The 144,179-nt window shown below is 42.5% G+C and overlaps 2 protein-coding genes across 4 annotated transcripts; one reads left to right on the top strand and one right to left on the bottom strand.

Annotated features, from left to right (window-relative positions):
- Nucleotides 1-51,559: 51,559 nt before the first annotated feature.
- Nucleotides 51,560-78,909, bottom strand: ptpn18 (protein tyrosine phosphatase non-receptor type 18). Its single transcript, XM_030733921.1, has 16 exons — nt 78,685-78,909; nt 72,210-72,318; nt 71,778-71,848; nt 71,178-71,273; nt 70,253-70,291; nt 69,815-69,883; nt 69,631-69,693; nt 67,289-67,431; nt 66,826-66,892; nt 66,360-66,437; nt 65,652-65,744; nt 64,518-64,567; nt 54,552-54,677; nt 53,782-53,966; nt 53,593-53,688; nt 51,560-52,013 (listed from the first exon to the last, which is right to left on the bottom strand). The coding sequence occupies exons 1-16, from the start codon at nt 78,754-78,756 to the stop codon at nt 51,940-51,942; spliced, it is 1,431 nt and encodes a 476-aa protein (XP_030589781.1). The 5' UTR covers nt 78,757-78,909; the 3' UTR covers nt 51,560-51,939.
- Nucleotides 78,910-81,090: 2,181 nt separating this feature from the next.
- gripap1 (GRIP1 associated protein 1) lies at nt 81,091-133,396 on the top strand. Of its 3 annotated transcripts, none has more exons than XM_030733589.1 (29): nt 81,091-81,225; nt 82,884-82,950; nt 84,032-84,093; nt 84,293-84,319; nt 85,941-86,048; nt 86,135-86,300; nt 87,893-88,059; nt 88,397-88,436; nt 90,365-90,435; nt 97,899-97,946; nt 98,062-98,093; nt 98,949-98,996; nt 99,131-99,230; nt 100,595-100,672; nt 101,621-101,713; nt 104,553-104,687; nt 104,832-104,927; nt 105,017-105,127; nt 106,353-106,454; nt 106,606-106,719; nt 107,074-107,151; nt 112,420-112,515; nt 113,893-113,949; nt 114,154-114,253; nt 117,633-117,763; nt 121,687-121,803; nt 122,206-122,299; nt 129,210-129,382; nt 130,577-133,396. In XM_030733589.1, the coding sequence occupies exons 1-29, from the start codon at nt 81,178-81,180 to the stop codon at nt 130,655-130,657; spliced, it is 2,640 nt and encodes an 879-aa protein (XP_030589449.1). In that variant the 5' UTR covers nt 81,091-81,177; the 3' UTR covers nt 130,658-133,396. The 3 variants fall into 3 exon arrangements, with proteins under 3 accessions (XP_030589449.1, XP_030589447.1, XP_030589448.1); XM_030733587.1 differs by having other exon boundaries at nt 90,269-90,435; XM_030733588.1 differs by lacking the exon at nt 101,621-101,713 and having other exon boundaries at nt 90,269-90,435.
- Nucleotides 133,397-144,179: the final 10,783 nt, after the last annotated feature.

The raw sequence follows: 144,179 nt of genomic DNA, 5'->3' as shown, positions 1-144,179 counted from the left end.
GAATACGAGACACTACGTGTGGAAACAAAGAGCCAGATTATTTTCTTTATCTGCTTTTCAGGAGTTTCTTGTTCTGGCTTTCTGGGTTACATTTGGATTTTATTTTTATTAATCTGAATAAAGTTTCATGGGGAAAAGCTCACTGCAGTCTCGCCAGGTCAGATTTGGTAATATCTCTTTTTGAAAAGTGACTTTTAACTCGGGTAAGGATTAGTGAGTGGGCCAACAGAGAACACATCTGTTCTGTTAAAAAATGTCTTTGAAGTGACTTAAATGGGACCTCTTCAGCTCATTTTCATCCCTGTATTTTCACTCAAACAGCTTTGCATGAGTCACGGTTAAAAGAAAACAATCCTTATTTATCTTATCCTGGGCATTTGTGCAGCACTCTTGCTCATCCTCTGTCTAAAAAAACAATTGTAACCATATATTCAAACATTGAACTATTGTGGAAGAGCTTTAAATTTGCATTCTTCCTAATAGCCAGCAGGGGGCGACTCCTCTGGCTGCAGAAAGCTTGTATAGAAGTCTATGAGAAAATAGACTCCCTCTCTCGTTCTGCAACATCAGTAAACACTTTCCCGATACTTCACGGACTTCTGCTTACTGAACAGAACATAAAGTTTTGGGGTTTTTTTTTTAGATTTTGGACATCATAGAGTCAGAAAGGATGATAAACCAGGATATGCTTATTGGTCAATAACCTGGCAATCACAAGTCATTAGCCAATTAACGCACAGAGCCAGATCAACCCGTCACTCATCAAATCCAGCTTCACAACATCACACCAGGCCTTCACGAACCCACGACTGTCGTCCCAGTGGTCTGTCCATCCTTTATATGCACTCTATGATTTAACTCGTGTCTCTTTTAAGCCCGCCTCCCTGAAAGCCCACTTTCTTCTGATTGGCCAAAGTGCAGAAGCCCACCAGGTGAGAAAACAGTCGAAATTGAGCAAAGTTTTAGAACATGGTTACAGATCATTTGTACACACACTGTGTGTATTTATATGTATTTAATGTATTTGACATATTAATCACCTTTTTCAGGATCTTCAGTTGCATTTTAAATTTTATAATATGTGTGGCACTTTGGCCCAGTGTAAATTTATAAAATCTGAAAAACTAGTTTCACCAACTAATATTTCTGGTGCTGACTAGTAGCTTTGTTTACTCATGTTAATCAAAAAGAACATTTAAATATAAATATATATATATAGAAAAGGTTGCTTATGAGACCAAAGGAGAGGAAAGTCCTTGTATGTATTCCAACCTTGCTGTTATTAACTATGTTATGAAATAATAAAGTCAGCTGTTTTCAGACAAAAATGGGGGGAAAATGTAGGTTTCAGCTTCTCAGGTGGGCTTTGCTGCTTTATTTTGTCTAATCTGCTAATAAAGTGAGTATTTGTGACTAATTGTTGATCACATTAAGCATTTGGGGCATTTACAAGGCTCCATTAACTACATAAGGGCTTAACGGTCAATTGAGAATGTAATCATCAGATTAACAGCAGGTGGTAAACATAGATTTTTGACATGCAGCGTGATGGTGGATCCATAGATGCTGAAACTGCAACAGTGCAAAATTTGGGATAAATGAAATAATGAACGCTGTGGAGTAAACCTGGGGCTCGCTGTGAGCAGCCACATCTTCTAACAAACAAATCACGAGCCGCCCTGTCCTGTTAATTATACTGTCAGCGTGTGAATTACTTTGAGCAAACAGGGGGAGACGTGTTGGAGTGAGGAGGTCCACACGTCTCTCTGCAGCTTCATTAACACATGAGAAGAAGAAAAAGTCTTTTTAGTGTCATTTAGGAGAAGTCGTCCTCGCGGTCTGACGGAGCTAAAATAGACCCTCCGCACACTCACATCACCGAGAACGACGGCGTCTAATGAGACAGAAACTGAATGGAGGGATAATAAAGTTTTCAGCTGGGCAGCAGAGACGTACAGGAAGCCGAGTCCAACAATTAACCCTGTGACACACACAAAGAAACACAAAGAGGCAGTGAAAGATCAGCACATTAGTTAATTAGCCTGCTGAGCTGAGGGGAGACCAGAGAGAGGAGAGGTCGACAGATGGACCAGTGTGTGTGTGTGTGTGTGTGTGTGTGTGTGTCTGAGCATGTGACAGACAGCTGGGCAGACAGAGGACACAGATAGAGTTTCTCTAAGCGGACTACGATTTCACTGGATCATCCATCACCCTGGAGAACCAGAGGCTGTGAGTGAGTGAGGATGAATGTTGGGGGCCGATTTCTGCACTTCGAGGGGCCGTATGAGGCCTCAGACTTGGTTTGGAATCAGGTTTAGCTTAGGACTGGCTGGTTCTCCTAAAAGCCTTCGGATGATCCAAAACACTACAGTGAAAGTACTCACACGAACTGGAAAGAGATCATATTTCTCTCTGTTAAATCCAGAATTTTTTCTCACATATAAAGTCCTACATAATCAGGGCTCATCATACGTTAAAGACTTCACAGTGCCATCCTGACAGAGCACGACGTCCTCAGACTGCAGGCTTGCTTGTGGTTCCTGGAGTCCTAAATGGGAGGCAGATCCTTCAGTTCCTGTGGAACCAGCTCCCAGTTTTGGGTTGGGAAACAGACGCTCGCTACTTTAAAAAATTAGGCTTAAAACTTTTATTTTTGATCACGCTTATAGTTAGGGCTGGAGCAGGTGACCCTCAACCATCCCTAGCTACGCTGCTATAGTGTCAGGCTGCTGAGGGGACCTCCCATGATGCACTGAGCATGCATTTACATGCCACTATGACTGCCAGTAAGTTTTGTCTACTCTCTCCCATAGTGTGCAGTCTCTCCCAGAAGGCTCTTCCTCTGCTAAAACGCAGCTCCTCCTCCTCCCTGTTGCAATGGGGAGCTCTGAGATGACCGTGCTATAAAAATAAAATGGAACTGAACGCGACTGAATACGTCACATTATTAGTCAAACTGACGATCCAGCTTCGTTCTTTTAATAAAAGAGAGAAGTGGTGTGAATGTTCCCTTTTGACTGTGGCTGCTCTGAAGAAAGAGACTGTACTCACTGCTTTGTGCTCTTTTCTTTAAGAAAGCCAAACAAATTTAAACTTTCTTTCACAACTAAAAAGCATTTTTGGGCGGCGTCCAACCTCAAACCAGAGAGGTGAACAAACCTTCGGAAGCAAACGCGGAGGCGGAGAGTCTGCAGAGGCCTTCGCCTGAACTGGCACAACATAAATAAAACTGAATAAAACTGAGTAAATCAATTCATTCCTTTTCCTTTACAGTGGTGCACTTTCACCCTCCCTAAAAGCACAAATACACTCACTGTTTGGCTCAGCCTGAGACAAGATCACAGAGGGAGAGCCTTAGGCCAACACGGCCTATCTAGAAGAAGTAAAAATGGCTTTTTGTGGCACACCGGGCTGTCGGTTGTGTGTCGGCTAAGGCCGTCCGTCGCCCTCCTGTGCAGGTCTCCCGAGATGCCTCTCAATCCAAGTTTAAAGAAATAGGTTTTCAAGTTCAATAACTGCATGTTTTAAGTCAATGATATTCATGTTAAAATATCGAGATTTTGAGATGAATCACGACTCCGGTTGTAATCGAGCAGCCCAGTTTAGGTTCGGTGCTTTGCCGGTGAAGCAGCAGCCGTGCAGTCGGTGCGTTTCATCAACAATCAAAATCAAGCATTTCAGATGTTCTGCTGCCGCTCGGCTCACTGTCAGGTTGGAGCTGCGGGTCGTCAGCATTCATTAGGCTTCATTATACGCTCTGTTGTCAGATCTGAACTGACTACGTGACCTTTGGTTACTCGCAAATTATGAAAGCTAAACTTAATTATCAAGGGGTGGGGGGCTTCAGAGGATTCATATTTGATAAGTGGATCTGATATTCAGAAGCAGCTCCATTAGGAAACATTTGTATGCAATTACCAACAAAAGGTTAGATTGCTGAGAGAGCAGGAAAGAGGCAGAAACCACGAGTTATTGATGATCAAATAAAGTAATCAATTCAAAGCACTGTGGTTCAGACACACGTGACAGTTTCCTCAAATTCCTTTTGTATATTTTTGGGACATTTTGCCCTACAGGAGTAAGAAACCCCCCCAAAAAACTGCCACACAAATCAAACCATAACAACTCTTTATTCTGGCACATTAATACTCTATCTTTGATTTTATGAGCTTTTCACATGCTTTATGAATGCATTTCAATACAGATCTGCTGCAGCTACTTTAATCTCCTCTCTCACCAGTTAATGACTTGAAATGGGCAATAAAAACAAATTTTAATAAGCTGAAAACAGGACTGTAAATCACCGGTTTAACTTCATCAAAGAGCAAAAGTCTTATTTGCTGAGTCGCTAGCAGACTGGTTAATGACATGTAGCCAGTGAGCGTGCAGCATCTCTCAGATCCAAACCGGTGACGTCCGGTTTTCAAAACGCTACGAATGGCAGAAAATCAGCTGGAGGATCATCATGCTGTGGCTGTGTCCATATTTTATGCACTCTGTGTTTGGTTAGCAGCAACCTAACCTTTCAAAATAAAAGCTGTCCAGTAGTAAACTCCTTGCAGAGGTGAGTCTCGCCACTTGGCAGACATCTTCAATGGATTACCAGAGACATTTTGCGAGGAGGAGATATATGTCACCCAAGAATTATTAATCTATAGCACAATTCTGAGAAGCTAAATATGGATAAAGATGCCAAAAAAGAGCCAATCAGCAGTTAGAAGGGGGGATATTTTAGCCGCACAGTGGAGGTTCACAACCTTCAGGCCCTCTATGGTTCCCTCCCAGCCTGAGAGTCCTGCTTCTTTAAGGTCTTTGTCATTTTCTGAACTCACTTTCATTTCTGTAATCATCAGGACACAAAAACTGTAAGTACATAATCCGTCCATCCATTTTCTTTCACTTGTCCAATTCATCAGGGTCAGGGAGGGGCTGGAGGCTATCCCAGCTGCCACAGGCCGAGAGGCGCTGGTACACAATCAGCAGTCAATAAAAAAAAAATCGGCTCAAATTGTTTACTGACTTTGCCTCAAAACAAGATTTAAAGAAGCTTTTATTCATTTTTTTTTCTTTGCAGTACCGGGTTCCTCGATCCCACGCATTGATCTCAGCCTTTCATGTTTCACATTATGAAATTATGTGACCATCCACAGCATCAAACCAGCGTGCTGGAGTGCTGAATTCAAACTGTAAACACCGCACTGAGCCCAGCCTTTACTGGATGTGGATAAAAAGCTACCGATGCCAGTGCCAGCTGTATCTGAGTGCGGTCGCTCTATCGGGCCTGAAAGTGTCTCATCTCCCATCTGTTGGCCCGAGTCGCCTCTAAACCGTCCAGCTCTGGGCTCTTATCTCTGACCATCTCTGACCGCCCTGCATCTCTCGCCACCCAAACGGCCCCTGCAGCCTTTCACACCAGGAAACCGCAGCACAATGCTGCTTTGTTGTGTGTTTATCGGCGCCCGAGATTCACACACAGAGCCTCAGTCACAGAGATGGAGGGGTCACAGAGGGGGGACGCAGATGGAGGTGATGGATGTGGGTGACGGAAGGGGCGTATTAGTTTTACAGCTTCAAACTGGGCGGTGATGAAGCAGCTGGGAGCAGTTTGCAACTGTATGTCATATAAACTATAATGATATATTTCAAAGCAGTGAATGTTGGAGCAGATAACGATCATCAGGCTGATTCTGACTGAACTTACAGACCCGGGTCGGTTTGCACTGCGAGATGTTTGAGGACCCGCGCTCTGCTGTCGGAGCAGTTTGTGTTCGTTAAGTCAGATTTAAATATGAATGAATGGAGCTAAAGTGAAAAAAACTAAATGACATGTTTGGAATAAAAAATTAAAGAGATTTTTAGTGATTTGATTTCTTCCATGACAAAAATAACAGAAGCTTTTGATGGATGGATTAAATCACTAACTAATGTCACCCTCGCATGGCCTGACTCTAATATCTTTTATGTCTCCTGTTAGTGTTACTCTTTTGATAACGTCTCCATTTAATCTTCTGTACTTTCCTTTTTGTCAGTTCATTTTTAATTGTGCTATTTAATTCTTTTAGACCTCCCATAACAACACTTTGCAACTTTCACTTCAAAGTATATCAGATCATTGGTTTTTGTTATTTAGTATTTCTATTTTTTTAGATTTCTTTGGTATCATATATTTTGTCACAAATAAAAAAAAAAACAATTATTTTTTATGTTATGCTTTCATGTTTTTACAGGTTATCAGTTTATTGATCACTTTTGATGCTTTCTTGTATTTTTATTTTTAAAAAGAAGCATCTGTGTCCTCTCGGGCAGGATTTCTGTTTCATAAAGAATTTACCGATTTATCCTGATATAATGAGAAAACTTATCATGCACCAGAATAAAGCCAAACTGAGGAGAGCGTATTTTTGTCTCGGTGGGACCGGCATGCTTCTTATTCCAGTTTTACATGGAGTCGCTGTCAGAAGATCACTGCATCCATTCTCTTTTTTTCACCCGTTATCCGATTAGGGTGGCCGGGGAGCTGGAGCCAGTCCTAGCTGACATTAGGCCAGAGTCAGTGAGCACCCTGGACTTGTCGCCAGTCTATCACAGAGTAACACAGCCATCCACACTTCCATCCACACCTCCCGCCAGTTTTACAGTAACTAATTAATCAAAACATTCACATGTCTGAGCTGTTGGAAACCCAACAAATGCAGACACACAGTAGTGGGTAAAAACCAGATATTAGGCTTGATGTCTTAATAGCTGTAACATAGAAACAAAGTGAGCTGGAATCTGTTGATAAGTGAGAGTTAAAATAAATCTAAAGCTGAACAGACAGGAAAGTGAGCGGGAGGTCATGTGAAAGTCTGTTGTGCTGATGGCTGCCTGTGTGAAGGTCACTAACAGAGCTGAATGTTTCTGAATCAGCAAATTCAGCAGCTGCTTTATTACACTGACTGAACAATTTCACCAAAGCTGTCACATACGGAGCCACTGTATTAATAACAAAAAGACAAAAACAGATTTGCGTCGCACAAATTATTCCGATTATGCTGAACATTAGTGCCTGCTGTCTAAATGATGACTAAAACTCTTTTTAATCATAAATATCACTAAACACAGGCTGCAGTTTTGAAAATCGCTGCACCTCGAGCGTTCTGGGTCTAAGTCCTGCTGTGAAGCCAAGCTTTTTTAGTGCCTATGACTTGTCAGTTACAGTGTGGAGCTACTTTATCGCCCTCCTGGATAACACTGGGAACCAAAATGTATTTAATATTGTATTAATTAAGAGTTGAAAACTAGAAATTCAGCCCATAAACACATCAGGAGAGTGTCTGCGGGGTCACAGATCAAGTGAAGAGCAGGGCTGTTTTCCAGTAGACATCTATACAAACTGACCCTCATTGCACCCAGAGGAATCACCCCCTGCTGGCCACCAGAAAGAATGCATGCTTAAGGCGCTTCTGCATCGGCTCCACCTTTCAGACCTGGAATCTTTTATATACGGTGTTTGGTTTAGAGGATGAACTGAAGGGCTGCAGAGAGGGCCACAATAAGAAAAACAAGGATTTTAAAAAAAAACATGACTCACACATAGATGATCCCCAGAGCAATAATATAGAGATGAAAATGAGCCCAAGAGGAACCATTTAAATAACTACAAAGAAATTTAAAGGGATTTAAAACCATGTCCATTTGTGGGTGGATCACGGCCTGAACATCACAGCGTGAAAACCAAATATCTTCCTGATAAATCTGCAGGAGATAAACAGAAAGCATGTCCTGTACAGTGCGGTTGATGTTTCAACAGTGACATCAAGGAGGATTTAAAATGCTGGCCAAAGAAATAAAAAAAAAAACATTTTTCCCCCAACGTTCAGCAGGAAGCTGTCATCACTCCAGAACCTGGTGACAGCTCTGTGACGACAAAACAGCAGCAAACACAGCGCCTGCTTTTCCCTTTGAGTCTGAATTACTCACATATGAAATGAGTGTTTTTATTGAAGTTGATTCAAATGTGTTTTACAGCCTATACGCTGCTGCTAAGTATGATTTTCCTTGTAAAGAGTCAGTAAATCTTTTATGTTGGTGTAACAACGGCTGATCCAATTAGTCTGATTGTTGTGTCACTTCCTGTAATTACATAAACACAGTGAGCCGTAAACCACCGAGTACGTTAATACGTCCGCTTTAATTTCACTGCATCTTCCTCTCAGCCGGCCCCTATAATTACAAACCACTGTAAACCGTCTGACTGTGCTAATAACAGCTAACACGCTAACAGGCTGTCCTGAGAGTCCCACGACGTGATCGCTTCACCGTCCGTCTGGAAATCGGAGCTTCTTCCTGCTGCTGCTGGCTGGAGGTAAATAAGAAAGAGCCTCTGTGGGGAGGGAGAGGAAGGATCTGCTTCACCAGACCGAGCTGCTAATTACACACTGCAGCTCCCGCCACAATAGACACTGTTCCTTAAACATACGAAAGTGGAGCGGGGGAATTTAACAGGAAAGAATAGACAGAAGCAAAGCCTTGTCCTGAATATGGTGGAAAGAATCTCTTTTATACGGTTAATTTTAACGTATTTCCATCTGATCTTATAAGAACTTCTCATGAAAACATTACACGTTCATGAATACCTGAAATTGTAATTTTGGAACGGATCTAATAAATAAATCCATGAATCTATTTGTTTTCTGAAGCCCATCCATCCATCCACCATCCGTCCGTCCATCCATCCACCCATCCTTCTATCCGTCCGTTCATCCATCCACCCATCCTTCTATCCGTCCGTTCATCCATCCACCCATCCTTCTATCCGTCCGTCCATCTATTCATCCATCCGGCCGTCTGTCTGTCCATCCATCCGTCCATCAGTCCATCCATCCATCCATCCACCATCCGTCCGTCCATCCATCCACCCATCCTTCTATCCGTCCGTCCATCCATCCATCTATCCACCATCCGTCCGTCTGTCCATCCATCGGTCCATCCACCATCCGTCCGTCCATCCATCCACCCATCCTTCTATCCGTCCGTCCATCCATCCATCTATCCACCATCCGTCCGTCTGTCCATCCATCGGTCCATCCACCATCCGTCCGTCCATCCATCCACCCATCCTTCTATCCGTCCGTCCGTCCATCCATCCATCTACCCACCATCCGTCCGTTCATCCATCCACCCATCCTTCTATCCGTCCGTCCATCCATCAGTCCGTCCATCTATTCATCCATCCATCCGTCCGTTCATCCATCCACCCATCCTTCTATCCGTCCGTCCATCCATCAGTCCGTCCATCTATTCATCCATCCGTCCATCTGTCCATCCATCGGTCCATCCACCATCTGTCCGTCCATCCACCATCCATCCATCCATCCATCCATCCATCCGGGGGTGACAAATACATTCCTAGGCCATTTGAGAGACCTGCTCTCACCAGCGTGTCCTAGGTTGGACATGCCTGAAACTCCTCACCTAGGAGGCTTATACAATGTATACAGAATACATTTTTGTTGAAAAGTTGGCAGCAGCAGAGATCACCATGGAAAGGGAAAAAACACACACAAAAAACTCAAAGCTAAAAAACACGCTGTCTACGACATGCAAAGCTGTGCAGCTACGGGCACTCAGCCTGACCCCCGACCTTTCAGAAGAAGCTCATTTCAGCAGCTTGTATCCCTGATCTTATTCTTTCAGCCACTGCCCTGTTGGAGGTCCCTGCCTGGTAAAGCCAGCGGGACACGTTTGGTCTTTGTGATTTAAAGCAGTTGCTTTTATTACCCATTTATTACCCGTGGCTGTGACTCAGCAGGTCAAGCAGGTCATTCACTAACCTGAATTTTGGTGGTTTGATCCCTACAGGTCAAAGTAGAATAGAACAGAATCGAATATAATGCATTTATTGTCATTATACAGGATGTACAATGAGATTGGAGTGTCCTTGGGAATGATACTGAATCTTAAAATGGGCCCGGGTGTATTATCAGTGTGAGAGTGATGAAAATTTTTAAACTGTGTAGATAATAATGGTGGATTATGTTGATTAATATAGTAATTGTTTGGCAGAAAATAAAGTCTTTATTCAGTCTACTGCTGCAATCACCTATGTGTGACAGTCAATCAACAGAAGACTAACTATCAGTATTTTCATGATAATTTTTTTAAAGCAGAAAATACCCAAAATTTGATGGATTCAAAGTTTGAAATCTGAAGATTTGCCGTCTTTGTCATAAAATGACAGCATAAGGAACATCTTAATCTCAAATCAAAATACAAACAGCACAAAATGACATCTTCAGATGTTTTGTTTTGTTCAATCAGGAGTCCAAGACCCCCCAAAAGACATCAGTTTTGTCACGTAGACAAATAAAAGCCCCAAATCCCGACTTTTAAAAGAAAGAAACAGAAATATTTCTGCACACAATTTCACCCAAAAAATACATTCTGGGAAACACTTGCTGCTCTCTTTTATGTAGATGTCCAGTTGATTTTTTAAATTAATTAATAGTTTTATCTATATAGATAAATAAAAAGTGTGGTGACTACTATGGGAGCCATTTTCACTTCTGAGGAGAAAAATCAAACTCAGAGAGAGGGCTGCATTATGTGTGGCAAAGATCAATAAAACAGGTTTATTAAATAACTGACCAACCATCTAAAAAACAAACAAACTAGGTACTGCCCCTCGACAGGCTGCTGCAAAACCAGCCAATCAGAAGAAAGAGTGCTTTTAGGGAGGGGGGGCCTTAAAGGGACAGGAGCTCGTCCTGTTTCAGACAGGACGAGCTCACAGCTGCACTGATAAAGAAGGATTATCTTAAACAGTGAATCATGTAATGCTGCTCTCTAATAAAAATATGGAGCTGGAAATGAGAGTAGATCCACTTTAAGTACTGGAAAAATACAAATCAACAAAAACCTCTTCGGCTGACATGCGGTTGCACTGCGGGACCGTTCATCGCTGTTTATCTCTGCAGATCAGATCCTTTCAGCCTCTCAGAGATGTTTGTTTAAGTTTGCTGTAACCACTCAAGGTCAGACGTGTTTAGATGTTCAGCCTCTCTGGTTTCCATCAGCTGATCCAATAAATAAATAAATAACATAAAGAAGAAATCGACTACCAACATCACACAACACATGAAACCGAGGAATAACAGTTAGAGACTGATTTGTGTGGCCTCAGACACACACACACACACACACACACACACACACACACACACACACACACACACACACACACACACACACACACACAGAGCTAATGGAGTTCAGAGCTACTCCTGATAATTACTCTTAAAAGACATCTCTGCAGCCTCACAGGCGCACACACAATATAATCATATACAAAGCTGCACACTGGAATATATTACATTTTTTGGAATAACATTAAGATATAACTCAATGTGAGCTGCAGAAAACATTCTGCCATTAAAATTAGCATGGGACGTTCAAGGGGACAAATTTAAATGTCAAATAAACAAGAAAAAATAGACTAATCATCTGATTTTAAACTAATAAATCATGGTCAAAGCTAAACACAAAATTTAATAGAAAAGGTTTAATTCTGTCCAGAAAAATAGTGGATGTATGGTCAAAAACACATTCCTCATCACCCAAAATGTGTTTTTCAAATGTCGTTAACATGTGCGCGTGCCCACACACACACACACACACACACACACACACACACACACACACACACACACACACACACACACACACACACACACACAACAAGAAGCACAAACCTCCACCAGGGCAGCTCACTCTCTGGGCAGTTCTGGGAATAGTCTGTATTTTCTATACATTCATTTTGTTTGCTTTGTTCTTTTTAAACATACTTTGGTCAACTTGAAAAAAAGGCAGATGTGAAATGTAAAAGTGAGGTCAGAGGTCAAGTGTGACCTGATATTTGGATGCAAACTATAATGTGATATTTAGAATTGCCATATACCAGTTATCAATGTTGCAAATACAAAGGCAGCAGAATTTTAAGCAGAGTTTTAAAGATAAAAAACATTTTATGAAAGTTTGACCTTACTTGACCTTGAAGGAGAGGTCAGAGGTCCAAAATAAAGCGATATTTAGGATTCCCATATATCATCTCCTATATACCTATATACTGTCAATACAAACAATGGCAGTAAGAAACAGTTTTAAGTAGCCCCATAGGGCATTATTATCACTTTGACCTTCAGATCAATCCATTGACCTTGAAGTAGAGGTCAAAGGTCAAATATGATATGATATTTTAAATGCTTCCCATATGTTGACAATACACACCACACACAGGGGTTATCAAGTGAAAGCTAGCTTCTGAGATACCCTTTTCCTAGTTATAGTCTTTAAATGATACATTTTGGCAATCTGGGATTCATTTTGGTCTTCACTTTGTGTTTGAAGTTCAGGGCAGTATGGAGATCAGTTTATGATCAGAAACAAACAAACAAACAAAAGAAGCTTAGGCCTCAGTCATGCAGGCTAGAGATCCCCTTGTACCACCGTTTGCAAGGGAAAAATGTGCATGTCCCCGGTTGGAGGACGCTGACTGGTTGGCAAGTGGTTGCTGGAGGTTGCTTGCTGCTAGGTGAAATTGTTGCAAACACAGTGCTGCACTAAAAATCTCCTTTCCAGTCCTTTGGTCCCCAGTCGACTGCCGCGGTCGCCTGTAGCTTGCTTGGAGGACGCTGACATGCCTGCAGGAGCGAGTAGAGAATCTGTGACGAGTGCGACACAATCCAGACAAGGAGACCGTTCGCCTTCAGAGTGAAAGTTGTGTCTTTTAAAATGTTAGTTTCAGTCGTAAGGCACAACTTTTACTTTGAAGGTGAACATTCCCAGTTTCCAGTTTGTGAAGTCCTTTTTTTTTTTTTTTTTTTTTTTTTTTACTCTACTGCTTGATTAGTAGTTAAAAAGTGTTTGCAGACAAGTTGGTGTCTTCCTTGCAAACAGGAGACCACGGCAACCACAACAAATTTTCTGGGGTAACACCCTCTCTGCAGTCGATTTCTGATAGTAACCTCCAGCAACCAGTCTCCAACCAGTTGGGGAATAGACATTTTTCCAAGCGACTGGTGGTTGCCCTTCAGTCTCCAGCCAGTTTCAATGCCTGTGTTACTGGGGCTCTAACATTTTTTACTTTTTCATGAGATTTGGTTGTTAAGCTGCCTAAAAAAATAACAAACAAAACATTTAATTATAAATTAGTGTGTCACTGATTTCAGTGTAATTATTGGGCCAGAAGCACTTCATTGCTCTAAGCTTTGACTTGCAAAGAACAAACAAACCAAAAATGACTTTTCTTAAGCAGCCTACTTAAATGGATCAGAAAACACTGACACTATTTGTTGATCATTTAGTAAATAATGATCCATTTAAAAAAATATATTTTACAGGTTTTTTTTTTTTCCAGCCTGAAAACATAAAAGGCTTATTAATTAAACATTAGGCGACTGTTTCTTCCTGTCCTCTGCCTTTCTCACCGTGTTGCCACCTTAACAAACTCATTCCTTTGTTTTATGGGTCTGGCGTGAAATCTGTTGTCTAAGCAGAAAAGAAGCATCCATTCTTATATAAAAGCCAGTATACACCATGAAATAACAGCCAGAGGGCAGCAAGCAAAGACTAGTCATCAATAAAGGACAGGTGGAAAAGAAATAGCTTTTTCTCACAGCACTAATCCCATCACAGCCGAGTCCTGAATAATGGGAATTTTTACGGATATCACCTTTAATTATGTTTCGGTGTTTATAACTTAGATTTCTTCTTAGAAATTATTGCATATTTTCATTATTAGCTGCAGCGTATCATTAATCTTCCACTGTAATGTATAGCTTATTCTACAGTGAAGTGCACTCAAACTAATATGTTAAATAATACAGTCATGATTAGGATAACTAGGCTTCCATGGCTTGCCATAAGGCTACAATTAGTTTTATAATTGATTAATTTGCAGTGACTGTGTTAACAGCTTCTACGTGTGAACAGCTAAAGAAAAAAAGTGGAAATACTATTTTTTTTTTTTAATCAGACTGAAGCAGAAAATCTCTCTTGACTTCTCGCTGCCATTTCAAATAAAACCAGGGCTGTAAATATAAACGGGCCAACAGGGACCTCATTCATTCATCAGAAAGTTCTGGTGACCTTTAACCTCTCTATATATTAAGGCTGCACTGACAGATATTCCAAACAAAGTTTACTCCCATGACTGACAGCCAAGTCACGCTGCATTTAACTGCACTGAAATCTATATTTATCCTCCACTAAGGTCATAAAGAGCTCACAAAGTAAACACTGATTGGAAACATTAAGTCAGACAGCGCTGGACTTCATCCATCAGAAATAAAGACGAGCAGAGGGAAACCGGAGGGGATGACAGCAACATGACGGATGGTAACCAGATTAATTCTGTGGTTTGAGACACAGACTTTAAAGCGGACCCATTACACTCATTTTAAAAGAGTAACACACGTAAGTCCTCTGTGATATTTAGGGATTATGTCAAACAGGAAAGGTAAAACCCTCACTCACTAGACAGCCAAATCCTGGAGATAAACGTGATGAGGAAGAGGCGGCTAACATTCACGGCTTCACTGAGTCAACATTAGCAAGTACTCAGTCCTCGAAAGTGCCGTTAGGAAAAGAACAGCTCAGTATCGATAATATTAAGGTCACTGCAAGCAGACCAAACCTGAGAGAGCCAGTGGATGGAATCCCCACTGACTCCTGATATAAAACACATGAAACAGAAAACAGTGTCAGAAAGATCAGAGGAGCGGACGCTGATGCCAGAATCTTCACAGGAGGAAGAAAAGTCTCCCCAAAGCCCGGCTACAACGGGAAAAAGCCAAAACTGAAGGCCGCTGCAGAGAACTCGCATCCTGCTCCAGAATCAAGCTTGTCAGCAGAGGATCATCACAGACGTGCTCCAGAAAGGGTGGAGGATGTTAGATCGAGTTACGCTGGAGAGCTAAACTCAGTAAATATATGTTAAATTCATAAATAATCAGTATGAAATGTGAGACTTGCTATTCAAGAGTAATAAAGTGGAAATATACAGTGAGTCACTTTAAAGCACCTCAACAGATAATGAATGCACACACCTGCAATTTCATATCATATACATTCTAATATGTCTTTCCTCAATATACTCCAATGGTGTTTAAAAAAATGCAAGCTCTTAACTTTTTGCCTACTTCAGTATATATTTACATTATTGTTGGGCGACAGGCCACTTCATTAGGCACACGTGTTCAACTGCTCGTTAACACAAACATCTAATCTGCCAATTACGTGGAAGCAACACAGATATAGTGAAGATGTGCTGCTGAAGTTCAGACTGAGCATCACAGTGAGGAAGAAACATGACAGAAGGAACTGATAGGCTGGTCTGAGTATCTCAAACTGCTGATCTCCTGGGATTTTCCCACACAACCATCTCTGGAGTTCACAGAGAACCCTCCGAAAAAGAGAAAAGATCCAGTGAGCAGCACTTCTCTGGGAGAAAATGCCAGACGTCAGTGGAGAATAGGCAGACTGCTTCAACCAGATAGGAAGGCAACGGTAACTCAAACAAACGGTGCCGGGCACGACAAGCCCCGCCCCCGGGAGACGTTTTAGGTGATTTGAACATTGCCCGTCTTACAAACATATCACTCTCCAAACACTGAATCACAGAGACAAAACATATCCTGTCATCTATACCTGTAATTTTTCAAAGTTTAAAAAGTTGAACTACAATAACTAATTTTATGAATTTAAATGGAGTTTCTCATGTTAAATTCAAGTAGCCTGCAAATCCAGAATCTGGATCGGATCAGTTTTACTTTTAAACCAAATTTAAGCATGAAAAGATGCTTTTAGTGACTGAACAAGAAAATACTGTTAGCCACCAGCGCTCCCCCTCAGCCTCCCAGCAGAAGCATCTTTAGGTGGCACAGATCCCCTGGAAACATCAGTTCTAGGACACATAATTACAGGTCTCAGTAGATCTTAATGGGGCGCAAATGAGCCTCAGTGACTTTATTCACCACATCAATTCAAAAGTAAATGGCTCAGTAAGAACCAGAAGTAAGAAATACTAAAATCATAATAAATATAAACCACTGAGAATACTGTCACTCTCTGTGATGGTAAGAACTAAGTCGTCCGAGATGTTTAGTAGTTGAATCTATGGTATGAATTTGAACATCCTAGGTCACATCGTTCTTGAGTTATCATGTTCACAAGATGTTCAGAAAACTTGACCTCTGACCTTGATGCAATTATGGCAGAAATTTAATCAGGTGATCTGGGGGGTCACTGGCCATCCTCCGTGCAGATTTGGTATGAATTGGACTGGAAGTTTCTTGAAGGGGGGGGGGGGGGGGTCCAACCTGGTACTAGCAAAGTGTAACTAGCAAAGTGGCTGCAACTGGCCAAGTTCGTCACCTGTTGTTTGCTGAGTGAATTTTTTAAAAATTATTTTAGTCTTTTTATTATTCATATTTACAGGTTTGCCTCCTTGAAAATTCAACTTTGTGCAGAATAACTTGTAAAGTAGGGATGTATAACAGCACCGCGAGGTCGCACCTCCTCCCTCTTTGCTGTGGTGAACACAGACACTGAGAGACTGGCGTCATGTATGATTTACAGATTATGCCATGAATCTCTGGCAGCGTATGGTCAATGCTTAATACTATAGGACAAAGAATCAGTGTGAAAGTCCAGCTAGCCGTTCTAATGTTGTGCACCCTGAATATTTAATAGCTTATATTATGCCCCACCTGGCGATTTTATGCAGGAAACCTTGTAATCTTCAGGACAACAGCATTTTTTTAAGGGTTTATTAGTAGTGTAGTGGTTTACACATCCACCCAACAAGCAGAAGGTCCCCGGGTCAGTCCAAGGTGGAGACACAACACCCATGGAGGTTACGACTTGAGTAAGAAATGGCAGAATTACTGACGGACTAACTTGAGTCCGTATTTCTGGACTGATAAAAACTAAATATCAGCCATACTTGAACACTGCAGTTGCACGCTAAAGTGAGCTTTTGAATTAAGAAAGTATTTTCCCTCATTAACAGCTGCGGTTTGTCACAGGCTCAAAACAACAACACGCCAGAAAGTTGTTAAAGCATAGCAGCGAGTGCAGCAATTTAAAAAAAAACAAAAAAACGCTGGTTGTCTTTGTGAAACAGTCTGAACCAATCGACAGTGTGAACACTGTGTCATTAATGAGCTGCAACATACACAAACAGCGGTACGGTCTTTCAAACTTCATGCATTACAGGATTTTTTCTCCCAGCTAACAACAAGGTGACTCAAACCTAAACTCCACAAAGCAGACGCTTTTACCACCGACATCATTAGCATCTGATGAAACCCATTTACCTGACTCCCTCAGCTGCAAACGCTAACAGTTCAAACCTGTGAAGTCCATCCAGAGCGGGCTGGGAAACACCGAACTCTGCTGCTGTTTCAGTCATTAACGGCCAATCTGAACAATAATGGTTGACTTGTATTCCAAGGTCAGAACGATGGAAAACAAGAAGAGCCAAGGATTTACCCAAAATGGCTACTCTGATGTTGGCTCATTAGAGCAAAAACAAGACTTTCTGCATTTAATATTCACAAAGACGCTGAGTGCTACGAGTTTATCACCAGAAACTATTTTGATTTTTTTTTTTCAGGACTTTCATCAAAAGTCTATGTTCCAAAAATAGAAAAAAAATGACTGCAGTTAATGGTTGTTTTCAATGTGGAGTCTATCATTTTAATTATGCTATGAACCGAAGTTTTCAGGTTTGAATAGCAGCAGGATAGTGGATATATTGGACTAAGATGCCGGCAGGAGGAAAAGAGGAAGACCACAGAGAAGACTGATGGACGTAGTGATGGAGGACATGCACAGGGTTGGTTTTACAGATGAGGATGGTAGGGGCAGGGTGTGGCGACCCCTAAAGAGAGCAGCTGAAAGGAAAATACAAAGAAGAGGAAGATATCTGGAAAAACAACAGTGACTAAGACAAATACCACAGCCAGATTCTTAAAATCATGTTATTTTTTTTTTCTGTCACAAAACAACTGAAATACAACAAAGAATGAACATGGAACGACTGTATCATGCTTTTCCTTATTTTCTCTCATTTATGTACTATTACGTTGGTGGATACTCATTTTAAAACAGTACTAAAGTATTAAATGAGGTCTTCGCATGTACAGGTAATCTCCGTGAGCCAAAGCTCATGCTTCGTACTGCTCTAAACCCTCAGTTTTCAGAGATTTTTTTCTGTCTGATGATCAGTTTGATGTCATAGGACTTTCAGGCAAGCCACGCCCACCTCCTCTGCCTGTATCATTTAAGTTCATTTCATATTTATACAGCACCGATTGACAGTGACAGTTATCTCGAGGTGTAAAGTTAAGACTACAACATTACAGAGAAAACCCCAACGATCGGACAATTCCCAAAAAGCTAAAATGTCCTGTCAAGAAAGAACTCCCTTTTAACAGGAAGTGTCTTTCAGCAGAACCCGGCTCTGGGATGGGCAGCCATCTGCTGACACTGGGAGGGGAGGGGGGTTAGAGGAAGGAAGAGGGGAAGAAAAAAAAAAAAAGGAGAGCATAGAGACACAAGGACAAAACACAAACTACAGACAAAAGCTCGTGACATGCAGTAGTGGTGTATAAATACATCAGGAGTGAAACGGTAAATGGACTAGTTCTTATATAGCGCTTTTCTACTCAGTCTGAGCACTCAAAGCGCTTACACAACATGTTTTACATTTACCCATACACACCCATTCATGCAAGCACTTCCATGATTAAGTAAGCTAAGTGCTTTAATTATCTAACATTCACACTCCGATGGTTGCGTCAGAGAGCAACTAAGTATCTTGCCCAAGGATACATTGGCATGTAGCCTGGAGTAGCCAGGAATCAAACCGCTGACCTTCCGATCAGTAGGTGACCTGCTCTACCTACTGAGCTACGGCCACCCCGTAGCTCAGTAGGTAGCAATTAATTATTAAAAAAGGAGCTGGGTGGAGGAGAAGTGCTCAGAGCATCATGGGAAATTCCCAGCAGCCTGAACCTACAGCAGCAATTAAAGGATGGCTCAGGGTCAGCTGATCCCGCCCGTTATACAGAACTCGTTTTACACGGCCTGTGATTAAAAAACAAAATCCACAGTTATGTCCCACAATAAGCAGCTAACGAGCGTAATAATTACAGAACAAAGACGTCCTGCTGAAATCTTTGTTGCTGCAAATGTTCCCGATCAGATACGAGCTCAAACATGCACGGATGGCTATGAGAGAAAGACTTTTTCAACCAAGGAGGAGGAATCGGGTTTTTTTAATTACAATTTTTTAATGTAATCGGGAAAATACATATCAACCTTGTCAGAATTATAGAATACATTGTAGGTCTTCTAGCTACAATTAATTATTAAAACTGCTTTTTTGTCTCTTTAAAAGCTTTAAAAGCACTTGGTTGTATTTACTGGGGCCAGGTGAAGGGCAGGTGCTCTGAAAAAAAAGTGCCTTCAAGGTAGGTCACCTTAAAGAGGAGCTAAAAGAAAAAAAAAGAGGTGAAAACAAAACTACATAAAGGCTCGTTTCAAAGGATGAACTGAAGGGCTGCATCAAGGCCGATGCTGAACTGTGGAACATGCAGATCTGCTCTAGAGGATTTAAAGAACACAGAGCTGGAAATGAGCAGAATCAATTCACTTTAAGTTCAGCATTAAAAAAAAACTAATGCAAGCACATAAAAATGAGCAATCTGAGGTTTGAGCTCACAGGCGCTACTTTAATACGCTCACCTCTCTATTTAAATCCTGCCTATGTTTATTCATTATTGTAACAGCATCTATTCAAACTAAAATGCACAAACACAACAAAAAGGAACAAAAGGAAAAAGAAAATGGAGACCGCGTCAGTGCTGGATCTGTTTCCCGGTGGTAGAAACCTGCAGCTTCTGGATGCTTCTCCCGTCCATTTTCTGATTTCAAAACGTCCTCGTTTAAAGGTGCTGTAACTTAGCAACTAATGCAGTTTCCAAAGTGAGCAGTTTATGCATTTAAGCATCTCCTTTTGCAGCACGAAGAAGAAGAAGAATGCTTTTACTTGCTCCAGTCCGTCTCTGCGAACCGCAGTGAGAGTCGAGGTTTAAAATAGGACCGCAACTGAAACCTGACTGTCAGCTGCTCCAATGGAGAGCTCAGTAACCAGGTGCAGATTGGAAAATCAGCCCAACAGATAAATATGAGTACAGTTGTGATGTTATCACAGCTTTCTTGCTGATAAAACCTGTTCTTCATGTCTCATATCCTCAGAATAATCCTTCACCCCCTGTACAGAGGAGCCATTGTGTCTGCAGGCTTCAAATATTAAACACCTCTAAAAACGAACCTTTATTCACATCTGTCTTTACAGGAATTAAAATTTGTCACAAGCAAATCTGTGTAACACAACATTACTGTGAATGTGAACATCAGAGGCTCATTCGGTCTTCTGCAGCTTATCTCGACGTGCTGTGAACATTGGAGCTAAATATTTGTCAGGATAACATCGGTGCTGGAGCTCAGAGACACTTCAGTTCACCTTTAATGGCTTAAAAGAAGCAAAACAGAGACGACAAGAGCAGAGGGGTCCATGTTCAAGTCCAAACAGAGGCTAAAAAAAGAAACAGATGAAATAAAAGCCTTTACTTTACATTCCTGTGAAGCATTTCTATCTGAGTTTATACGTTTCCGAGAAATCGATCTGAAAAGTCCTGGAAAAACATCACAGGAGTGGAAACTCTGATTTGTGCTCAGTAAGAAGACAAAAACAGTGTTCTGCTCCTTTAATGGCCTGAAAGAGCTGTAATGTTGAATGTTGGACACCACCCTGAATGCACGCGCACACACACACACACACACACACACACAAACAGTGTCCCCATTGGTTCATAAAATATTTCTGTGGCTCAGCAGCTGCAGAGATGCCCCCCCACCACCACACACGGGATGTGAAGTCACTTGTGCGCACACGCTTGTATTTAACCTTGGACTCCAAGGATTCAAACATTCACAGGAATGCACGGAAACATGCAGGATGTTGCAGCAGTTTGGTGGAAGTTCAAACATAATGCAGGAATTTTACTGTAATTCAAGTAACTTCTAGTTCACACTATCTGTTGCAGGTAGGTGTAGTGATGACAAACTGACAGGTAAAGAAAAAAAGAATTACACTACAGTGAGTTTGGTAAGTTTTCCTCCACCCGCACCATCACTAAAGTACTTCATGGTGGGTGCGGGTGGCTGTCAAACAGGGAGGAAAGCCTGAGGAATGCCAAATCAGACGAGAGCGGGACTGAAAATCTGTGCCGACAGGTCTTAGTGAGCGAGAGAGACCTGCCCAACATTACAGCAGGGAAAAATTTAAATCTTTGATTGATTTTGATCCACCATGCAGTCCCGCCCGGAAAGCATCTGATTGGCAGCAGCTTCATTGTTCAGCATGGCAACGATCCCAAACACACTTTCAGTGCAGTAAAAGCACACCTGGATACAAAAACGCACAGTGGAACACAGTCAGTCATGGATTGGCCTCCTCAGAGCCTGGACCTCAACATTACTGAAGCAGTGTGAGACCATCAGAGAACAGAAGAAAAGGCAGCAAAGATCCAAAGAAGAGCTCCGGATGTTGCTCAAGAAGCCGGGAGAAGTATTCCTGGGCACTCTGAAGCATCAGCGTCAGCTTTGTGGCCAGAATTTCACTTAACAAAACAAACTCTGTGGATGATCTGTACCCCACAAACTCATAAATGTTATTTGACAGATAATCCCACTAAAAATAGTCCAAAAGGCACCGACAGCACAAACACGGACCAGAGGTCGGGTCTCAAACGGCCACTAGAGGAACTGCAGCTGGCTTCATTTTCCCTGCTCTGGGTATTTTTTTTTTTATTTTTTTTTTATGAATGTTTGGGTTACCGAGAGTTCAAACAGGCACTTTCAAAACTGGATCAGCAGCAAACGAACACATCAGAGATGTTGAAATCATGCTGTGGAACATTTTTACACGAGAAGCGGTCAAAATGCATTATTTTCAGTTCTGCTTATTTTGACCACTTGGCAGTTTGATTCTGAGAAAAATCATCATTTCATCCACGCCGTGAATACAAAACTATGAGAATGTTTGGTGACTAGGAGCAGTCAGATAAATGTAGCTGAAACTAAACATGAAGTGGAAATGATGATGAGGAAATATACATACTGCTGGAAACACACACACACACACACACACACACACACACACACACACAGATACATGTATGTCTTTGACCCTGGAATCTCTAAGGACAAATCACACATGACCACACATGGCCAGCTGCTAGAGGTCAGACGGCATCGGGGGAGGAAGCGAATAGTGTCAGCTGATTGTTTCCTGCCTGTTCCTCAGCTCATCCTGAGAGTGTGTGCTTGTACTTGTGTGCCTATCTTTGTGAGGACCCTTGTCCATTTTGGTCCTTTTATCGGGACTTGTATGGAAAGCAGGCCGTAATCTTGGGACAAGAAGTTCAGGGTTCAGGTTTGGGCTTGATGTTGTGAGTCTGAGAACACAGGGTCTCAGCAAGGACAGAAGCACAAACACGAGTGTGTGTTTTATACCAGTGAAGCCATCACATCGGATAAGAGGCTGCCTATGAATCGTGCTTTGTTGTGTCAGATCTGATAGCAGTGACATGAAGTGAAGTGAAACCCTCCTGATTGTGAAAGACCAGATGTGACAAACACAAATACTCCAAATATTCCAACGTTTGACACTTTGATTTAGCCCAGTTTGGGCAATGGCTGCTTTATTTTAACACAGTTTAGATTTACGATAATTTTATTGATAAAAACAAAGAGGAATAGATTATAACAGAGTATATAATTCTTATTTAAAATAACTTCCTTTGGAGCAGATTAGAGAGTACTGACACCAAACATGGTGAAAGTTTCAGTTTACTTTCCTTTATCGAGCCAAATAAAAAGTTCCTGTTAACCTCATCTCCTCGAAGATCTCAGGGTTCTAGTCAGCGGTTCATTCCCTGGCGCAGCGCCGTGCTGAGGTCGTCTTGTGTCGGACTGAGTTCGCTATCGGACGCGCAGTCCGCCCAGTCGCCGATACCATATTCTGATTTTTTTTTTCCCCAATGCACTATAGTAATATCTCACCATAATGTGCACTCTACCACTGGGCGCGACTGGTTTTGTTCACAGTGTGCACGCACGAGCTCATGACGCTTGATTTAGCGGGGCTGCAGAAAGCGAAATGGTGACCAGCATGAAACTGAGGGGGAAGAAGAAAAAGGGAGCTCAAAGGGGCTTCCTATTAAACACAGAATCCCAGGAGCTGTGAGAGGCCTTGGAGAGGAAAAAAATGCAGTTCCTGTTGTTGTAGTTACTGCCTTGCATTAAAAAGTGACCGTTCATGCTGACAACGTGATGATGGATGTTCTAAGTGCTGTTAGCAGCTGATCGGGTCGCTAAAACCTGGATGTTTTTGTTGTGCACGCTTTTTACTGATTTCTGTAAACCTGTTAGTGGAAGGAGACGGCACTGTGGGACATGCTGGATGAGTGATAGGTAAGTGTAATTCTACTGGTTTGTATGCAAGAAGAATTATCGATGTAACTGCTCACCATCACTGCAATCAGCAAGCGTGCGTAGCATTTAGCATTTAGCATTACCAAGCTAATTAGCATTAGAAAGCTAATGCTAAAGTAATATTTCAAAACAATGACAGCAAACAAAAACTGAATGATAACGATAAAAAAGTACAAATGAACTAATTAGTGTTTTAGTGCATCTCCAACATTTGTGGGATCACAACCTGCAGCTTCTTCTTCGTGCTCAGCAGATTTGTCTGAGCCGCTGTAGAAAAAGAAGCTCCTTGCATTCAGTCTTTAATGAAGTTAGAGGTTCTTGGAGGAAACTGATTAATTACGCTCATCAACACATTACAACAAAAATTGGGTGAGAAGCAGCATTAAAAACAGGCGCATGCAGCAGTTGGAATTCATAAATAACGTGAGCTGGTGGCTCGTTATCAGGTCATATGGACGTGATGTTAATGTTTCTTTCTGCCATAAATCTTTCATGTTACCATCAGAAGGATTGAGTTAGAAGAAACATAACTGTATTCATGTTCTCCGTGTTCAAACAGTAAGGAAACAGCGAGCAGGCTGCTGCTCTTCAGTAAAAAGGTGCTAATGCTATGTGAAGAAACGTGAATCGACTTCAGGAGCCAAAATCAACATTGAGGCCGGCCCTGAGGTTGTAAAACCTTGGACTAAACTAACTAACTGTTTATAAAGCAGTTAAAACACCTGCTGCATGAAATTCTGCTGGTGTTTCCGTGCATCAGGATTAATAATCTGACTAATTCATAAATAATACATTAGTCACAGGAGACTTTTATGACTTCATGGATAGTTTTTATTTGATACTTAAAAAGAGAGACCTATTCTGCTCATTTCCAGCCCCATATTCTTTCTTCTTGGACTCCACTAGAGCAGCTTTGCATTATTCACAGTTCAGAACAGCCTTTCTTTGTTGTATACTGGGCCCTGTTGCTGCTCCTCAATCCATCCTCTGTGTGCAACGAGCAATTTTAGCTTCTCTACCTTTAAGGTCACCCTCCCCCAAAGAACAACGGTACTTCAAGAACTCCCATTCTGTGGACTTCCTGTTTCATTGGAGGCACTTGCAAAATACTCCAGAGTGAATGGGCCCTATACAGCATTCACCATTTTGATTTGAGGCATGAAGCAAGCCACAAAAAGCTTCTGTAAGCAGTCTCCTAAAGGCATCGCCTGCATGCACCACAACCAGCTGCGTCCAATCCTGTTGGGATTCAACTGTGCTTCTAATTTTTTGTTATGGTTTGTAAATGGGCGCCATCACAGGGAGTGTGTCCTGTTGAAACTCCATCCATCCATCCATCCATCCATCCATCCATCCATCCATCCTCCACTTATCCAGTTCAGGGCTGTGGTTGAGCGAGAGGTGGGGTACATACACCCTGGACTGGTCTCCAGTCTACCACAGAGGCTAAGAGAGTAAAAGGCAACAATTCACTCTCACATTCACACCTACAGCATATTTAGAATCACCAATTAATATATATATATATATATATATATATATATATATATATATATATATATATATATATATATATATATATATATATATATATATATATATATATATATATATATATATATATATATATTAGCTATTTAGCCCCATTCAGGCCTCTTCAGTAAGGGGACCATCTCTGCTGCCTCCACAGGCTGAGCTGCACTCAGTGTGATCAGCAGAGATGAGATCACCATACAGTGGAGCAACTCCCTCAGATCGGCTCTGCTGTCCCTTTAAGCCACCTTTCACCTAAACAGAAGGTCTGAACAGCAGGTGGATGGGGCTTCTGCACTGAGATGACCATAATGAGGATCCTATGACATCACACAGAGCCATGGGTAGAAAAAAGCTCTTGGAAACAGCATTAAGAGCAGCCTGAAGCCTGAGCTTTTGGCTCACCGTGATTACTGATACATAACTTTGGTCATGTTTAATATGAGCATCCACTGCTGGAACAGAAAATGCAGAAATAGAGAAAAACATAAGAGCATAACATAAGGTCCACTAACATTTTGCTTTTTATATTTTTACCTCATTAGGCTGGATACTTGTAAGTGTCTCAAAAATGCAGTATTAGTACTTTAATTTAAGTACATACTGGTGCACAGAAAGATGATGTCATCGCAGCAGCAGGACATCAGTTGTGGCTAACAGACGGGCGGCTGGTCTGACTGTAAAACGTCTTCACAGACAGAGTCAGAGGTGAAACGCTGCCGGCTGAAAATATCATATCAGGGTCTGTCTCCCGCTCTGCTGACTCAGCGCTCTCTCACCGCTGACTATGCCAATGACTCAAAGTAGCAGAGTGTGAGAGAGCGTGTGTGTGTTTTTACTTTAGAGTCTAATTGTGTATTAACAAACAATGGTGTGTGTTACAGAGAGAGACAAAGTGCTCCAGAATAAATTACAGACAGGCGCGACACACGTCTGCCTGCTCTCATGTCTAACACACAAAAACACGCCGCTGCAGGTGACACGTTGACCTGATTTCGACAGAAGGATAATTAAGAACACACACAAGGTCAAACACACACGCAGACACGCTCATATCAAATCAATGCTCCATAATAAGAAGCAGTGATGGATTTCCGATAGCAGGGTAACAGCAGCCCTTCACCTGAAGGACTGCGGCTGCACGTCAAGTGGGAGGGAAAGTAACGATCCAAATATTTACATTTTTAAATGAAGTGGTGACTCGGCGTCCGTGCTTATGGCAGCGCTCAAACACCGGACAACAAATTACTGCAGATTACAGCCAATAACTGCGAGCACAGCCAAACAGAAGCACACGGCTGGCTGTGAACACGTTTAAAAGCAGCCGTACGGGAGCACGTGACGGATGTTCACTCTGTGACGTTCCTTCAGACGTCGTTTTAATCAGGATTTGGTACTGTGCAGCGGCGGACAGCTGTGAACTTTGACCTCTTTATCTGAATAGTGATTTTGAGCCAGCAGCCAAAATCAACATCACTAAGTTAGCAAGTTATTGATTGTTGGAGTAGCAAAAATTATTTAGTTTATCAACCAAGTGTGTCAAACTGGCACCTTCAGATTGAGATTTTAACCAGTTTAGGTGACATTGACAGTCCTAAACTTTACACCATCTTCCACACGCAGGCGGGCAGCCTCACGACTTCAAACACTTTTTAATTGCCACCTCTGATTAATTTACCAGCGGACAACCACGTCACCGCTCCTCCAAAAGTTCAGTCGATGCTTACCAGCGAGCTCCAACCATTCCCATTCCATGCTCTCCCTCCTGACCGCTCAGCTCGCTGTTGTAGCAGTCCCCAATGACCTCCAACTCCACCCTTTTTTTTTACTGCAGCTGAAGAAAGCAGTCCTCCTTCCACTCTGAACTCTGAGCTGGAGGTTCTCTCCAAGCAGAACCCGCAGCAAGTGGAGAACTGGTTCATGTGTTGCTGCGCCAGCAGAACAAAGACCACCATCAATGGCTGCAGTCCAAACGGGTGGAGTTGGCGTCCATTCTCTCTGAAGAAGCAGCTGGTTATACTGTTGCATTATGTATCTCCAACAGAGGACATGGCAGATAAAATATTTGCAGTAGATAAACTTATGACTGGTATTAGTAAATAATTCATTTAAGAAAGTGTCTGCATCTCCTTTTTAGGAATGATTATTAAATATTTAAGTAGTCATTCAATTATAAATATTTATGCAACTATTTCTGCGTTTGAAGTGCAGATCTTTCCTGGTAGGATGCAAAACCATAATACTGCCAGAAGGTTTCAGTGACGCACCTGGAAGCTGTTTGCCTGCCATAAAACATCAAAACCTGAAGAAGAAGATACTAAATCACACCTCAGTCCGGTGAAGCATGTCTGGTACAACGAGATTAGATTCCAGTGTTCAAACAGGAAAATCAAGCAAAGCCAAAAGCATCTGTGTTTGGTGCTGACGAGCTATCAGTGGAAGTTTACCTCAGACCTGGCTGTACTTTTGTGTAATACCAGTTTCTACCACAAGATGTCACAGCGGGTCAACCAGGCAAGTCATTAAGAGTCTTTTCTTATTGATCACTGCAAAACACACAAAGCCTGTTGAGGAAATTAGAGTAGGGCTAAAAAAAAAAACCTAATATCACAAGATAAAAACAGCAGCACACGTCTGAAAACGCTGCCCCCTGGTGGTGAAAGTTTTGGTTAAACTTGAGCGTAATTACAAAAACAAACCTTTAAAAAAAGAAACTAAAATCATCTCCAGTGCAAACTACCCCAGGTAAACTCATTTTAGTAGAGCTGGGGTGGGAGGTAATCTCTGACGGCTAGGCGCTGACCTCCGAGTGAAAATCGAAACTATTTTACTTTGAAGTAGGAAACATGCACAAAACATCATCTCAGTGAGGGAAAAAAATGAAAATATTAACGAAACAGAGAAAAACTGCAGTAAATCCAACATAATAAACACATATTGCATTCCTGAGATACCAACCTGAAAACGAACCCTGCTATCACGTCTACTCACAAGCACGGACGCTCACGCGCACACACATTTGCTCTGTACTGTGTGTGTGTCTTATCAGCTCCAGGGTTGGAGGTTCAACTCCCTCTGGAGCTGAACTGTAGCCCAAACCGAAAGAAGTTCAGCTCCAGAGGCGACTGCAGACTGGACACACACAGACACACACTCATTCATCCTGTATGGAAAAAGTGCTGCTGGGATAAAACAGCAGGCAGGAAAGTGAAGCTCGGTCTGGAAACACGTTTCAGCTCCACAGCAGGAGCTGCAGCGCAAACCCTGCAACTTTATAAGATGCATTACAATCACAAAGACGACGTCAGAGGAACAAAGAGGCCGAGTGAATGAAATGATGTGAAAACCACACTTCCTCCTCCCGAGGATTTGGAGTAATTTGGCATTTACGCAGCTGCATCCAGCCGCGCTCAGGTTACACGCACCTGTAAGGGACATTAAAACGTGACTGAATGTTTCTGCGGCTGCATTTTATCTGAATGAGTCGGGAAAAACGAACCTGTGGTGCCTTTCAGACATTTTATATTGTCATCCTGAAACTATGACTCAGCTCTCAGACCTGAGCTGTGTGTTATTAAGAGCGTGGTGGCATTTAGAGCTGCACTGATTAGTTGATTTTTAATAAACGAATAAACAATTAAGTCCTTCTGCACAAAAGCATGTCACGCCAAATGCCAAAAAAACTTGACAATTATTTGCTTTTCTTGTTTTTTGTTCAGTTTAATAATATTTGGGGTTTTTAAGCTGCATATTGGACCAATCAGACATTAGAGTGCACCTCGTTGAACATCAGGATGTCGTCACTGTTTTCTAATTTCTTACTGAACAGATTTTATTTTTCTACACTCAATAACTCAAATGAACTCATCAAAAAAGATTTTTATTTGTTACTGAAAATGTAAACACTGCACAGAATCCTGCTCTGAACGCATTAAAATTTGCTTCGGGTGGTGATTTAAAGCATCTGCTTGCCGTGGAGCAGCTAATCAAATAATTCAGCTGTTCCAGCAGTGTTTATATTAAACAGCTTTTCAAGGCTTCATCTTCAAAAGGATGACAATACTACATAAGAAACTCAAAGATGCACAGCCGTAATGAGCAGCAATACAGCGTTAGGACACCCTGATACGTGTAGCACGCTTTGGTTTTACTCTGAAGTGTCTTTGCCTCATTTTAAAGTAATCTGTTTTGCTCCAAAGAGGCGTGTTTCCAGCCCTCTGCGAGTAAACGCAGCTGCAGAAATCATTAAAATCCCCACCTGCTTTGACAGAAATGTCTCTCACAAGTGGATGTACACTTTTGCCCAGCGCTGCAGTGAGTCACCATTTGACAGAGTGCAGCCATATCTGTGCTGCTAAAGCAAATCATGTGTATGAGTTTGTGGTCATTTCACTGGCTGAGGAGGGGGGGGGGCAATAAACCTACAGACTGCATACAGATAAAAATGGAGGTCATTTGTAAAATGGCGCTAAACATAAAGCGCAGCTGAGGCTGATGGGAACGTTATTGGTTCTGCTGCCATTTGGTCAGAAATGCGTCAGGCACATTAAAATGTATAACTGACGACTGGGCTGATGATGAGGGACGAGAACTCGCTGAGAACGCTCTTCAAAGATCTCAGCTCAGAGCAGCACGCTACCTTTACCTGTCGGAGTTTGTTTGTTCTGTTGTTCGATGCTGGCCGACAAACAGCTTATAGGTACGCTGCTGCACTTCTGCGCATACAGGCATGTTAACAGGTGATGTAAGCAGCAGCTGGAAACATCTGGTGAATGAAGCGTGATGTCGCGTCTCCTCAGCAGATTTTGAAGAAAATAAGTGAAAATATTTTCCAGAAATTAGTCAGGCAGTGAGCTCAGAACGGAGGCGAGATAACCAGCCAGTTTAGCTTCTGTCCCCGCCTTCCTAAACGCTGCTTTCTTCTGATTGGTCAACTTCCAAAAGCCTGCTGAGGGGCAGCACCCATGTATTTGTGAGCATGTAATGACAAGTCAGTGAAGACAATGGAAGCAGAGCATTCAGGTCAGAGTAGCGAACTGGGTTTGCTGCCACTGCTTGTCCCTTTTCCAGCAAAGCAGTAAACTATGATCCAAAAAAGCATTTCTTCACAGCCTTCTGCATTACTGCCACCTGCTGGACTGGAGGGGAGCAGTTTGCTGCATGCCACTGGCAACACTGGAAAGCCTCTGCTGCTTCACACAGTGTAGACAAACAACAGCGTGAAGGGAAAAAGTTTAGAGCCTTAAAATTTCTCAAAGTTCTCAGTATGGATGGAAATATGGAGAGCCTGCACCTCTGTGTTCATGTGTACACAATCAGCTGAAATATCAACTTCACAATTTGTTTTACTCCCTAAAAACGGTGCCAAAAATCCAGCATTGGTCAGATTCTCGACCTAAGTGCTAGATTCCAAGTCAAAAGTCGATGAAGATCTCCACTGGAAAACCTGTTTAGTCCAGAATAAGTCATAATCCATGTTGAGGAAAGGAAACATGAGTAATGCAAATGGAACTGTGAATTTGTTACTTAAAAATGCAAAAATGTTACCAAAAAAACAAACTGGTGGTCCATTTGCTTTCAATCACCTTAATAATTAACGGTCTGGTCGTTAAAACTCCAACCATATTTCTGGAAATGTTCCGACTTTGGGACAGACCGCGGTCATCAGCCCGTGTTAGCCTTTATCCATCCATTTGCACTCATTTTAAAACTGCACACAGCAGGGTTTCATTTTTAATCATCACTTTTTATATTTAATTCAAGCTCACCTTCATTTTCACTCCACCTGATGTGACTTTTGATTATCCTCTGCATGTTTTATCTGATTCGTTAGATATTTCCATTTGATTTTCTGCGTGCTGCTGTTATCTGATCCAGTCATTCTGAAGCTTTTTTACACAGAATCTGTTGATTTGGGATATTGATTAATCAGCTGGTTACTCTCCTGATTAGATGATGACACCTGAACAGCAGCTCAAACAGAAGCGTCAATTAAGAAAAACATTTTGTGTTATTTTGCTTAAAATAATCAATCGGTGTGATTAACTGATGATCAAAGTCATCTTGGTTTTATGATCTGCTTCAGTTTGTTTCTGTACTTTTCTCAGTGCCACCGGTTTAGAGTCGTTATTTAATCTCCATTTTGTCCCCTTTATTTATTGATGTGACCTGTGTGATCGATCAGATTTATTGATCACAGGATCAGTGTTTAGCTGAACATCTGTTTGGTAAGGACACAGGTAGGGGAGACTTGCTGCTACCGTTTACATTCAATCATTCATTATCATACAGCCCATCACATCACTTATTGATTGTGTGATTGATCGCCAGTGTTAGAAAACCTTCTTCTTCTGTAGCACATTTATGTTTTAATCTATTTCTAATAACCAATTCTTTTAATTATTGATTCTTTTTTGTTATTTGGGGGGTGTTTGATCATCAGAAGCTGATTTGGACTGTTTATTGTTAAACTGATCACATCACTGATTGACTTCTAAACATATCAGCAATCATTCGAAGGGACTATGATCCATTTTCTCTGATTTAAAGGTTACTTGAGGATCAGTTTGGTCTGTTTGCAGCTGACCACATCGTTTGGTTGGGAGTCTGATTGATAACCTTCAGCCTGGTGTGACTTAAGTGTGTCAGGAATAACATCGATCACAATGAGATCATCACGATCGAGGCTCTGAAATAAATCCTGGCCCTGAACTCGTCGAACCAGGACTCGGATCCGAAATGTGTCGGTCTCGGTTCCGTGAGCGGGGCCGGGGGGGGGGGCGGCGTTTCAGAGGATCGAGTCTCCTCTTCAGCACATGGACAGTCGGATGAAGGCGGATTCCGAAAAACACAAATCTGAATTTTGTGCGTGGATCGCGGGCAGCGGCGGGCGGTTCGTCTGCAGAGCTCGGAGCGACCATCGGACGCGTTTTCTGGGTTTCGGCTGCGGTTTTAAACGTTATTCCGCCGCCTCCCCCCCCTTTGTTCTTCCTTAATGGATCGGCGTCTGGAGCTGTGCTACCTCCCAGACCCCCTCCTCCCCTCCTCCTCCTCCTCCTTCTCAGCCTCCCCCACCACTCTCCCCTTCACCACACACAGAAAAACACACTTGCAGCCTGAAAACGCTTCTTTTACGCACCGAATTCATCACTTTAAAATGGAGGAAAAACGCAGAGCGAAGCGGTCCGCTTGGTGCTGGAGCAGAGGCCGAACCCTGCGGGTGAAAGCAGCCCCTACCTGTGGTATCAACCAACCCCCAAGTCCCACTCCTTCATCCCCACTCGCTGCATGGAAAAGGAGGAAATTTCCATGCGTAAAATAAATAAATAAAAAACATACACACAGCAGAAACAGCTGATGAGTGGTGCGGCGGAGGGGAAGGGAGGCGTTTTCACCCCCGAAACATCCACACACTCATACACCCCTCTTCACAACCACCTCCACCCCGATACCCCCACATCTGCCACACGGACCTGGAGACTATCACCAGCCTCTCCACCTCCAAACACCCCCCGAAAACAGACCTACCTGCAGGGAACGCGCAGAAAAGTCCGATCAGTTATTTAAATCCACACTATCCCACGCGCGGCTGCTGCCTGGCTTCTTCTTCTTCTTCTCTTCACATAAAACCTGAGTGAGCTGAGGTCAGGTGGTGGCAGCAAGAGGAGTCCGCACAGGTACAAAAATATCCTGCGTTTTTGTTTGTTTTTTTTAAGTGAAATAATAATCCAGAGAGCAGAGATCACAGAGCGGAGTAGCGCGGCGCAGACCTCCCATTCACACACAGCCTGCCTCGGCTTGGCTCGGCTCGGTCTGCCCCTACTCCGCCACAGACAGCCCCCCATCTGGAGCGTACCACTCTGCGCTGCGCTGGGAGGGGATAAGACCAATTAGAAGAGGTAACTTAAACCAATTATACATCCATTAATCGGCTTATCAAAGGCCCAGTGCGCCAGTGACGACGTCTGTATTAACGTGAAGAGGAAATAAGTGTTGTTTGTAGGGAGGGGATAGCGGACGCGCTGTGTTTTTAATGGAAGCCCAGCTGTTTGACCCCCTCCACAAAGCTTTGTTTGGTTCAGTCCAGCTCCTTAATCTGCTGTTTTTCTCCTCCCAAAGCCAGATGTGGAGAAACTGAGAGAGACATATAAGCGCAGTGTGTGAGAGAGAGAGCCCTATAGAGAGGTGCGGTGGAGATGTATAGCCTACAAATATATAAGAGTGAGAGAGGGGTGAGGAGATGCATATCAAAATAAAGGGGGATGGGGAAGTGAACAGAGATGGAGTAAAGACACATGGAAGGTGATACAGAATTGAGAAGTGTAAAGGCAAAAAGAGAGGGATGAAGCAGAGCGGGGAGAAGAAAAGAAAGCAGAAGGATCCAGTGGAGAGAAAAAGTGGACCGAAGCACAGAGAAATGCACAAACTGAGCAACACATTCAGGAGATTTCATTTTGTCTGATAATAAAATTGCTGCTGCGTGTCCCATCAGGTGTTGAGTCATCGAGAGATACTGAAAAATAACAATAAAAAAGTTTAACCCTGTAAAGCCCAGCAAATGAAATTTTCACATATGTGTTTTCTTTCTCTTTTGCTCCCTTTGGGGGCCTCCACAGCCAATCATCTGCCTCTATCACACCAACCCTCTCCATGCCCTCCTTCACTACATCCATGAATCTTCTGTGAGGGCTTCCTCTTTTCCTCCTGCCTGGCAGCTCCATCTTCAGCTTCCTTTGTCCCGTATATTTTTAAATAGAATAACATGCTTTTATTTGCTATTATACAGAATGTATAATGAGATTGGAAGGCCATTCCTGTTCAGTGCCATGTAGTATATTCACTCTCCCTCCTTTGCTCATGTCTAAACCACCTCCCAGGTATTTGAACTCATCTGCCTTCTCTCTCTCTTTGCTCCTTGCATCTTCACACCTGACTCTCATTCACACACATGTATTCTGTCTTGCATCTACTGACTTTCATTCCTCTTCTCCCGAGTGCCTACCTCCACCTCTTACCTGCTCCCTACTCTCACTACAGATCACAGTGCAAACATCACAGTCCACACAGACTCCTGTCTCATTCAGTACCTCACCTGTCAGCCTACTGCACACCTCACCACTATCTCGCTGTCCTCATCCATGTCCTGCACCACCCTCACATACTTCTTAGCCACTCCTGACTTCCTCATACAGTACCACAGTTCCTCTCTCAGCACCCAATCACCTGCTTTCTCTGGATCCACAAAGACAGTGAAGCTCCTTCTGACCTTCTCTATACTTCTCCATCAACACTCCCAAAGGAAACATCACACCTGCAGTGCTCTTTGTCAGCGTGAAGCCATCCTGCTGCTCACTGACAGTTGCCTACAGGTGTACTCCTAGAGCCAGTCCCAAGCCTGGATTATGAGACCTCTGAGCACAGGTGAGGAAAAAGCCCCCCCCCCCCCCCCCCCCCGACTCTTAAAGAGGAAACAGACGCTCAGACTGAAAGTAGCCATGTTAATTAAAGTCACTTAAGTTGTCACTTAAGTTGTTGTTGTGTCTTTTTACAGGTCTTAAAGACTTCCAAGTTAGCAGTTAGCTCCACATGTTTGATTTGGCAGAGTTTTGCACCTGATGCCCCAAAAGGGATTTTTGTCTCCAGCTGGAATCAAACCAGCAACCTTTAGTTTGTTAAATGAATATGTAAACCACTACGCTGCGGAGCCACCTTTTAAAGTGTTTTTTAATGTTATGTAATTATCTGTTTCATTAAGTCTGTAATCATTTTAAGAGTCAGTTTAAAGCTCTTCTTGAATCATTTAAGTTACTTTGTAGTTGTTTTATTTCTCTTTGTGTCAGACTCCTCTCTGTCTTCGAAAGCCTTTTTGTGCTGTTTTAATGACGTACAGATTTCTCTCTGAACTATACTGGAGTAAAAGTACAACTAAGAGAAAAATGGGTACATTTGTGTCCAAATGTAAGAGCGTTTCGTCACTGCCTGTTGAACTGCAGCAGGAGACTAAAAACAACAGTAAAACAGTAGGATCCATGCAATAAAACAGAAATGCGTGATTACAGATTAGTCACATAGTGACAGCCTGATGAGTCAGTCCACTTCAGTTCCTCTCAGACAATCAGACAATAGGTGTGTTTCCATAGCAGGACCTTTCCTCAAGGAACAGAAACCATTTAAGGAACTCAGTCTCACTATAAGAACAAGGAACCAAATGGAGAACATGCAGATCCATAATTTTTGAACACTGACACGTTTATTTTACTTTATAACTTTAGCAAAACATATTTAAGTTCAGTTATTTGTGTACACGTGCTCTGAGTGCAGCCTTACAGCTTTAAATTCAGGGGTTGAACAAAGTGATTGCATTAACATCGAGGAATTATAGACATTTATATACAGCCTGCCTTTTCCAGCAGCTCAGATGATATAAAATTCTTATTTTAAAGACTTTGTTGAAATTCCTTTGCACGCAGGAACCCATAGACATCACCAAAGGTGAAGCAAACCAAAGGTTTCCTCCTCTGTGAAGGTTTCATAGCAGCTGCTGTTTGACTGCCTTCTTTGGTTTTATCTTCACTGAGTGAAATGCAACTCGATCGGTTGGAGATCAGGTAAATGTGTCGTCATTGTAGAATATTTTCCTTCTTTACCTTTAAAAACTCAACAGCAGCTTTGGGGTCATTGTCCATCTGTATTTTGCTGCATTTGGTCCAGAGAAGCCAGAGCTGCAGAATTATTATTTATTTGTTTATTTAGTCACCTTTTGTTTTGTTTTGCACCTCTGTACTTCCTTTTGTGGAGTTTTTCCTTCACAGAAGAGTCAGAAAAAGATCTGTCAACATCCTAGCGAGGGTTCTCCACTTGCCTAGAAAGGATCCTCCTCCTGGTTTGTCTTTAGTAGACGTTCAGGACTCGTTATCTTACTGAGCTCTCTGATGGCTTCTTTTTATTTTGCAGCCTAAGGATGACCTGCACTGAGCCCTCCTTTGGATGGATGTTGTGAATTTGCCACTGGGAAACTTGGAGTTCTCCCTGGACACTTTACTGGCCTAAATTTATGAAGAAATAATGACCAAACAGCTCACAGCTGCCTATGAAAAAATGATAAATGGACTGGTACTTATACAGCAGCCTTCTACTCAATTGAGCACTCAAAGCACTTTGTACTATAAGACTCAAACAAACAATCACACACACACACACACACATCGGGGGAAACTCGTGATTCATTATGTTGACTTAGGGAGTCAGGGATCAACCCACTGACCTTCCAATTGAATGACCTGCTCTACCCCCTGAGCCACAGCCACCCTCTAAAAATCAGACACATCTTTAAACCCCTGAAAATATAAACTGAATGATTAATGGTTAATATAAGAGCCTAATTTTGTTCAACTCTCAAAAGTCAAGTTATTTTATTTTTTTATATATCAGGAGCCGCTGCTCTGCCTGTGCTTATTTACTGAAGCTAGATGATGCATGCCATTGCCAGAAGGTTTGCTGTGTCTCCCAGCACAGGCTCAGAGCATGGAGGAGATTTCAGTAGACAGGCAGTCTAGGAGAGCTGGACAGGGCCGTAGAAGGTCCTTAACCCATCAGCCGGACCGGGATCGGCTCCTTTGTGCAAGGAGGAACAGGATGAGCACTGCAGAGCTACAAAATGACCTCCAGGAGCCACTGGTGTGAACGTCTCTGACCAAACAATCAGAAACAATCAGGGCCCGATGTCCTCCAGTGGTTTCTGTACTCATTACCTGGCACCATGGAGCCGGCAGGTCAACCAGAGTCCTGTGCTTTTCACCCTGAGCACATGTGACAGACACAAAAGGGAGAAACCGTGGAGAACGTTATGCTGCCTGTAACGTCGTTTAGCATGACCGGTTCGGTGGGTCAGCGATGATCTGGGAGGCACATCCATGGAGGGACAGACAGACCTCTACAGGCTAGGCAACAACACCCTGATTCCCATCAGGTATCAGGATGAAACTATCCTGCTGCCTCATTTTTTTTACTCCCATCACTTCATTTCCATCAAACACTGTGGCTTCCTTTCATTCCCAACACATATGCAGTCCATATCAGGATAGCTCAACAGCATGATTTTTTTCCCACATTGAGATCTGATGTGTTTTCAAAGAGTTCCTTTATTTTTTTCAGCAATCGCTAATAGGAAACAGCTAACAAGAGCTGCTAGCTGGAGCTAATAGGCACAAATAGGCTTCTATTAGCAATAAATGCATGATTGTAGGGCCGGGATCCTCAAATCCAGGCCTCAAGGGCCGGTGTCCTGCAGGTTTTAGATGTGTCCCTGATCCAACACACCTGAATCAAATGGCTGAATTACCTCCTCTGTATGCAGTCAAGTTCTCCAGAGTCCTGCTAATGACTTCTATATTTGACTCAGGTGTGTTGCAGGACACCGGCCCTCGAGGCCTGGATTTCAGGATCCCTGTTGTAGGGTCTTTACCTTAAAATATAAAGAGCCTAAAGGCGACTCTTGTGGTGATTAATAAAACTGAATCAAACTAAGCTTGCTAGCTCAAAAAAAAAGGAAGGGGGGGCTGTGATTGGTTGAAAAGTGACTGGGCCCTGATGTCATGATAGGAAGAGTATGACTTTGGGTGAATTAAACTGAAATAAAAGCAGCTGAAACGAGTGAAGTCAACGAGAGTTTGATGTGGTCTGTTAGCAGCCGTGCAGCAGCAGACTCAGTGTTTCCACACCGAGCAGCCTGAGCCTAAAATAACGGGGGGAGACTCGGGCTGGTCCAGGTTCAGGTTTAGACTGGGGTTACTTCTGGGTCTGCAGCAGAGGGTTCGCCCTGTAATCAGCTGACAGCTCTGGTTTCGCCTTCGCTCTCTCTGTAATTTTCTTAATTGAAGCCACTTGAGGGGTCAAACACTCAGTTCATCCTCCTTTTCTTCTCTTTCTATTTTGCCTGCATCCTGCTTCCTCTGTCCTTTCCTTTATTTTGCTTTAGGATAATTTTGTTTAACTTTCCTTTCCAATGTTTCCTCCACTTTCTCCTTTCTGTTCTTCTTATTTTCTCTCACTAGGTTTCCTTTCCTTTCCTTTCATTTTCCATTCATTTCAACACGTTTCCTTTCTGTTGGACAGGAACTTGGGGAGAGAAAGAGGACGAGGCTCAAATGAAGTGATGATGAAGAAGTTTAAAGGAATTAAACGTTTTTCTGTGCTCAGTTCTTTTTTTAATGACCATTAAATCCAAACTTTGTGAGATTAAAACAAACGAACACTTTCTCTTTGCCTGTGTTTGTCTTTTTCCTTCTTCAGACTTGTTTTTATTCTCTCTATATCATTCTCTTCTCCCCCTCCCCCGTCCAACCCCCATCTCCCCCAAACCCCCATCTCCCCCAAACCCCCATTCTTCAGTGTAAATTGATGCTGATCATCCGTTAATCTTTTTAAGTTGCCGTGAAACAGCCAGCAGCATGCATGACAATGGTCCTCTCTGTGTGTCCCTGTGTAAATGACAATAGCTGTGTGTGTGTGTGTGTATTGTGGTTTCAGGGCCTACTGTATGCTTCCTTTTCTACATCCCTGCTACTATTACCGCACATCTGGAACCTGTGTGTGTGTGTGTGTGTATACTCAGATTACTCATGTTGTGGGAATCCACCTCCATTACAGGGACCCAGCTCCACTGTGTAAATTAAATTTATGCATGTAAACTCAGTTTATGGTTAGAATAAATCTCTAGAAAAAGAATCTAAGTTAATGTGATGTCCTCTCAGGTATATCACCATGTTGTGAGGGCAAAAACTGGATTATACATCACATCGCGGGGACTCGATTTCCTTTAAGAAAATAAACAAGGTCAATCCTTCATTTTTATTGTGTAGACCTAGAGTAAGTAGTCAGGAAATGAATGGAAAATGGTGTATAGTCCTCTGAAGTGATGAAAAACACCTGTGTGTGTGTGTGTGTGTAGCTGTTAGTTTAATCCTGAGTGGAGTTTACGAGGTTGAAGCCGCAGAGCAGAACAAATTCTCTGTGTCTCTGTCTTTATTTATTTTTACTTCTCTTGAGGTTTGCCTGATATCCAACACATCTGTTTATTTGTGTGTGTGTGTGTGTGTGTCATCCAGAACCCAAACACACTTAAAACAGGCAGCACAGATTTCAGCTTTACGCTTGAAGCGTGTCCTGTCCTCGTTGTTTCTGGTGGCGTCTGTTTTCAGTTTGGAAGCTGTAAAGGCCTCTGAACGCGACCTGCTCAGGAGCAAACACCAGAGCGACACAGAGACCAGCTGGTGGGCAGCGAATCGCTTAACAGGCACCGGTGGAGACCAAAAACTGAGCTAAAAAATAATCAGGACCATTGGACTAAGATTCATGAACCTAACCAGATTAGCAAAATCCAAAATGCAGGACTAGGAGACAGGATGGAACTAGACTTCAGCTTTATTCGCTGATCAGAACAGGTTTACAGAGCTGGACGGGGCCAGCAGCAAAAACTAGGACGCTAAAGTAAACAAGGATACAGTGAGACGGGTGAGTAAACAGCAGGCAGGGAGCCAAAGACAACAAAGCGACAAAGGAAAGTATATACACACACAAGGTGACAAGAGGAGAGTGGAAACACCTGGGGAGAACAGGTGAACAAAATTACAGGACTGGCAAAATAAAACAGGAAGTGATCTCATGTAACACACACACACACACACACACACACACACACACACACACACACACACACAAAAACAAACACAAACACAAACAAACACAAGACTTGACAAAAGAGGGTGGAATACTGAGGGAGACCAGACTGAAAACAAAATCCAGTTAACAAAACCCTTTTTTTCCTGATGCTGGAGGACAAACTTATTGACCCTGTTTCACTGCAGCTGGAGCCGAACGGTCCAACTTTGCTTTTACGCAGCAGCAGTGAAAGAAGGAGCTTAGAGAAAATCACGAAATCATAGGAGTCTGTGGAAAACAGGAAGTGATTCACAGCGATGAGTTAAACTCTCAACTTCATAGCAAGGAACTGAAGTGTCTACCAATGTGTGCCCAGGATACCTTTTATTGACATATGATGGGATGGTAAATACATTAGAGGGTTACCATGAGAACCAGAGCCTGGAATGCCTGTTAGCAGCCAACCATCAGCGACAAGCAATGGGCGACGAGTGAATCGCTTCCTGTGTGGACCCCCTTTAAGTTCTGACAATGTGTTACTGTAACTTGAGTCCATCGGTCTATCGGTTGTTACAAGTGAATATTTTTGGGTTCCAAAGCAACTGTAACAAGAGGCAAAACTTCACTTCATGTTTGGTGTGAATGCACCATGAGAGTAAGAAAACGGAATAAAAATAGTTCCCCACTCAAGGGAAGGAGCTAACCAAGAACTGACCCGTGCAAGATTGAAGGTTTTAGCTTCCTCATATGGCAGCTGCCAATAAAACCACCTTTGCATGACTCAGCTGCAGCAATTAGTGCTGAAACACTTGGTTCTGCAAATATTTAGCAGCAAACTATTCTTCTCTGTTTTGTGATGGTGATTTTTGACAAGATGAGCCGGGAAAAGGAAGAAACAACATGGCGAGATAAGGTAACTACAAACTTAGCTAAAGAAGCCAGTTGAGGCGGTTCGGGCATCTGACTAGGATGTTTCCTAGGTAGTCTGAACACGTCCTACCGGGGCTCTGGGGCAGACCCAGGACATGCTGGAGAGATTATGTCGCTCGGTTGGTCGGGAACGCCTCGGTGTCCCCCTGGATAAGCTGGAGGAGGTGGCTGAGGAGAGGGAGGTCTAGGTTTCTCTGCTTAGGCTGCTGCCCCCACGACCTGGCCCCAGATAAGGAGAAGAAAATAGATTGATGGACTAACTTAACTAGCAGTGTAGCTTGTAGATACGGCCCAGGTGTGGAAAAAGGTGAAGAAGTAGGTGGCAATGAATGCCATGTTTTTCATCAGACATGTGAGGAAAGAGATAAAAATACTACAGCGAACAGGTGTCACAGCTGAACTATGATTACCTACGACCTAGAGCAGGGATCCAGGCCTTGAGGTCCAGTGTCCTTTAGGTCTTAGATGTGTCTCTGCTTCAACACACCTGACTCAAATATAATGTGCCGTATTGTTTAATATGGGGTTGTTCCAGCTGTCGGCACTAACCTAGTGATAGTAACTATTCAGTTTGGAGTGGCACAGGAATGCGTTAAAAAAAAATTGAAAATTGAAAACTGAAAATACGGGAAACTAAAAATACGGGATGACGCCGGGACAGAGGGGTAAAATACGGGAATTTCCCGGCCAAAACGGGAGACTTGACGGGTATGTCTAAGAATCTACCCAGATCTGCCTTTGGAAATTTATGGCCATCATATTTTAATGGACAAACTGTTCTCTATTATGATGATGCCTTGAATGGAGAAATTGCAGATTATATTTGCAGCCTTAACATTTTGAGGCTAGCAGTTTGTTTCTGTCCATTTATAGAGGATCATTCAGAGAAAATCAGCAGTGAAAGAGTAACTTGTTTTACAGTCCCAGAGGAAATCATTTAACATTGATGATGGAGAAGAATAATGAGCTGTATCCTCAGTGTTGACAAAAAGCGACAGTCACTGTTACTTACAATACACAGCACTCATTGGATTGATCCAGACTGCGAACAAAGGGAAGGTCCAAGGAACTCAGTGAAGATCTAAGATGGAGGATTGTAGATTTGCTCACGCTGGGAAGGTCGCTTAGCGCCATTTCTAAACAACTGCAGACTCCAAGATCATCAGTCCAAACAACTGTACTTAAGTATAAGTCAGCTGGTTGTGAAGGTCTGGAAGAAAACCCAAACTGTCACCCCGAGATGAGAGAAAAGAGGTTAGGATGTTCACAGGAATCACGCAGGTTCAAGCCTGCCATGACAGTGAAGCAAGTTTTACATCATCATCATGGACTGGAAACAAGACATGGGCAGATGAGAACGAAATACTGAGCTACAATAGCAAGACGTATGTATGGAGGAGTAAAGGTGGGGCTTTCAAACCTAAGAATACTGTACCAACTGTCAAGCATGGTGGTGGGAGCATCATGCTCCGGGACGGTTTTGTTACTGGTACATTGCACAAAGTGGATGGAATAATGAATAAACATTAGGCTGCTGGAACGGCCTTCCCAAAACTCCAACCTCAACCCTACTGAAGATTTGTGCACAACGCTCAAAAGCATAGGCGTAGGAACCAGGGGGGGACAGGGGGACGTGTGTCCCCCCCCAATATTGGAGACAGGCGCATTTGTCCCACCCAAAAATTACACCATGGAGGAGAAAAAGCTTTAACTCACGTGCTTTTATTTTGAAGGCGCAACATAGCGTCGTGCCACCGCGCTCCCCCCGCCCCCCTCTGAATGGAGACGGCGGCAGGAGTCAGAAACTCTTTGAATGAGGTAAAACGGTCTGTCGGGGATGTTGCCGTGAATATGGCTTGTTTATAACGTCTTGTTGTCAGTTTACTTTCATATATAGGATAAACTTGACTTACTGGACAAGAAGTCAGTTTTCCAGCAATTTGTTGCTGCAAATGAGATGTGGAAAAAAACATTTTGGCTCTTTTGCCTAGGCCAATGTTTTTTAACCCTTTATGTGCTCCGGCACCTGTTTGGCTAAACGCAGGGCTGTAACGAGGCACACAAAATGAATGAATGAATGAGAGGTATCACTTTTATTTATTTCTGTTGGTTATTATTTTTTTATTGATATTTATTTTTATTCATTAGATTTTTTTTTTGTTGGCCAAACAGAGTTTCAAACTGAATACGCATATTTTAATAGCTGTTTTTTACTTAAAGTTGATATTAAAAAGTGAATAATTTGTTCATTACATTATCTGTGAGGGTTCTTTCATGTTGTTTACTTAAAGAACCACTTGTATTGCCAGTCAACCTACATAAATGCATTTTTGACCAATATTAAATGTTTTCGACCCATAAAACATCAAACTTTGCACTTGTGTGTGCTACTAAATTAATTTTGAGCTACTGAAATATTTAGCTTGCTAGTATGAAGGAGTGTTAGGGCCATATTGAGAAAAACATATATAAATCATTTTGAGCATTTTGTGCATTTTGAGAATAAAGTCAAAATTTCAAGAAAAAAGTCAAAGTCGTCATTTCAAGTCAAACAACGGCCACAGCAGCTATACAAAACAAAATGCCTTGGGTAGATGAAACGACTTGATCAGCTGTCTTGTGATTCTGCACGTCCCCTCTGTGCAACCATCGACATCCTTGCATCTGACCATTGCCAGTTTGTGTGGTTTTTCCTTCTGAGCAGATGCAGCTTTCTGCACTCTCACTTTAACGTCCTCATACTTACCACTACATTGTGTTTATGTACTAAAAGATAAATCATTCCCTTGTTACCCGATTCTAAAGTGTAGTTTCACTAACTCATAATACAAGACATTCTGGAGGGTGTAGCAGACGTGGCGTGGCAGTTGTTTGACTTGAAACGACTTTAATCTGCACATTTTGAATTTTTTCTCAAAATTTTGAATTTATTCTCAAAATGCACATTTTTCTTTTCTCAACGTGGCCCTAATACTCCTTTGTACTAGTACCTGATAAAGTAAGTGTACAGCCCTGGAATGACATGATCATTATGCTTCATAAAAGACTCAAGCCATTTTGTTTGGTGGTTTGCCCGCGTCTTACGATTATAAAACACATACATATGTAAATTATACATGCAATAATGTAGGTGTACAAGAAACATTTGCAAAAGAAGAAAGTAAAAGATCAAAACAACATTTTTTTATACTTTGCTCCGAGTATTTACGGATCTGTCGGGTTTCCGATATGTGTCCCCCCCCCAGTAGTAAACTCCTTCTTATGCACTTGCTTAAAAGTCAGGTTAAATCAACCGATTTAAATAAACTCCACCAATTCTGCCAAGAAGAGCTGTCAAATATCCGGCCAGAGTCTGGTCAAGGTGCAACTTACCCACATATTAATGTGTGTGTACATCTTTGAGCCTGAATTTGACCCTGCATGGATTAAAGAAAGTCTAAAATAAATTCAAACTTGTTTTATACTGTAGGGTCTTTACCTTACAATATAAAGCGTCCTGAGGGGACTCTTTGTTGTGATTTGATGCTATATAAATAAAATGGAATTTAATTTTAAAGTCATTAGAGATGTACCGTCATTCTGGCCTGGAAAAGGCCAGTTAAAAGAAATCAGTAGAAGACCAAAATAAGCACAGCATTCATGCCCACGATGAGTGGACAGAAACGTCTGACCACGACTGTAAGTGTTCTGAGGTTCTGATAACTTATAGATACGACACAGTTAAACCTGGTAAAACTCTGTTGTGTACATGCTGGTGCAGCAAAGTGTTTCCTGCTCGGCTGTGGATTAAACGGCAGGAACGGGTCAAATGCCACTTTTGTCTTTACAGAATTCTCCCACAGATTTATAATGAGGGTTCTCAGAGTACCCGATGTCGTTGGTACGTCACATCCATACGTATGTGTCCGGACTCTCCTAAAGTCTTTCCTGCGGATGCGGTTGCCGTCTGAATCTGACTTGAACCTCAGAGTTTGCCCGGCCCGGAGTTTCTCTCTCGTTTTCTTCGAGGTCGGGATGGCCACCAGGCGTGGTGCTGAGGTGGTTGCTATGGTTGCCACTAAGCCTCGCTCTGACCTGATTGTTCAAAAAAAAAAAAAAAAAAAAAACAATGAGGGAAAACTTCAAAGAGGAGCTGCTCAGTTGCCTAGCAACAAGGCTCAGTGGCAGGACTGCTCCCTCTCTCTCTCTCTATCCCTCTGTTTCATCACTCTCTCTTTCTGCTAAACCACTATCTGTCTTTTTCATCACTCTGTCGGTCGACTTTCCGTCTGTCTCTGTCTTTCTCTCTCTCCTTTAGCCCTCACAGGCTTTATCTATTCTCTCACTATTTTATCACTCCACTGACGTGCTTCTGTTTTTCTCCGTCTCTGTTTGAGTTTCAGCCCCTCACCTTCTCAGTCGTCTAAAGTTGATCTTTCTTTCGCTGTTTCATATAGACTCATATAATGGAAAATATGTGATGAAAATGTTAACTTTTTACATTTCAATCTGAAAAGAAGAGCATCAAACCTGCATGTCCAGCAGGGGGCGCCTCCTGTGGTTGCAGAAAGAAGTCTGATTGTATAGAAGTCTGTGGATAAACAGCCCTACTTTTCCCTTCACGTAAGAGCTCAGAGAGCACTTTCCTGATCAGTTTACGGTCTCGGCGTCTCAGAATCGTTTCAGTTCTTGTTGAATAAAACATGATGATTTTGTAAATTGCTACTTCCAGGTATGATAAAGCTGTCAAGTGATTGACAAGTCACTATCCTGTGAGCATGCGGCGTCCCTCAGCTTCAAAACCCTAACGTGGCCACGGCAAACGTGCTCAGAGACTTCGTTAACTGCAGCGTTTTTAAGATACAAAATGGCAAGAAGGAGATAAGTGGCTGTCCAGAACAGCATGCAGAGGAGGGGAAACATCAGTGACGTGTGTTTATTCAGTCTTTTGGTGCTGCTCATCTGAAAGCTGCAGTTTCTCTAAAGGCCAGTTGAGTCGGTCCACACTGACTCCCACATTAAAACGTCAACATTTACAGCAGGAAAAATATTGATTGCAGTCACAATATTGGTATCGTTATTTATAGCTGATTTAACCCTTCATAACAACTGTACAGCACATGATCAGGACTGTTAAACAAGTTAAACAATCAGAACGTAATTATTCAACAAAAGATTTTATTAAGATTAGAGTTACAGTAGTGAAAAAAAAGACACTGATAGAAAACACAAAAGATACATTTTGGTCTTTCCTCAAAATTAACATAGCTTTGAAAAGAGAAGTTTAACAACTTGTGTTAACTCAGGTAACAAAAACTCATTTAAGCTCCTCCCCCCCAGTCCACCAAAACCCCCTACGACCTAAATCATAAAGCAGAATTATCTCTTTCCTCAAACTATCAGCAAAAACTGGAGATGAACAAACCTCTGAGGAAGAGGAATTTATAGCAGCGCTGTTGGATTGAATTGCATTAGACTGCACAGGTGTTCCTAATAATGTGCTTAGGAAATGCAAGCACACACACACACACACACACACGTGTGCAGATATATGGACATGTGAGTGATATGTTAAAAAAATCAGACCCTCTCCTTTAACTTCCATTATCACAGTTTATCACTCGATTTCATCGCCCTCTCCAGTCTCTCGTTTCCCTCTCTCTCTCTCTCTCTGTGGATGCCTGTGGTCTCTCCACCATTCAAAGAGCCAACACCCATGACCTGTGTGCATGCATGTGTGTGTGTGCACGTGTGTGTGAGACTCCTGGTAATAAATGGAGTGTGCTTTGTGGCAAAGTGGCAGCGCACTCACACAGCTGGCAGCACGAGAGTTGCACTTAGTGGTTTTTGAGAATCAAAACGAGTGACGGACAAGTGTGCACGCAGGCATGCGTGTGTGTGCGTGTGCATGCATGTTTGTGCGTGTGCACGTGTGTGTGCGTTGGTAGACTTCTATGATTACAGCAAAGCATGATAGGAGAGCACAGCCCTGTGGTTGCAAAGGATTACACATAAAAGACACAAAAATGCACACTGACACACACTTTGTTGTGCAGTTTTGTGTGTTTGTGTGTGTGCGCGTGTGCTGAATCATCCCTGCTCTTTTTTCAGGCTGATTCAGATCTGATGATGTCAGTCTCTCTCTCGCTCTCTCTCTCTCTCTCTCTCACACACACACACACACACACACACACACACACACACACACACACACGTTTGTGTTTCCATCACTTCAGAGGACATCATGTTGACTCATTTCCAGCTTCACACTAAAATCTGATGATTTGCTTTATGGGGACTTCTTTTTATCCAATTAATTCTTACAATGTGGTTGCATGAACATGTTTATGTTCCCACAGCATGATTAATGCAAGCATGTCCACACATCTTTGTGATAAATAACCTAAACCCTAAAATCAGGTCTGAACCCTCTTAGCTCTTTGAAGATCTGTGCCAAAGTCAGCAAATGTCCTCACAAGGTCTTAAACTGACCATGGTCCTCACAAAGAGGGCCGTGCATGAGTCCACACACACACACACACACACACACACACACACACACACACACACACACACACACACACACTAACCACAGTCCAGAGAAGCCAAAAGTTTAATTGAAACCACCTTTTCTCCTCCCTCAGTGTGTTCTTTCTATTCGTTCACACTCCTTCTGGAGCCTCTGTTCTTCTTCTTTTTATTGTTTTTACACACTAACACGCTCGGGCCCATCCCGCTGCTGGTTGGTGTTGCTCTGCTGCCCCCTGGTGGTCATCTGGGACACTGTGTTACTCATCCTGCAGAAACCAGGTTCAACAAAATCAAAGTAACTTTACAATGATCATATGCAACAAGTGAGTTCAGTCTTCATCAGGGACACTGTGTAATGTCAGGTGATATCACAGTGATGTCAAGGTTGTTTTGGGATGGGTTAATTGAAAGTCTGAATTACAAACTGAAGATGCTTTTCTCTTTTACTCATTCATCTCCTGCTTCCCATGTGTGTTTTTTTACCCTCAAAGTATAAAGGAGGGGCAGTATAGCTCAGGAATATACAAACCATGGAGAGAGGACCGCTCTACAAACAGCTAGTCTTTTGTATGCAACAGCTGTTTCAGTTCCATGCTCAGACCCTCTGTGCTTCACCTTGTGTGTTACAAAAAAACATGTACATCTTGTTGTGCATATTTAATCCAAAGCAGCCTTAAATAAAAACACAAAAAGTAAGGAAATTTGTTTTTGGTCAGTCATTTGTTGTAAACTTGGTAAGAAATCTTATACCACTGGAAAGTCTGTTTATATCCCCTTAAGTGGCGCCACATTTGGAAGAAAAATGCATTTGTGGGTTGAGCAGCAGAGTTGAGTATGTTGGTTGCGCCCATGGAAAACTTGCCAGATCTTCTCTGCCAATGCCAAACAGCATATTCTGCTACTGGCTCTTGTTTTGAGCTTCTGGTATCCCAGATACTGACAGATTTACCATCACTGGCGGCAATATTGTGGGAGTGGCGCAGTGGGTAGGTTTGAGGTTCGAGCCCCTGTCCCTGCACTGTGTTGTGTCCTTGGGCAAGATACTTAAACCACATTGCCTAAAGGTAGCGCCAGTCTCTGGCTGCATGACCGCAGATGCTCGTCTCTGGATGAGTGATCTGGAACGATCATTTCATTGTGTGCCTTGTGCGCACAATGACAATGAGTTGAATCTAATATCCAATCTAATCTCAATGGAGAGAGATATCGAGATGAGATTCTGCAACCAGTGGCAATCCCACATCTCTGGGATTGAACTCTATCCTCCAAGATGACAACCCACATACTCAACTCTGCTGCTCAACCCACACATGCATTTTTCTTCCAAATGTGGCGCCATTTAAGGGGAAATAAACAGGCTTTCGACCGGTGTATGATTTATTACCATGAAGCATCGTTACAACAAAGCAATAATCGACCAAACGCAAATGTCCTTATTTTTTGTGCCAAGTTTATAAAACATCTCATGAGCACTGACATGAAATCATAAAATCCAGCTGTAGAAAAAAAAAAAAAAAGATGCAGTTGTGTCCAATGTTATATTTAATTAATTTAATTTAGTTGTTTTAAAATGAGGCTACAAGTTTAGGATGCTTTATTTTCTTAAATGCCTGTTGCCTCCACTCATCTCTCATTGGATGTCTGCTTCATCTCCTCCACTCTTGTCTCTGGTGGGAGGGACTAAGACGCAAGGAAAGGATTCAAGGATGTGCAACACGGGGCAGGAGAAAGGCCAACATTAGGTGTGACATTTAAAAACCAGGCTTCAGGCAGGAAAAGTCCTACTAACCACCTGCATGGTAGGAAATGTAGGCTTCAGATTTAGCCATATTGGGGACTAAAAGCTAAAGACATCACCCCGTTTAGCAACACCCTTGAGCCCAGTCACAGACAGTCAGTTGTTGCTGAAACCAACACATTTCAAAAGGTGCAACTTTTAGTTTGAAGACAAATGTTCTCCTCTTCTGGTTTGCGTTGCACTTTCTGCAGTTTCTTTACGAGCAGTTAACAAGTGTTTGCAGACAAGTCACAGTTTTTCATGCAATCTGTGGGTGACCACGGCAACTTGCTAGCAACCAAAATTTTGATGCAGAAGCCTCTTTGTGACAGATTACCCCGGTAACAGCCATCAAACTCCAGCAACCTGGGAATACACAATTTTCTTGAGTGACTGGAGGGGAGTCACCTACCGGTCTCTAGTGACTGTATGGAGATTCACTGTGGACAGTTCAAGGACTTTTGCTGTTCTCCCACCTTCCTGTCTGCTTAAAAATATAAATGTGGGGTGCCTGGGTGGCTTAGTGGCGAAGCCAGTGACCACATACATATGCCGTGTTGAGGTGCGGGCAACGCGGGTTCGAATCCCAGCCCGTCGTCAGCTTGCCTGCGTGTCTTCCCCTGTATCTCCCCCCCCCCATTTCCTGTCTCTCTCCACTGCCCATAAAAGCCGCTGTGGCCAAAAATGCAAAAATGCAAAAAAAAAAAAAAAAAAAGATAAATGTGTAATATAACAGGTATATTATATATACAGAGGTGGCAAAAGTACTGACATTCTGTACTTAAGTAGAAGTACAAGTACTTGTGTTAAAAAATACTTTAGTAAAAGTCGAAGTACTGGTTCAACTTCTTTACTTAAGTAAAAGTAAAAAAGTACAGGCTCTGAAATGTACTCAAAGTAAGAAAGTAAAAGTAGTTCTTTGGAGGACGTTTCTACCTGCTATTTTTGTGTAAAACTAACCGAACCTCATTATATATTATTGTAATAATATAAAATAATACATGAGAATACAAATGTTATTCCAATCTAAATTTTAATTCTAATGAATGCTCTCAGCTTGAATCTGTTATGTAGGACACAAACTGTGAAAGGGAATTTAAACAGCGCTGTTCTCTGTGTCCTCCATAGTAGAGGGTGACTGTGCCTCCACCTAAACACCAACATGAGGATACTCAGGGGTTACAGTGGGATTCAGAAGGTGGAGGAACCCTAAGATCAGCTGTAGTGACTCTGCATGGGGAGAAGAATCACAACTTTCTACTGTGAGCTGCAGTAAATGATGTTGGTGTGCAGGCTGTGATCAGCTGACCTGCTGCTGCTACTCTGAGGTTTACTGCTCTGTGTGGATGAAGTGAACTCACAAAGATGTAACCCAGTATTTCACAGCTATCTGAGCTGATCTCCATCCCCTACACTGACAGCATACAGGCTGCAGAAATGTTGGATTCAGTGAATGAATCTCAGCATCAGCAGCTTTGATTCAAACTCATCTCTGCTGCACTGATGTAACCTGTAACTCTGACCATGAACACAAACACTGTGCTCCAGTCCAACACAGAGCTTTACTGTAGTAAGTACAACAAGCTAACCTATTTATTAAACACTAAACTGCAGTATTTTCATAGAATCTCTGAATTACACAAAGTCAGCATACTTCAGTTTATTTTCCAGTCCTTACCTTTAATTCTAACCTCTCTTCTTCCTCTCCTGTCCTCTTTCTCCATCTCTGAGTGAACTTCTCTCTCTTTGCTCTCCCTGAAATACAGCAGCTCTTCTTTTAGCTAGCAGACACACTGTGTGACAAACTGCACACACTTTGTGTGTCTGCTGATATTTGTTGAGCATTTAGAAACGTTGCATTTACCTGCCACACGTTACTCCCTTCATGCTCGCTCCTCTTCAGTAGCGCTAGCTAAGCTGTTTATGTGCCGCAGCGCAACTTACGGACTCGGTCCGGCCCGATTATAGCGCTATAAATGATACATTAATTATATGGGTTTGCGTATTTAATCTCTTTGTACGAGATAAGCTCCGGTGATGGAGGATACGCAGTACGATTGTCTCTTATGTTATTATTCCTCCGTTTAGGCTCAGATCGTTTGATGTTTGAGGCGCACTGACCGGAAATGCAAATTTCTCTCTGACGTGTTAAAAAGTAACGAGTCTGTTTGAAAATGTAAGAAGTAGAAAGTACCGATACTTGTGTAAAAATGTAGGGAGTAAAGGTAAGAAGTACTCAGAAAAATAAATACTTAAGTAAAGTACAGATACCTGAAAAATCTACTTAAGTACAGTAACAAAGTATTTGTACTTCGTTACTTCCCACCTCTGTGTGTGTGTGTGTGTAATTATATATATATATATATATATATATATATATATATATATATATATATATATATATATATATATATATATATATATATATATATATATATATATATATATATACATACATACATACACACACACACACACACACACACACAATTACCATTTTACTAAAACTTAAACATTTAACAGAAAAGACGTTTTCACATGAGGTGGTGAATGTCATTTTTATTTTTATAATTCTTGTGTTATAAAATCAAACCATTGTGTTGGTGATATTGTGTTGCCTTCAAATGATACACAACATCTAAAATAAGATAAAACTCATGTCAGGAAGTTGTAAACAAGCACTGAAACCAGCATGAAATATTAACATGTAAAAGTATTCTCAGTATCAGGTAAGTTGAACCTTTAGAAACATAAAATCCAGACACATGTAGCATGATTTCCATAAATATTTACAGGCAGCTTTCTGAACACGGTCAGATGATCATAGTGACACCAGTGTAACAAATCACACAAACAGTCTCACAATTTCAAGTCTAATTTAGTCCAGTTCAACCTGACTGCTAACCCAGTAAAGTTTAACCAGTTCATCGCTCCAATCGACTCCACTCAACTGGAGGATCTCTGGGTCCTTTGGGCTTCTGAACCCGACAGTTAAACCCTGAAAAATAACACAAAATAAAAAGGTAATCAAAGATGATTTAACTTCACAATAAAGCAGACAAACACAGCGATAAAGGAGCAGTCCAACTTTTAGTAATCCGCCTTCTCTTCTGTCATCACAACAGCCAACTAGCACATTTTTTAACACCATCACCACCCCCATACCACCTACACCCTGTTCAGTATTCATAAGCAGAATTTAAAATAGTTAGTAGCACACCACAGTGTAGCTGTCAGAAGATAGTAATAAAGATAAAACAATCCGCATTTCTGAGCAGCTAGAATTTCTTCTTCTTCTTCTTCTATAGAGAATAAAAAAACTGAACTGATGAAGACAACTATTTATTTATTTTTAAGTTGACAAAAACTTATAAGGCTTTTTTTTTTTTTTTTTTTTTTTTTTTTTTATTAAAAAAGGGACCTATTTGACATCTTCAGCCATATATGGAGCAAAATGTTTCTTCAGTTCTTAAAAACCACACAGAGGCACCACTGAGACTTCAACAGTCCAAATCCTTTCTGGTCCAATAACGCCTCACAGCCACGCAGGCCTACAGACCAGTCCATGACCCCCCAGCAACCTCCACTCACTGTGGAAAATGTGTATTCCTCAACTGGTTCATGAGTGGTTTCCGGTCAGCAAATACACATTTTTCCCTAGCAACCGGTGGACGCCAGAAGGTTGGCGACACGTCTCTAGGTTTATGTGATTACGCCTTAAATGATCAGTGTAGTTGTTCCAGGCTTTATAATAAAGTTTAACATCCAGGCATCCATCACAGAGCCAACTTAGAAGTTAGCAGTAAGTTAGCTAGCCAGTTTATATCAAGAGATGATAACATGTTCTCACTGAAGTATAAAAAATTTAAATAAATATTCCAGCACTGTTATAACTTTGGACATAAACTAAGATGGAAAAGAAATAGTTTAAAAAAACAGGCTAGTTAACGTACACTGATGCACTGCCTGGTGGCTAGCTACAGAGCTATGGTTAGGCTAGCATCAACACATTAGCACAGAGAAGATGCAGAATAAAGGTTAAAAATGTTCTCAACAAACGTTCACCTCGAAGGTCCCTGATGGACAGATTGGCTGCCGGTCAAACAGAAAGTTCCATATTTTTATCCAGGGATAAAAATATGGAGCTGCAATGATCAGAATAGGTGCCCTTTAAACACTAGCATGCAATTAGCTCCAAAATGGCTAACTGCTATATTATTACATTCACATTAGGAAGCTGCTATTACCCACCCTATATTTACACACATGCTTTTTAGACATGCATCGACTAACCTGACATAGTGACCACTGTAACATAAATATTGTTTAGTGTTTTGCTGTTTAAGCTCGAGGAAAGCATTCTGGGCATTCTGCCTCTTCTCCATGCAGAAAAATCATTTTTACTGAGTGCATTCAAATATCAAGAAGGACTTTACAAATATCCATATGAGAGGAGCTGGGAGGGAAAGACCTGGAGGCTCTCAGTCTGGGAGAAGCAGCTGTGTACAACATAAACAACAAAATGCAGGACTGTTACTTTAAATGTGAGGACAGGTGTACTGTGCAGGTGTACTGACCGATGCCGCCAGGTGCACAGAAGCTGGTCACATTTGAGACTGAAGAGGAAAAATCTTCATAATCATCATCATCGTTGTCCAATGAATGTGGCTGAACTGGAGGAGAATAGAGCCAGTTTACATTTTGAACCTTCATTTTCCCTACATCCCCCACACTCACCTGTCCCTCCTTCACCATCCTCTCCTTACCTTCAACCAGCTGATAGTCTGACTCCTCCTTGGGCCTTTGACCTGTCGGTGATGCCACGTCATAGAGTGATGTCTGTGAGTGTGGCAGGCTCGACTGTTTAGCTCGGGGTTTGACGGTGCTGTAGATGGGAGCAGTCGCCACTCCTTTGAGGTCGTTGTCATAATGATGGGAGTTGGGGAGCGTCCTGTTAACAGAACAGGGTCATTATCAGTACAGCTGGGTCAATCACGCAGTGACTCGTCTCAATGTGAGTCACCACACAGTTTTCAGGACTCGTGGCTCAGTTACCTGGGGTCAACCATAGAAAGCAACGGACATGCACAAGAGAGGTGAAGAAGTCAGACAGGGTGGAGGGGTGGAGACAAGTGTCGGGGTGATGTGTGACAGAAAGAGCAGCAAGAGTGAAAGGGAAGGTTTACAAGATGGTGGTGAGACCTGCTATGATGTAAGGTTTGGAGATGTTGGCACTGAAAAAAAGGACAGGACTTGGCAGACTTAGAAATGAATATATCAGAGAGCGACAGCTCAGGTTGAGTGGTTTGGAGATAAAGAGGCAAGGCTGAGAGGGTCTGGACATCTGCGGAGGAGGGATAGTGGATATACTGGACACAGGAAACTGCAGGAGGAAATGAGGAAGACCACAGAGAAGATCCATGGATTTAGTGAAGGAGGACATGCACACTGAGGAGGATACAAGCGATATGGTGCGCTGGAAGCAGACGACCTGCTGTGGTTCCCTGTGTAATTTCAGTATTAAGTGTTTCTTTACCTTCTTCCACTATTAGATCTGGGCGTGGGTACAGGTGAGCAGGTGGAACCCGATGAGGGTGGCTGGGTGTGTTTGGGCTTGTTGACCACAGCGTACGTATCGTTCATGACAACCTGCTGTGATAATCTGCATGAAGACAGCGAGAGAAGGACGAGCACATTTTAGCTGCTTGCTGAGGGTCAAATATTCATGGATGTTCAGCTGAGTGATAAAAAAAAAAAGCACAGAGCTGCATGAAGGCTGAAGCAGAGGTGATAAAAGCTGAATCCATCCCCACAGACTCCCATGTTAAAATGCTGCTTTTAGGGGAATGACACTTTAACTGATGGATGACACAGCGCTGTAGCTGCTCGCTGTCTGCTGGGCTTCACCTCAGCTAACTGGAGTCCCTGAACTGGACCATGGTTGTGCTGTTGGTGCCTTTTGCAGTTCTTTTAATGGAATTACTGTTTGTTCACAAAGAGCGCTCCATCTTCTCATCAAATGTGGTCCCCACTGGGCTCCAAATACTAAATGTGGAGTCCACAAAACGTCTTTGTGGTGTCATCGCCCCCACATCATGTCTACCTACTTATGTCAGCTTGTTTCCAGAGTCTGGATACTTTGTACCCAGTTTGTATTTCATGTTTGGGACTTCTATCATTTTACAGCACCTTATGTTACCTGTAAATAAAATTAATTTGTATTTGTGCATTGCACAGGTAAAAAGTCTATGTACATGCAAGTCTATGCAAGTGGATAAGTTAGCACTACCTGCTCTTGTGCAAATATGAGTGTATCAGCTCCCTAAAAACCAACATGGTAGAGTCCAAAATGTAGTGCTAATAAAGCATGTTGCAGGGCAACGCTACAGAGGCTAAGACATGGAAACTGTGTCCATCAGTTATTTAAAAATCACACAGAGGCACCACTGAGACTTCAGACTGTGGCATAAAACTGGCAGGTGTACATACACAGAAATGACATCATTTTCCCATAATGACAGTTACTGTGTAAAGGCATGCAGTGGAAGAGATAAGAACACAGAAAACCTTGAGGTGGACTGTAATGTGAAATGTGGCGGCGTGTGAAGCAGCAGTTAGACTGGTGTGATCTGAGGAGAGGAAGTTTGATTTTCACAGTTCTCCCCCCCCCCCAAAAAAACCCCCCGCACAATTAAAACTGAGAACAAAACAGCATCAGTGCGGTTTCATGTGATGAGCTGCAGAATCAAACAGATGGAGCAAAGCTATTCAGCACACATGCAACAATGCAGCTGTATATTATTTATACTGAAATATAAATAATATACAGTACTGTGCAAACATCTTGAGCTACCCCTCGTTTCTTTATGATGAGTAAAATATACATTTTTAGAGGGTTCCTGAATATTTTTCTTGGGACATTGGCTGCTCTTTCACTCGTTTTCAGTGCAGCTCTTGAACCTGAAGATTTTCAAAGGAATACATTTTTGTTTGTTGTACCACTTTAACACTGACCCAAGAATCATCCAAGCCTAAGAAAGAAATCAAAAGAGTGTCGCCACATTTTGCCCCACCATGCACCGCCACCTGGAAAACATCTGACTGGCAACGGCTTCATTTTTCATGACAATAATCCCAAACACTCTGCCAAACGCAGGAAAAGCACGCCTGGATTTAAAAACACTATGAGCCATGGAGCAGCCTCCCCAGAGCCCAGACAGCAGCATCATTAAAGCAGTGTGGGATCATCTTGACAAACAAAAGCAGGAACATCCACAGAAGAGCTTTGAATGTCCTTAAAGAAGCCTGAAGTCCTGAAGACTCTTAAAGAAGTTACAATAAAGCTTGTGAGAGTTCAGACTGTGCAGAAGACCAAAGGTGGTCACACCAAATATTGTGACCATCATAGGGGATCATCTGTATGTATGTTTGTTTGCATTTATGAAGGCTCAATACGTGCATCTGGATAAAAACACTGGTTGGTCTGCAGTTTCTTACAGAGGTCACAGTGTTTGATCCTCTGATTAACTGAGGGTTTGAAGGACAGTCTGGACTCCAAGTCTTTTATTACAACGCAGGTTAAAATTTTGGAGATAATCTTTGACACAAATTTGGCAAAATGCTGCGTTCAAGAGCAGTTTCTCCCAGCTCTGAACGATCTACAGGCTAAAATCTTTATTAAAACCATCAGATCTGGAAAGGGTCATGGATCTTTTTCTTGCTACTGTAATGCACTGCATACTCAAGTTAGTCAATCATCACTTGGTCATTTGCATTTAGCCCAAAAAGCAGCCAGATTACTCCAGTGTTAGCACCTTTGAATCCAGCGGCACTGTTTTTAGACCTTCATAGGTGGTAGATATGCTGCAACCATACAATCCCTCAAGATCCTCCATGCGCTCATATTCACTGATTCACTCACAAATATGAGGAGATTATTAAGGAGCAGAACGTAGCTCCTGGGTCTGTTTCAACTTTAGAAATTTGGATGTTTGTTTCTTAATGGAGTGAGAAGTCACCATATTTGGATGAAAGGTTGAACTGCTAAGCTATCAGCTAATAGTAATGAATAAAAATAAGAGCTGGAAAAAATAGAGGTGGATGTAGTAGGAGTCTGTTGCTTCCACTGTGGGCGGTCCTGCTACAGGACTTTTAAAGAATCCTCATTACAGCTCGCAGCAAACGGCCTGAAAGACCACAGGTGACAGCTGAAGTCAACGATGACAGAATCTTTTCCTTTGTTAAAAATAAACAGTTTCAATAACAGAGTTAAGAACGCTCTGGGTGAGGTGGGCGTATCAGTGTGTGAATGTAAAAATGAAAACACAAAGGCCAGAGTAGGCCACATAAAAGTACAACGTGCTCTCTTCTATAATTTTACATATCAGGACAAAATCATCTGATCATTAGCTGAAAATTAGTTTGAGAAGAACAAAAACAGATCTCATAATCACACCATATTATATATTTAAGAAGCAGTGGGAGAAAAGCTAAAAACAGCCAGGATTCAGTAACCTATAGAAGCATATTTACCAACAACTAACAACAACTAACAACAATAATAAAAACAATAAAAATAATAACTTGAAGTAATTGTTTTCTGTATGACTCTCTCACATCGTTGTGGAGGAGTTTCGGCCTTCTCTTCTTTACAGCGTTGCTTCAGTTCATTGAGGTTTGTAGGCATTTATTTTTGCACAGCTCTCCCATCGTCCCGCTGCAGCTTTTATTCAGGTTGAACTCTGAACTTTGCAGCAACTAGATTCTTTTCTTTTTTGGCCGTTCTGTTGGAGATTTGCTGCTGTGGTCATTGTCCTGTTGCACAGATGGCCTCACCTTAGGCTGTAGCATAATTTAAAAACTAGAACTAAATGAGGGTGTGCTTTTGTTTACACGTTACATGACTGTAAAGGAGCCGGCACAGTTCAGAGAAAATAAAAATTCAGGCAGATAAAACCGAGATCAACTTGTACCAGAATGATGGGAAGAGAAAAGGATAGAGAAGTCCCGTCTCCCTCCCCTCCCAACCAGGCTCAGGGTCCCCTCCCCAAGCCTGGTTCTGTTAAAGGGGAGGTTCTCCTTCCCACTGTCACCAAGCACTTGCTCACAGGGGGTTGTCTGATTGTTGGGTCTAACGCTCCTTGAGGCGACTGTTGTGATTCGGTGCTCTGCAGATAAAACTGAATCGAAACAGCTCATAATCCAAAGCGTAGCACATCATCTGCCAAACACGGTGTGGGCATTACTCTGGCATGGACATGTACGGCTGCCACTGGATGGTGTGACGGCTGATGGAAGCAGCAGGATGAACTCTGCAGGGCTACACTCGCTGCTCAGATTCAGCCAAATGCTGCAAAAGCAACCAAAGTCATCGGTGACTTTGCTGACTTGCTGATGGGTCTCATACTAAAATATGACCGTATTTTAATTGTTGGCGACTTTAATATTCATGTGTGTTGTGAGAGTGGTCCACTGGTTAAAGAATTTGCCTCGCTTATTGACTCTTTTAACTTAACACAACTCGTGTGTGGTCCCACTCATGAAAAAGGTCACACACTGGATCTGGTGTTGTCTTATGGACTTAGAGTCTGCATCACAGGGATACGTGACTGTGGTATATCGGACCATTTTCCTGTTTTATTTACAGCAGCGCTCCCCAGCTCTGGGATAAATAGAGTATCCTCTACACGTCGTGTGCGCTTGGTTAACTCTTCATGCGCTGCTGATTTTGCAGCTGCTTTTAAAAACTCTGACTTAAGCAATTTGGATTTTTGCTTGAGCCTGAATACCGAGGACTTCACTAACTCTTTTATATCTGCTTGCACTGCTGTACTGGACTGTATTGCCCCTTTTACAACCAAACGCACCAAACCTTCCTCCCAGCCCTGGCTGGATGAGACAACCCGCGCTCTCAGACGCGAGTGCAGACGCGCTGAGAGAAGGTGGAAAAAGGATAAGCTCCATGTCTCCTTAGAGATCCTGCGTAACTGTTTATTGAAATACCAGAAAGCAGTAAAATATGCAAAGTCTGCTTATTTCTCTAACATTGTTTCAAGTAACAGTCACAGGCCTCATTTTCTTTTTAGTGTTTTTAATTCACTCGCTGATCCTCGCTGTAATGTGAACCAAGCGAAGGTCTGTCCTGCACTGTGCGAAAACTTTAAGAAATTTTTTGTGGAAAAAATTTCTGCCCTCAGGCCTTCATCACCTCAGGCTGAAACTGACTCATCTGCACCTCCTCCCAGCAGAGCTGTCTTTGAGCAGTTTGAGCCTGTCACACTCTCCACACTAAAGGAGGTGATTCAAAATATGAGACCTGTAAACTCTCCCACAGACTGTGTTCCGTCTCGCCTTTTTAAAGAGGCTTTTGATTCAGTGGGACCAACTATCCTCGCTCTGATTAACAGTGCGCTTGCATCTGGTTGTGTTCCAGCTGCCTTTAAACATGCAGTTGTACAGCCTCTAATCAAGAAGAAGAACCTTGACCCTGATGTTCTTTCAAATTACAGACCAATTTCTAAATTACCATTTTTATCCAAGGTTCTTGAAAAAGTTGTTTTTAAGCAACTTCAAGCATTTTTAAGTGAACATGGAATGTGGGAAGAGTTTCAGTCAGGTTTTAGAATGCGTCACAGCACAGAGATGGCTCTTTTAAGAGTTTTTAACGATCTGCTTTTAACTGTGGACTCTGGTAGTCCTGCAGTTTTAGTACTTCTAGATCTGTCAGCTGCCTTTGACACTGTGGACCACGAGATCCTTCTATCCCGCCTAGAACATGAAATTGGCATTAAAGGCACGGTTCTGACTTGGTTCAGATCTTATCTTACTGATAGAAGTTTCTCTGTCCATCTAGGAAACTGTTTTTCTACCACAGCAAAGCTTTCTTGTGGAGTGCCTCAGGGGTCCATTCTGGGCCCAATTCTTTTCTCATTGTATATGTTGCCTCTAGGGTCGATTTTAGGAAACATAATATTTGTTTCCACTGTTTTGCTGACGACATCCAGGTATATATGCCCATCAAACTGAACAGCAGAGATCCATGGGAACCCCTGCTGAACTGTCTAAGTGACATCAAGTCCTGGATGAGAAACAATTTCCTAAATCTTAATGAAAGCAAAACCGAGGTCATATGCTTTGGTAAATTTGACCCCTCAAGCTACTCCTCTGGCACTCCGAGTCATTTGGCTCCTCACTGTCGTGATGCTGTGAAAAATCTGGGTGTCATTTTAGATAGTAGTTTTAAAATGGAGAAGCAAGTAAGTGCTGTTACCAAAATCAGTTTTTACCAACTCAGAGTCATTGCCAAGGTAAAACCTTATCTCCCACAGCAGGACCTGGAAAAAGTTATTCATGCTTTTATTACTTCCCGCCTGGACTACTGTAATTCTCTGTACTTTGGCATAGATCAATCATCTGTGCGCCGCCTGCAGGTAGTCCAGAATGCGGCAGCTCGTCTTTTAACCGGTTTAAAAAAGCATGAACACATTACCCCAGTCCTGTCATCCCTTCACTGGCTCCCTGTCCGTTTTAGAATCGATTTTAAGATTTTATTGCTTACTTTTAAAGCCTTAAACGGACTGGCACCTTTGTATCTGTCTGAGCTGCTTCACTGTCACACCCCTGTAAGAGCTCTGAGGTCATCGAACCAGCTGCTCTTACAGAGGCCTAAAACTAGACTAAAACAGAGAGGTGATCGAGCTTTTGCAGCAGCAGCACCAAAGCTATGGAACGATCTACCTCTCCATATCCGCACAGCTCAGACGATACACACATTTAAATCTCTATTAAAAACACATTTCTTTTCCTTGGCATTTGGCTGCAGTGCTACCTCCTTTTAGATGATTGTTTTATGGTATTTTATGGTACTTGTTTTAAACGTTTTAATTTTTAATTTTCTTATGTTATTTATTGTTCTTAATGTTTTTATTTATTTATTTTTATTTTATTATTTTATTTATTTATTTATATATTTTTATTTTTATTTAGTATAGTCCTTGGGGTTACAGATCTTGTACAGCACTTTGGTCAACGTCGTTGTTTTAAATGTGCTTTATAAATAAACTTGACTTGACTTGACAGCGCTTCACAGTGCAGACGGATAATGACTCAAAGCAAACTGCAAAAAGGAACCCAAGAGTTTCTCAAGGCAGCTTTTCAATGACTAAATACAAAACTGAATGAAGACACCAACCAACAAGCAGCAGTGGCTGCAGTGAAGGCCTCGCAGAACATCTCAGGGGAGGAAGCACAGCACTTGGTGATGCCTGCAGGTTCTAGACTTCAGCCGCTCACTGAACAGGTTGAGCCAAACATTGAGTGAAGTTCGACAGCACAGCAACAAGGAATTTGAAAACTGCCTTATACTGTTGTAGACCACACATCCCATGATGCACTGCAGAACTGAGCGTTCCTATTAAGACGTTCGATCTGATATCTGTTTAGTGTGACTCCTGCTGTTATTTTAACACGGCTGCCGTTGCTTCAAATTTGCATCTCTGCAGGAAATCACAACTCAACTTCCTGCTGCAGCCTCGTGATCACAGTCGTCATGGTTACAGTGATTGCAAACGCTGCACACCAACTGCGGTCCCAGTAGGGCAACACAGGAAGTAAAGACTGAGCTTTGATCTGTGTATCATCATCATCATCATCTCCTGTCCTCACCTCATGTTCTTCCTCACCTGCTTCCTTACCTCCACCTGTTTCCTCCCCTCTCTCACCTTTCCCTTTACACAAGCTCTCTTTTCTTCCCTTCTTCTTATATTTTTATATTTCTTCACCATCCCTGTCCTCCTCCTCTCACCTCCTACGTCTCCCTCCTCACCCCGTTTCCTCCCCTACTTTACCCACTCGGCTCCGTCTCCACGGAAACATGCTAGCATATGGGAATGGAGGGTGGGAAAGTGCTAATTTAACACCTCGGGGTGAAGCATCCTGTCTATATCTGTGCCTCTGCCTACACAGGCAGATACAGACGGGTGGCGAATTAAAGGAAAAGCCTGAACCCTCGACCCCTAAAGTGAGGACACCGGGGGGGGGGGGGGGGGGGGGGGGGGGGGGGGGGGGGGGGGGGGGGGGGGGGGGGGGGGGGGGGGGGGGGGGGGGGGGGGGGTCTGGGGAAATTTTCAGTTTTAGATGCATCATTTCCTGCATGGTGCAACATCCCGCACGAATTTATGGTGGAAATGTCTTCATGAAGAGGAACACACCAAAAAAATAAATAAAATCATCTATGCATCCATGAAATCAGACTCGGATGAAATCTAATCCTCTCTCATTTGGTTTGGTCTCATGTGAGGCTGTTTTTGTGCCTCTCGTTGGGGAGAGAAGCTGGTTTTAATGTGCATGCGGCTCCTGTCCCCCTCTGTGATATCTTAAATCTGTGTAATTGATTTTTTTAAACCCTGGATTTTAATACCTCGGCTAAGTTTTAATTAAAACTTATTGCACAGATCTGTTTTTTCATTGATCTTTACATCTCAGCTCCGTCATTGGAGCTGACTGAAAACAAAGCAGCCAGTCAGCATTATCTTCAGATTAGCTGAAAAAGCTTACGTGGTTTGAAGCCCGACTGATATCAGACCTCCCGATTTTCCTTCTGGCTCATCTGTGTTTATGATCCCAGCTCTGGATGCGTTTGAGTGCAGCGGGGGTAATTATTATTTTTTACCACAAATTAATTGAGCAGCTTCATATTTTGGAAGTCTAAAAATACCCACTGCTACAGACAGAAAGAAAGAGACAGACAGACAGACAGACAGACAGACAGACAGACAGCAAGACAGAAAGACAGCAAGACAGAAAGAGGAAAAGAAAGACAGAAAGAAAGAAAGAAAGAAAGAAAGACAGAAAAGAAAGAAGAAAGAAAGACAGAAGAAAGAAAGAAAGACAGAAAGAAAGAAAGACAGAAAGAAAGAAAGACAGAAAGAAAGAAAGAAAGACAGAAAGAAAGAAAGGACAGAAGAAAGAAAGACAGAAAGAAAGAAAGACAGACAGAAAGACAGACAGACAGAAGACAGACAGACAGAAAGAAAGACAGAAAGAAAGACAGAAAGAAAGAAAGACAGAAAGAAAGACAGAAAGAAAGAAAGACAGAAAGACAGAAAGAAAGAAAGACAGAAAGAAAGAAAAAGAAAGAATTTGACTTTGCTGGATACATTTTCTCCTTGAGAACTAATCTGCCTCTTATATTTTTATTGCAGGACAAATGTGTGTGTCAGAAACATTTGTGGGGTTAAAATATACACCCCTGAGTGAGGGGATCAGGTGGCTCAGTTGCTATGGGGTCATTTTGCTGACATGCTTTGGGTGCACTCGTCTCCTTAGAGAAAAGGGTCGCTGCAAATCAATGAAAAGCTGCTCTGACTGATCACCTTCCTGATGGCAGTGCTCTTCTCCCACAGTGACAAAGCCTCCATCCGCAGGACGTGGGCTCCTCTGAGAGACGTGGGGTGAAACCATCGGGGCCAGTCGTGCAATTTATCGACAGTCTATCATTTACTCAATAATGTCTGCCCCATAAATAATTTTAATGTACGATTTGGTCCACATGAAACCCCTCAAACAGGGATTTCTGCAAGAATGCTACTCACTAATACAGGAAACTTACAATAACCTGTTTTGTGGGCCTGAATGTGCAGCTGCTGGTTCTTTGGGGCGTTCAGGAAAACCAGAGACACCCTGATGTTAAATCAAAATAATGGATTTGATTTGTTCTTGCAAATATGTCCACAAGTCTCACCTGGTGGGTTTCACAGGGCTGACTATGAAAATGAAAGCTCTATGATGTCATAGTTCAAAGGTAACAGACAGTCTAGCATTAGGCCACGAAATGCTGCACTTAGATATGAAACCAGGCTTCAGAGCTCCATCACTCATCCTGCTGCAGCTGCATGCTTCTCATCACCTCACTGACCTTCTGAAGCCTCTGTTCTCTGTCTGTGACTCCAGATGATGAACTAAAAATGTGCTCTAAAAAAACAAACTATTTCGGTCGCGGTCTTTGAGCTTGGCACACGTCTAAGACTGCACACCTAACCACCATCATCAAAACACCAACCTGTTCCTCCCACACGTTCCATCCAAGCAGCACCCTCACTAAACCAAACAGAGCATTTCCTAAACATTATAGAGAGCTGCGAAGGCCACACGAGGAGGCTGAATAGTTGTCAGTGGCAGATTCAGGAAGTATTTCTGCTCTGGCACATTTCCAGGTTTTAGTTTCACTCACTGGTCAGATTTTGGTACCGTAGACTGCTCGGTCAGATTTAAGTGTTTTGGATCATAAAATAGGCCCTTCACATCAGTAGCCTGAATCCGGTGTGTCAGGCACAGGCAACACACTCAAGACACCGTTTGTATAAATTAGCCACACCTGTGGTTTTGGCAGAACAGCATTAACCCACTTCAACATTCCAGCCGGACTCTCCTGACATTTTCCAGACTTTATGTGTGAAAGCAGTTTACCTGAACACGGCCCTCTCTGTAGGTAAGAGACACGCACCTGTTGCTGGAGGAAGCAGCTGCTGTGGTTTTCTTCTCTAGTTTCTTTCTCTGCAAACAGAACAAAAAGCAGTTCAGTTCATCTTCACGGCATTAAAAAAAGAAAACTTTACGGAAGTTTAAAAACACTTAAGAGGGAACCTGGTTAAGTTATGTGTTAACTGCAGAGAAAGGATCTGGGCTGAGCTGACAATGAAACTGTAATGTCATGAAGTGGCACACATGGGCAGCTGAAGTTGAACTTGTTGGGGAGAGAAATAAAGATTGCACAAGTTTGTTTGGGGCAAAGTGACCAAACATCTGCTGCTGGTGATTCTTCAGTTTTTAGTTCCTGCTGGAGACCAAAATTAAAGCGGAGAACCTCCATCCTGTTCTAGGAGAGCTTTGAGATTAAAGATCCACAGTGAGATAAATGAAGATCTTTAAGTGAACAATGCAAAGTCGCTCCAGTAGAAGTGAGCCAAACAGGTAAATAAGGCATTTGAAACCATTTGGAAATGCAGTTACATTTAATTTAATGCCACTATAATCGGATTCATGGGTGTTACCTCAAATCAGTTCTATACTGTTCAATACACCCTGAATTTGATTCATTTCTTCATTTTTAGCCTCTGAACACAAACAAACAGGAATGAAGTCAAACTTTTGTTTCACATATGAAGAATAATTCTAACAGCTTTCATTTTGAAATTAAGTCCAGAACTCGAACGGAGGAAACCAAAATGTTTCTTAATGTCAGCAATTCTCTCTTTGTTGGGCAACAGGAGCGAGTGACCGCTCGGCTCACGAGACTGCCGCAGCCCCGTTTCAGAGTCCGCAATAAAAAATAGCACTGAAGCAGTGACAAACACACAATCAAACCACACAAATCACAGCACGCTCTATAAGACTGACACACTACAGAAGAAAAACAGGATATATTCTTATGTTTTTAGGCTAATAATGTACGCTGGAGTGGACCTACCTTCTGCTTCAGCGGGCTTTGAGCACTCTGCTGTCAAACTGTACAGCAGAGGATTTACATACAGGAACTCAGAGCTACACAACACTTCCTCTTTCTGCAGCTGCTACTTCCTCTGACTTAAACATGTTCATTTTGTTGTTACCCTAATGTGAGCGCACATGCGGGTCTTACCTGGGACAGGTTGCTGTAGAGCTGCTGATCAGGTGCCTGCAGGAAGCGCTCAATCATAGCGATGGTAGCTGTGTAGACGAACTGAAACTGATCCTGGAGCAGAGGACAAACAAAGTGGAAGAAGGATGGAAGCCGACCGTGCAGGGCGAGGAAAGTCAGATCAGCCATAAATACAGGAATAAACCCACTGTGATGCTCATGCAGCATCAATAAAAATACAAATACATAAATCTGAGCTGAAAGTTACAGTAAATTATGGAAGAAAGCCCCAACATTAGAAAAAGTTATTACAATAAAAAATATGGGCTACAACTCAGTGTCAGTCTAAAGGATGACCAAAAGAGAAACTTTCTCCATAAATGTGGTTATTAATAAAATATATAAATACTTAATGAAAAAAAATCCAGTTCATGAGCTAAAAGTCACAATTCTAGATAAAAAGTTGCAGCTGTAAGTTAAAAAGTCAGAACTATTGAAACAGAAGTCACAATTTAAGAGTTAAAGCGATAAAGAGGACGTGTCGCGGCTGCAGTTCAGACGCGGAGAAAAGTGACCTCAGAGGGTTTTAACTGAACAACATTCAAATGTGGATTCAAGTCTAAAACAACACTGATTAAAAGCACCGGATGTTCTTTAAGGTCCCGTTTCTGGGCCTTAAATAAGAACTCCTAAACTCTCACACAGCTCCTCGGGCTGTGAAACACCCACTTTAGTTTGCACCGCTGAGGGTCTCTGCCTCCTGAGCTCCAGGACGATGTTCAGGATGCTGAAGTCCGACATGATCTGCTGCAGAGTGAACACAAACACAGAGTCCGGATCACGCGGACAAACTGAGGCGAGAGCTGGATGTTATGAAAACCCGTGCTGCATCATCTGCTTTCATTTGGCCTCATATTCTGGTTTTAGCTGCTTTGAAATCATAAAAGCTTTTAATCATTATGAGATGAACTCAGCTCAGGCTGCACAATCTGAGGAGTTGGTTTTGTATGTTTGCATCTTGTGATACAAACCAGCACAAAAAACTTTTTAATTCTCTTTATTATTTTTAACAGAGGAATATATTTTTAAAAAGTGTGAAAACATGAGAGAAAAATACAAAGAGGAACGAGTCGGACGAGCAGCAGCCACACGCTGGACGAGCACCGAGGCCATGTGATGTGTTATCATGTGTTACCTTGGTAACCAGCAGGTCACGGATGTAGTCGAGAGCACAGATGACTCCTGTCCTCCCACAACCTGCGCTGTAACACGCGCACACACACACACACACACACACACACACACACACACACACACACACACACACACACACACACACGGAGCAACAGATGCAGCATGCATGTTAACTTGCCATCGTTAGCAGGTGTTACCTGCTACATATTCACAGCCTCCTGCTTTCTGTGTGTGGGCATGTGTTTGGGTGTGTGTGTGTGTGTGTGTGCGTGTCAGTGCGTGCGTGTGTGAGATAAGCTGCCATATGTGTGATCTATCCTGTTGAATGTTAATGACCATCTGACCTGCGATCTGCACCGCTTTCACAAACAAGCTGCAGTAATGATGAGGCATTAACAGCCATTTAGGGGTGGATGGAGTGTGTGTGTGTGTGTGTGTGTGTGTGTGTGTGTGTGTGTGTGTACCTGCAATGTATCAGCAAAGGTGAGATGCTGGCTCCACGGCTGCTCCTGGCTCTCTCCAGCAGGTCCAGGACTCCAGCAGTCTCGTAAGGAACGTCGTGATCCGGCCAGGAAAGGAACTGATACTGAATCACTGACCGGCTGGCCTGGAGGAGGAGGAGGAGGAGGAGGGAGGAGGGAGGGGGATAAAATAAATCATTTTTAAATACTGGATAAAAACTATAAGTCACATCATAAATTCAGGAGCGGCCTTCAGAATGTTTGAAACGATCTACAACCAAAAAACATTTGAGGTATGAAACAAAAAGCAATGATATGAAACGTGCTATTAAAATGAAAAAAAGGCACAAAGACAAAACATCAAATGGTGAAATTTGATGTCAGTAATGTTTTCAAACAGAAAAGTTTAGATGGGGCAGAAAAACCTGGAAACACAAACTGTTTAACAAAAGGAAAACAGCTGGTGGATCATCTCACAGCTCCAAAATGTAACATTGAAGAGCATCTTTGGAGGGCTTTGAGAGGTAATGATGGCGAATGGGTCACTCCTCTGTGGAAGACTGTGTGGGCAAATATTACAGCCGTTTTAGAATGAAGAGTTTTGGGATTTCTACAGTACATAATATCATTAAATGATTCAGAACTTGTGGAGGAACCTCCATATGTGACCAGGCTGCAAACCACAACTGAACAGCTGTGATCTTCAATCAGCTCTGCACTAAAAACATACCTGATTCTGTAATGGAGGAAAAAATACTGCAGGGAATCAGGAGACTTATGAAAACCATCTTCACTGTAAGTATTACATTACTGCATCCATAAATACAGCTTAAAACTGTATCAATCAAACACCAGAGCCTGGCAGCATCGGACGGACCGAAACATCATGTCCCAGAGGCGTTCTCTTGGATTTAGGTCAGTGTGGGGGCCAGTCAGTGGTATCAATCCCTTCATCCTTCCGGAACTGCACCAGGAGCAGTGGCGCAGTGGGTAGGCGCTCGCCTTGCAGCCAGAGGGTTGCCGGTTCGACCCCCTGTCCCTGCGCTGCGCTGTGTCCTTGGGCAAGACACTTAAACCACACTGCCTAACGGTAGCACCGGTCTCTGGCTGCATGACTGCAGATGCTCGTCTCTGGATGAGTGATCTGGAACGATCATTTTGTTGTGTGCCTTGTGTGCACAATGACAGTGAGTTGAATCTAACTGCCTGCATCCTCTTGCTACCTGAGGCCGGGCATTTTCGTACACCAGGAGGAACCCAGGACCCACTGCACCAGTATAGGGTCCGTCAGTGGGTGCAAGGATTTCATCGCGATACCTGATGGCAGTCAGGGTGTTGTCGCCTGGCCTGCAGAGGTCTGTGTGTCCCCCCATGGATGTGCCTCCCAGACCATCACTGACCCACCACCAAACCAGCAGCGTAACGTTCTCCACAGCGTCTCCAGACCCTTTCAGGTCTGTCACATGTCTCATCTGTGAAAAGCACAGGGTGCCAGTGGTCGACTTGCCAATCCTGGTATTCTATGGTAAATGCCATTCAGGCTCCACGGTACCGGGCAGTGAGCACAAGGCCCACTAGAGGACGTCGGGTCCTCAGGCCACCTTATGAAGTCTGTTTCTGATTGTTTGGTCAGAGACATTCCCGCCAGTGGCTGCTGGAGGCCGTTTTGTAGCTCTGCAGTGCTCATCCTGTTCCTCCTTGCACAAAGGAGCAGATCCCGGTCCTGCTGATGGGTTAAGGACCTCCTACGGCCCTGTCCAGCTCCCCTAGACTGACTGCCTGTCTCCTGGAATCTCCTCCATGCGCTGAGACTGTGCTGGGAGACACAGCAAACCTGCTGGCAATGGCACGCATTGATGTGCCATCCTGGAGAAGTTAGACTACCAGTGCAGCCTCTGTAGGGTCCAGAATCAGAAATACTTGATTGATCCCAGAGGGAAATTTCAGTTGTTACAGCTGCAACCGTTTATCATATAGAAAGAATCAATACTAATAATTTAAAACCAAAAAGACAAATTTGAAGTAGGAGCAGCTGTGGAGCCAACATCTCACCTCATGCTGCCAGCAGTGACCCTAGCCAAATGCAAAACTAGTGAAAAACAGCCAGAAAAGATGAGGAGGACACTCATTATGAAACAAAAAGGACTCAGAAAGAACCCGCAAACTGTGGAGAAGCTGAAAGATTAGGAAATCAGCCTGCAAAGACTGTGGTTAAAAGACGGTGATGAAATGTTGTCTTTGCATTCTGCTTTTATTCTCATTATAAAGTCCAAACATTTTGCATTAACCCCTCTGAGCATAATTTTAAGCTTTTTACCCACAGACTGCGTGGAAAAACCTCCTACCTGCTGGAACGTGACGGTCAGAGTTCTCACCACCATGTCTTCATTGGGATGTGTCTCCCCCTGCTGGAGACACGCAGGAGTGCATACGTTGAAGTTAAATAACAGACTTTCCACAGGAGATAAAAGTACGGTGTTGTTCAGGTTTATTAGCAGACAAATGTACTTTAAATCTTTTTGTTCTTACACTGCTGACAGTAAAGGGTCCAAATGAGACAGACTGATGAGCTGCAGCCCAGTAACACTCACACTTTTTCTGCAGAGGAAATTCAGACCAGTTAGTCAAGAGAATACAAACTACAAAACTGCAAATACACTGAGTCTGTTATTTCTGAGCATGAGCAGAACAACTGGATGTACAAAACAGTCATGAAATTAATGAAAAATACCAAAGAAACAGTACAAGATTCCTTATCAGTACTTGTCATACTTCAATCAGTAATGCAACCATATTCAGGTAGTTTAAGTAAATATATATATTTAAAACATACTGTGTGTGTGCAGCACACTTTAAAAAGCTTTGTGAGAGGATGAGACAGAAGGCACGAAAAATAAAAATCAATAAATAATATGAGAAGAGTTTTTAAAACCTGAGCCAACAAAGAGACCAAAAATGTAATTTTACCTTTCCCATCTCTATCTCTCTTGAGGCCATGACTATCACCTGAAACAGAGTCAGACGTTAGAGTCTACTGAGGAGAAGATGCTCAGCTTTTCCTGGCGTTCCCCACTTCAGAAGTGGAAAACTTTCACTTCTTTAATTGCTCCGCTTTTTTGATGCCTGGTGTTCCACTGTCTTACATTCCCTTTTTGGATCAGTCCTCCATCTACGGGCTGAAATGGGAGTACATGTGAGATAAGGCAGGTGATGCTCCCTGCAAGGTGTGGCTGGAGCAGGACAATCCTTAGTTTCAGTTTAGTTTGAACTTCTTATCATCGCTTATCACTCGAAATAAAGCGTTTTTTATTTTGGGCCTTGGATTATTTTAGATGTGAAGAGTCCAATATTTACTCAGCCACCATCAGTGGGAATCAGAGGAACATTAGATAATCATTACAGGAAGTTGGAGAGAGTTTAACTGGAAAAATGGTTCCCCTGACTGATTTCTTTAGATGGTTACTACACCTGCAGTCAGGTGTAAGCAGCATTATACTGCAGTGAAAACAGCCAATCACGTTGCTCCATGACACATTTGTGATGCTGGATCTAAAATAACTGACAGACCGTTTCAACACTGCTCACTAATGTGGAGTTTAGTGCGAGCCTCCGATGCTTCATCCGTTTGAAATCCAAAGGTTTTCACAAGAGTACATTAAAACAAGGATGGAATAATCCATAAATGTATATTATTATTTCCATAGCAATATATATATTATTATATAAGCAGAGTGGAAGTCTAGAAGAAATAAGATTGAGTTATTGAGTTGAGCTGTTATGCTCACTTCCAGCTTCATATTTTTATGGACTCCACCACAGTAGCTTTCCTTGATTTATAGTTCAACATAAGCCTTTGTTTATCTTATAATGAGCTTTGGAGCTTGTGTTTGACCTTGACGTCGTACTGCCAGATCATCCTCCAGAAATCAGTCACAGTGGAGCTGAGGGGCCCCTGAGAGGCGATGTACTTGCAGTCTCCTGCCGCCCCCTGCAAGGCAGACCTCAGCATTACAACCCCAGCAGCAGCAGCAGCCATGCACTCATCATAAAACACAACTGAGTGACAGTAACACAAAGTAAACATCCATATACATTGTACATACACTATATACACCATATACATTGTACATACACTATATACATTGTACATTGTACATACACTTATACATTGTACAAAAAAGGACTGTGCATATATATATAATGACACCTATTTAAAAATTTTTGCACTCACAATTCTCATATGTGTATAGATTTAGATGTGTATATAGTCAAAATATCTCTTTAGTCTTTATACTTTTATGCCTTTAGTGTATGTTATTGTGTTTTAGGGTTACTCGTTTAAATGAAACGGTTGCAGCTGTAACAGTAGTAATTTCCCTTTGGGATCAATAAAGTATTCTGACTGACTGACTGACTGACTGACTGAAATGTTTGTACTGCATAAGGATGATGATGCTAATGTGTGTTTTGTGTGAAGACTGATGGTGTTTACCCTGATGAAGCTGGCATTGATGTAATCAGAGTCTGTGGCCAGCAGAGAGAGCTCCACCCGAGACTGGTCATCTACACACACACACACACACACACACACACACACACACACACACACACACACACACACACACACACACACACACACACACACACACACACACACAGAGAAAGAGCAGGTATTTATGAACATTAAAGCAGGTTTCACCCATTATTACCAACCCTGTCAGGAAAACCTGTGCACTTGCATATCCACACGTGCTGCAGGAGAAAAGCCACAGAGACCCACAACAAGCCCAGAAAGACGTCAAAAACAAAGCTTTGTGTCTCTTTTATTCAGGTGTTTTTCCTCCTTTGCTGTTCAGCTTGTTTGCAACATAAAAATGTGAATGAACTCATCCTTATGCACAGGGGTGGGGGGGGGTGGACATACAGGGCAGGATGTCTTTGTATCTGTTCTTCTTGATGTTTTCCTTCAGCGCGCCAGCCTCAGTGGTCAATCCCAGTTCTTTCTTAAACCCCAAAGACCGTGAACGCACCACCTGTCACAACACACACACACACACACACACACACACACACACACACACACACACACACACACACACACACACACACACACACACGTTAGTTTACAGCACGTCACATGCACAAACACAGTGGTGAAATGTAGAGTTGCATTTCTGTTTATGCATCTTTTTTAGTTTTTTCCACTACATGCATTTAAAAACTTTAGTTTGAGGTCAGATTTTTCATATTACTGCAGTTTTTTGTAACAAAGTTGCCAGAATTTGCTGCTGTATTGTAAACACAGTGCAGCACATTCATGCATGGGAGACAGGTGTCAGCAGTGAGTCAGGATCCGGAGCTTACATGATAAACTGATCGATCGAGTTATTGCACAGTACTGTAAACAAAAGAAGAAGAAAGGTAAAAAAATAACTGAGCAGGTTTTTGGACCTGCAGATCAGTTTCACACTCTGTCCTCAGACTGAACTGGAAACACGTTTTAATTAGCGCGCTCCTCACATGTGGAACAGGCACATCTTCTCCAGTGAGTTTAAATTCAGTGCAGCAAACACCGAACAGGTGTTTGTAACTAAAGAGACATCTTTCACAGCGAAGAGGAAAAGACTTCCCACAGGACGGTGAAAAGTTAAACACACCTTTATTGATTTGATGGCAGATAAGAGGCCAAGTAGCAGCCAGGAGCTGCTGATCTGATGCAGCTGATTAAATGATCTTCAGCATTTGGCAGTTTGCTGGTCTGGAGCTTTCAGGTGTGTGCTAATAAAATAATGATCGTACAACTGGAACAAGACTGAGCAAGTACGGGCTGCTCTCTCTAAACGATGATGTCAGCACAGCTCAGGGTTGCAAAGCTGCATCTAAACAAATCACAGGACCTCTGGAACGAGGTCTTCTGGACCAAAGTGCTCAGAGCCATGTTTGCAGAAAACCACAAACAGAGCATCAGCACAATCATTCCAGCCACAGTGGTGGAAGGGTGAGAATCTGGGCACCTTGCAGTTATTGGGTCGACCACTCTGGATACCAAAGAACTGTAGAGCTCTGGTTCATGTGGCTGTGCTCGGGACAATGATCCAAGCACAGCAGCCAGTCTCCAGGAGAGTACCACATCTTATTAGCTTATTAAACCTTGCACTGGCACATCCTGTGCTAGTAAACATACACACACTGTGCTGCGTTTCCTTTTCTTTAAAGCTGAACCTGAGATCAGTGTGAGGAAGAGTGGACTCTCAGGCCTGACCCTCAGGTCTCAGCACTTTGACTGCATGAGTCATTTCAGGAACAACAAGAAGGAAGCTGCTGAGGTGGGTTAATCATGAACCGACCTGAGCGGCAGAATGAGGAAGCAGTAACCTGGCAACTCACCTTAAAACAAACAGCCAGTAAAAACCACAAGAAATGTGAACCAGCTTCTGTGTGCACGACTGTCTCTATTAAAACAAGGGTGTGTCGCTTTCAGATTAAAAACTCCCTCAGCCTTTTAGGTGTTCGGACAATTTGCAGAGCAGGAAATTAAAATCTTGTAATGTGTGACAAGCTGTAGCTGCTCAGAGAAGCTGGTCTTTGTCAGCTGAAAGAGGTTTTATTTTAGAAGCAGCTCACTTTCAGTTTGATGCTGAAACTAAAAAAAAGGCTGCTGTGGTGGCTAAACCGAGCCTGAGGACATTTTAATCTCCGTTCTGACCCGATTACCTCACTTCAAGCAAACAAAAAATGTTTCCTCACTCACAGATTTGATTGTTTTTGATTTTCTTTGTTCAGAGGAGTCGCCTCAAAGTTCCCGCTGCTCTGTAAAAGTCACCGACACACTTTACAGGAAACTGGGAAAACCAGGTGTCACGAATACGATCTCTGCTCAACACCTCGAGGACATTTACTTACAAATGATACTGATTTAAAGAGGAACTGATTAGCATTTCATTAAAGGTCAAAGGTCAGTGTGAGGGTCAGAGACTTAGACTGCACATTAGACGCACATAGACTGTATACGAAAGATGGGCACCATGATGCCGGTCACCATGGTGAGCCTGTTGTTGCTCCCCTCCACACAGAGGGAAGAGCAGAAAAACTGAAACCCGAGCTTTGGGCTCAGACTGATTACTGTATTAAACACCGGTCACAGTACTTGAAACTTTAGCCATCTTTAATTTGAGCATCCACCATTACAACAGAACATATGACCAACGAGCATAATTTGTTAGTAATTAGTTTAAATCATCTTAAATAATTATGATTTTTAATAGAATATCTGGGCACCATCCAGTGGCATTTCACGTGGTGCAGGTTTATCCTAAGTTAGAAGTCTGATAATTATTAATCTGATTAAAGCAGCAACAGTCCTCGTTTCCTCATGTCCTGGTTTGTGTACTCAGTGGCTTCCACTTCTCTTTCTGTTCTGGGTAAACAGTTTCTGGTGTTATGTGGGCGAGTATTACACTGTTCTATAAAAAACTTTAAGGGTTTTTTTTGGAAAAAAACAAAAGTATAAACAGGATGAACGAGCCTCCGTTACTTAGAGAAATGACGTTTTTTTTGTTTTGTTTTGGATTTTAAGACTGTAAGCAGGAACAGAAGAGGATGCTTCAGAGACTCTTTTTACTGCTCTGTTAATCCCCCTTTCAGCTGTGCTCACATCCATGGAAAATGGTTTTCTAATGATCACTCAGGCTTTAACACGATAACTGAAAGTGCCTCTCGAACAGAGGAACCACGGTTCTTTGCAGACAAGTAGACGTTCTATTAAAAGTCCCAAATGTGTCACTGAAAACATTTTCACTTCATTGAATGTTGTATTAGATGACAGGAAATGTGCTTTTCTTCATAAAAAACAGATGGTAGTGGTCCAGAGAGCCATATTAATATTAATTTAAGATTTAATGAGCCTGCAAATAACTCCACACATAAAACCAGTGTTGAAAAACAAAGTTCTAAACTAGCACGGCAGAAAACACACACATCTGAAGCATCTCCAGGCTGGATTACTGATACATAATTGCTTATATGAAGGCAGAAACAAACAGACTTAGTGTTCAGTTTGAATTTTCACATCATGTTTGAAGAAGTTTCTACAGTGTGTGGATTTTTTTAGGTGTGCAGGAAATGAATGTAAGTCAGTTTGATGTCCAAAGAAGTCATGAAACCTTCACACATATTTGGTGGTGAATAGTTTCAGCGTAATGTGACAGAAAAACATCGACTCTAAACTCTGCTCGGAGCACCTCTGCAGGTTATTTCTGCCTGCTGCTAACCTCACTTTGGACACGAGTTTCAACTGTTAGATAAATATGAACAGAGACCAAAACAGACGAAAGTGTCTCGCAGTTTCACATCAACGCAAATACACGCAACACTCCAAAATGTGCATTTACCGCCACAGAGCATCGTAAGTAATTCGGCCTCATTTGATCTGCTCTCATCCAGTCAAATTACAGCGTTGAGTTTCTTTATAAAATATAGTCTGAGACGTTTAAAAAAAAAAAAAAAAAAAGAAGATATTTTCAGATTTACATGCTTCAGTGCAGAGAGTTCAACAACCAATCAGAATCCAGCTTACATCCACGTCTGTCCAGACTAATTTCACAAAGGTCATTAAGACTCCAGAGGGAACAAATCACAAATATAAAGCAGTATTTTTTTTAATGTCTCAGTGAAGGTGTCATTCAGTCTTTTGTATGTCATCACTTTCCTTTCCTCTCATTAGACATTTGTGTAAAATGTAGCTGTGATTAGTCTTTGAATAATTGATTTAGGGACAAAGGAGTGAGGTCACAGTGACCTTTGACCACAGAAATGTAATCAGTTCGTTCCTGAGTCCAAGCTGAAGGGTAAATTTGAAGAAATAACCTCTAATTGTTCAAAAGTTAAATTAATTTGTGGCAGAAATATGAAATATCATCAGTGTCCTTTGTGACAGGGACAGATATCAAACACAGTTAGCAGGAAAAAAGGATCTAAAACATGTGCAGTAGTCCATGATGTAAAGAAACAGCTGGAGGAAAACAACAAAAAGCAGCAGGGCAGCGACTTTAAATCTAGGACTATGAAACACGCCTCGTAATGATCAACCTCGCATTAAATAAAAAAATAATAAATTAATGTTCAATAAACTGGCAAAATTGGAGCCCTGCTGTTTGTAAGCTGTTGATTTTACATTTATCGTGGATAGCAGCATAATATCTCTGGCTGTGACTGACAGCAGGTTGTTCTTGTCTGGATGAGCCTTTAAATAATTGCAGTTTCCTTGCAGTTCAGCAGAAAATGATGCAAAGCTGCATGCTGTTGCCATGCTGCACTGTTTAGAATGAGAGCTGTAATTTGGACAAAAGGACGTGGAGATATCAACCACAATAAGAGGACAGCACTGTCCTGAATGAGGCTCCCATCAGCCAGAAACAGAGGACTGGGCCTCAGAGCAGAGGACAGTACCAGTCTAAAAATCTTGCTTAGTAAATAATGAACATGAATTCCTTTTTTTGCTGCCCGCTGATCAGAGTGAAAGTCTCTCAGCATCAATATTTCAGACACTCGTCTGCAGTTCAGCCGCAGCAGGCTGGCTGGTTTTAATCTCACTTGACTTACACGACGTTCAGACTACCGGTCACAGCAGTGAAGCCTTTATACGCCGAGTTATTATTTGTCCTGCTGGTGTAAAATAAATTAGCCTCTTACCTCAAGTAAAATGCTATTTTTTTTTCTTATTTTATATGATAAAATAAGGAGAGAATGTTAGTTTCCCAGTGAAATTTGGTGATGGCTTGTTGGATAATGTTTTAAGCTGTTTGTCAGTAAATCAACAGTAAAATGGAAAATCACCAGCTAACTGATCTCTGAAATTATAATGGAGAAGTTAAATTTGTTTCTGTTTTGTTATGTGACTTTCAAGCTGGTATTTGACAAAGTTTTTTTTAAAGAGTCTGTCATCCAGACAGTCACTTTTTAAAGCTTGCAGGACCATGCAGTGGGTTTCATTACATTATTAAATCGTGTGCTTAACAGAGAAACACCGAAAAATGTCTAAAGCAGACTGCACATCTGTCAGATCTAGATTAAAATGAGCCTGTGGTGTAAAAAAGCCACATCATCTGCATATGGATCTAGTTCACACTGGGGCGATACCTGAACAGTGCAGCTTTTTCAGTAACATGAGTGGATTTTCTGTCAGTGTCCATTTGCCAAATTAAATGAGGTGGGGGTGAGGCTGCACACACACACACACACACACACTAAATAAAACACAAAGATTTGCTGCAGAAAATTCATTTTTGTTTCCACTCACTCTTCACTTAGGCTAAGGCAACAATCTAATGCAGTCCAGATTACAAAAAGGTCTTATTTTGAGTTCAGATATGGATGTTCAACATTAACCCTTTGTGTTTAAAAATGACGTGCTGAAAGTTACACTGTACATTAAAATATGACACCAAGTTTGAGTTGAGGTAAGACAGCCTGAGTCATCCCTGGAGCTGCACGAACTTTGCAAAAGCGAAAATGATTGCAGAGCTGATTTCTGTCTGGTCTAGATTGCAGGCATTCATACTAAATATAAAGCATGAAGAGAAATGGACCCAGATTAGAGCCTTGGGGGACACCCATATAACCTGAATGCATCAAAACCTGTTTGAGGTTTTTCAGCCTGAATTATGAACCCTACCAATGGTCTGGATCTTAGTTACTGTTTTAAACCTTTGTTCAGCCGGGGAAGTGAAACTTCAGCGATCAGGAATTTTCGTGTTGAGCAAAGACAGGTAGCATCAACAAAGTAGGTTTTTCAGTTAGGGAGGAAAAGCTGAAGCACCCAGAGAAGCAGCAAACTCAAATCCAGGACCCACTGCCATGGTTTAAAAATGTTTAACAATACAAGTAAGGCACAATACTGGTGACAATCAAAAAAAAAAAAGTATCACCACCCTGATAAAAAGAGCATAACCTGGTGTCTATTTCAGACTCTCCCTGTGTAGCTTTGCATGTTTTACACAAAGCAGCCTGACGTCACTGAGTTTATCTGATTATTGGCTGCAGCTCATTTGATTAGACAGGTCAAGGCTGAAGCCAGAGACAGTTTTTCCAGGAAAGTACAGGACTTATACAAGCCAGTTGCAAAGATGAAGAGCGCTGAAATAAAAGCGCCTACAACATACAGAAGTTAACACGTTGCGTAAAAGTGTGGAAAAAAAAAAAGTGACCTCAAGCTCAACCTCAGAGTTACTCAAGCTGCTCTCAATTCTTATGTGAAGCTCACAGGGCATTTTTTAATTGCACTTTTATTTCTATGAATACTTTTCAGATGTTGGGCCAGATTCCTGAGGATGTGAAAATGAACCGTCCTCATGATGCTGCACAGCTCTCACACAAACCGAGGAATGAAAACAGACACTCACGCTGTACTCCTGATCCACAGTCCTGGAATCGACTGCCTTCAGGCTGGACAGCAGAGAGGGCAGCAGCTCCATGTCGAGTCAAGTAACATCCACCAGCTGAGCCAAGCTCGAACGCCTCACTGACTCTTCTCTCTGGCTGCAGGCTGACCAGCCAAAACTGAAATTGAAATAAGCCTCTCTCTCACTACCTCTACCTCTTAGTTCTCTCTTTCCCTGTCTGTATCTCAGTTCTGCCTCGGTCTGTCAGTTAATAATTTAACACCAGATAATTGAGCCCCTCTCTCTCTCTCTCTCTCTCTCTCTCTGACTTGGAGAACAAGGAAGTGTGTAGACATTTGAATGAAATCACAAAAAAAACTTTATGACTGATTACTTCACTGAACTGTAATGCGTCAGTGTGTTACAGAAATATATTTCCTTCCTGAAGCGTGAGTGACCCGTCTTCACAGCCCGTATAGCCTGTGTGCAATCAGACAACCTGTTTCACCTGTGTGCTCACCAGGCAGCGTACAGAGATAGATGTTCTAGATAGACAAGTGCCAATAGATGCAGCTGAAGCAGGAAATAAGAACTGCTGCTACGTTTTCAGCCTCCTTTGAAGCTAAAAATGTAAGCACATGTTTAAAAACACTTAATTGGGACATAAATACAGTATATACATAAATCTGCCTCTTGTCTAGCTGAATAACCACAAATACGCTCAAACCAGCTGCTTAGAGACAAAATACACTCTGACACCATTAAGGTAAAATTATTCAAGTACTGGGTCGGTCTCAATTTGACCTTCAGAGCAGACGTAACTCTTCATGGCACAGATTAAACAAGTTGCTGGGAACATTCCTCAGAGATTTTGGTCCATATTAATGTGATAGTGTCACATTTCCTGCAGATTTGTTGGCACAGCTGTGGTGTGAGTCTCCCATTTCACCAAATCCCAACGGTGCTCTACTGGATTGAGATCTGGTGACTGTGGAGGCGGTTTGAGTACAGTGAGCTCACCGTCATGCTCAAGAAACCAGTTTGAGATGATTTCAGCTTTGTGACATGGCACGTTATCGTGTTGGGAGCAGGATAATGTGCCATGTTGGGTCATGTTGGGTCATACATCGTAAGCAGCAATACTCAGGTAGGCTGTGGTGTTTAAACAATGCTCAGATGGTCCTAATAGGTTCAAAGAGTGCCAAGAAAATGTCCCCACACCAGCAGCAGCACTGCCATATCCCATTGAATCGAGGCAGGATGGATCCATGTTTTCATGTTGTTCATGCCAAATTCTGACCCTGCCGTCTGAATATCACAGAAAAATTTGAGACTTATCAGACCAGGCAACATTTTTCCAACCTTCTACTGTCCAGTTTTAGTGAGCCTGTGTGATCTGCGCCCTCACTTTCTTTTTCAAACAATTCTCTGTAAACTCAGACCAACCCATCTGGCACCAACAATCGGGCCACATTCAAAGCCACTTAAATCCCTTTTCTTCCTCAGGCTGATGCTCAGTTTGAACTTCTGCAGTTTTTGCAGTCGCTGCCATATGATCAGCTGATTAGGTATTTGAGTTAACTGAACAGGTGTACCTAATAAAGTGGCTGCTGGTGTGTGTGTATTAGTGTAATATATTAAACTTTTCTACAAAGGGACAAATAGTTAATATTAGTAAATGTGAAATAGCCACAAAATCAAACTCAGAGGAAAATGAGTACAATGAAACAAAACAACCAGAAAAAAGAGGCAAAAATGACTCCAGAGACCAGAAGGAATTTAAAAAGATGCCAAAGAACTAAAAAGTGATGGAAATTCACTACCAAGAAACAGAAATCAACTACACTTAAACGACCAAAAACAACTTCACATGAATAAATTAAGAGACACATCGCAAATAAATCCCACTACTCTGGATCGGATATTTTCTTAATTAATGAAAATGGCCCTGACACCATTGTAGATCTGTTACATCTTTCAGAAACTAAAGTGACACCTTAACAATGTTTGTCTGCATAACACTCCAAACCGCAGCCTTACCGTATAATTAATAACGTAATTTAAAGAAAAAGCTCTCACATCTGAGAAGCTGGGAGTGAAATGATTGGAGTTTTTAAACAGATTTACTGGAATTATTTCACTAAGGGACAACTCACTTTAACTTTAAGTGTTGAACAGCAGTAAATAATCTATAATAACGTATTGTATTTCATTAGCTATTAGGACATTTGTATTGAACGGTCTGTACATATTTAAATCCCACCGCGCAGTATTTGCCGTTCTTGAGTAAAAAGGTAGTTTGGCTCAGGAATTGTGGTTGTTGTTGTTTTCAGTTCTCGGAAACAGCGTCAGAGTGAGCACTCTGTCTTATTGGGCCCCTCTCTGTCGACTGCGCGGTTCTCGGAAACAGCGTCAGAGTGAGAGCTCCTTCCTGTCTTCTCCTCCGTCAGCTGCTGCGTCTCCTCCTCCGCTAGCTTAGCCTGCTAGCTCGCAGCAGCTGCAGTGCAGGTAAACATGGCCATGTCGCAGGCTCTCTCCGAGGAGGAGTTCCACCGGATGCAGGTGAGAAAAAAACACGGCGGCTGTTCTTTCAGATCGCTGGGCTCACACATGGGTAGCTGTCAGTGGGGTGAAGAACACCTGCGCGGTACGGCAGCCAGGTGCAGCATCACTGTCAGAGGCGTTAGCTTACCCTGCTAATCGTGAGCCGCTACTGGGTGGGAGCGGTAAGAAGGGCTAGCTCGGCTGACGTTATTAATTTAACGTTGTCAGGGAGGTAACGGGCAGTCCGAGCCCTGACATGCCTCAGGGTGATGTACCTGACAAGGAGAAGAAGCAGCCACAGTGGGAGAGCTCGGTTCCACAGCTAGCCTTGCTTAGCCTCCTCCAATTAAAAGGAAAGCCCAGCTTAGCATTTTGGGTGCTAACCGTTATTTCTATCTGACAGCCGGCTAACATGTTAGCATTCACGGGACCGTCGCCCTGCTGAGAGTCACGGGGTCCGAGGCAATCTGCGGCTGGCTTCTCTGCACCGGAGACAGGGCCGGGAGGCACAAACACCTGTTAACGCGCTAACCACAGACCTCACTTACCACTTTATTAGCTCTACATATTTATAACTATAGATTTGTTCACTGTTATTACCCAAAGTATAACTAAACAGGAATGCCGACTCTATTTTCACGCACAGTAAACAGCAAAACAGAAGAATTTCAAAGATATAAACTACCAACCACCGTCAAAAAAAAGATGATGGGCTGCTTTTGTTACCGTTAGGAATACAAAGGTGTAGTTAAAATGCAAACATGTGCGCAGTGCTCTCTAAATGCAACTGCAAGGCCCCCCAGGGGAAGTGAGGTGTTGCCTAAAAGGGTGGTATGTGGTTATTTATTGCTGCTTATGTTAATGTTTATGAGCAGGAAGGGATATCTGAATGTGAAGTTCAACAAATGACGAAGACGCATAGACACAGAAGCGGCCATCCTGGTGTCACACACTCCTACGTTAACTGATGATTTGTTTTCTTAGTTTTCTCGTGTTTTGTCGCATTGTATTAAAGACTTCTTTAACGCTGTGGTCTGTGAGAGACTGTTAGTGGACAGCCGGAGCTCATCCTCAGTATGTGCGCTCTTTTTTTAAGTCAATGTACATTGACTTAAAAAAAGAGCGCACACACTGAGGATATAAGATTATGTTTGGGAGTCTCTGCTATAGACTGTATACTGTTCTCTGTTATGAACATGGACAGTATTTGAGGTGCATGTAGCTACAATGATGTCACCCATTGGTCTGAGATGTCCTGCTGGGAAGCGTCAGGTTGCCATCTTGGCCTTTTGAAACCGGATATGACATTCCTGGGATGGATCCAACAATGAAACCGGCCGTCTTAGTGCTTCAGTTGAAGGCAGCTGGACTTCTTTTTGGTTTCCCATTGGAGGTGGTCCTGAGAGGTGCTGACCACCTTTGTACCGCCAGCGGTTATTTGGCCTGTTGCTGATATTCTGTGATCTTTGGTCACCACGCCGCTGCTAGTTGTATGGAGTACAGCAATTAATTTGCATGTTAAAACAACCCAGTTGACCTTTTATAACGGGATGTAAATGCAGTGTCTATCAGCTGATGATTCATCTAGTTTCTTAGTGACACTAGCTATGAAAGCTGGTCATAAATTAATATGTGTGTCTGTGTGTGTGTGTGTGTGTGTTCGTGCGTGTGCGCAGGCCCAGCTGTTGGAGCTGCGGACTCAGAACTACCAGCTGTCTGACGATCTCAGGAAGAACTCGGCAGGTAAAACCTGTTGCTCTTTGTCCTTGTTGTTGCTGTTGCTGCTGCTCATTTCGCCATCAGAGGAAATTACCACAAACACTCGAGCTGCTCTACAAAGCAACAGATTCTTTTGGACTACAGAAGAAGAAGGAAATCATGTTTGTCACAGCTCCATAGACCCTCAGTATAAAACCAGTTTACCTGCTCCTGGGCTGTTTTTCTTTCTCAGTGTTTATCCAGGTGAAAGTCTTACTCAGATTAAAATTCTTTTTCAGGGTTGACCTTGCCAAGGGGGCAGCAGTCATTATAATAGACAAACACACAAATGCAAATCTCATACAGAGAGAGAGAGAGCGAGCACAACATCCAGATTATATAAAATTAAAGGTCAAGACCAAAACAGCTTTAAGAGCAACCACATTGTCCAAGAGGCCTTTTTTTTAAATCCATTCTTTACAAGCGACTGATATAAACTGTTTACTGTGGGAGAGTTTCTGTTTCAGGTCTGTCTGTAGATTATTCCAAAAAAGGATTTTTAGGGTTTTTTTGTTTTGGAAAGGGTTGAGGTTAGTTGGGTTAAAAATATCACAAAATATACGAGTGTAACTGTTAATATACCTGAACTGTGTGGGAAACACTGTAAGCCTTGAATGTATTGAAGGATTAATCAATGAAAAATCATTGCCTCCCTCCTGACCCCTCAGCATCAGCAATTTTTTTGTATAACGGCTTTAATATGTTTAATGAAGCACATTTTTGCTTTCATAATATGAACATTTTCAGAGTAACAGGCCCTCAGAATACAGAAATGTGGGTCCAAGAAGTTTAGCCTTATTTTGGCAGCATTTTTGACCCTTCACAGCTTCATAAGTACAGGGATATCCACATGAAAAAATTCAGGGCTCAAAAAACATTTAAGCAAATAAAAATAAATCGTGACAAGTCTTATTTTTGTTCTGCACAGTTTTTTCTGTAACTGAGTAACAATATCATGGGATATTTTGTAATTGCAGTAAAACTGTAGCAGTCGGATGTAGATGAACAGAAACGATCGCGGATGCTTGACCAGTAAAACTTTAATTCTCGTCTTTGTGCGTTTCAGAACTGAACGCCGTCCGTCAGAAGAATGTGGTTTTGGAAAGAGATTTTACCAAAGCACAGAAGGTAAAAATCACTTTATTACTGTGTTATTGTTTTTTGTACATGTGACTGAGGAGAAACTGAACCTGCTCACCTGAATTTGGAGTTTTTTTTCTTATAAAGCTGAGTGAAGAGTTTTTTTATTTCCTCAGTTATTTCAAACCATCTCTTTTTGTTCATGTTTGTTTATATTAATAATTTTTTATGCTTTTCTTCTTTTCAGGCTGTGAATAAGAGCAAGAAAGCTCAGGTAAGCTATTGTTTGGTGACTGTTGTTACCTCTCTCAGTTTAATGTTTTATTACACTCATTTTGTTAATTCAAGTGTAAACATATGATTTCACCTTATTTTGCCATAATTGTTGTAAAACAGTTTTCATATTTTTATGTTTACGTTGTATCCTGAGAAGGAAGAAAGACGATGAGACCTCCTGTCATCTTTGTCCAGCATTTATATTTTTAGTCTGTTAAACCTTCAGAGACTTTATTCTTGTTCATATGTGCTCACCTTTTGTTACAGCTGTTGTAACTGTGCAACGTTACTAACCTGAGTCACACCGCACAGGTGAACCAGAACGTGGTCTGTAAAGAGCTGCAATTATAAATGGCTTCCTCATAATGCTAACTCAATAACCAGTAATCTGCTAATTGGAGGTTTAACAACCCGCAGTGCAAACATCAACAATAACGTATAATCCCATCTTCCAGCCACAGGGAGCTGTTGAGGTCAAAGTGTAATACTCAGGTGAAAGCTGTGATGCTTAAACCTGTTCAGGGGACAGGTGAACGTCAGAATAACTTTTTTCCCCCTGTTTTGTGTTGCTCATCTGCTCTAAAGAACAACTAAAGTATGACTGACTGCAACATATTCCACTTAGTTTCTGTCTGCATCCTTTGAAATATACAAGCTCCACACAGCAGCCCTGCGAGTGACTTCAAAAGACTCAACTGCTGTGCTGATAGACCTACGCCAGCTGTTCCTGTTGGAGGCCGGGGCCGTCCAGTGGGAGGGGCTGATGCTACAGGCGTTTAAGGAGGACTTTAGTAGGTCCTTGTACCGCTTTTTAGGGGCCCCTCTGCTGCATTTTCCAGAGGTCAGCTCACTGTACAGCACTATGTAGACAGTAGTCTTCCATGCTAGAGATGTGTCCAGCCCAGCAAAGTCATGATTTGAGCAGCGTGGCTTCGATGCTGGGAGCTCCGCGTGTTGGAGGACCTCAGTGTTGGTCACGAAGTCACTCCAGTAGATCTTGAGGATGGAACGGAGGCAGTGGAAATGCTGTGGAAAGATTTCCTTCATGCTGTGTGCAAAGAGGCTTTATGGTGGAGTGGAGTGTGCGCAGAACTGGCCCCACCCTTTAAACCTGAGGCTCATCCACCATGGCCTGGCAAGCTAGGACGATGGCAGTGAATACCCAGGTCGTAGGGAGTTGCTGGTGAGTGCTGAAGTACAACATTAGACCACCTGCGGTACCCCCAACTCCGCATTTATCTTCAGGGTTTACTCCCAAAGCCTTTCCCATGAGTGGGTATAGCCGCAAGGCAGCGGGGGTTTGAAATCAGAGTTTCCCTTCTCCTAGATGAGCGGCCGTCCACGGCTAACGAGCGCCATCTGCCCGAAGAAACGTGAAAATACAGCACTTTATTCTCACTTGGATTTTGTCAGTCTGTCTGTCTTCAGTAGGAGGTCCTGTAACCAACAGTCTGTTTTCTTTCTTTTTTTTTAATAAAGAATTTTCCATTTAAAGACGAGTTGCAACCTTGAGACGGTGTTTTGTGAAACTAAACATCTAAAGTGTCTAAAACTTCTGCAGAACATGTGACCTGAAAAGTTTCTTATGTTATGATCGTGTCTGTTTTTCTTTACTGTAGGAGGTGGACGCCTTGCTGAGTGAGAATGAGATGCTTCAGGGGAAACTCCACAGTCAGGAGGAAGATTTCAGACTACAGAACAGCACTCTGATGACCGAACTCTCCAAGGTGAGTCTGAGTGTTTGTGCGTCGTTCAGACACTTTAGAGGCATCTAATAATTGTTGTAATGTTCGTGCTATCCTCCTTTTTCTAGTTGTGTACTCAGATCGAGCAGCTGGAGCAGGAGAACCAGCGCCTGAAGAAGGAAGGAGGAGCAGCATCTGCATCCACCCCCCCACCTAACCCTGTTTCTAGCCCCATGGATGGAGAGCTGCTCCGCCTCCAAGCAGAAAACTCCACCCTCCAGAAGAAAATGAAGGGTGAGGTTACATTCAACATCCGTCTTCTCCACAGTTTTGTTTTAGAGACTCAGATTTTAAGATTTTTTTACATGTATAAAACAGCCCGAAAGAGTTTATAGAATTAAAGGAGAGTGAAAGAAAAAGAAGAACCAGGTAAATATGACTCAGCCTTTACTTTCAGTTGTTGATTGGATATTTGCCCATCTGTGTTCCCTAATACAGGAGGTTGAGTCACAGCTCTCTCTCTCTTCCTGCATCAGCAGCAGTGTATTAACCCTATAACAGCTATTAACCCGCTGAAGCAGCCGTTAACTGCCTTTACTTGCCGTGAACAGCTGGTCACGGAACTTTGAATTACTGTAATTACGCGAACGTTTGTCCTATCTGAAAAATTCAGATGGTTTCAGAAAGCTTAGAAATTGGGCTTCACAGCCAATATAGGGTTATTACGGTAATTGTTGCCAGAAGTCGGTGAAAGGCGGCACTTTTGAAGTACATTCTGTCGCTGGCGACCTGTTCAGTGTTACAGGGTTAAAGCCTGAAGCAGCCTGAGCGGCACAGTTGATCTGAATTTGATACACAGTCAGCGGTATCCTGTGCTGGTTGTTCTGCTGCAGTTTTTCTACAACCGAATATTAATTTTCACAGTTGTGTGTCTGAATATTTAAAAACGTAAAATTCCCCAAAAACATTACAATAGAAGCTCAGCTTCTAAAGGGCTTTTATTGTAAACATTTCCTGATGTAACTTTAGTCATTTCTCTGTTGACTTTGGTTTTACTGACTACTGGAGATTTTAGAGGAAATGAGGTCATTTTGAAAGGAGAAGCATGTATGAAACGAACCTAAAAGGACTTGGAAGAACACCAGAAACCAGAACTGCTGAGAAGTGTAAATGTGTGCACATGGAAAAATACCACGTTATACATGTGGGCATTTAGCTGCCTGTGTTTTATCCTGCTGCCTTTTTTTTTTAGGATACTTAGAAAAACATTTTCATCACACATGTGAATTCTTAGACGTTCACACTGTTGATTGAATTATTTGCGTAGGGGAACCTCTTTGTTGGTGTGTGGGGTTGAAGCTCCTGCAGGGCAGAGACACATTCAGGGTCGTCTTCTCAGACATGTAAACATGAGAGTGAAATCAGTTTCATCTAAGTCAGGCGAGGCGTTTGAGTTTTAGGGACCTGTTCTGAGATCTTGTTGATCATCCCTCGTGTACACCGTCAGGGTCGTTCACACACAGCCACAAATGATTTAGCCTGCGTTAACTAGAGGACGTAAGTGGACAGATGTCAGCTGAACAGTTTTAAGTTATAACTTTTGTCTGGTTATTTATTTCACTTTTTTAAAAAAAAATGTTTTTATTGTGGGAGAGCTGTTTACAAATCTTTATTCTCCCCTACGGACAATTTGTTCCACAGCAGTGGTAAAAAAAAAAAGCATAAAACAAACAAGTGTAACACGACAACACACATAAAATCACAACAAATCATAACACACACAGAGCGCACACACATCTACCTGCCTGTCGCCGTCACCAGCGCCCACACGAGTCCTTCATGAAATGAATGAACATCGTGTGATGTGAGGTGTGATTCTCCTGCAGCCCTCCAGGAGCGCTTCGACAAGGAGCTGCAGAGGCAGGCAAATGTTCACGGCAGCCAGGGCGCTGCCACGGAGACTGACGGGTCAGCTGGCACCAACGGAGTCTCTGATGTCACAGGGATGGGGGAGGAGTCATTGCCAGGGGGAACCAATGAGAGACTGGAGCAGGTGATTTGAATTCAAAGAGACATTTGATGTTTTCAGTTGTTTAATGGAGCCACTGAGGATGACGTGTTCACATTAAATTTTTTATTTGACAGTCCAAAAGCCCCAGATATTCAGTTTACAGTTTAGATATGATAAAGAAGTTCTTTAATTTTTTTACCTCCAAATTACCTCCAGAATTTCTTCTCTTAATTTAATGCCAGTCAGCTGAGGTAGTGGTGATGTAGAAGGCTTTATTCATTTAAAAAAATATATTTTGCCCCCTCATGTATGTTAAAATGCACCTGTAGTAATATACTATATTGATATAAATGTTTTTTTTCCTCTTGTCTGTTTTCAGACGGAGGCTGAGCTGCAGCAGACGGAGAAACAGCTACACGGTCAGTTTATAGTTTGTTGTTTGTATCACAGCATTTCCCTTCAAAAGAATAACTCCTGTTCCTTCATGTGATATTTAGCAATCCCCCCTAAAATATTTGCTGTTGTTATAAAACAAAAGTGTAAAGATGAAAAAATTGCATTGAAATAGTGTCTGTCCCACTGTAAGTAGTTTCATTGCCCTGAAGCAGCGATGAACCATGTGAGTTTCACATGCAGGGAAACAGGATTTATCCTCCACAGTGGGTTACTCTGAGCTGTGCTTTCTGCTCTCTGCCTTCACTCAACATGAACTTTGAAGGGTGCACACGCTGGATTCTGTCACATTACCTTCAGCATCATAGAAGTTAAATGGAGTTTAGAGTCAGAGCTAATTTTCTGAAGCCTTCAGTCTGATGTTGTTATTCAAGCTATTTCTTACAGTTGGCAGCCCCCCCCCCCCCCCCCCCCCCCCCCCCCCACGTGCAACAGTGCGTTAATCCGACTGTTTGAGGTGCTCGGCTCTGAGCGCACCGATCTCAAAAACACTTGATTTTTTTTCTGTGTTCGTAGTAATGAATGAACCTGTACAGCAGTGCGATTCACTGATGCGTCTTTGGAGCAGCAGTGGAGCTGTTTTATATCTGCACGGGGGATTTGTTGACAAGAAAAATGCTGAATATCACACGATTTCAGCTTCAGCGTGTACCTCAGTGAAGTGAAATGATGGCCGAGCTGTTTTTATTTATCCGATCCTTTAAGGACCGAACTGGCTGGTCTGAAGATCGACTTGCTGCACAAAGATGATCAAAATGGGACGTTTTTGTTGTGTGAATGCATCCGACAGCTGAGACTTTTTATAAGGTCATCTTCCTGCAGCAAGCTTTATGAACCGATTTTCATAGAAAACCAGTGTTTCCTTTACCATAAACGCTCAAAAGATCTGCAGAAACGCTTTAATCTGTCGAGCTTGCAAAGCTTTTAGCCTTTTAGTCTGAATTTTGGGCTTCTTACGGTGAACCCACAGCCTATAGGTGCAGAGCAGCTAGCTGGCTCAGGGCAGACACACACTACAAGCTGACACAGGGAAGAACGATTAAATCTCATAGGAAGCTGAAGCTCACCAAGGCTTTAAAGAAATCCCAGGATTTTAATGTGGATATAAAAGCTGAAGCTTCTTGAGTATTCTCTGGTAGAGCTGCAAAGCCAAAACCGGTGGTAATAGCTTTGTTTCTTACTCCAATTTTAGACTTTTTTTTATGGTGGCATTCACAGATTATCAGTGTCATTAATGAATTATTGCAGCAGGTATTTGAAGTGTTGATCCCAAAATTTAAAGTGTCTGCAGATTATATCTAAACTAACCATAACTATCTAAACTAGCTGCCTTTGGCTGCTGGTAGCTCCACATGTTTGATTTGGAGTTTTACCCCAGATGCCCTTCCTGATGCAACTCCTGTCAAAGTTACCGCGTGTTATTTATCTGTTCATTGTGGTGACTTATAAATGAAGTGAAGCCTTTCAGGTGTGCTGCTGTTCTCTGCTCTGATAAATGTTGGATGACACGTCATCCAACATACGAACAAAGTGACTTGAATGTGAAAAGCTGCAGAGTTCAAATTGACAGGGTGTCAGTGAACACACCTCAACAAACCCACAAGATGCAGCAGGTGATGTTTGACTTTGCAGCTCAGCCGGAAAATCCTGGACTCAGACCCAGACTGACTCCTCCAGAGATTAAAAACAAATATTAAAAAAAACAAACAAACTCTCAGATGGCGTGTAAAGTGAGGAGCTGGTGTAGTGTGTGTCTGGCCTAACGGACTGCCCCTGCTGTGTGCGGCGCCCCCTTTAGGCCTGTCAGAGAAGAGCGTAGAGAAGATTGTAGCTAAGCAGGCAGCGCTAGGCTGGTCGGCTGCTCTCTGTCCAATAACTCACTGCTTTGGACCAGAGCTGGAGATGGCCCTGAACACCGAGCAGGAGGAGAAGAGGCTGCTGAAGGAGCAGATCCACACCCTGGAGGTACAAATGCACACAAAAAGCACAAAACACACCTGCACCCACACAAATCTGAGCAACCTCCACTCGAGTGCTTCCTTCATGCATTAGCTTCACTACAGTTCAGATTTAAATGAATGAATTTGTGCATGTGAAACTTTAAAAGAGCATATAACTTATGATGCATTTTGCAGACTACAGTCATAAACAGTTGAGTTATCGAAGTCTATTCAAAGAAAATGTTTTATCTAAGTCTTTGAGTCATATTTCAATCGTTAAGTCCCAACCGTCTTGGTTACTGTTTGCACTTCTTTCAAACCTGGTAAGTTATAGACTTACAAAATTGATTGAAATTATACAGGAAATGTTTTTTTCATGTTTTTCTTCAGTTTGGTCACAACATGAGAGCCTTTCATGTGTGTCGTTGTTGAGACTCGGATATCTGTGCTGTGCCTGTTATTAAAACTCTCTCCAGAGGAATGCTTCCTAATGCCTCATAAATCTAATAAAGCAAACCCACTCCGGAAGCAAAGTCAGGTCACGATGTCCTGTTGCTTTCATCGTCATCGTGTTTTCGGCCAAATCATGGACGTTTCTTTACATTCTGTCGATTGTTTAAAATGTTCCCAAATTAACGTTACACCACGTTAAACACAGGAATTACCTGTAAGGTACTTGCACATTGTGGGTGTGATTAACACATTGGATCATGTTAAACAGAAATAAATTTTAGTTAGCAAGCTAATTTTAGGCAGCACCTTACACTAGCCCTCTCTCAAATTTGTGGATGGGTGCTGTCCCGCTCCGTGGGCTCCACATACAGACCGGCTCAATATTTTCTTTGGCTCTGAAAGCTCAGCGGGTCTCCTGCAGTCAGTTTTAGTTGCGACTGCAGCGAATGCAGCGTTGGACACCGAGGAGCTCAGCAAAGAGTCCGTTCATGTTTCCATTTTTTAAAATTTTTTTTATTTGCTTCTCAAACAAACCCAAATTTTTTTTTTTTTTTTTTGCGTTTTTTTTTGGCCACAGCGACTTTTGTTGTCAGTGGAGAGAGAGACAGGAAATGGGGGGAAGATACAGGGGAAGACACGCGGGCAAATTGGCGACAGGCCGATACTCGAACCCGCGCCACCCGCACCGCAACGCACGGCATACGTATGTGGTTGCCGGCTTCATCACTAAGCCACCCGGGCGAAATTGCTCATCAGAGAATTCACCGATGAGCTTATTGATCTGGTGTGGCCCCCGGGCCGATGCAGAGAAGCTTATTGGAACAGATTTTAAAATTATTATTTCATTATTATTGGAAAAGATTTTTTAATTCCATGTGAACAGCGATAAAGTTTAAATTGGTGATAAACTGCTGTTAACATTTAACTTTATTAACTGCTTAACATCATAAGAGTCAAAAGGAATTCAGTCCCATGTTTGCCCTTGTGATCAATATTAGATAACACTGTAGGATGTTAGTGTCTGACGGACTTCCGCTTCATACTTTTCCTGCTACTTCTTCTGTGGTGTAATGATGTCTGTTCTGTCATGTAATTAACTTCCACTTATCTAGAAAGGCGACAGAATGAAAACGTCTAAATGGCGGCAGATGAAATGGCTGCATGTTGTGTGGGAGAGAGGAAACTAATTAATTCATGACGGGAACATAAACGCCAGCTGGGGAGCAGCGGTGAAATGTCAGCACGACTAACGGACGACTCTGTCCTCTCCTCGGTGCTCGCTCAGCGCCAGCTGATGGAAACAGAGGCTTTTATGGGAAACGTGCCTGAAGATAATTGCGGTTTCTTGGCCTGTAAATTGCTTGAACATTACAGGTTTGACAAATGACTGCAAATATGAGGAGTGTTTCTCCTGTAAACAAAAACAGCTAAAACGCTGTGTGCCGACCCTGCTTGAGTCCAGCCGTTCACCCCGGATGCTTGTGAGAATTTAGACATAAGTGTCACAGTGTGCATTTTAAATCAGCCAGCAGGGACAGCTGGGAATTTGAGCCAAAGTCACAACTCAGCTCTTAATGTGTTGCCAAATGACTCTGTCAAAGTCATCCACAGTAAAAAAAAAAAAAGCCTCTAAAGGAGCCTGCATACTTTCTGCAGTCTTGGCGTGTCCTTGCAGCCGCTGTCACTTGGTGTTGGCTCTCACTGCGGTATTGTATCACTTCCTGTTCCTGTTTCGGAGCACAGTGTTTTGCTGTCTGTTAGCTGTTATATCTGTATAACTCGATTTATCTGAATAATAACATATTTTAGTGTAATCTTCACCTACTTTAAATAGCATACTCTTTGCTGAATCACCTGTATTCACATTACTCACTTTATTTGTTTTTAGAAATTCGCTAGCTTAGCTCAGCTAGTAGCTTAGCCCTTAGCCGACTCACTACCAGCATGGCTTCTTCTCCTGTCTCTCCTGCACTTTCCTGCTCTGGGTGTCACATGTTTAGTTACTCCTCGGCCTCCTTTAGCAGTAACGGTACTTGTAATAAATGTAGTCTGTTTGTAGCTCTGGAGGCCAGGCTTTCTGAACTGGAGACTCGGCTCCGCACCCTGGAAAAACCTACATCTAGCCAGGCCCCTGTAGCGGGTGCGGACCATGGTAGCTTAGCCGCCGTTAGCTCCCCCCCAGCAGATCCCGAGCAGCAGGGAAAACAGGCCAGCTGGGTGACGGTGAGGAGGAAGCGTAGTCCTAAGCAGAAGCCCCGGGTACACCACCAACCTGTTCACGTCTCTAACCGTTTTTCTCCACTCGGCGACACACCCGCCGAGGAACAAACTCTGGTTATTGGTGACTCTGTTTTGAGAAACGTGAAGCTAGAGACACCGGCGACCATAGTCAAATGTCTTCCAGGGGCCAGAGCAGGCGACATTCATGGAAATTTGAAACTGCTGGCTAAGGCTAATCGTAGATTTGGTAAGATCATTATTCACGTCGGCAGTAATGACACCCGGTTACGCCAATCGGAGGTCACTAAAATTAATATTGACTCGGTGTGTAACTTTGCTAAAACGATGTCGGACTCTGTAGTTTTCTCTGGGCCCCTCCCCAATCAGACCAGGAGCGACATGTTTAGCCGCATGTTCTCCTTGAATCGCTGGCTGTCTGAGTGGTGTCCAAAAAATGACGTGGGCTTCATAGATAATTGGCAAAGTTTCTGGGGAAAACCTGGTCTTGTTAGGAGAGACGGCATCCATCCCACTTTGGATGGAGCAGCTCTCATTTCTAGAAATCTGGCCAAATTTATTAACCCTCCTAAAAACTGACTACCCAGGGTTGAGACCAGGAAGCAGAGTTGCAGTCTTACACGCCTCTCTGCAGCTTCTCTCCTCCTGCCATCCCCCCAAAACCCCATCCCCATAGAGTCGGTGCCTGCTCCCAGACCACCAAAAACCAAAGCTAAAATCAGCAAAAAGCTATTTAAGCATAAAAATTCAAAAACAATAAATAATACAGCTTCATCAACTGCACCAAAAAATAAAACAATTAAATGTGGATTATTAAACATTAGGTCTCTCTCTTCCAAGTCCCTATTAGTAAATGATTTAATAATTGATCAACGTATTGATTTATTCTGCCTTACAGAAACCTGGTTACAGCAGGATGAATATGTTAGTTTAAATGAATCAACACCCCTGAGTCACAGTAACTGTCAGAATGCTCGAAGCACAGGTCGAGGAGGAGGATTAGCTGCAATCTTCAATTCCAGTTTATTAATTAATCAAAGACCCAGACAAAGTTTTCATTCTTTTGAAAGCCTGACTCTTAGTCTTGTCCATCCTAATTGGGAAAATCAAAAACCTGTTTTATTTGTTATTATCTATCGCCCACCTGGTCCCTACTCAGAGTTTCTGTCTGATTTCTCAGACTTTTTATCTGATTTAGTGCTCAGTTCAGATAAAATAATTATAGTGGGTGATTTTAACATCCATGTAGATGCTGAGAATGACAGCCTCAACACTGCATTTAATCTATTGTTAGATTCAATTGGCTTCTCTCAAAATGTAAAGGAGCCCACCCACCACTTTAATCATACTCTGGATCTTGTCCTGACATATGGCATAGAAACTGAAGACTTAACAGTATTCCCTGAAAGCCCCCTCCTGTCTGATCATTTCTTAGTAACATTTACATTTACTTTAATGGATTACACAGCAGCGGGGAATAAGTTTTATTACAGTAGAAGTCTTTCTGAAAGTGCTGTAACTAAGTTTAAGGATCTAATTCCTTCATTGTTATGCTCTTCAGTGCCATGTGCCAACACAGTGCAGAGCAGCTACCTAAACTCTGCTCCCAGTGAGGTCGATTATCTCGTCAATAATTTTACATCCTCACTGCGTATAACTTTGGATACTGTGGCTCCTCTGAAAAGGAAAGCTTCAAATCAGAAGTGCCTGACTCCGTGGTATAATTCACAAACGCACAGCTTAAAGCAGATAACCCGAAAGCTGGAGAGGGAATGGCGTCTCACTAAATTAGAAGATGCTCATTTAGCCTGGAAAAAAAGTTTGTTGCTCTATAAAAAAGCCCTCCGTAAAGCTAGGACATCTTACTATTCATCATTAATTGAAGAAAATAAGAACAACCCCAGGTTTCTTTTCAGCACTGTAGCCAGGCTGACAAAGAGTCAGAGCTCTGTAGAGCCGAGTATTCCTTTCACGTTAACTAGTAGTGACTTCATGGATTTCTTTACAAATAAAATTTTAGACATTAGAGAAAAAATTATTCATAACCATCTCAAAGATTATTCTTCATGTTCGGCTGCTTTCAGCACTGCTGGTATTTGTTTAGACTCTTTTGCTCCAGTTGATCTTTCAGAGTTAACTTCAATAGTTACTTCCTCCAAACCAGCAACATGTTTGTTAGATCCCATTCCTACTAGACTGTTCAAAGAAGTCTTTCCAATTATTGATGCTTCAATCTTAAAAATGATCAATCAGTCTTTATTAGTTGGCTATGTACCACAGACCTTCAAGGTGGCTGTAATTAAACCTCTGCTTAAAAAGCCATCACTTGACCCAGTTGTCTTAGCTAATTATAGGCCAATCTCCAACCTTCCTTTTCTCTCAAAGATTCTTGAAAGAGTAGTTGTAAAACAGCTAACTGATCATCTGCAGAGGAACGGTTTATTTGAAGAGTTTCAGTCAGGTTTCAGAATTCATCACAGTACAGAAACAGCATTAGTGAAGGTTACAAATGATCTTCTTAGAGCCTCTGACAGTGGACTCATCTCTGTTCTTGTCCTGTTGGACCTCAGTGCAGCTTTTGATACTGTTGACCATAACATTCTATTACAGAGATTAGAGCATACTATAGGTATTAAAGGTACTGCACTGCAGTGGTTTGAATCATATTTATCTCATAGACTCCAATTTGTTCATGTAAATGGGGAGTCTTCTTCACACACTAAGGTTAATTATGGAGTTCCACAGGGTTCTGTGCTAGGACCAATTTTATTTACATTATACATGCTTCCCTTAGGCAGTATTATTAGAAAGCACTGCATCAATTTTCATTGTTATGCAGATGATACTCAGCTTTACCTATCAATGAAGCCAGATGACACACATCAATTAGTTAAACTGCAGGAATGTCTTAAAGACATTAAGGCCTGGATGACCTCTAATTTCCTGCTTCTAAATTCAGATAAAACTGAAATTCTTGTTCTCGGCCCCACAAATCTTAGAAACATGGTGTCTAACCAGATACTTACTATGGATGGCATTACTTTGGCCTCCAGTAACACTGTGAGAAATCTTGGAGTCATTTTTGACCAGGATATGTCCTTCAATGCACATATTAAACAAATATGTAGGACCGCTTTTTTGCATTTGCGCAATATTTCTAAAATTAGAAACATCCTTTCTCAGAGTGATGCTGAAAAGCTCATTCATGCATTTATTACTTCTAGGCTGGATTATTGTAATTCATTATTATCAGGCTGTCCTAAAAGCTTCCTGAAAAGCCTTCAGCTGATCCAAAATGCTGCAGCTAGAGTCCTGACAGGGACTAGAAAGAGAGAGCATATTTCTCCCATATTGGCTTCTCTTCATTGGCTCCCTGTTAAATCTAGAATAGAATTTAAAATTCTTCTCCTCACATACAAGGTCTTGAATAATCAGGCACCATCTTATCTCAAAGACCTCATAGTACCATATCACCCCAACAGAGCACTTCGCTCTCAGACTGCTGGCTTACTTGTGGTTCCTCGGATACTTAAGAGTAGAATGGGAGGCAGAGCCTTCAGCTTTCAGGCGCCTCTTCTGTGGAACCAGCTTCCAGCTTGGATTCGGGAGACAGACACCCTCTCTATTTTTAAGATTAGGCTTAAAACTTTCCTTTATGATAAAGCTTATAGTTAGGGCTGGATCAGGTGACCCTGAACCATCCCTTAGTTATGCTGCTATAGGCCTAGTCTGCTGGGGGGTTCACATAATGCACTGTTTCTCATTCACCTTATTTACGTTGTTTATACTCCACTCTGCATTTAATCATTAATTGATATTAATCTCTGGCTCTCTTCCACAGCATGTCTTTCTCTCCCCTCAGCCCAACCGGTCGCGGCAGATGACTGCCCCTCCCTGAGCCTGGTTCTGCTGGAGGTTTCTTCCTGTTAAAAGGGAGTTTTTCCTTTCCACTGTCGCCAAGTGCTTGCTCATAGGGGGTCGTTTTGACTGTTGGGTTTTTTCTGTATTATTGTAGGGTCTTTACCCACAATACAAAGCGCCTTGAGGCGACAGTTTGTTGTGATTTGGCGCTATATAAATAAAATTGAATTGAATTGAATTGAATTGAATTGAATTGAATTGAATTGAATTGAATTGAATTCCCAAACATTTAGCTTTGTCATTTGTCATTTTGAATCTGTGACACACTCATGACTTATTTTCACACATTATTTTGGAGCCATGATTAAAGATGTGACCACATGCTGTTCATGCTTTACTCAGTTTACACCCAGCTTAACGTTGTGGATGACAGAAGGATCTTCAGGCTCATCCGTTTGTCCAGAGTTATTAAAGTTAAAGTAAATTCTCATAGCTTTTAAACCTGCACCCTATATTATACCTTCTTGGGGGTAAAGTTTTTAATGGGAGCAAATGACTCTGAGACAGCTGCAGTGTTTTTGTCCATGTTGAAGTATATGTATGTGTTTGTTTTTTGGAAAGACGGATCACGAGGGGGCAAAACTGAGTTTCTCTGGCAAGCTGTCGGAGTCGAGACTTTCAAGAGCCAAAACTCTGCCTCTAATTACCGGCCTCGATCAGAGGAGCCCAGACTTCACTTTGACTCATACCAGTTTTAGGAAATGTAATTCAAAGCGATACTTTTTCAGCAGTTGAGTAGAAATGCATTAGACTGCACAGGTGTACCTAATAAAGTGAGGAGGCTCTGTGCAGTAAGCACCGAGCGTGCTGTATGTGTAGGAAGATTCAGCTGACTCTGAATCTGCACTGAACGTGTGCTTTTCTGTCTGCCTCCAGGCGTCCAAACAGGCCGAAATCACCAAACTGCAGGAAGAAATAACAAAGGTAAATCTGACAGCTGTGGAATAGAGATTTATTTCGCCCTGAACAGCCCAGTGAGCTGATGCTGTCTATTAAAGGTGTAGCTTTTTAACACTGTTCCTGTGTGTTTGTCCCGCAGCTGTCCGACAAACTAAAGAAGAAGCAGGAGAGGTGAGACGCTCTCATCACAGTCACAGCTGCTCCTGTTAAGAATTAAAGTCATATTACAAACGCTCGCTAAACTGATTATTCACACGGTTATCAGCCAATAATTTAGCACCAGTGCTGCACACATTGCTTCAGGTGTGGGTCAGAAGCTTCACGTAGCCCTTTAACACCGTGCGATCGCAGCTGAAGCGCCTGTTACTTGCCCTCAATAGCGGTGAACAGCTGATTGAGACGTGGCGTATCAGCGTGGAGTCGGCTGATCAAAGGAACGTTGATCAGCTGGCTTTTTACCGTAACTCCGCGACCGTTCATCCTATCGAAAAAATGCAAATGGTTCCCGAAAGCCCAGAAATTGCACGTCACAGGCATATAGGGGTATTACGGTATTTGTAGCGAACAGCGGCACTTTTGAAGTATGTTGTGCCACGGCCGATGCATTCAGAGTAAAAGGGTTCACATCACAGTGAAGAAGAAGGTGATCTCAGTGACTCGTTAATATCCATTAAAGCTGCTGATTTTCAGAACTTCATGTCCAGTTTTTTGGGGGGGTTTTAAGAATGATGCAGAAATCTAAAACCATAAACCTCAATGATTTTTACACCTTCAGTTCATAACCACCATCATCAGCTTCTGGTGCTTTAGATTGTAAGGAAAATACCCCACAGTACTGAGAGAGAACCCCAACCATCAGATGAGTAGGCAATAAATAAGGATCGTCTTAAGCTGGGAATCATAGAAAGCTCCCTGATTAGAGGTCAAGAATAAAAAGATGGAGCTGGAAATGAATAATAATGATGTCGATCTGTTCTGGTCAGCTGAGAAACTCAAACTAAAGCTTGTGTTTGTGTCGTCCTGCAGTTTCCAGCATCTGCAGACAGAAAAGGAGGCTCTGTACAACGACAGCAGGTCAGGACTGCGGTAACCCCGCTGCTGTGACACGTGATGCCCACGGTTCAGGCTGTGCGCTGTTTCTTCTGTTTGTTTGTTTGCCGTTGCTTGTTGTGCGACTGTTGGCCTTTTGTGGTTTTGGTTCTCTGCAGGACAAAGATCGATGAGATCAACCAAAGGAAAGAAGAAGAGCTGAAGGCCATGAACATCCGTATCCAGAAGCTGCAGACAGACCTCATGGCAGCCAATCAGGTTAGACCTCACTTAGAAATAACTCCAGTCCATTACTGTGTACATTTTCTTGGCTCTTCTGCAATGTTTTTGCCCCAGTAATGATAATTTTCTACAGAGGCAGCAAAAGTGACCATGTTCGAATGATTTATGTACACAGGTAGAAGTGGAACCACTGAAAACAACCAAAGCACTTTATCTCAAAGTAAAACGACCTTTTTTGAGCAGACTAGTGAAAAAACGGATTGTTTATCAACTCATCATCGGGTTGTGATAAACATAATCGGTTAAATATCAGCTCTGGATGGTAATCCAACTCATGTGGTGAACTTTATAACCCACAGAGGGCGCTAAAGCACACAGTATACATGTCAAGAGTGCATGTTCACATCCACTCGAGCTGTAACTCAGAAGTTTTTTCTACTCTGAGTTCATTGTTTTGTCTGTAAAATGATTTTAAATAGTGAAAAATAGAATTCTTAGTTTTGTTTGTTTGGAGTCCAGAATCCAAAAGGCTTCATTTCATTTACACGCCTGAAAAGCATCGAACACTGAGATAATTCCACAGAGAGGAGAGTTTTGACTTGTTCATAAATGCCTGTGTGGAATACATAACTTCAACATTTGTTCAGACTTGATATTTTTTAATTAACGGCTCAGAAGCTCTTTAAAAATTATAAACTTGAAGAAGGAACCACCAGTAGCCTTTAATTTGTCATACAAAATTTTGAATTTGTAAATCAAATATTCACATGACTGAATTGTGAAGTCAAGAATACAAAAAGCTTTATTTAAACACGTATTTCCTGTCTGTCGCTGACGTCTGAGGTGTTATCGGAGAATCTGAATCCGACTGAATGTGTTGGAGATGCTGAATAATTTAAACGCAGCCTGAGCTGTTTCTCATTTAGCAGTGACATCACATTTTATGTATATCCATCCATCCATCCATCCATCCATCCTCTAACATCCTGTTCAGGGTCACGGGGGGGGGGCTGGAGCCTATTACAGCTAACACAGGGCAGGAGGCAGGGTACACCTGTACAGGTCACCCGGGCTAACACAGAGACAGACAACCATTCACACTCACATTCACACCTATGGGCAGTTTAGAATCACCAGTTAACCTAACCCCACTAACTAGTCTTTGGACTGTGGGAGGAAACCGGAGCACCCGGAGAAAACCCACGCAGACACGGGGAGAACATGCAGACTCCACACAGAAAGGCCAGGCCAAGGTGGAATCGAACCCAGACCTTCTAGCTGTGAGGCAACAGCTAACCACCATGCCACCGTGTACAATGAGTCAAAAAAGATCATTTCTGCCTCACTTAGGAAATTTACATTTTGCTAAAAATCCAAATCTTTTTTTTTTTTTTGTTCAGACGGCAGCAGAGCTGAGAGAGCAGCTGCAGAGCAGAGAGCGAGAACACGAGGTGGCTCTGCACACGCTGAAAGACGAGGTAACACACACACACACACACACACACACACACACACACACACACACACACACACACACACTCTCTCTCTCTCTCTTTGAGCGTTCCCAGCCTGTCAGCGCTCCCGGCCTGTGAGTCCTGCCACAAACAGGCAGACTTCTGAACATATTTCTGTGTCTCGGGCGCAGCAGGAGTGCAGGAAAATTCACACATGAGGACACTTTTATTTAGATTTTTATCCACATGCTACCAAATTAGAGCGCGCACACACATATGAAGATATAGGTTCACAACTCTTCTCTCACACGTGCAGAATACAAACCCAACGAGTGTGGGGAAAACGAGTGTGACGAAAGCCTTTGGAGGTGCTTTTTCTTTTTTGTTTTTTCTTTTAATTGAAGAGGGCAAGGATGAGGGGGGAAAGGGGACGAGGGAAGAAACTGTGTAAATGGGGGGGGGGGGGGGGGGGTGACTAAAGCTGACTGTGTTTGGTTCTTTTCTGTGAGGCTGTTTTCCTGCCAAAGTGATATAAATGTTTAAAAAGGATCCATTTTCACCAAGAACACGTTTCTAAAACAAAGCAAATGAAATAAGAGCTGGTGGAGTGGAGAAAGGGAGGCAGCTCAATAATAGGAATGGATTTTTTTTTTCTTACATTCATATAACTGAAAAAAATCCAAATATGTTTTCTGATATTACTCTGGCAGTGGAACATGCTGGGATTTCTCTTCCTGTGTGTTTCTGACCTGCTTTTTCCTTCTCTAATCCTCCTCTCTGCTCTTTCTGTCATCCTTGTCATTTAAATTTTCTTTACCTTTACACTTTGTCCTGTTCTTTTTGTTTTCCTCCTTTAATGCCTTCATCATTGTTTTTCTTGCTTCCTTTTTTTACTTCACTCTCTTCTGGTTTCTTTCCTTCTGTATCTTTTCCCCTTCTACACCCCCTGCTGGTGGTGTGGTGCCACTGCAGGTAGCCAGTCAGAGTGCAGTCAGTCAGGAACAGGTGGACAGCATCCTGCAGGAGAATGATGCTCTGAGGACAAACCTAGCTGCTCTAGAACAGGTAATAAACCTTACACATTATCGAGAGCGTTAACCCCAAAAATGTGCACTAACTTAGTGGCCATTAAACCTAGAGAATACCACAAAAACATCACATCATCTCTGAGGACTAACCTAGCTGCTTTTAACATCGATGCACATCACCGTAACCCTATCATTACATCATCTCTGTGGGCTGACGAGAACATTACACTGACCCATGAGGAAAAAGTACCACATTAATACCTCAAAGACCGTCACAGTTACACTAGAGTTGTTAGAGTATACTAGCATGGCTAATAATCGAATTAACTTCTTGTGCTTCTCGTTCATCCTGCAGTTCCCAATCAAACAACAGTTACCTGACCTCAGTCTTTGCTTTAGATAAAATATAAATAAAATGTGTGGAAAGGAAAAGTAAAATCACATCCCTGAGTTCATTGTGCAAAAAAGATGAAAATGTGATGATAAAATGGAAACTGTATCCTGGTCTGAAACAAATTTACATTGCAGTGAACACAAATTAATTCTCTGCAAGTACCTGGACTTGGAACGTGCTAATATCAAGCCAGTATTGAAAGACTACTAGTGTATGCCAGTGCCTCTGAGTCGGAGGTACTGGTATACACTAAGCTAAGATATTAGCATCTCAGCTTAAACTGAGTATATGCCAGAGTTGCCAAAGCTTTTTCAGAGATTAAGAAAAGTAGACCAAAAAGATATTAGCATCTTACAGAATAGAGGAAACTTTGCTCACTTCCAGAGCAGAACTGCTGTAACAATTCCCTCCAAACATCTGGTTATCAGCAGCTGTGCGGTTGACTTTGTGGACATATTTAGATACTAAAAGACTGTGTGCATGTCCTCCTTATCAGGGCAGGATTGTTTTCCCAACAGTAGATCAGACAGTGTTAATGCAAACAAAGCAGCGCGGCTCAGTGGATGGCACTGTTGCCTCACAGCAAGAACTGTAAGTTTCAACCTCAGTTGTAAGAGTTTCACTTACAGGTTAAAATAAGAGTTGTTAAGAGTTCTGTTTTAATGTTGAAATTAATGTCATGTTGACCTCAGAACACTATTTTCAACCAATTTTTCTGTTATTGTAATCGATGCTATCTCAGAGACCATGAGTAAATTTATCCAGAACACCTGACTCACTGTGAAACTGTAACCTATCTTATAGGAGAACAGTGCTCTGAGGACTGAGCTGTGTGCTCTTGACCAGGTATTTATATCTTAAATTAGAGTAGATCCCTCATCTAGAACCTTAACCTTAGCTTGGTTTTCTGAACTAATTTAGTTCCCCCAGAAGTACAAAACTATGAACCTTAAAAACTAAACTAGAAGTTACTACAGTGAGTCAAAGTTGGAATCTGTTACAGAATCAAAACCTATTACCTTGAGATCTGTAGAGTTTTACTAGACCTTAACTGCCCTAGATCTTTTCATGCTTTAAGAATCATCTGAAACTCAGCCTAAATTTAGTTAGCAAAGATAACATTCTAGCACTGTATAGAACCTAGATGATGGAGCAGTTCTGTAGGGTTTCCCTACCAGTGATGGTAGATAGTACCGGCTCTCAATTGTCTGGAATAGTTTTTTCTAGAGACAGTACCTAGAACCTGTTTGTTGTAGCAGCTGTCTCTAATGTCAGTGTGGAACACATGTTGCAGGAGAACAGTGCTCTGAGGACTAATCTGTGCGCTCTTGAACAGGTAATTATTTCATGCCCTAGATTCCCCATGTAGACTTTAGACTGATGGTCCTGACATGAGCTTAGTTCCCTAGAAGCTTTTCTAGAACCTCATTAATGTTTGGAAATTAATCCAAAGCCTGGTACTCTAAAAATACCAAGACCTGAACCTGACCTTGTAGGCTGAGTAGAACGTATTGTGTCTCCACAGACAGTCCTGAACCAGAAACCCAAGTAAAGATTATAATTTTTGTCTGGGCAATTTCTATGAGAAGAACAAAACCAACGATAAACTGATTCTTCTGACGAGTATCCAAAGTATCATCCCTCTGTTCTGTGGAGCTCCGATATTGTCCAAAAATTGACTGACATGCATCACTGAGCTGTGCTAATGCTTTTCACACACCAGTTCTGTTTGGGAAGACCACAAACCAATCGCATCGCAGCAGGTTGACTTATTTCAGCCAGACTGCAAAACCTGCTCGTTAGCAAGTGCATTCAATTTGCTAATTCAAGTAGAGTCTTCGTAATTCAGAAAAAGTCCAGAGTTTCTTTGGACAACTGGGCAACATACCACTGTTTCTCTCACTGACACTGATGCTGTCATGATCACCATTCAGGTGTGTTTGTTGCTGGGGACCCGTGTTTTGGTTTGGATTCGGCATGAACTGAAGCTTTGAGAAGTAAAATGGAGAAGATATGTGTTGCCTAGTAGTCCAAACCGATACATTTGTTGGTTGAAATGTGTGGAGCCTGTAACCAAACTGATCCTCTGTTTGATGACTGGTCGCGGTGACTGAGATTGGGTAAAAGCGGTCACAGTGATCAATTTTGCCATCTCAAAAAGTGGTTCCTTTCCTGACCTCTGACATGGATCTAAATCTAGATGAAATCTAAATACTGTGTAGAGTCATGCCACTGTACCACCAAAAGAGGCAGGATTGTTCAGTCCAACAACTTTTCATCTAATTTAACCTGTGGTCGGCCATTGTCCTCTGCATCCATCCTAATCAACCGTGGTTCGGTGATGTCATGTTTTGTCATCCGATAGTAGATTTTTCTACATGCGTGAATGTGTTTGAAATTGGACACTTACAGGAAAGAGTCGATCAGGAGTAAAAGTGAAAACGGTGAAGATGAATTACGTGTTTTTCAAATGTGTTTGCAGATCCAGACGGTGAAGACGCAGGAGATGAACCTGTTGCGAGAGCAGCAGGAAGCGCTGACGTCTGAGCTGCAGCAAAGACGAACCGAGCAGGAGAGTCTGCTGGCTCAGAGAGACGACCTCAACTCCCAGCTGCAGGTAGACAAAACCAATAAAGTCTGTGGTTTGTTTCACCTCTGGGTTTTATCTCAGCTCTGTCATCTGAAACATTGTGCGGTGGTATAGGCTGCTCCAGCTGTTTGTTTATGCGGATTTCTGCTTCTGTCCCTTCACCTCCTTCAGGAGTCGAGTTTTGCCAACAGGAAGTTGTTGGAACAGTTAACAGAAGAAGGACAAGAGAAGGACAAACTGCTGAGAGAGCTGGACGAGGCTAAGAAGGTACAAACACAACACACAGTGTGACATGGTGTCTGTATACAAACACACTGAGCCATTAAATACGCTTATATCTGTGTATGTGTGAGCAGACAGCAGAGAAGAGGAAGGCCATGCTGGATGAAATGGCCATGCAGCTGAACCAAGAGAAGTCTGACCACAAGGAGGCGCTGTCAGACCTCAAACTACAGCACGAGAAGGAGGTGAGTGTTCCTGGAGCTGCTTTTAATGGCTTTTATCATCACAGTTTTCATGTCTTCTTTTTGAGGGCCAAGCAGCGAGGCTGCAGGTACCCACAGTGATTCTAGGCCTTCTTATTATATCATCGTCACCTTAGTTCTGGGGGCTGCCACAGACTCCCATTGGAGAGGAACAGTCTCGTTAAAAGTTGTGAAAGTTGGTGCACTTCCGCAGGACAGTCTCATCATTTTCATCGAGTTATGTGCCACTGCCTTGAGTACTCTAGCGCCACCATTGGGGCAAATTTGGACTTGCGTTTGTGATTGTAACTTGTGACCCATGTGTCCAATTTTGGAAATTGAGGCACTGTTGGAATCCTTGGATCTAGCCGAGTTCAACACACCCTATAATGTTATTTTCCACCATGTTGGATTTTATAGAAATCCTTCAAAAAAGATCACAAAGTTTTTCCAGTGTTCACCAAAATGGACTCAGATCATTTTCAGGTTAAGTCTCACAAAAGTTATTGGATGGAGTTTTGATTTTTCCAAACCGTTTGCCCGTCAGAACCAATCAAAAGCGGCAAAGTCGCTAAACAGGAACTGAGCTCATATCTCAGCAACACTTTAACCTGTCAAAGCTACACTTGGAACATAGACTTGGGACCCATTCAGAAAGAAGCACAAGAATTTTGTTGATGCTTGACCATGAGGGGGCGCTATAATTAGTAAAAATGTATTTTGACCAATAGCAGCTCATGTGTTCAGATTTGCAATGACATTTGTGTGTCAGCTGATTCTGTTAGAAGTCCCGAGCCTGATTAGCACCAAGTTTGGATGTTGGTTGGATTGGCTGAGCCGCCATACTGGATTTTATACAAAGTGAAACAAAATTTTCACAGGTTGTAAATTTTGTCAGATTTTCACAAAACTTGGTGTATGTGATCTTCAGAGCATTCCACATTCACATTCCATGTTGGTTTTAGAATCATCTCGGCGCATCAATCAAATTTAATGGCAAAGCCGCCAAAAAGGAAGTGAGTTTAAATCTCGGCTGTGCTTTGGCCCATCAGTTCGAATCTCGGTGACCTTGACTTCAAAGGTCTGAGGGGGCGGCGGATGCTGGCGGCCGACAGTATTTTTAAAATACATTTTCATCAGATTTGGTGAATGCCTTTTGCTCTTCTCTCTTCTCATTAGTCCCTGATCTAATTTTCTTCTTGTCTCTTCTCCTCCTCCTCGCTTTCAGGTTCTCGCAGTGAGGGCTCGATACGAGAAGGAGCTCAGAGGACTTCACGAAGACAAGAATCGCTCCGAGGAGGAAATCCGACAGCAGCTTAGAGATGAAAAGGTAAAGGCTCAGAGAGGAAGCGATAGTGGGTGAGGAGAGAGGAGAGAATTCCTAAGGAGCTTTGTCTCCCTGCTGTTTCATGTGGCATCAGGACAGATCAGCAGCAGAATCCTTATCACACGTGTTCATGATAGGTTTTGTGAGTTTTCAGGCCCGGACGAAGGAGCTGGAGGGTTTACAGCTGCGAGTGGATGAGCTGCTGGGTCAGGTTCAGTCCATGGAGGGAGCCAAAGGATGGTTCGAGAGACGACTCAAGGAGGCGGAGGTCAGTGTGGCAGCCGTAACTGCGTGGTGGCTGGTCATCCTATAACTCAGCAGTACTTTTCCACCAACTCGTCCTGTAAATCTTCAGTAGTTTAAATGATCGGTTCACAAGTTTTTAAAGTCTCAAAACTTCAGACATTTACTGCAGGTTTGTCTGTGTTACATGGATAAAGTAAACATTTACTGCAATAATTAGCCGACAAATCAATGAGTTATAGTCGATAAAAATATAATTTTGCGAAGCAAAAATGGCAACATTTACTGTTTATAGCATCTCAAATGAGCTTGTTTGATTTCAGATGTTTCTGTGGGACTAAGTGCAGTTTATCTGTTTATTTGATGTGTTTGTGAGCAGGAGAACATGGAGAAAAACTCTCTGCAACACCAGGAGGAAATCGAGCAGCTGCAGAAAGAACACAAACTTCAGCTGGCGGTACACACACACACACACACACACAGTTTCATTTCACTTTATTTAATCAGGTAAAAGTTTCATTGAGATGAAAAATGTGTTTTCCACGAGTACAGAATGAAAGCTGGTGTTATAAGAATAAAACCGATCACTGTCACTCTTGATGAGATTAAGCACATTAAAGTGAGAACACAAACATTGATTAACAGATCCTGTAGGAGTGACTTAAACTCAGCAGCATTAATGAGCTCTGACAGTTTGAGCTGCTGCTCTACGAAAAGATGCTGAAAGGGTGCCGAGTCTGTCTTTACTCGACGAGCCAACATCTGTAAAATGTCGTGTTTCTGCACTGATGAGGAATACCGCGTCTCCGGATGGAATTCTATACGTGGAAATGAGAAACATACACACAGCTTACATAATACAACCATCAAACCACAGAAGCGGCTTCAGTTGCAGGTTTGATCCAGTGTCCGTTCAGTGTATCACTCATAACAAAAAGTTTCAGCATAAACGAGTCGATCACTTAAGTGCACACATTAAACCAAGTTCATTTCTACAAACCCTCGCAAACTGTTCTATTTTTAACATCTGGTTTTTCTGTTTTCTGACTCAGCAGTAAATTCTGTTACATCACAACCTGCTGCATTCAAATAATGAATGCAGTGAGCTGTGTTTAATGTTTTGCTCCATTTGCATTCTTTTTTATCTGATCAGTTGTACCTGTAGACCAAAGTGCTGAGCAATAATGCAGATGAGATGATATCCAACCTGTGAACTCAAAAATACTAATTCCCATCTTTTGCTATTATGGATATTATTTTCTATCAGATATTTTCCTACTTATTCCCAGGGCCTTGGTCTCATGGAGCTGCCATTTATGCAAAGGTTTGAAACTGGATTCCTGCGTGCACACGTACAGTGATTGTCGCTCTACGTTAGTGCAGTGATGCTGGAATCCTGCTGTTCAGTCACTGAGCCTCTGACTGGCTAAAATGGAGCTTCAGAGGTTTAAAATGCAGAGTCAGGTTCTCTGAGACACCCAGCACTGGTTTCATCAGAGAACCTCATCATGATGCGTTTGATGGCCTCCCAGCATGCACTGGGGCAGAGGACTTATCAGTGTTATCATAATTTTTCATGCTGTTACAACGATCTACATTTTTGTGCAAAATGAGATGAAGAAATGACACAAAGCTCGAGGCAGTTTTAAATTAAACCTCAGTAATTCCGTTCCAGTTCACAACATCAGTCATGTCAAGGTGCTTTATAGCAAGATAAAGACCCTCCAATGTTAGAGAGAACCCCATCAATCAGATAAGCCCCTGTGAGTAAGTCCTTGGTGACAGTGGGAAGGAAAAACTCCTTTTTAACAGGAAGAAACCTCCAGCAGAGCCAGGCTCAGGGGGGGGGGTCATCTGCTGTGAGCAGTCTGATTTTAGGGGAAAAAAAAGAGTGCGTAAAAGGTGAAAAGATCGGAATTGGGAAGACGCGCTAAGTGCTTCGTTGGTCACCCTGCAGCCTGAACCTGAACAGCATAACTCACAGATGGTTGCGGGTCAGCTGATCCAGCTCTAACTGTAAGCTTTATCACAAAGGGAAGTTTGGAGCCTGACAGCTGAAGGCTCTGCCTCCCATCCTGCATTTAGAAACTCTAGGAACCACAAGTAAGCCTGCAGTCACCTGCAGAGCGGTATGATGTGAGATGATGGGGCCTGATCATTCATGACTTTCTATGTGAGAAGAAGCATTTTAAATTAAATTCTGGAGCTAGCAGGAAGCCAATAAAGATGAGCTCATGTGGGAGAAATATGATCTCTCGTTCTAGTTCCTGTTACTGCTGTTAGTTTTCAGAAATAATGGATTGCTTTAGGACAGCCTTGAAGTAACAAATGCATAGACTGCATCTTCAGTAATTGTGACCTCTGTAGGCGCTGAGGACGCCTGTGTACAAGCTTTAGATCATTTCTGTTGAACTGCAGCTCAGGTGAAGACACAGCAACAGTTTCCAGAACAAGATGTTTTAGAAGGCGCCTCTATAAATATACGTGTGTATTTGTTTATGCATGCACACAGTGCGTGTAGGCATGTATGTACGTGTGTGCAGTCTAATTGAAAATGTTTCTAATTAAAGCGTAGTTGTCTCCATGGTAACTTGGAGAGGTTAAGCTGTGTTAACAGCCGATCAGAGCGGAGGCGGCTCATGTGAGCACTGACAGTCTGTTGCAGACTCTCTGAACGTTTCACGCCATCTGTCAGCAGGACAGAGTTCAGCTCGTCGTTCAGTGCTGTGATTTTTGTTCCCACGCTGACCCGTCCGCTTTCTGCACTCGTAGCACAAAGACGAGGTTTTGTTTACCTCGTGGAATTGTGTGAGGAGCGGATATCGCGCGACATGACGGTGTTTGTTTCCAGTCTTGAAGCTGATTGAGTTTGTTTACAGACATCTTTGTTGTGATACAAGGATAGATGGAGAGTTTTTTTTTTGGGGGGGGGCTGCGGTGCTGCAGTTGGTCACTGTGACACACTGTCAATATTAATAAACACTGGATTAGCTCTATTAATGCTGGTTTTTATGAGTTTTGTAAATGAGATGATTGCACTAAACAGATTTTCAACAACTGCAGAAGGTTGTTGTTACTGATGTAGGGTCATGTGGAGGGCCAGCAGGCTATATACACTGAAAAAAACCCACAAACTCAAAATAAAATACAAAATGAAACCTTAGTTCAACATTAGGTGTAATTTAGTCTCAAACAGAAAAGCTAAAGAGAGAAGACTTCCTAGTTCCTGCAGTGGAAAGGCACCTCATGTAAACACACTGAATACATTAAGTATATGTAAAGAAAAGTAAAGCCCCAAATATTACCACAGTCTGATAATGATTACAGCTCCCTGTGTGGTCATTAGTCTGATAACCAATAATAATGCTGCATATGCCAGTAAGGAGTCCTTTCAGCCAATCAGGTGACCAGGATGGTCGTGTGTATGTCTGAAGTCCTTCAGTGAGAAAGTCTTTCCTCAGAGACACGCTGCACTGATTAGTGTGTGTTTGTGTGTGTGTGTTATCTGCTGGATAGCAGCCTGGTACTGACTGCAGAATGAGGAGACTTAATAGGAAAAGTTAATTAATGATGGAAGAAGTCTAATTAGAGGGCAGGTCGGGTGCTGCGCAGGTATTCCTCGTGTCGAGGGTTTGAGTTTCAGCCGTCACATCGTTTCCTGTTTCTGAACAGCAACAGTGACGGCGTGTTAAACCAAACACTATTAAAAACCAATCAATTCGCCCTGATATCTCCACTTACATCAGAATATACTGAAAAAATAGCTGATTAATCATAAACTTGAGCACAGGAGTCCTGCAGCCTGAGTTTACAGATTTACCTGCTCATCATAGAAACCTGCACTGAGGAGAATGCTTAATATATTATATTAAAATATGCTTGTAAAGTATATTAAAATATGGGACATTTAATATTTTTTTTTCCTGACGTTAAGTGATTCATTTTATTTTATTTTTTGTACACAAACACCTGATGCACACAGTTACAATAACAGAATGGCATTTAGGAGCTATTAAGTCAAAAATACAGAGCCTGGAGGAGAGGGTGATATTTCAAAACAAGACATTATTTCTGACATTAAAGCGACAGTCTTGAGCCACAACTCTTAATTTTGGAGTTCAGGTGTTTTCGGTGCCACAGGTTTATAAAATCAAGCAGCTAGTCATGCAGTCTGCCTTTACACACATTTGTTAAAGAATGGATGCCACCATTTAAACAGGTCAGTCTGTAAAATTTCTTCCAACCTCGATGTTCTACGATCAGCTGTAAGTGGAAGAGTTCAGGAACCACAGAAATGTAAAGTTGAAGTTACCGAGCGGAGCCTGGAGTCCATTAAAGTCTCCAACGCTCTGCTGACTCTGTAACCGCAGAGCTCCAAACCTCCTCTGGCATTAATAACAGCACAAAAACTGCACCGGGAGCTTCATGGCATGTGGGCGGTCCAGTACGTTTGCCCATTTGAAAAACTGTACCGATTTATAACAACACATGGCTACGGGTAAAACACTGCCCCCTGGTGGTAAATGTTTTATTTGACTTTTGCAGCAGTGTAAAATAATTTCAGGGAAGAAAACCTACAAATTTTTAATTGGCATATAATTATAATTTTTTTTTTCCTGCTGTTTTACTCAAACTCATCACAGCACAGGTCGCAGCCATCGCTGCGTATTCTCCCCGCAGACAATCCTACCACACAGTCAGGTTTATTAGAAAGTAAATACTAGTCATATTTAACCCAGAGGCGCCATATTATCAGAAGCATTCAGACTTTGGAGAAGCATTGTTATGAACTGGATCTGTTTGGATGACAGGGCTTTCAAATTAAGCCGGCGGCAGGCGCATTTTCCACCTACTCCACCACTCTGCGCCATCTACTTTTTAATTTTCCTAAAAAAATTTCTTTGTGCCGTCCGCCGTCTCCATTTCCAGCGCCATGTGGACGCACGTAGCAATATTTACGTTCTTTCAATCTGAGCCATTTGATTGGTTCACGACTGCCATGTGACTATTCATATTGTCTGCTGCTGTCATGGCTTCGGTCTCGGTCATAAGGCGCCTGCTACTTTGGCATGCCCCCCAGCTACTCCAAAGCAGTTTGAAAGCCCTGGATGAGCTGGATAGACTTTGATTATCAGTAACTACACAGTAATGCACAGATGCAATCATATGCCCAGTTATTCATCATGGTCCAACACTTTTCCAGAGTTTTTAAATTTGCAGATGTGACTTTAGAATCACAAAAAATGATCAAGTTTCTCTCACAGATTAAACAGTTTAAAATCTGAAATCCAGACAGTTTTTTTTTTAGCTTGTAATAAAATCTGAGCAGAGCTCCGCGGCCTGATGAGCTGTTTGTGCGTCTCATTGAGGTTACAGGGAATTAACAGATTCGGTTGTTTTCCTCCAGAATTACTTTTTTTTTTTCTCCCTTCTCTGTCAGGTGAGCCGCTGTAGCCTGCAGATGCTTTTAATGTAGATTTTAGTCAAATTAATTAGCAGCAGAAGCTTAGAGGAGAATTAAAAGCAGTTTCTTTTTTCAAATTAATCTCTGTGTCAGCTGGATTAAGAGCACGGGGGCATCACTGGAGGCGGAAATGTAGTTAAATTCTTTTTGCAGGGAGGAAGAAAAGCTTCTGTAATGGGTTGTGGTTTATGTCACAGAGTTTCTCCTACAAATGTTTGAGCTGCTGGACTGAGTCCTGCTCTGTGTCTTCGTGTCCTGCAGGAGAAGCAGGCAGAGATGGAGCGATTGAAGCAGCAGATGGTGGAGGTGGAGAAACAGAGGGACGAACACGGGGACACCATCGGGAAACTCAAACAGGTAATAACTGTGTGTCAGAGCTGATATATCTCATTCCTCTGTGCCGCAGAGCTCTGCGGTCCAAAAACGACCAACTTTACTTCAGACACACACTCACTCACACACACACACACTGCTGTAGTCTCTCCTAAATGCACTCCTTTTGCCTCCTGTTTGAGCTTTTTAAAGATGAAACACTGTATCAATGAGGTGGTTTATTATTATTTTTGAATTATAAAAGTTTATGCCTACAGTAGGAACCAGTGGGCTCAGACCATACACGAAACATAAGCTCGTGTGCTGACACTTTAAGAATATATAAATACATTTAAATGCTTCTAAAAGAACAAAGAAAAGTAAATTATAAAAATAAACAAGATAAATAATGAGGAAACAAATGGGGGGGCAGAAAACATGGCCCAAAGAAAAAAACCTTTTATAAAAGAAAGTTTTAAGAAGAGGTTTAAAGACCACAAAGAAAGCTGCTGCTGCTGTTTGGATCTAAAGGGCCGACTGCTCCACAGTTTAGGAGCTCTAATGGAAAAGGCCCAGCCACCTTTACCACATTAGAATTTCACTCGTCAGAGCTGAAGTGGTCTGCAGCACTGCAGCAGAGCTTTGAGCCGGTCCTCTGAAAGGTCTTTGCATGGCTGATGCACCGACCCACGCTACAGATAAAAGGAGACGGTCCCTTTGAGGCCGCCGTTTTTAACCTTTACAAATGTGTCACTTTGAACCCGGGATCTGTGGACCCATTTAAAAAAGCACCAAAACCTGTTTACACTTCTCTTTGTTTATCCAGCCAGCTTATGTCTTTCAGCGCGCGCCTTCAGCGTCACCTTCTCTTTATGCTGCGCTCTGGGTAGCAGAGCGTGTGGAGGTGCGGCCGTCTGCTTAGCTCGGTGTTTGCAGATCACAGCAGTCACTGTGTGGGCCAAAATGTATTAAACTAAAATGCTTCACCAGCCGGATTAAAATTCGCAACAGGCTGGATTTGGCTTGCTTTGATTTTAACATGTATGGTTTAATATGTTGCATGATTATGTCGCTGTTTTATCATTTAATTGCTTCTGATGTGTGTCTGTGAGTTTGCTGGTTTGGATTTCTTTTGTGTTTTAAAAATGTCATTGCCAGTGACTGCAGATGAAACCATTTCAAGCTAAATCTGGCACATTTGCGTTATGGACCCACATGCTCATGTCAGTTAATGTGCAGTTGTCTTTTATTTTTAATAGCAGGGCAATAAATGCCCTGAAAAAGTCAGAAAATGTCAGTGTCTGACAAACAGAAGCCGTAAATTCTCAGTTCTAAGGATATTTTGGCATTTTTAGTTTGGAAATGAACTAAAACAATCAAAACAGCTGACAGTGACGTCTGTGACCTGTTTTCTCTGTGTAGGAGATAAAGGACACCGTGGACGGTCAGAGGATTCTGGAGAAGAAAGGAAGCGCAGCGGTGAGTTTACTGTTTATCTGACTGATGACGAGCAGATGACTGTGACTGACACACAGGCTGATGTGTGGATGCTCTGAGAGGAGAATCTGAATGGAAATGAGAGAGAGAAAATATTTAGCAGAGCAATTTGAGAGCAGTGGTGCGTGGAAAATAATAATTAGAAAATAAGTGTGTGTGTGTGTGTGTGTGTGTGTGTGTGTGTAGCTGAAAGATTTGAAGCGGCAGCTGCAGCTGGAGAGGAAGCGAGCGGACAAGCTGCAGGAGAGGCTCCAGGAGATTCTGACCAACAGCAAAACCAGGACAGGTACTGTACGCACTTTGATCTGTGACCTCAGCCTCATGTCTATAGGCTGCCTTTGCTTTTAGTTCAGCATCTGTAAAGGTTCATATCGCCACCATAACATCAGTAACAGTTCTATTGAAGCAACACAAATTCAGAGTCTGGAAATTTCAGAAAGCTCAGACTTCACTGTTTGAAATGCTCAGTTTCAGTTTCACACATTTTTTTTTCTTCTCTTGGATCTTTTTCATGTCACTGAGAGTGGATATCCCTAATATGGTCATCTCAGGCTCAGAAGCTTAAACTACTGCTCTTTAAACCTTCTGTTAGTGAGGGACAGCCAATCATAGGAAAGCTGGGTTAAACAGTGTGACAGGGAACTTAATGGATAAGCAGAAGATGGATGGATATATGAACAGGCACAGGGAGCACATGCAAGCCCCACGCAGAAAGGCTGAAGGCCGTGGATTTGAACCCAGGATTTGAACCCAGGACCATCTTGCTGTGAGGTGATGGTGCTAACGGTCCTGGATTTAAATATTCTGAAGGTATTTAAACGCAATCATGCATCTCAGACATCTGTGACTGCTAATCACTGCACTGCTGTGCTGCCTTGGAACTGAGCATGAGTTTGTGTGTGTGTGTGTGTGTGTGTGTGTGTGTGTGTTCATAGCAGTGCTGTGTATAATTACTGATTGTCTGTCATGTGCACAGTATGATCAGAATCATCCTTTTGTCACAGAACAGACGTGTGCAGTAAGCGAGCCATTATTTAAAGTTATTCTTCTGTGGAGTAACACGTGCATCACGTGGAGGCTTTAACGTTATTGTACGCCTGCAGACTCAGGATGGTTTGAAAGGAAAAAAATTCCCCTTTTGGCAGAAATGAGTTTACTGACAATTTGATAAATTTTAGTAATACATTTTTAAAAAATGAATCTCTGTAGGTTTGTTCTGATTTATGCTTCTAATTGTTAAAAACGTTGCAGTAAAAACAAAAGTCGCACAGATGCCTGGGGGCACAATGTACGAGATTACGCTGGTGACAAAACATTAATTCACAAACACAGGGTACATACACCCTGTATGGTAAGAATTAAACCTTTTTACTCCATGAGTGAAGTTATGTGATAGTTATTAGGCATCCATTCAGGATCAGTGACACTCTTGCCACAATGATGCCTCCAATTAATCAGCCAAGAGCCTCGTGGCACCAAAAATAAAATAAATTTAAGCTTATTTCCTGGTGGTCTATGGCTCAAGCCCAGGTAAACCTGTGTATTAGTCACGGGTACAAATACAAAACATGTAGAACCATGACCTACTTTAACCATCTGCATAAAAGACTGGAAGCTACATCCATATGTCGTGTGGTCAGCAGTGCAGGTAGTGGTGTGGGCGGTGCTGAGAAGGTTAAATCCCACTTCCTTTGGTGTTTTGACTCATGCTTGGTGCAGCATCTGTGCAGGAGGCCAACAGACACCAATACTGAAGGCTGGAGGCCGGGTGTTTCCCGTCCTGGAAAACCCCGGCCTGATGCGCTCTGGATGGGAAACTCTGTGTTTGCCTCTCGAGTAACCTGTAGCCATCACTGCGTTTCTGCAGGATATTGATCTCTGCACGCTCTGAGACTTACAGGTAGAGGATTTAAATCTCCTAAATGGATGGTGCACCCTTTTAAATACTCCAGGAAGGAGAGACAGCAGTTTTGGGGCTGTGTGTGAGTGAGAGGCCGGGATGTGATTGTAATGTGACCGGTGGGTCCAATAATCGGCGGCATGCTAACCCTGCGTCAGGAGGTTCTGGCTCAGTCCGGAACCTTCTGCTTAATATTTAATGCGGCGCTCTGGTTCCCAGCGCTGAGCTGGACACGCTGGCGTCTGCTGGCAAAACACACGCAAGTACACACAAACCAAAACGATTACTCACACACCACGGCTTCATTTCTTATCTGCATCAAATGGAATTGTTTTTATTATTTCTACTTAATATTATTTTAATTTGTTTCTTTTATTGCATTTTTTTTTTTTATTTCCTAGTGTTTGCTTTACAGGCACTCTGCTGTCACACTGTTTTTAAAACACACGCGCACACACACTCACGCTCACACTCACTCACTCAGTGCAGGGTAGTCCTGAGCTTCATGTATAATCTATGAGCAGTGCTGAATGTTTAAAAGCCTCTTCTGCACAAACCTGAGAATCAGACATTTTAAAGTAGCCTACTTATCTGGCTCTCCCAGTACCTGCCTTAAAGGGACGGCCCAGAGCCTTAAAGGGGCAGTTTGTCGCCTTAATGGGACAGTCTGCTACTTTAAAGTGACAGTCCGCGGCCTTAACGGGAAAGTTGGATATCTTAGAGGGACAGTTCATTGCCTTGAACCTAAAGGAATGGGCAGCTGTCTTAAACGGACATCCTTAAAGAAACAGCTTGGTCCTTTAAAGGGGCAGGTCACTCATTTAAAGTGGCTAGCCTGCTGTCTTATTTGGACAACTTGCGGCTTTAAAAAAACAGTTTACTGCCTTAAACGGACAGCCTGCTGCCTCTAAACAACATTCTTAATCTTAAAGGGACAGTCTACATTTTAATAGACAGCTTATTGCCTTAAAGGGATGTTTGCATTCCTAAACAGACAGCTTGCTGCTTTAAAAGGATGTCCACATTTTTTAAAAAGACTGTTTGACAGTCCACCAGCTGAACAGGACAGTTTGCTCTCTGAAAGAGATAACAGCCTTTATTGCCATAAATGGGCCTCATATTAAAGGGATGCTTTAAAATGATGTTCACGTCCTAAAAAAGAGAGTTTGTGTTTTTAAATGGACAGTCTATCTGACAGCAACACCTCACTGTTTTTAAAGGCCGTTTCCTGCCATAAACAGCTGTGCACCACCTCCAACCAACAGTCATAGTCTTAAAGAGACAGTCCACATTTCAATGGACAGCTTACTGCCTTTAAGGGATGTTTGCATTCCTAAAGAGACGGCTTGCTGCTTTTAATGAACGTAGGCTTTCTTAAAAGGTACATTTAACACTCCACTGCTTAAACGGACAGTTTATTGCCATAAATAAACCTCATATTAAAAGGACAGTGACCTGATTCAAGCACAGGAACAAGTCTACAACAGCATAGCTGAAAAGGAAAAGAATCAATGTGTTGCACTTGTCCAGACCTCAGCCTGATTATAATGCTGTGACAGGACCTTCTACGAGCTCCTGAATAATGGAGCGCTCTCACAGTCATGTGAAAACTTTCTTTTTCAAAAGACTGACTATTAAAGCGATGCAGCAGTTGAAGTAAACTGCTGCGTCGTTGTATAGTGTTTGTTTGGGGTGGACCGCAGCCTTAAAGGCGAGACTGTGAATATTTTCCTGATGCACTGAGTCAGATTATTTTCTTTTTCAGGGTTGGAGGAGCTCGTTCTGTCAGAGATCAACAGTCCGAGTCGGACTCAGCAGACAGGAGACTCGTCCTCCGTGTCCTCTTTCTCCTACAAAGACATGATGAAGGAGTCTCAGCAGACCAATCAGAACAAGGTGGGTGGAGCTCCTCATAATCACCTGAAACAAAGATCTGGATGTGACACTTGCTTCAGCCTTTGGTGTGGATGAGTTTTAAGACACCAGTATTGTGGTATTGATGTTACAGCTGCACAAACAGATTAGTTATGAAGTCCAGATTTTACATCACAGTGACTTCTAAGATTAAATTGCTCCTCTATTTAATCAGACTCTAGGTCTTCATGGTTTTAGCTGGTCCAAAATGCTGCATCCCACCTTTTAATTTGGAGCCGTGTGAGAGCATCTTACTCCAAATAAGCAGGGTGGTTCACATCTTGGAAAACACCATTTTTATGTTCTAGCCAAATGACTTCCGATGCTCCGGTAGTTCCCAAATCCAGGTCAAAAGCAAAGAGGGATCGTGCTTTTTCACACGCCACCCCGAAGCTTTGGAAAGGTGGCTTCACATCAGATGTGGTCAGACGTCGGTCACTTTTAAATCGATGTTTAATGCACCCTACTTAGACCTGGTGTTATTCTTGTTTGAGTTGAGCCTTATGTTTTAATTAAAGATGTAAGCAAGCAGTCTATTATATAGTGTATTCAGTGTTTATTTCACTGCTGTGTTTTGCAGCACTCCTCTGAAGTAGACTGAACAGATATAGCAGTAAACATATAGATATAGCAGCAGAGAGCTGAGACAGTAATAAAAGAAAATGGTGACCTTCAAAATTTTAAGCAGTTTCTCGCTCAGAGGAGTCAAACTTTCATCTTCTGTCAAGCAGCTCATTTAAACATCATGAATGTGGCGCAGAGTAGCAGCACGCTCGGCTCCAACTCGGTCTTGATGAACAGCTTCCAGAGAAGGCAGCGGTATTTAGTTCATTTGACTCACTTAAGTTTCAAACCTGGCTGCCTTTGTGGGTGTCATCCATGTGTGTTGATTGGTGTTTGGACCTCATCTGGTTCTGTATGTCGCCACATTGTTTTTTGTTTTGTTTGTTTTGGATTGTACTGATTATGGTCTGTAGCTGAAATGTCATCGAGCGCGATGACATTCACAAATGTGAACATCTCAGAATTTCTCCTGCCAGCAGCTGTTCTAAGCCAGAATTCACAGAGCTGAGGTCTTCCTGCTATGAGAACAAAACGTGTCCCATTTGGTTACCTGAAGAAGCTGAAAACAATCAGCTTGTCGTCCATCAGTAATTCATACGTGACCGGCAACAGCAGCTGGATCTTCTCAAGCAGGTGGAGATCCCTGCTTGTTCTGCATTCAGCCGTGAGCAGGATCGCAGATCGACTGATTGAGGAAATGCTAAAAGGAAGCGTTCTGATGGGTCTCTAAATGCTGCAGCTGCAGTTTCCTGATGTTACTTTGTGACAGATTTACACATCACTAAAGGCTTTACTGGATAAGACCTCTCTGCTGTTTGAATACTGCAGCACAGTTTGAGTGCTTACACAAAACCTCAGGCAAAAAGTCGAAGAAACCTCAAAGGTTTTATTTAAGCGCTGCCTTTGTACTGTTGGGCACTCAACACTGGAACTACAAACTAAAACACGGGGAAGACGCATCTTTTTCAGAGCAACAGCTGTGAAGGTGAACAGTGTGAGATTTTTTTTTTTTTTTAACCCTCTATGATCACAAAGTTAAGTACAGTGTGTGCTCAGAATGTTCAGAGAGAAAAATTAATTAATTTTTAATTTGTCACATTCAAGGACATCAACATCGGACCATTTCCAGCATGGCTGCTGTGCTCCGATCTCTCCGTGAAGGTTCACTTGTGACCCCTTCGCACTTGTTTATTTCATCTGATTAAAATGTAAAGAATGACATTTGTTGAGAAACAATATTTCATGGTGATAAAACTAAAAGTAAGAAAAAAGTCACAGTTTGAAACCTCGACAGATAAAAACGCGTTAAAGGCGAACGAATTCATGCTTTAGTGTAAACTCACCTTTGCTGCTGCAGCATCTGTGAAGTCGTCTTCTAAACGAGCTTCTGCTCAGTTAGCTCTGTGGCAGGTCGGGTCACGACCTCTGACCTCCACGTTGTAATGACAGTCAGCTGTGACGTTCAACTGTAGCATCCCGTCATCCTCTCTTCTCTTCTTTATTCTGTTTTACAGCTGATTTATCTTCGAAGTTCTCTGTGCCATATTTATCTCCGTCAGCGTCGTGTGTTTGTGTGTGGGTGTGTTTCTATTGATAGAAACACTGTAAATAGAGCTGACGGGCTCAGTGCATGTCGCTGAGCATTTCTGTCAAAACATGACACTGCAGAGTCCTCCATCAGCTCGGTCTGCTGTGGTGATGCGGTTGCCATTAGCAACAGCATCGCATGCGAGCGAAGAGGGTTTGATGACGTCCTGCTGCTGCAACGTTTCGCATCAGACGCCTCTGACGATTAAAGGCCTCCGCGTGCTTCAAAGGTGCTTTTTTTGGGTCCACGCTTTAAATTTAAATTGAATGTTTTTGTGCTGTAGGTTCACAAATACAAGCTTCTGTTTGCTGATGATGGCGACTTCATTCGCTCAGTTCACCTGGCTTAAAGTTTGGCTCAGCAGAGTTTTAACATGTAAACTGTGAGAGCAGCTGCTGCACCAAAGAGTGAAAGCAGACCGTGACGCCAGTTTGATCCTCTCGCACAACTGAGGTCATTTTCATGTTAGCGAGCCTGCTAAAGTCAGAACAGGAAACAGAACGGTTCACATGGAAATCTGAACTCTCCCTTTATAAACTTTGGTCACAGATTATTTAGTGGACAAGAAGTCTATTTATCTCGATTTATTGCTGCGTTTTGTTTTGTTTCACAGCTTTCTTACATTTAGGCACTCATCATCTGTAAAAGTTTTTTAAAAGCCTTATAAATCAGCTTCACTATAAATACATGAGAAGGAAGCTGCAGATAGACACCGTAACCTCTGAAATACTGCGTCACTAATTGCACCGACTCAAAACGATGCCTGCAATTCCACCAAATGCACCGCAGCGGATATCTGAATTATGTCCTGAGTCTGTTTTTCACAAAGTCAGGTCAAGCTGCACAGAGCAGGTAAGGAGGGCAGGAAGTCAGGCACAGTTTTCAAGATAAAAGACCCCCGTGAAGACGCTCTGCTTCTGAAGTGTTGGCAATGTGATTTGAAGCCGTGTCCACTGCTGGAGACGTGATGTCACAGAAGGCTGCCAGCGTATTTCAGGGGAAAGACTTCATGTGCGTAAACAGCGTTCTCAGTTAAAGGCACAGCTTTGTGGATCATTGTAACACAGCAGATTAAGGACTTCAGAGCAGCAGTTAAGTCGTGGTTAAAAATCAGTCCTGAACTGCGGTCGTAACAGTACGTCGGTGCTAGCTGTACATGAACTCATGCTAATAGTGGTGTTTTGGTTTGTTTTAGCTGTTTTAGGTACTTTTATAACTAGTCTTAAATAATGATTCTACTGCCTTCATTTAAAACCAGAATTTGTTCAAATGAGTTCTTGAGGGTGACGATACACACAAGTTCTGTTTGGTGAGCCGGTTCCTGTTATTTCTGGCCAGGAAATTTAACCCAACTTAAAACCAAACAAACAAAAAACAAAACGTGGTTATAAAAATATTTTTATTTCAGTCCTGGTGATTAGCAGGAGGGCCACAGTCTCTTTGGGAGGTGTATGCTGTATGTATGTATGTATGTATGCTGCTTCAGCCGTGTAAATGGTTGCATCTATTAATGGCCATCAGGTGACTGGTGTTGGAAATTAGTCCCATCCGATCCTTTCAGACTCTTCACTGTGATCCAGTAATGTGATAAAATATCTCCTGGTATAATAATGAGCTCTAAAATGCTCTGAAGCAAGGCAGCAGAGCCCTCTTTGCTTGATTTTACATGAACTAACGTGTGTGTGTGTGTGTGTGTGTGTGTGTGTGTGTGTGTGTGTGTGTGTGTGTGTGTGTGTGTGTGTGTGTGTGTCAGTCTGGAGGAGGCAGCCCTCAGTCCCAGCGCCCTGCTGAATTATCCGATGACGAGGTTGGAGAGCTGTTCCAGCGGCTCGCTGAGGTTCAGCAGGAGAAATGGATGCTGGAAGAGAAGGTAAGGGGTCCTCAGAGTGGACTAAAGTGGAACCCACACTGTGTGTCCTGTTCCTGAGCTGCTGGAAAACTCAAACAAAGCAGAACTTTCACCACATCCTGCTTTAACGCCTCACTTGTGCCTTTTAGAGGTTTTAATGCTTCCCTTTGTTCTGTGAGCTAACAGTAAAAAGTGTGGCCTGTTTTTAGATACAGGTTTATATTTTTAGATGCATTATTAATGTCCTCTGTGCTGTAATATTTAGGCAGTTTGTATGGTTGCACTGTGAGGCCAGTGGATAATTCAGCAGAAAGTTATTAACCGCTGAAATATTAATAAGTTGTTCCAGGCTTAATGTTTGCAAAGAAAGATCTTAGTTTGTTTTCACATAAACATACATACACATCACTAAATGTGTTTCAGGTGAAACATCTGGAGGTGAGCTGTTCGTCAATGGCTGAAGACATCTGCAGGAAGAGCGCCATCATAGAGACGTACGTGATGGACAGCCGCAGAGGTGAGGAATGATTTCATCCTGTCAGAGGGGAACACATGAGCACGGAAACATCTGGAACAGTGAGAGCAGGTATTCCTAACGTGGCCGTCTCAGGCACGCAGCTCCGACTGTGAGCTCAGAAGTCCCGCCCACCTGCCCATTAAACCTTCGCGTTTATGAGGGGCAGCCATTTAGAAGAAGGGCGGTCCAGAGGGGGAGGGGCCAAAACGGCTTGTTTCAGGCAGAGGATGAGATAAGAGAGGATTATTTTGAACTGTGAATCATGAAAAGCTACCTTAGTTGAGTCTAAGACTAAAAACATGGAGCTGAAATGGACATTATAGGTACACTTTACATACTGCAACTGAAAATAATCTATTTGCTGCTACAGTATAGTAAACAGCACGGTGGGCAGCACGGTGGCGCAGTGGTTAGCACTGCTGCCTCACAGATAGAAGGCCTGGGTTCGATTCCACCTTGGCCCAGGCCTCTCCCTCTCTCTGTGTGGAGTTTGCATGTTCTCCCCGTGCTTGCGTGGGTTTCCTCCGGGTACTCCGGTTTCCTCCCACATTCCAAAGACATGCACTTACTGGGGTTAGGTTAATTGGCTACTATAAATTGCCCATAGGTGTGAATGAGAGTGTGAAAGGTTGTTCGTCTTTCTGTGTTGGCCCTGTGACAGGCTGGCAACCTGTTCAGGGTGTACCCTATGACAGCTGGAATAGGCTCCAGCCCCCCCCGCGACCCTGAACAGGATAAGCAGAAGCGAATGGATGGATGGATGGATGGAGTATAGTAAACAATGAAGTTAGAGCTGAACTATATGACAACATGATTTCTAAAGGCAGCTTTTTGTGTTTTATGTAAAAGTGTAAATGGTGGCACATGTTGCAGATGTGCTGATACTGATATATCTGTGCTAAGTATGTATGTATGTAGTTTAGCTCTAGAGCTGATTATTCAGAGCAGTCTGAGGCCATAAACATCAGGTACTGGAGTGTTATAATTATTACAGAAAATAAGGAAAAACCCGTTTAAAATGCTGATTATCTTTTCTTTGTTTTGGAAGATAAACTGCTCAACAGACTGAAGTGCAAAACTCTGTTGACTAAACTATTATTGTATACTTTGTAAAAACGGTCCTCGGCTGCAGGGTAAAACTGTGTGAAGATTCGCTGGTGCAAAGTTTTAATGCAAACTCTGAGGTACTTAAAGTGCGTCAGTCAGCAGAAAGTTAGCCAGCTCAGCACGTCGTTTATCTGACGGTGACACTTCATTACAACCACTTTAATCTGCCGCTTCACTTACCTGCGCTCAGGTTTACACCGATTGTGTTTGGAGTAAACAGGGGAACGAGCAGCTGGAGAAAACGACGTGCTGAACACTTTAATGTGACGCTCGCGCTGATCAGTACGGTCGTTTCCACCGAAACACGACAGAGAGGCTCGTGCTGTCGGGGATAGAGAAACTCGTTAGACCGAGCGATTCTTCGGTCTTCGCTTCCCCACATCTCTCTGTAAATAATATTTATCCGTCTCTGATGTTTCGCTGCTGCTATATTTAGCTGCTCAGCCATCTTCAAAAGGTGACGCTGTGTGTGAAGTGTTTTTAATAACTCCTCCAGCTATCAGCAGATTTATTTTTCAATTAAATCTCCTCCTCCTCCTCCTCCTCCTCCTCCTCCTCCTCCTCCTCCTCCTCCTCCTTCTCCTCTCTTTATTATAATAATCCCTGCAGATGACCACGTTAAATAAAAAAAAAAAAACTATTTTAAAGTGTGTTTATTAATAAGAACAGGTCCCACCTCCACTTTTAGCAGCTGTTAGAATGTTTTTATTTCATTCAAACATCACAAAGTCAGGTGAGGCCGCACAGAGCAGGTGAGGGCAGGAAGTGAGGCACAGTTTTCAAGTTTACAATCACTGTTTTGTTGCTAAACAAGATTAAGTCACACGTTTGCGTGAAAATGATTACTGATAAGTTACGACAATATGTCAACTAATCCTTTCAAGAATTCCATCTTTCCCTGTTGGTTTCCTTCCTGTTTTGGTCATAATGGTGGAAAAGTTGCGTTATATGATATCATCTGAGAACAGAACAATAAAAATCAAAAACCTACCTGATTTAAATTTGGCTGAGATATATTATATATATATATATATATATATATCTATAGATCTATAGATCTATATAGATATATAGATATATATATATATATGATTAGATATATATCTATCTATAGATCTGCGATCGATATGCGATATCGCTATGATCTAGATATATATATCTCGCTATCGCTCTCTCTCTCGCTCTCGCTCTGCTCTCTCTCTCGCTCTCGCTCTCTCGCTCTCGATCTCTCTCTCTCTCGCTCTCTCTCCTCTCGCTCTCGCTATCGCTCTCTCTCTATCTCTCTCTCTCTTCTCTCTCTCTCTCGCTCTCGCTCTCTCTCTCTTTCTCTCGCTCTCGGTGTCTCTCTCTCTCTCTCTCGCTCTCGCTCTCGCCTCTCTCTATCTTCTATCTCCTCTCTCCTCTCTCTCTCTCTTCTCTCTCCTCTCTCTCTCGCTATCTCTCTCTCTCCTCTATCTCTCTCTATCTATATAGATATATCTCTATATATCTATATATCTCTATATATCTATATAGATATATCTATATATCTATATAGATATATATATCTATATATGGCTCTTTAAAATAAATCAGAAAGGGTAGGTGCAGATTTTTATTCCCTGTTTGGCTCATTTTTGTGGCAGTGATCTTTGTAGTAGAAAAGTCAACTTAAAAGGCATAAAATAGAGCGATATAAACCACGGGGAACGGCAGAAGGACCACGTCGTGGTTTGTTGGAGGCGGTTTGGATTTTAAACCAAAGTAAACAAAAAGCAGCTTCTCATGTTAATCCTCTCGCTCCCCTCAGTGTAAAACTCTTTGAACGACTCTGTGGGAAATGTGCTGTATAAATAGTTACCTTTCCTCCGTCCCTCCCCACCTCCTCCCACTCCCTGACGCTGTCCTTTCTCTCCTGCTGTTTTCAATTTCATGTTTGACTGCTTTAACCCTCCTCTGTCTCTCCATTCCACTCCCATTAACGCAGTAATGATGGTAAATCTAATGGGCAGTAAAACTGAGAGCTGAGCTGCTTCTCTAAAGGCTGGACTGTGTGTGTGTGTGTGTGTGTGTGTGTGTGTGTGTGTGTGTGTGTGTGTGTGTGTGTGTTGCACACACAGTTACATACTTTACATTCAGTGTTCATTTACATTTGTTTAAAACTTGAAAAGCTGACTGAGCGCGCTGCAGTTATTATAACCAGCTGCAGGGTTTCCAGGCCGATATGAGGAGCAGTTGAGTGGGTGGTGCCTTGCTTGAGGGCTTCTCAGCAGCTCCAGTCAAGATAATGACTCACTGACATTGTGACCATCGGAATCTGTGTGAAACAGCTTGGAAGATGTCTATTTTTCCCTGACATTTCACCCAGGTAAACGGTGTAAGGCAGTATTCGATGATATAAGAAACACAAACTTAATAGATGAGCTGCTGCCGATTGAAGCCGCTGTAGCTACAGATGGGAGGGATTAACTGACTAAATGATTAAACTCAGCTACTGAAACCTCATTAATGTGATCACTGCAGAACTCAGGTTCAGAATCAGAATCAGAAGGTTTTTATTGCCATATGGGTGAACAGGTTCACAGCATTAGGAAATTGCTGCGGTACTTCGTGCTTACAGAAAGAAACAAATAAGTATAAAAACTATAAGACAATATACAAGTATACAAATTGCAAATATACAGAGATATTAGAGCTATAACTATAGCACAAAATTACAAAATATACAGTGCAGAGACTAATTAAAAGATAGAAGAATGTAAACTATATTCCACTAATATGTACATCAGTGCAGTCAGACAGGTGCATAGACATAGGGTCATCAGCGTTTGTGGAGGGTGGTGGTAACAGTCTTAGGGTAATTGTTCATGAGTCCAACAGCAGAGGGGAAGAAACTGTTCTTATGGCGGGAGGTTCTGGTCCGTATGGACCGTAGCCTCCTGCCTGAGGGGAGAGGGTCAAAAAGTCTGTGCCCAGGGTGAGAGTGGTCGGCTGTGATCCGACCTGCACGCCCCAGTGTCCTGGAGGTGTACAGGTCCTGGAGAGATGGGAGGTTACAGCCAATCACCTTCTCAGCAGAGTGCACAACGCGCTGTAGTCTCTGTTTGTCCCTAGTGGTGGCTCCAGCGTACCACACAGTGATGGAGGAGGTGAGGATGGACTCAATGATGGCAGTATAGAACTGCACCATGGTCCTTGCTGGCAAGTTGAATTTCTTCAACTGCCGCAGGAAGTACATCCTCTGCTGGGCCTTTTTGATGACAGAGGTGATGGTGGGCTCCCACTTGAGGTCCTGGGTGATGGTAGTTCCCAGGAAGCGAGAAGAGTCCACTGTGGTGATGGGGGTGTCAGTCAGGATGATGGAGGGTAGAGGGGCTGTGTGCTTCCTAAAGTCCACTATAATCTCCACTGTCTTCTGGGCGTTCAGTACCAGGTTATTGTGGCTGCACCAGGACGCCAGACGTTTGACCTCCATCCTGTAGGCCGACTCGTCCCCATCTGAGATAAGTCCGATGAGAGTCATGTCGTCTGCAAACTTAATAAGCTTGACAGACTGGTGGTCAGAGGTGCAGCAGTTGGTATACAGGGAGAAGAGCAGAGGAGAGAGGACACAGCCCTGAGGAGTGCCAGTGCTGATGGTCCGGGAGTCCGAGACATTCTTCCCCAGCCTCACGTGCTGCTTCCTGTTCATCAGGAAGTCAATGATCCACCTGCAGATGGGATCTGGCACGTTCATCTGGGACAGCTTGTCTTGGAGGAGATCAGGGATGATGGTGTTGAAGGCAGAGCTGAAGTCCACAAACAGGATCCTGGCGTAGGTTCCCTGGGAGTCCAGATGCTGTAGGATGAAGTGCAGAGTCAGGTTGATGGCGTCGTCCACAGACCTGTTGGCTCTGTAGGCAAACTGCAGGGGGTCCAGAAGGGGGGCTGTGAGGGACTTGAGGTGGGACAGCACCAGACGCTCAAATGACTTCATGACCACAGAAGTCAGTGCCACAGGTCTGTAGTCATTTATCCATAGTCCAGTGATCCTTGGCTTCTTGGGGACAGGAACAATGGTAGCGGTTTTAAAGCAGACAGGCACGTGGCAAGCCTCCAGTGAGGAGTTGAAGATGTTCGTGAACAATGGGGCAAGCTCGTTAGCACAGTGTCTCAGTGTGGCAGGTGAGACACCATCTGGACCTGGAGCTTTGCGAGCTTTGACACTCCTGAACTGCTTTAGCACCTGGTCCTCCTGAATACAAAAGACTGTGGGGGTGGGGGAGGAGGGGGACTCTGGGGTGGGAGTCCTTGATGATGTGGGCTTCTCTGAGGTGTGGGGAGTGGGGAGGTTGGGGGGTGAATATTTGTGTTGGCTGTATTGTAGTTGGGACTGGTGGAGGTGTGAAGGCTGCTGAACTGACCATCAAAACGACAATAGAAACTCGTTCAGTCTATTTGCAGTTTGTAGGTCGTCTGTGGAGTGGGGGGTTTTAGGCTTGTAGTTGGTAATCTGCCTAAACCTTTCCATACAGAGGCCGCGTCGTTCTCTGAGATCTGCTGCTGTATATTCTCAGAGTGATGTGATCTAGCAGTGGCCACTTCCTTGCTAAACCTGTACTGGCCTCTTTGTAGCAGTCTTTGTCCCACTTTTAAAAGCCTCCCTCTTCTCTATCCACAGCTGCTTCAGTTTGGAGTAAACCAGGGTTTGTCACTGTTATAACACACCCTGGTGCGTGATGGCACAATGCTGTCCTCGCAGAAGTGGATATACGAGGTTACAGTGTCCGTGTAGTCATCCAGACTGTCACAGGCAGCCCTCATTGAGTCCCAGTCTGTAGTTTCAACTACCCAAAGTTGAAGTCTGTGCTGCACCCCAGCCCTGATAACTAATATCCATAATGCATGATGTAAACTAGCAACACGGGAAGTTTGACTTCAGTTTGGAAGATGATGTTGAAAATAAACGGCTGTATGTCAGCCGTGTTAGAATAAATGCACATGTAACTACTCAAGCACATTGAGAACAGGCACGTGGATGTTAAAGTACAAGGAAAGCAGCCTGCTGGTGCTAGCACAGTTAATGTTAGCCACACGGTTAACTAACCAACCAACTAGTCTAACAGGGGTTAGACATTTTTAATGTCTGTTCAGATGATTAGAACATTAATAGCTACATAGCTGTTAATAGCTGTACACCTGTACAGGTCGCCAGCCTGTCGCAGGGCTAACACAGAGAGACAGACAACCATTCACACTCACTCCTAGGGGTAATTTAGAATCACCAGTCAAAAAACCCACACAGACACATGCAGAAAGACCCTCGCCAAGGTGGAATCGAACCTAGGACCTTCTTGCTGTGAGGCAGCAGTGCTAACTTGAATCTTTCTCAATTATTGTTTGGTTAATTTTGGCAGCGTTCAGACTTTAAGAAACGTCACTGCTTTGAGGACGTTTGGTCCTCGAAGAGACCTTCAGAGTGAAGTTTGAGGGGTCCTAAAGGTTATTTCAGTGATGCTCCTCACTGTGTGCTGTTACGTTTTGGTTAAAAATTAAATAATTTCCAGCTGAAATGAAGGAAAACACCAAAACAAACAGACCAGAAACCTCCTCTGCTGCTTCCTCTTTTTTTTTTGTCCTCATTCCCTTGTATTTTGTATCGCCCTCCTCTTTTCCTTTGTCTCCTCACTCTTCATCTCCTCACTCTTCATCTCCTTGTTTTTATCTCCTTTCTTTCCTATTGTGACCGTTTCCAGTGTTTTCTGTGGACTGTTGGACCACATGTCTCTTTAAAGAGAATCCCTGTCGAATCTCACCGTTTTGGTTTGTATCTTCGTCTCCTCAGACGTGTCAGGCAGCACGGTCGGAGGTCACGGAGGCTCCCAGGGAGACCGAGGAGGTCTGGGTTCAGTCCTAAGAGAGCTGGTGAAACCAGGAGATGAGAATCTGAGAGAGATGAACAAGAAGCTGCAGAACATGTTGGAGGAGCAGCTGACCAAGAACATGCACCTGCAGAAGGTAGCGACACACGAACACCGTGCACGAGCAATTAATGCTCAGTTTCCACAGAGTGAGGGCTTGGCTCCACGAAATGACCTTAATAATAGTGTTATTTTGTTTTTTTTTTATCCCGCTCGTTACAAAAGGAAGAAAAATCCACATTTAGGGAGTCCAGCAGTGCCTGATGGATTAAAAGAAGGAGCAAACAGGACTGCAGCCAATGGCTGTGTTTGCAGCAGAATCGATTGAACTGTAAAGCATCTTTAAATGGCGATAATGAGCTCACTGTTAAGACTAAGAAAAGCAGGAAAGACCCAGCTGGAAGTTTTAGTTTAACAGGTGACTTAAACATGTCTTTTCAAACAGGTGGAGATCAAACTGGTGTTTCTGCGGGTCGTATTGTTAATTTTTAATCTGTTAATCCATCAGTTTGTAGCTTTCATCTTGGTCCAGGAACCTGTCAAATAATGATCATATTAATGGGAGTCATTAATACAGCTGAAAGAAATCTGATCTAAAGATCTATAAATACTTAAATACTTAATAAAAGGCTGAACATTAAACACTTAAACAAATCTGTGCAGCTTCATTCAGTTCATCTACACACGCAGACCAGCGGCCTTGTGGGTTTCTGGGTAATATATTGACGTGAATGTCATCACTCCGCCCTTCTCTGGGTACCAACCATCGCCTCAGACTGGGGGGGGTTCCCATCACAGGTTGGTTCTGGGGGCGATCTTCGAAGAGCAGAGGACTGAAAGTATTGTGACCTCACATCCCACCTTTTATACTTACATCACCTTTAATGCTTCATCAGTGCTGAAGCAGATTCAGACCCAAAGACCCTCAAACCTTTCAAGCACAGAAATTGGCCTTAATTGAAGGAGACACTTTTTCCATTAATGCATCACATTAAATACTTTTCTGCCATCTGTTAGTGACAGGTGTGAATTTTAAAGGACCTCTCATGTACACGATGCACTTGGCTGCAATCAAAGTTTAAACTTCTAATTTCACAAATTTGTAGCTTATAAGTTTAAAATAATTCACCTGTGATACAGACTATAGTCTGGGTTCTGCTGCTGTTTTTGGTCTCATCTCCTGGTCTTCACGTTCAGATAAAGCTGTTCTCTGAGCTCAGCTGCTGCTGTTTCAGAGACTGACTGTAAAACTGTAGAAACTATAGAAACTTTTTTCTCTCTCTCTTCGTAGGACCTGGAGCTTTTGTCCCAGGAATTAGTCCGTCTCAGTAAAGAGAGCAGTCCCGGTAGCAGCGCTGCTGGGTCAGGATGAGGCTATCATCTGGATTCAATCCATCCAGTTCCCTCCATCTTACTACTATAATTCACCTAAACTGGAAGGTGTTGGTCGGGCTCAGGCTAACACCTGGAACCAGGTTGTGTTTTTTTTTCCCCCTTTCCTCCTCTGTCTGCGCTAAGACCTGTTGTGGGCTCTCACTACTGCCTGAAGCGGTCCACCAGTTCAGCCTGCCTCCTAGGCTGTGACTAAGTGCTGAAATAAGTCCATTTCATGCTTGTCAGTGTGGAGGAAGCAGTAAGTTTTAAAGACAGAGAAGAAGAAGCTGAACGGAAACACCGAGGATGTGTAAATCTGACCTCAATTCATGTACGTCTCTGTTGAATGTACTGTAATTAGACTGCACCACTCACATTCCTCGGAGTCCTGGCTACGACCTGGAAAGCTCACATTGTAACAGACCTTGTGCTTTCTGTTGTACTTGTAAATCTTTGCTTTCATTGGTTTCTGCTGTGTGTATTAACACTGATGTCTGTCTGTCAGGGCCTGGTTATGTCCTGAAGGGCATTTATCTTAACTGACACTGGTTCCTGTATGCAGTAACTCTGTTGTGATCTGGCTGTGTCCTGTCTGCTAAAGAACCACACATTACTGAGTATGTGGGCTCTGTCTATGACCTGGATTATCAGAATTGCTGTTTGTTACCGACTGTATTTTTAGTTCAGGATTCTTTTTTTTTTTTTTTTTTTTCTGGCAGTTTGATCAGGTGATAAACTGTCATCACGACACCTGAGCGAAACAACCCCCCCCCCCCCATTTGAGAATTTTATTCTGAAAGCTCAGTTAGCTGCTGCCTGTCTTGTGTTTCCTGCCTGCACGCTGGTCAGGTCTTTATATCAGTGGGTGATGTCATAGTGTCTACGACCATCTCGCCAGGGGCGGAGCTCCAGAGCAGAACATGGACTACAGCTCATCAGAGACTCTGAAGCACCTCAAAGACCACAGACCCCAGGACAGGAAACCAGGCTGAGGCTAGCTGGTTAGCCGCAACTGAACTTTCAAAATAAAATAATTTACATTTGGCCTCTTTAAGCAGTTTCAACCAGAAAAAATATTTGACAGGAAATCCAGCAGTCGTTGCAGCTTTAATCTTGTTTTCTTTGGTCAAACTAAAGTTTTGCAGCTTTGGACGAAGTTGCAGTTAAACTGACACTGAATTAAAAACTCCTATTTTAAGCTTGTTTTCCAAAATAAGTTTAATTCATAGGGAAAACCTGTTTGATTCAACAGACATGACATCTAACAAAGCTGCTGATCAGAATCGCCTTCTGTCTGTGTTGGGCTGTGGCTACGTCCAGGAGTTCTCAGTGTGAAGTGTCTTAGGCGTCGCAGGTAATCTGTGCGGCCGTTTTGCATCTCAGCTTTTATTTATTGCTTTCATGCAGTTTGGGATCCAAATTGGTCTCCTGTGTGTTTCAGCGCCTTTCACCAAAAGAATCTCATTAAAATTCATCAGGGATAGCAAATGGCTCTGGGTCTAGGCTATTAGCTGGATTTTAAGACACAGTTTCAGTTCTCAAACCCAGTGTGGTGGTTGTTTGATGGTTGTTTGGTGTTTTGATGGATTTTATTCTAAACTAAAACACTAAAAATATTAAAATATCAAATTTGCTGACAGCTTTTTTTCTTTTAGTCACTGAGACTATTTTGGATGTGTGAACGTAAAAGTTGTTTTAAAATCATCCGCTGATGGGGAAAAAACACCCAAAGAAGAAACATTTGTGCGCAGCTTCACGCAACCTGGGATGCAAAATGGCACAACAAAAGCTAAATGACTGTCTGCTGTGGGCTATGACTGTCTGCTGTGGGCTATGACTGTCTGCTGTGGGCTGTCTGTATATTTCTTGCACTATTATCAGTTTGTTTGTGTATACTTCCATCCTGACCGGGACACCAAATGGCACACATGAAAGAAAAAGTTTTTGTTGCATTTCTGCAGTTTGACTTCATACATTTTTTTTTTTTGGTCTGGGGCAGGTCTATTTCCTGCTCTAAAAATAGTGTTTAATAATGGTGACTGTATCCATTTCTGTTTGGTGAAAATCTGACAGACTTTCACAGGAAGTGACAGACAAACACTTCTTGTTTGCTTTGCCTTTGTTTCTTCTTCTGGACTCTGGATCATTGGCCTTGACTACGCCTTGGATTACAGTCTGCACCAGGCTAGCTCCATCTCATTGGGCTGCGATTATATCCTGGACATTATGCTTGTAACTGATCTTGTGTTTTATGTTGTCACTGCCTGTATATTGCTGCTGTATTCTTTTCTCTTTTTTTTTTTTTGTACACTGCAGCACATATCCAGCACCACCTGGTGTTAGGAGTTTAAAAATTCAACACGTGGGAGGAAAACTCAGAGCTGTTTTTGGTGCAGCTTTAAGGACTTTTAAGTCTTAAGCTCAAGGGCGTTTAAACCAAACTTTAAACAACTGAAACTATCCCTAAAATGATGACGTATCAGTTAAACTGCACCAAAAACATCATTTTTTTTTCTCTGCTTCAAAGATGGCACTAAACTGATCGAGTGGGATTGGTCTACGTGCTGGACAGGGACTCGCGTTTGTTTTTGTTTGTAATGTTTAAATATGTACATACACGCTGCGATATGACTTCTAACTATATGAAAAATCAACTGATCTATTTATGAGGCTGATGATGATCATGACGCTAATTATTGTAACTATGAGGAAATGTGATAAAAATGCTGTCTGAAGACGATCACGTGTTTGTGCGTTTCTCTGCTCAGTTTGTCCAACAGTTTTCTTTACATCACAGTTTGCTTCTTTGTCTGATGGCAAAGTCAACGCAGTCAATCCTGCTTCATGTAGTCGAGCTTGAAGGAGGGCTGGTGGTGCCAATTAGGGCCGGACAATTTATCAGATTTTAGTTTTAATTATGACTTCGGTTGCCAACGAATATGAAAGCGATTCCTTTCTTATCAAGTGCACCCTGTTTGTTTACAGCACCCGGTGGTGGCATTTGATAAAGCAGCTCAGAGGGAAACTGAAGGACCATTTCTCCTTAGTTTCAGCTCTTTGTTTGAGCCGCCAGACCAGACTAAACCCTTCTGATATTAACAAACTAAAACTTAAAAACTCTACCAGTACAAAAAAGTAACAGCACTTCAAAATGAAACGTTCCAAAACGTAATTTTCTTGTGTGATCTGCAGACACACATTTGCACTCGTTCATCCTTTTCCTTTCCGGTGATGCATTTTGCCCCCTCCCCAAAAGCCCAAACTTAATTTCAGTTTGAACTACGATGATGGAAAGAGAGCCTTTGGTCATCAAGATGTATCTTGGAGATGTAAAGGTTGTAAAACGATGATGTAGGTTACTCTGCGGAGGATTATCTGGTTTCCTGCTGACTTTCTCTCAGAGGGCCTTTCACCTTTTGTACTTCCATTGGTGCGTGAACTCATGCTGGACCCCCAAACCGCACCATTCTGCTGCTGCCGGGTGTCTCATCTCCCACTGTTGCATGCGTTGGGCTACTGTGGCTCAGATGGTAGATCAGGTCATCTACCAGCCTTCAATCAGACGGACAGTGGCCCGATCCCCAGCTCCTCCTGTCCGTGTGTCGGACCATCCTTGGCCGAGATACTGAACCCCGAGTTTCCCCCAGTTCATCCATCAGAGGGTGAGGGTGTGTGTGTGTGTGTGTGTGTGTGTGTGTGTGTGTTGGATAAAAGTGCTTGGGTACAGATAAAAGCTGTGCATGAATGTGTGTCTAACTGGGTGAATGAGACTTGCAGTATAAAGCGCTTTAAGTGCTCATTGAATAGAAAGGCACTATAAGTACCAGTCCATTTACCAGTTACGTCCAGGCTTTGTGAAGCACAACCCTGTATCCCCTACTGGTCCCGCCTTTATTTATTTGCCAGCTGAATTCAAGGATATCCCCTGGGAAAAGATATTTTTTAAGTAAATAAATGCATGATGTTTGTTATGAATACTACAAATAATAATGTTAAATAACCTGAAATCCTAATTTTGGTGTCTGCAATAATCAAGCAGTTTGAACTGGCCAAGTTTGGGAGCCACTGAAATGAAGATGGAAGAAAAAGGAAGCTTGAAGCTGCCGGAAGAAGAGAGAGAGGAGCGACGAGGAGGAAGGGAGCTTTGAGCTTTGAGGGATGCTGTAAGAAAGGATGGATGTGGAGGTGAGCGCTGCCGGGTGTTTCGTACCGAGAATGGAGCGATGAAGCTCAAACTCCTTCAAACCAATGTTACTACCTGAGGTTTGGATCTTTGTATGTTAATCTAATCATCTTCTTCTGTCTCGATGACAAATACGTGTCCTTCAGTTTTCCCCCTTTTTTCTGAAACATTTGAGGTAGTTAAAGCAGTGACACACCATGCAGTTGAAAAGTCTTATTTTAAAATTTTTGTTGGATTCAGTTGCAACTGAATTTCTTTCCTGATCTGAGTAACTGGAGAAGTTTGGGGAAAGAGCGGTGAAAACATGACGCCATTAAACACATTATATCAGTTCTCATCTTACAGGAAATGAAAGATTTGAACCTTTTGTTTGATTTTGAATCAGTGCAGGGCTACGTCTAAGTCCTGGATTATTTGGACTTCCACTCCATTGTGTTTGTCTACAGATACCAAATGATGTGGAGGAAGGAGTCTGAGTTCAGGTTCTGATCTGAGCTCCTAAAATCTGCTGAAAGTTGAAGTTTTGTTTGTTCTGTTCTGAAATTTTCTCTTCATCAAACCAACCTGCAGGAGGGCAGGCATCTGCCTTCCTGTCATCCCACAATCCTCTCTGTTTCCCTTTTTTCAGAATAAAACTCTTTGTGTTCTCAGTAAAGTTTGGAGATGGAGGTCGAGCTTTGCGACTCTCTGTGGGGAGACGCAGTCGGGCTCAGCGCTAATTAGCTCTCGGGCACTTCCTGTCCCACAGAGAGAGGCGGATTAAAGAGGTGACCGCTCACCGCTGACAGGGTCCACCTTAACGAGATAGCGCCTGATTGGCCGGGCTGAGGGTTAATTGAAGGGGAGGAAGTGATGAGTTTTAATTAAAAGGAAACCTCAGAGGGAGGCTGACAGCCTGAATGCTGGATTTCTCTGATTCGTCACCAACTTTACTCTCGAACTTCAGAACAATTAATTTTGTGATGACGCTGATGTAAACCTGCAGCTCCTCAATGAGAAACACTTCTTAGAGGTTTTTCTATCGACTTTGTGACTTTAATCTCAGCAAACTTCACGTTTTTTCTCACAAATTTATGATTTTTATAGTCAGTTTTTTTCTTATGTGAGAAAAAAAACACTATATACATAAAATACAAATACAGATATCAATGAGAAATGTATGTGATGAATACAAAGGGGTTGGGGGGAGAGCCTTGAAGATGACCCAAGGTCCGGACATCCTGCCACACCCAGCACCCAAGAAAACATTGACATTAGCTTGTGATGCTAAATCATCACATACTAATGTGATGATTAGTACACAACATTAAAATGGTCAGAAATCATCTTAATGTTGTAGCACACCTGGTGCCCCTTTAGATGCAGTATGAAGGGGCCAATTATACCCCAGGCCCCAGAGTGTTAAACTTATATTCTTTATAATGGCCTGCAGGGGGCGACTCCTCATGGTTCATAAAAGAAGTCCAGTTGTATAGAAGCGTACGGGGAAATGTCCTCTTGGCTCTTTGATCTGTAACCGCAGTAAATACTTTCCTGATGAGTTTAAGGTCTCAGTTGAAGTTCATTTTGTACATTTCAGTCTCACCAGACTCAAAAAGGCTTTCACATGTGATTTACGAGGGTGGGCTGAAAAGTTCGTAGGCTGGACGCCATGCAATGGTCAAACTTTACCAAATGTGTTTTATTTTTCGACATAGTCTCCCCTGCAGTCCACACACTTCTATCAGTGTTGCAGCGCTTGGTTCCTGTGGTATAGAAACTCTTAACATGACCCTCAAAAAAGTCCTCAACAGCAGAGATGACCTCATCATTGGTCCGATACTGCTTCCCAGCCAAGTGTTTTTTTTCATGTTGGGGAACAGAAAAAAGTCAGATGGTGCCAAGTAAGGAGAATATGGAGGGTGATCAACCAGCTCAAAGCCACAGTCGTGCACAGCAGCCATTGCAACCACCGGCTTGTGTGCAGGTGCATTGTCCTGGTGAAACAGGACCCCCTTCATCAGTTTTCCAGGCCGAACACAACACAACGCTGAACACAATGCCCTTTGCATCCCAGAAGACGGAGACCATCACCTTCCCTGCCAATGACACCACCTTGGCCTTCTTTGGTGGGGGAGAATATGGATGTTTCCACTGTATGGACTATCGTTTGGTCTCTGAGTCAAAGTGGGAAACCCAACGTTCATCTTGAGCGAGGAAACATTCAAGAAAACCATCTGGATTTGCTTCAAAAAGTACCAAGTTCCCCTTCGACATGACCAGCCTGGTGCTCTTTTGATCAGGCGTCAAAAGTCGTGGCACCCACTGAGCAGAAACCTTTGTCGTGCCAAGTTCGTTATGCAGCATTAGGTCTCTGATTAACGGTTAAACGTCTGTCATCCATCACCATGTGGTGAGCACGGTCAATGTTGTCTTGGGTGGTGGCTGTGGCAGGACGTCCGGACCTTGGGTCATCTTCAAGGCTCTCCCACCCCTCTTGAATTCAGCTGCCCACTTTTGCACAGTTGATAAAGCCGGAGCATCAGCCCCTAATGTAGCAACCATGTCAGCATGAATGTCCTTGGGGGCTAACTCCTTTTCCTGCAGATATTTGATAAACACCACAGTGCCAAATTTGATCCATTTTCACAAAATGTCTCTGGTACTACTTTTCCAAGTCCTCAGTTCTGTATCCAGTGTGGGTTTATCTGGAAAGAAAACACGCAGTTTGGCATCAGTAAAAGTTGAATTCAAGGCATGCCAAATTTAATTACTGTGTGATAACTCCTTCTTAGTCAGCCTATGAACTTTTCAGCCCACCCTCGTAAATGTTCATCCGTTTCTTCGATCTTATTCATTACCTCATCGTCAAAACACCAAGATGGCAACAGTTTACTGATGGTGTCTGTTTCCATCTGTTATATACAGTCAGTGTTCTTCTTTAATAATTTACAGTTACTTTTACCTGTCCTTTAAATTCAGTGTCAGAGGTCCAAACAAAGTAATGAAAAAACAGCCATTATGATTACTGATTATTAATTATTAATGTAGCCTTTGTAAGTAAAGAAAATTATTATCCTGAGAGTGGAACAAGATCTGTTATTAGTCATAATGTATTGATTTTTAGCAATGTATTATGTTAAGTTATATTTTAAAACTTAAAATGATCTTTATAGCTGTCTATTAATTGTTTAGATTCTTCTGTTTCTATGTTAATTTTCTATATATCTTATTAAGCTGACTTTTCTCAGGTATTAATCATATTTTGATCTGTTCTCACGTTTTGTCCTAAATTTGGATGCCACAATGTTACTGATGCTTTACTCCATCCTGTTTATTTGGTGATTTTTTTAAAACTCTTTCATGCAGTAGTTTCACAGTGCAAATAAGTTGTTATTCTTATTATATAATTTATTTAAAAAGGGACAAGCTGCAAAAAAGGAGCTGATACGGAGAAATGAAAGAAGAGAGGAGGGAATTTAAAAAATAGAAAGGAGAAGAGGAGATGAAATATGAGGACAGGAAAGGAAAGAAGGGACGAGGAGTGATGAGAAAACAAGTGGAGAGAAAAGGATGAGAGGACCTGAAGCTGAGAGGGCAGGAGGTGAAGTGAAAGAAGAGATGAGAGGAGATGAAATGATGATGAAGGTGAGGAGAGGAGGAGATAAGATGAGGAGGTGAAATAGCAGCAGTGATGATGCAGCTGTGGGTGACAAAGAGATGAAGGTTGTCTCTGTGTGAAATCTGAAATTCACTCATTTCTGTTCATAAAGATGATTAACTGCAGATAGTTATGAACCTTAAAGGATCCATCCACTTTATTATAAACTGCTAAATTTCTCATTAATCTGTCTGTGTTTTTGCTGTGGGTGTTATGAACTTCACACTCTCGACATTTGTTCGAGATATTTGGGAAATCAAGAATATATCGGGTCAAAAAATGCACACTCACCGTGGTTTTCCAGAAGAATTATATTATTTTGTTAAATGCAAGCAGGACAGATATTATTTACTCCAGGAATACACCTGAGCGGTGTCCACACAGGACAGTAGTTACAATCTTACCAGATGCATCGTAGTAGATTTCAGAAGTATCATAGTAACAGTTTCCTGCTCGTTATTGGAAACAAAAGTACTAGTTTTATTTTTTACATCAGACACATGAGGCTGAACCGAGCAGATGAGAAGGGCATGAAGCCAGACAAAGGAACAGAATAAATAATCTGGTCAAATTTCAAAATAAAACCCCCTGTGCAGAGTAAGCTCTTCTGAAAGTGCAACTGGAAGTCATTAAAACTATTCCCAGACACAGACCAGATGTATTCCCAGAGTTACGACCGCCTCTGATGAAAATCTAGTTTGTATTCTCCCGTTCGATTTAAAGCGGGATGATATTGTCATCATACCATCTCTGTGTTTCCATCTGTCCGTCTGTGTTTCCATCTGTCCATCTGTCTGTGTTTCCATCTGTCCGTCTGTGTTTCCATCTGTCCGTCTGTGTTTCCATCTGTCTGTCTGTCTGTCCGTGACGTTTTACCATTCGGTCTGCAGACTCCCAAACCACAAGAAGTAAAGCCATGAGCACGTCACTGAGCAATATTAAAGCCATACCTACTGCTCAGCAATATATTGCTCAAATGTAACCATGGTTGCCTTATGATTGTAGTGATGTTATAGATAATGCATTCATATCAGCAGATTATGTAATATGGGTGCATTATGCAGTTATAATTTTGGTACACACATGAGTTTAATACGATGTGAATACCTTGTAAGTATGCAGTATGCTGGCTTATTATTATAGATGATATAAAAGTAAGATGTTGTGTAGCATAAACCTTGTACAGAGTGCAGTATGTCGTTCTCTTATTTGTATACCATGGAAACGTTGCGTCTGTTCTAAGATGATTACCAAAAAAGTATTTATAGAAAAGTTAAAGATAATCACAGAACATCAATCTCTTACAGCATCTCTAACACAGCTAGCTTGGTTAGCAACATACCTGTTAATTAGTCGTAACTAACAAACAAAATACTAGAATTGAATTCACCAAATCTGGAGTGCAAACTTGGACGGGCTGGTAGTACAGCTGACCCCACACAGAGGTGAGGCCTCGACTACAGGAATAACATTAACTTTAGAGACCAAAAGCTTTTCTTGTTGCAGATTTATTTCTGCTGGACATTTTAACATGGAAGTCTACAGAGACTGACTCCCTGTCGGAGCCAGCCTCAAGTGGCCATTTGTGGAACTGCAGTTTTTTTTGTGCATCGGCTTCATTTTTCATCACCACAGTTTTGTTCTTTTTTTTTTAAAAATCATGAATTCAACATGTAGTCAGCCACAGCATTTCCACATAAAACAAATGTAGAAAACCAGACTTTCATTCATAACAAACCCAAAGAACAAATATTTGCAGACTTGTATAACATCAACAAATTTATTAGATATTTGATCAGCAGTCAGACTGAAGGCTTGATCGGATAGAAGCAGACAGGCTGAAGCTCCTCAGGTGAAAAGATGAGTTACTATGTGTCCTTTTGGATGTACGGTGTCAGGGAAAGTCTTCACAAATACAGATGTGTATGAGGACAGGACGATTATGTAACTGGGCTCTCTTATTGCCCTGGGAAACCAGGGGCTTGCCACGGAGATCCCCATTTATCTGAAGGAGGGAGCGACGGATACAGAGAGAGGGTAAAGAAGGTGGAAATCTGGTTACAGAGTTTAAAAAATTCACGAGTTTTCTACTGCAGCAGTCTGCTAAATATAGACTGACCGTGTGTGTGTGTGTGTGTGTGTGTGTGTGTGTGTGTGTGTGTGTGAGAGAGAGAGAGAGATACAGGATCCATCTCCACAACAGAGAGGACTTAAATACATCACAGTGAGTAAATGACACATCAAGAAATATTTAACGGGCATTACGAGGAAGAACAGTAAATGCATCAGCACAGAACACAGTGAAAAGACCAAAAAGACCGTGAACACATCACCAGATGATCATTAGAGAACACTGAGTCCATCACAGAGAGGACCACAAACACAACATGAGCAGGAACCAAGTGCAACTGAATGCATCAGCAAAAAAAATCAGCATCGTGATGGAGAGCAACAAAGAAAAAAGGGCGATGGTTACCTGAATGCATCACAGAAAATGAAACTGAAGGCATCATTGGAGATGAGAGATATTGCAATGCAACTGAAAGCAGTAAACGCATCAGCTGCACACACACACACCATAGTAAACAATAACAGAATCACTGGCAAATTCAAGTAAACAAACCATGAATGAACTGAACCATAAACTGTACACAGGATGTGATCACAAACATCTTCAAACAGAACCATTAAAAACCATATTTGATTTAAATTTGGTTGATTTCCGATTCAAAGGCATCTTCTGGCACATTTCCAGTCGGCTTCCAGCTGAATTTTTAGATCTCTGCTCTGTGATTTCACCTCCGAGCTAAAAACTTCTACTGTAATAACCCGAAGTGTGTGAGGCAGAACACGAGGGCTCAGAACCACACACATATATTCTTTGCTCACCACATGAACAGAGTATTGCTCAACGATTGCTGTTCGGATACATCAGAGGAGACGCCATCACGGACGCACAGCACAAAGGGACATAACAAGACTTCCACACTGACCTAAAAACAGCAGCTGTGCTGGAAACTGTCAGAAAAGTTTTTTATTTTTATGTGCAGTTCCCAGTAGATGAATGTAGCTTCTGCCTTAAACCTGCATTTTTTCTCATGGCCAGCAGGGGGTGACTTCTGTGGTTGCATAAAGTCAGAGGTCAACAGGAAAATGACCCTATTGCTCCCTTGATGTTTGACCTCAGTAAACACCTGATGGGTTTCTGGCCTAAAGAACCAGTTTTAAGTCTTCCTGAAAGTAACATGATGTTCAATAATGTTCCCATTAGTGTCCAGAAGGATGAAGAGGAAACAGCTTGCTTTAGGGCAGGGCGGCCTTGTGATTGACAAGTTGCTGAGACATAAGTGTGCACGCCTCACTCATCACTTCTGATTTCAAAACACCAAGATGTTATCAGCAAACACACTCAGTGAGGCCTCACCAGCCGAACTTTTAGAAGCATCTTTTATAAGCAGTGTGGGACATCAGCACATTAGAGGACAGTAAACACATCATCACCAATGATGATGGTCAGTGAACACATCACCAAGAAGAGAGGAGGTTTGTTTGGAGTGAACGAAAACGTTGTCACAGAGGAGGGTCTCAGGCGGAGGAGTCAGTGAACCGGTCCCGTCGCCAGATCTCAGTCTTAAGGGGGGCTTATGAAATCCAACAGGGGGGCACCACTATTATTAGCTTGATTAGTGATCTGGCTTGGGTGAGCGGGCCAGGGCGGGCCCAAGCGTATCAGTGGGCGGGCACGGCCCCCTAGGGCCCGCCCATAGCGACGGGTCTGCAGTGAACGCACCGCAGTGTGTTACTTTGCTTCGTTGTTTAGCTTCAGTGAAATCAACAACAAGCAACCTGAACTCAGATCAGCTTTAGACGCTGCATTAAATGGACTTAACTGTGTGTCTACAGCACAGCACACACACTCAGAGTGCAGTGTGGCCCCAGAGGCCTCTGGGTATTGATTGGACTCTGAGCGTGTGTAATGAAAGCCGCTGTGTTTGTTTTTAGCTTCAGAGTGGGAGGAGAGAGATGTGGCACTGCGGCAAGACACACACACACCCAGACATTCTTACACACACACACACACACACACGTAGAATCAGAGATGTACATGTCTTTATATAGACTCACTGTGAGCTGTGTGGGAGGCTGTAATTGAGAGGAAACAGCCTGAGGTCTGATTACACCGCCGCTCTCCACTTTCCTCACTTCTCTTTCTTCGTGTAATTTGTCTTCTATTCACTTTGTTTCTATCCTGATTCTATTTGTTTGTTTCTTTCAGTCTGTTTCTCTGCGATGTGTTCCTCAGCCTCCTGATTGCCTCTCTGCTTTGGTCCAAACGAATATCTCAACAACCTCTGAGTGGATTTCAACGAAATTTCATCCAGACACTAATTTACCCCTGAGCATAAATTTCAGTTACTTTTGAGACTCTCTGACATTTATTTTGACTTTTTAGCCCAAAGTAACATTTCTCTGCATGTTTGCCCCGTTAAGGCATGAAACAGGGGAACTGTTTAATGTGTCTGCAAACTGTTGGTGGCACCTTCAGAGGGCTGAAACTGCACTGTTAAAATACAAACCCTAAAAGTACAGAAGGTGCAGCCCTAGTGGTCACTTTACAGCAGAACTGAGACACATTTACAGCCTGCTGCAAAACAAAAGAAAATAAAGTTTTTAGACTCAGTGTTTAGTTTCCTCCTTTGTAACAGCTGTTTGTAACATCTGGATTCTGGAGTTAAGGGCGTGGCTGCTGTCTCGCCCAAATATGGTCACTTCTGGTTCCCAAAAAGACCCAAAAAACATGTTGGTCATAAAATCCAGAACCAAAGGGAAAAGGTGACTTCATAGTGACTGTGTCCATTGTTATATAGTCTTTAATATCATTTCATTTATCTGAGCTAAGATCACTTACTCATTATTATCCTCATTTAATGTAAGCAAAATGTAATAAGTCTACAGAGACAGACGGACTTGAGATAAACTGAATTATTATTGAGGAATATGTAAATAAATTATAACCCAGAGATCTGCATCGACCCTGAAAGTGACCCGAGCGCCACGTTATTCATGAAGTCTAAAACATCAGCGAATAATTCCATACATTAGATTCTGTACATGCAGATCTGTGCACAGCACGTATGAATCACACACAATGAATAATGGAGGTCGAGGATTCGTCTCTGGGTTGTGCACATAGAATTTATATCACATCAGAATCTGATTTTATTCATTTATTCTCTGCATGTTAAGGATTTTAAACTTATGATTGTTTTAACCTCCGACCCTCTGGGACCGTCACAGTTTATATTTATTCAGGTGTGTTGATGTTTATTTTTCTATAAATTATTATTGATCTGAAAAACCAGCTGGTTCATCTGAGAGATTAAATGAGTGAAGGTTGATGTGTGTGCGCTCAGTATTTGATGCTGGTGCAGGTGTGTGTGTGTTCAGACATCAAAACCAGACTGACCCAACTACCAGGTCACATGACCTCACGGTCTGTCTACCTGTACCCCCCCTGCTTGTCTTTTCTGTGTGACCTGATTGGACTTAATGAGGTTTCACTGGTGCAGCAGGATCAGGTTCCTCAGAGCTGCCACAGGAGGACTCCCGGCAGCTTTACAGTCGAGCTTTTGTTTGCTTAAATTCCTTTAAATTTTTTCTCCTGAAAACTAATTTTTATTTATATTTAAAAAGACA

This window comes from Archocentrus centrarchus, chromosome 7 (assembly GCF_007364275.1).
Source record: "Archocentrus centrarchus isolate MPI-CPG fArcCen1 chromosome 7, fArcCen1, whole genome shotgun sequence".
In the NCBI taxonomy this organism is placed as follows: Eukaryota; Metazoa; Chordata; class Actinopteri; order Cichliformes; family Cichlidae; genus Archocentrus; species Archocentrus centrarchus.
Note: the sequence above shows the minus strand (reverse complement) of the source record. Positions and strands in the feature narration are given on the sequence as shown.

Excerpts from the sequence above, each read along its gene's own strand:
- gripap1 (XM_030733587.1), top strand. The coding sequence starts at position 81,178 with ATGGCCATGTCGCAGGCTCTCTCCGAGGAGGAGTTCCACCGGATGCAG. Across the intron at positions 84,094-84,292 it reads ATTTTACCAAAGCACAGAAG|GCTGTGAATAAGAGCAAGAA; the intron begins GTAAAAATCACT and ends TCTTCTTTTCAG. Across the intron at positions 121,804-122,205 it reads AATGGATGCTGGAAGAGAAG|GTGAAACATCTGGAGGTGAG; the intron begins GTAAGGGGTCCT and ends AATGTGTTTCAG.
- ptpn18 (XM_030733921.1), bottom strand. The coding sequence starts at position 78,756 with ATGGAGCTGCTGCCCTCTCTGCTGTCCAGCCTGAAGGCAGTCGATTCC. Across the intron at positions 67,432-69,630 it reads TGACCGTCACGTTCCAGCAG|GCCAGCCGGTCAGTGATTCA; the intron begins GTAGGAGGTTTT and ends CTCCTCCTCCAG. Across the intron at positions 64,568-65,651 it reads TCTACAGCAACCTGTCCCAG|AGAAAGAAACTAGAGAAGAA; the intron begins GTAAGACCCGCA and ends TTCTGTTTGCAG.